The 120,739-nt window shown below is 40.5% G+C and overlaps 5 protein-coding genes across 5 annotated transcripts; 4 read left to right on the plus strand and 1 right to left on the minus strand.

Moving 5' to 3' along the window:
• Window positions 1-30,546: 30,546 nt before the first annotated feature.
• LOC137279197 (QRFP-like peptide receptor) lies at window positions 30,547-40,313 on the plus strand. The gene is made up of 3 exons (XM_067811693.1): window positions 30,547-30,678; window positions 38,879-39,299; window positions 39,634-40,313. Exons 2-3 carry the CDS (start codon window positions 38,906-38,908, stop codon window positions 40,311-40,313), a joined length of 1,074 nt encoding a protein of 357 aa, XP_067667794.1. The 5' UTR covers window positions 30,547-30,678; window positions 38,879-38,905.
• A 27,556-nt stretch (window positions 40,314-67,869) lies between these two features.
• Window positions 67,870-78,818, plus strand: LOC137277438 (uncharacterized). The gene is made up of 6 exons (XM_067809166.1): window positions 67,870-67,935; window positions 73,567-73,672; window positions 74,472-74,551; window positions 75,728-76,009; window positions 76,300-76,389; window positions 76,510-78,818. Exons 3-6 carry the CDS (start codon window positions 74,530-74,532, stop codon window positions 78,663-78,665), a joined length of 2,550 nt encoding a protein of 849 aa, XP_067665267.1. The 5' UTR covers window positions 67,870-67,935; window positions 73,567-73,672; window positions 74,472-74,529; the 3' UTR covers window positions 78,666-78,818.
• Window positions 78,819-82,231: 3,413 nt separating this feature from the next.
• On the minus strand, window positions 82,232-85,058 carry LOC137277439 (major royal jelly protein 1-like). Its single transcript, XM_067809167.1, has one exon. It carries the CDS (start codon window positions 84,982-84,984, stop codon window positions 83,551-83,553), a length of 1,434 nt encoding a protein of 477 aa, XP_067665268.1. The 5' UTR covers window positions 84,985-85,058; the 3' UTR covers window positions 82,232-83,550.
• A 10,886-nt stretch (window positions 85,059-95,944) lies between these two features.
• On the plus strand, window positions 95,945-103,084 carry LOC137277336 (mucin-2-like). Its single transcript, XM_067809023.1, has one exon. It carries the CDS (start codon window positions 95,945-95,947, stop codon window positions 103,082-103,084), a length of 7,140 nt encoding a protein of 2,379 aa, XP_067665124.1.
• A 3,587-nt stretch (window positions 103,085-106,671) lies between these two features.
• On the plus strand, window positions 106,672-119,990 carry LOC137277440 (uncharacterized). Its single transcript, XM_067809168.1, has 5 exons — window positions 106,672-106,790; window positions 109,506-109,649; window positions 109,894-110,135; window positions 110,272-110,344; window positions 118,950-119,990. Exons 1-5 carry the CDS (start codon window positions 106,718-106,720, stop codon window positions 119,789-119,791), a joined length of 1,374 nt encoding a protein of 457 aa, XP_067665269.1. The 5' UTR covers window positions 106,672-106,717; the 3' UTR covers window positions 119,792-119,990.
• Window positions 119,991-120,739: the final 749 nt, after the last annotated feature.

Here is a 120,739-nt window from a genome sequence, read left to right on the forward strand (position 1 = left end):
GACAGTCTGGCGTCGTTGCTAGACATTGATACTGATTAAATTGTTTTCATATTTACACAACGATATGTATTAATGGCGTTAAACTTTGTTGTTTGATGTTTGTGGTGATGCGGAGCCAATAAAGCCTCAGTCCACCTGTAGAACGCAAGCAATGTCAGAGGTCATCCAGCAGGAGGTCCTTTATGGCCTCTAGACATGAGTTGCTTATCAACAGGGGTACCAGATGACACATATCTTAAATGGATTTTACTATTCTGTATGTGTGTCTGTCTCTCTGTCTGTGTCTCTGTATGTCTGTTTGTACTCCAACTGATTGACAACAGCTATGGATGCCATCCCAATTGCTTTTCTGCTGTTCGGCTAGGTAAGTCTTCATTGAGCAAATGCCAGCTCTATGGTGGTGGAGACATGTAAATAAACAGGATTGATTAAGCTAAAAATGAAACATGATGTGAGGTTAACATCGATAAAGTATCGAACTAGGACGTGGATGTATACGTCTTTGTGTGCATGAGGAATGTAAACACTTTTAACTGACGTTTTAGTTAAGAAATCATATAAAAACATGCAACTGTGCTAGAAGTTGTCAAGCTTCGTGAGCTGGCACTTCTCCAGAGATTGTTTGGTCAATGTCTTGTCTATATGCTAACCTAACGTGATCATGGAAGCAATAGTGAAGTGTTCTGTTGGACACACTTCAGTTCTGGCGAAATCCGTTTCCAAAATGAAAAGTATACACATTCTGCTAAATCTGTGATGCACAAATAACCAAGCCTGTTCTACAGTCGGTTAATGTTTGCATCTACATGCAAGCGAATTTGTGCAAGATTATATTACTTGGTTTGATATTTGGAACACGTAGGAAGATTTGTTGTATACGTTTTGTCCAGTTGCATTATATTTGAGTAAAACAACTGATCTTACTGATCCAAAATGTCCTGCTGTCCGATTATGTAGTTTATTCAATCAAGACGCTATTACATTTATTATGAAGCCCTTGTACGGGCTTTGTGGAAGTCGCGGTGGCTGAGTGGACTAGGATTTTGTGTGCTGGCGACTAGATGCCTGACTCTGAGGATGTGGGTCGAATCACGGATGGGACTCAACCAAAACAATACTAGAATTTGTACTTCACTAAGAAAGTGTCGTCTCATATATGACATATGTTACACTTGGAAGGCCTACATTCATGTCAGTTCCTCAATACATGACATTAGTAGAATCAGGAAGTTGTTTTACTCTTACATTCCCAACGGTTGTTGAAGAGGGTCGAGGGACAGACCAAAGTCCAACGTCGATATCGAGGTTTACTCCCTCCAACAAGTACGGTTATCCTATGCCGTTGATATGGATGGTGACATGAAGAAATGTCCGTCTGATTTCGTGACAAATATAATAATAAAAACGTGTCCATTTATATGGCTCCAGACTTCACGCTAGGTTATGCTCACAGCACTAACAACCAATGGCATAGCACATCGTTATGCCGGAAAACCCAAGCTGCCTCTTAGGCGCTAGAATGTTAGCGTCATATAACTTATCCCACCGGGTACCCATTTTCTGTTGGGCGAATAGAAGCAATTTTGAACAAACTCGCGTGCCTAGGAATAAGCCACTTGCATCAAATGTGGTTCGATGTGAGACAAGACCTGAGTCCAAGGAACTCTCTCAGGAGTTGCCAGATATGGTCTCCCAAGCAAGGACACTCCGCGCCCATCGTAGCTAACTTCACCTCATTTGTGACCTGAACTCTGTGCACCGGATCAAACATCACTACACAAATATCTCAGTGAAATCTTCAGACTGCGTATTTGTTTAATGCTTGCTTTCGATTTAGCACAGTGTACATCCTCAACGACTTAATGACGTTCGTATGTGGCTCAATTTGATGAGATAGTGGATGAAGCGCTCATAACTGACACAAGCTTCAACAGATTTTCTCACGATGCCTAACTTTCGCAACGGCGGTTTGCTTACTTTGCGCATATTTTAACCAAGTAACGTATTTGTTTGAGTGGCGTTAAGAAACTGGTGTGGTGAACCAGGACGAATTTGTATGCACAGACAACTTCAAGTAAACCAATTGGAAACAATTCTTACGTTTGCTGTGATATGCACACATATGCATATACCCTAATACGCAGACATTTGGATACCCGATATGCACACAGCCATGGAAACATGAAGTGAGTGAGTATAGTCTTACGCCGCTATCAGCAAGATTCCGGCAATATCACGGCGGGGGACACCAGGAATATGGAATAGGATACCAGTGAAAGAAATGTAAATTATGTTGAATGAATGATGTGGGCGATGAGTTTCATTATATTTTCAAATATATACTTCAGAAAAAGAAAGATCAATGTATACACCAGTTTCCTTTATTAAAGAACTAAATATGTTAACATTTAAATCACTCTTTACATATAAAACGATGAAAAATCTCAGTTAATTTTGTAAATGTACACTCTGTTAGTTCTGTAAATGTACATTCAGTTAATTCAATCTGTAAATGTACATTGCAAACTGTAAAATCCTCAGACTAACTGCTATTTCGCAGTAACATTATCATTGATTGTCATTTGTAATGAAGTCCCGATCTGTTTTATTTTATGGGCCATATTCCTGTCTTATCAAAAGGTAACAGGCAGGGAAACCTAATGGTTTGTTGTTTTGACTTATCTGACAACTGAGATACCGTTCTAAGTACCTGTAAAATAGATAGGTGTGAATATCCCGAAAACCGCAACATGGATATATGTGAATATCCGTAATAGGCTTACATGTGAATACCTATTAAATATACAGTTCTGAGTACCTGTGAAATAGATATGTGTATGTCCGTAATATATCCGTAATATACACAGTTCTGGAAAACCTTAACATGAACAGGTATTACCCGTAAAAAGCGGTGTGAATCTGTAGTTTGTGGCTAGATAGTGCAAAAACTGAAAATGCGTACGCATCTACGATCCAGGAGTGTGGTTTCGTGCAAGTAACCCGAGGTTTATAGTCAAGCGGACAGTGCATCTAATGGGAATTGTTCTACGGTGTGCAAGAGTAACGGGAGACGTGGCGACGCAACATTACAGTAATGTAAACCGATATGTTCTTTTCTCGGAGTGGAGACTGATTCTTTGTTTAGTTAACAGGGACAGCACGGCGTTCTTTGACGACACTAAATGTCAACCTGCTAGCAAGTTAATATTGATAGTTCCGGTGATGCAGCAGGTTGCATATATTCTCATTAATTCGTGACACTTAGAGGTATGTGATTAAGTGCCACGATGTTTTCTGAGGAGCCGTAACTGGGTAAAGTTGAGGGTCTTTGTCTCTCCAGAAACGCAGAAACGTTTTTTCAGTGATTCGAATCCTACATTTCATTACCAGGTTTTGTGGCTTGAAGAAAAGAGGAAATTGTTTTAGATCTACATGTGCATCACTTGGGGATTTCGTGAGGCTGAAAAGCCGTGGTACAGCTGAAATAGTGTTGTAATTGGCATACAACCACCCAGTCACGCGCCGAATGCAAACGAGATGTGTCTTCAATGGTGTCTTCACGTTCACAAGGGCGGAAGGGTAGACTAGTTGTTAAAGCGAAGACCGGGTTCGATTCTCTACATGGATAAAACGTGTGAAGTCAATTTCTGGTGTCTCCCGCTTAATAGCCAGAGCCGATGGCAACGATGGCAAAAATACTGTTTTGCTTGGATGTGTCTGGGAATGTTACCTATTTAAAACATATGTTTCATATTGTTTGTTTACAAACGAGCAGAAGCAGGTACCTTCATGAACCGTATGTTCCCACCAACAGAGAATCCTTCGCTTGTTTGTGTGGTTCTAATCCGGTTGTCAATACGACTACCCCTTTACACTGAAAACCCTTTCCAAATCAGGAAGAAATTGAACAATGCTGATTATGTCACGAATACAGTATGCAATGGTTATAGTGCCACCGTTTGTCCAGGAGGAGGATCTTGGTGTAAACAGGTAGGAGGGTGAGTAGCGCTATGCAATCAACAGGGTGATTGAGCGGATGTCTCCTGTTATAAACCCTGAATGACACGGTGGTCCCAGCATCTCGGGCCTGCAGGTGACTTCTTGTTGTAGATGGTAGGAAGTGTATTGTCACTCGTATTTGTTCTGTCTGGGATTACAAAACTACTTAACGCATCTGAGTTTGGTCAATTAATTCCAGGCATGCCAGTTAAACAGTCAAGTTAGTGTGCTATTTGCAGCTGGTGTAAATGGCAATACAACCAGGGGGAAAATGACTTTTTGTTCCTGAAAACATCAGCAAATGACATCCATTTTGGCATCATAAACAGGGTATTGACAGGAAATCCGTTCTGGCAAAAAGAACATGGTGTGATATCCAGAGTGGCATTATAACCAGGGGCATTCTACCCAGGGTTGCATTCTACCCAGGGTTGCATTATACTCAGGGTGGCATTCTACCCAGGGTGGCATTCTACCCAGGATGGCATTATACTCAGGTTGGTATTCTACCCAGGGTGAACTGTCTGTGCATTATCCGGTATTACAGTTAACATTTCGGTCTCAAAACAACTGACGGTTTGGTATCTGAATTTCATGTGACCTCATCACATGGCCCTGACCTGAAAATGTCTGATCGTGACCTAAATAAATTGTTAGAGCATGGAAGAATGCATTCAAATCGTTTTCATTTACGCACGGACGGATGCCGAGGTTATTGATCTGCTGAGACGACTTCTGAAACGCTGATCATATCAGCTAATGAAACTAGTTCGAAAACGCGTGCAGGATACACATACGACCATTTGCCAAACCTGGCATGAAATATATTATCCAACATTGAACGGCTCTTACCAGCTAAACTAAGATACACAAACCTTTGGCTCGACAGAGCGCCTTTGAGAAGAGATAAACCTTAAATACGCTCCACCTAATTTCTGACCGTCGTTGTGAGCCCGCCAAGGGAAATATGGTCACCCCGGAACTCGGGGGGATTCAGGAAATGAACTCCAGAATTGAAACAGCTCACCGCTCTTTCAACTCCCGCGATGACAGGACGTTCTGGATGATGCTGAATCGTTTGATGGCGGTTGACACTCTTGTTGCCCACCGCGGGGTCTCCGCAGGGCAAATGTAGCTCTCCCTCGATGATCATCTTATATAATAATTACAACCGTTTTGCGTGAACCGTGGTTTAATGGTTTACTGCAGACTAAAAACTACAAACCCAGTCAGTAAAGGGCGTACTGGTGGCAGTCGATAAGGCGGTGCGCCTTGAAGGACATAGCGGTGTAGACACCATTGAATATGGGTTTGAATCTCAGATTATAGATCACGAACCCTGCGGAGATTCAGATACGAGAACCTCCCCAGGTTGCTTTTCGTATGATTGCGTGGCCAGGGTTTACTGTTGCTTCCTTTGTGAACTGACATATTGGTGAGCTTTCGCTGACTGCAGCACACAGCAACCTTCCCTAACACGCTCGGACTCATATGAATCATTTAATATAGCAATGTATCTCCAGGAGAGTCCTAGCTCTGTAATAGGTGTGTGGGACGGAGGACCATGTATATTCAGTATAGCTACTGGACCCCTAGCCCGTGTCTAGTAAAAATCCAATCTTCACAGTCACTGGCCCGATTGACTAGTGATTTTTCATGGGGTCATATTGTAAATATATCACTTACAATACACTTTTAAATCATGCAAAGTTATGGAATGTTAAAAATGTTTATCACATTAGCAGCATAATGAATACACCCGTGCCCACATTCCAATTTCGGTCCAGTGAGTTATTTTTGGGGCTAATAAATATCAGGCATATTTAGCCCGAATGGATAGTAAATTTTAGAAACTATTTCGCACACTGCTGACAATGGCTATTGGCTGCTCTGAAATGGGATTGCGTCCACACTGATGCAGATTACAAACCCACATTACAACCGCGTTGCACAAAAAGCATTTCTATTTGCGTCTCTACAATAATTACAATTGTTTTCCGACAAGGTTTCCATGCCTTGATACATCCGTCCTGTGATTGCACGACGACAAATTGATTATTTGGAATCTCGGTCAGTGGAGCATTTTACCTCAGTGGACCTCACAGCGCGGCCACATTGAGTTCCTTAAATATCACTCTGTCGGGGAAAGATCTTTGATATATGACTCCATTTGCTGGATCAAAATACACTTGATTTTACGGGAAGACAGTTGACAGGAAAAAGAACACACCTTCCAATTTGCTGTCAGACACATGATGGATTTTACTGGAAATATATTTAAAAGGAAACCTGCTATCAGCAAGAATGAAAAAGACAAACACGTCATATGTGAAAAGGCAACTACTAGTCATACTATCCTCTTTCAAGGGACGTGTTATAAACAGTTGAAACGAAATCAAAGAGGGAGACAAATGTAGACCTGCGCATCTCAATAATTATAAACTGACTGGCTACATAAACTTTACCTCTTTGAAATTTAAATTTATTTAAACATGAAAATACATCGCCCATGCGCAACAATGAGTCATCCACTTGGAAATGAGGCATGCAAAACTGTGCTTTTCGACATTCGTCCAAATAATCATGGTGTGCATGTTTTTCAAACAAAAGAGAAAAAAATAAATGCCAAATGGCCGCAAAATCAAAGCAAACGGATAGTCAAACATTCTTTCTATTCAACAACACACCAAACGAATGGCGCAGTTAACTTTGCGACAACAAGAATGGGTGATCGTAATGGTCGAAATGTCCTACACAGACATTGTAAGAACGCTTTGCTGTCATCCCGTCACCGCCACCAGATATGCACCATCAGACAAGACTGACCTCAGACAGGCCATGATCAAGCAGACCTCGAGTCACAAAGTGCCAGTCGGAACATTATCTTCGCATCTCAGAAACGGCTTCCTGGTGGTGACATCATCAGGGGCGTACGGTGAGGGTCACCGATACGTAGAAACCAGAGGTCCGATGGAATCCGGACTTCTTTCGCCTCATTTTGTTTTATAGATCTATCGCTTGCGGTTATTTCAGAATAATATTTTGTATGTATGGTAGCGTTTCTTTAGACCGTTAGTTTAAGACGAAGTTAACACTGAATACTGATACTTCAGTGATATACATATGGCGATAAAGTTGAAAACTCGGTTTCTTTATTATAGAACAAATATGTAAAAGCAATTGGAGAAAGTATTAGGAGGTTGGCGAAAATATGTTTGCAGTGTGTTTCTGTTCAAATACACAAAACACTCACTTCATTCTGTGCTGCAGTTATGTATTTCTGCCTACTACGTCAGACGATAAACCAACCTGAAAGAAACTGCACTTACATAAAGATACTGGTTGTTATGTTTCTGAAAAATAGTAGGTTTGCTGATTTATTCTTCAACACAAAACAGGGATAGAAAGAGAGACAAAACCTTCCTGTCTTCAAAATGAAACACGGGCGCATATTGATCAGTGGGACACATGGGGATTTGCACCGTGCAGTGATGAAATAGTCTGTTAACATTAAATTGGTTTAAAGCTTAATGAAGTCCCACAATGGTGTGAACTTGATCTAACAGCCTCTGAGCAAGAGTTGCAAGACACATTGTGACTGCTGGTCAGAGAATGTCATTCAAACCTGTTGTATGGTACGTCATGATATGGTACGTCATGATGCTGTATTCTACAAACATTCCACATATATTAGTCATAGATCAGGCTCCACTGAAAGACGATACATACATTTCCAGCAAATGAACGACCCAAATGCTCATACTGACAGTCTGTTTGTGAGTTGACCTTTGCTTATTAATTGTCTATCATGGTCCACTTCGGGAGAACTGTACCGTCCGTAATTTGGCATTCGACTTCCTGGATTTTACCTTCTTGACACTGTAAACGGTACAACCACTTTGTTTGCAGATTAGAAACTAGATTTCTTTGATATTTCTATAAATATGCGTCAAAAACAAGTCATCCGCAAACTATTACTGTCTGGCTACATATAAGGCAACCTGTGGTGTTCCTTTCTCTGTGTGACCTTTCTGGAGTAATCTAGTTTTGAAGCCATAATCACACGGTGAGTGCCATCAGACATTAGTAGTGCATTCATTAGCGGTATATCAACACGGGGTACTTTCTATGCAAGAGTCTACAACTATTGACAGATAGATAGAGTATCTGCCCAGAGAGCGATAGTGAGTGAGTTTTACGCCGCTTTTAGCAATATTCCAGCAACATCCCGTGGGGGACACCAGGAATGGGTTGTACATATTGTACACATGTGGGGACTCGCACCCGGGTCTTCGGCGTGACGGACGAACGCTTTAACCACTAGGCTAACACAGTGCTTCCAGAGAGCGATAGATCAGTGTTTTGATCGGTGACAAGCACGCCAACATGTATCACTCACTGTTACCCTGAATCGCCTGAAAGTGGACAAACCATGAACGGTTCAAAGTAGCCACGTCATGTCTGTTGTAGGTATCAGTGCTAATCTACAGTATCACTGGGCTAGCAAATGTTCATGGTACATCGATAAAATAGGCAATAATCCCGAATGCCACGTTAAACCATTTCACGTCTCGTACTAAAATTACCAATAAACGGTAAACATCTTCGACCTTGCGATGTATATGCACTGCATACTTGTCACTCAGGTCATTAGGTCAATATACCTCGCCAGATTTAGTAGACTTTGCTCCTTTCTGAAGGATGTGAAATGATAGCTGCATATCAATTACGCATTTAACCTTCTCAAGGGGACGTATCTCTGACCCTTTGTGACACTTTTGTGTCCATGTGTCCATTCTATACACCACCCACAGACCAAATCCGTGGCCCAAGTGGACGATCAAAGTTTCAATTATTCAGTTTGGCACTTTTAAATCAGATCATAACCCGCATTGACAGCGTATTTCGACCTAAGCCGGATTTTGCTTCAGGGTCACAAGATTGCTCCCTAACCACGAAGATGCGTCATTAGTGTCAAAATAAATCGTTAAACGTTGTTACTACCGAGCGAAGCTCTGCTGGGTACTAGCGCAATGTAGTCATTTGCAACAAATTACGTAAGAGGTAATAAATATCATAATTTGGTTGTACCTAGTTAATGAAAACAGGCTTCATTGTCGATCCCTTTATTTGCAACATTTGTTAACGATGGACGCCAAGTGAATGGAACAGTTCTTGTCGAGATCATTGTTCAGATCAAAACGTGCTTGCAACGGTCATGCAATAATACCAACAGCGTTTGGATTATATTGAGCGAATTGCTTGCATCTGGATAGGTATATTTTCCAGTTAAGAATGAGACCGGGGTATATTGTTTTTAAATTCCATTATCTGAATATTTATCGTTAACCGGTCTTTCGACTATTGTTAACCAAATTTTACCTTCTCATTTATTGATTGAACACATACACATCGGGATGGGGTTTACAGTCAAATGGACATGTCATCGTATTGGGAGCACATACACATCGGGATGGGGTTTACAGTCAAATGGACATGTCATCGTATCGGGAACACATACACATAGGGGTGGAGTTTACAGTCAAATGGACATGTCATCGTATCGGGAACACATACACATCGGGATGGGGTTTACAGTCAAATGGACATGTCATCGTATCGGGAACACATACACATCGGGATGGAGTTTACAGTCAAATGGACATGTCATCGTATCGGGAACACATACACATCGGGATGGGGTTTACAGTCAAATGAACATGTCATCGTATCGGGAACACATACACATCGGGATGGGAGTTTACAGTCAAATGGACATGTCATCGTATCGGGAACACATACACATCGGGATGGGGTTTACAGGCAAATGAACATGTCATCGTATCGGGAACACATACACATCGGGATGGGGTTTACAGTCAAATGAACATGTCATCGTATCGGGAACACATACACATCGGGATGGGGTTTACAGTCAAATGAACATGTCATCGTATCGGGAACACATACACATCGGGATGGGGTTTACAGTCAAATGGACATGTCATCGTATCGGGAACACATACACATCGGGATGGGAGTTTACAGTCAAATGGACATGTCATCGTATCGGGAACACATACACATCGGGATGGGGTTTACAGTCAAATGGACATGTCATCGTATCGGGAACACATACACATCGGGATGGGGTGTACAGTCAAATGGACATGTCATCGTATCGGGAACACATACACATCGGGATGGGGTTTACAGTCAAATGGACATGTCATCGTATCGGGAACACATACACATCGGGATGGGGTTTACAGTCAAATGGACATGTCATCGTATCGGGAACACATTTAGCGGAAAAAGGAGAGTATATTTCGTACACAAATCTCTTGTCTAAGGAGTAGGTGTGACTCTTGAGAGGCAAACAACTATTGCGATAGCGTTAATATATCACGACCAACTAAGGCAATACTATTGTAATATTTTTTCTCTCATTGAAATGTCCTATTATAAGTCAATTCCCATATGAATATACAGTTTATATGAAAGATTCACAATTGAAGTAGTTTCAGTCTCTATATGATTAAATGACAATAAACTTGAATTCCAATCAAGGAAACATTTAAAACATACACTCAATGAAGCTGCAAGTCTGCGCTCACACTATATAAAAAATACAAAGCATCTTAAACATTTAATAGAAATACACTCAATTACCAAACGGTAGTCAAACATACAATCTATGCATCAATAAACTCGACAATTGAAGTCCATCGATAGTTCGATGTATCGTCACAGACATACTAAGGAGACATCATGTAACAGGCATGCCTCAGTGTTGCCTCTCCCGAAAACATTGCAGGAGTCCAGCTTCCATCCAGTTGTCTCCACGAGTTGTCGCCTCTGTAATATGTTGCATACCATGAAGAAAGTTTGCCGGGAAAGTTGCATGTATATTTTCATTACAAGATACAGCTACGATCCCTATGTTGCATATGTGTTAAATTATGCGCAATATTGAAGTCTCAGATAATGTGATTTGTATTAGTTTCTCAATGCCTGATGTGGCGAGTGCTGACGTAGGTGCCACCTGATGTTATGACTGATGTGAAATTAACGATTCATAGTACCTTAAAACGTGACTGCTTTCGTTGTTAATGGAGGCTGGGTATTTCTGCGTTGTCTGTGTGTGTTTTCAGTTCACAATGCTCAGTACCTATTACTGTCAATGGTAACGACATCATGCATGTTACATAGTTATGCCCTTACTGATGTAGGCTGTATACGGCATCTCAAACCTAGCCATCACCGTGATGTCTGCTTCAGAACCAATTAATAACATGCCGCAGTTCAAAAAGAAATCTCGATAAACCGCAGAGCGTACATGTTTGATTACTGTTTCCCGGGCAACAGCCTGGGCGTAAAACCTTAATCAAAAGCCTGAATATCATTCCGTACCAAGACAAACAGTTTTGCTTTGTTGCCAAAAGCCCCTGGTTTCACACGCGGAAATCAATTCTCCAACCCTCTTCACAAATTGTCAACAGAATTTGCCAAATACCCTTTCCATCAAGAAACAAAATGCCAAAAAAGGTTTGTTCCTTAATTGAATGAGGGGTTACTCAGGGAATGTGTTTGTTTAACTGATCTAACTGATGGTTGCGTCTGTTCAACACAATTATCATAACATTAACTTGAGGTTTGCAGTACTCCATGGAACGGTGTTAATCCATCTGCAAGCTTAATCCGGTATTTAGAGCAAGCATGTGACCCACTTCCTCAGCTGTCAAAGCTGGCTAATACTCTCTAATACCTACATTACCCCTGGCGATTAATTCTAGAGATGCATATTAGGGATGGTTTCAAAATAGATGCCACTACCTAACGACGAAGGCAGTTACTGGAAGACAGTTCCACACTGCATGTGAAATATCCTTATGAGTGTGTGAGAGAGTGAATTTAACTTTACTTTTAACAGGATTCCAGTCATAGGACGAGGTGCCATCTTAATATGAGAGATACCTTCAAAGCGATTTAGGTCGAGGAGTTTTACCACTCTCGTGATACACCCAGAAATCAGAGATAACCAAGATTCGAACTCATATCATATTTTTTGCCTGCACAAGGAGGCAAATCTGCTAAATCGATGTCTTCTCCAGTGCCCTGATTTAATAAAGATAGTCAATTAAGGTTTTTCACAGTTACATAGTTTAAGATAATAGTTTTGTGAAGTAAAAGGGAAAACTGGAAGGTATGCATTGTACCTATTCAGTCCTCCGTGGCTGAGTGTATAGTCTGTATACAGGTAGGGGGATTGAACGTTTGTTTCGTCTTAATCCTCTAAAGCCCACTATATCACTGCTGTGGAACAAATTAGAAACACCGGCACTTTATGAGAACTCCTGACACGATTTATGGATGCATAAAAGACAAGATTAAATAAGAAGAGAAATGACATGCAGTGTTGTTATTCACTCAAGTATGATTACCTTTCTCATGGATTATTTCTTATACTGAAAATGAATAAACATATTCACGCAACCGAAACTTACGCAGCTATGATTGCACACAATTTTCAGATTAAGGGAATTATTTCGTTTCTTTTTTGCAATGTATTTTGTTCAATGTATGCAGACTGGCATCAACATAACTATATGTGTCCGATAGAACTACCAGAGCTATCAGATCTATAACACGGTCACGAGTGTGAATTTTTGATTTCCAAAACCACCCACCCTAGCAACACGAAGCTTCTAGCTTATGATATGACAAGAAGCTTTGACCACAATCAACTTCTGATACACCTATACTAATGGCTATTCACAAGGTACAATTATCATCTAAAAAGGCAGAATGTTCATTTGACTCTTAATGCCTCAAGACTCATTACTCCCCTTGATCTTCCCGTGTGGTTAACTCCAGAACATCACTGCCATAGCAACCAGTCAAGCTGGACAGTAACGGTCAATGTCGGTCACTACTCATTTGATGCATATAGAGGAACAGCTGCTCTTTGACTGAAGGTAAGAGTGCTTGACACACATCATCATGCGTATACTGATTCTCACAACTGAACCTGAAACAATGTTTCCACAGAAGTTTTAGTACGTTTCAGAATACAAAAAAGCATCGCTTCACTCCCCGGCTAACATTTTTAATTAACATCATTTGTAACTGAAACAACTCATGTTTCCACGGATGTTTAAGTACCATTTTAGAATGAAAAAAAACCAAACATCGCTTTATTCTTCAGAATCAGGAATTAATGTAATTTTTTATATGCAGAAAAATATTGAAGTGTGACCGAATTCCTTGTGTGCATTAATCACAATGTTTCCTTGAATACACTTCCTGTACTGGTGAACCAACCAATCCCCTTTGGTAGGTGCTTAACCTCTGTCAGAGTTTCGATGTATCCGAATGAAAGGTATGTACTATAATTGGATAGAATACTGGATGTTGTGTCTCTCAGTATATCGAATGCACAGGCTTCAGATAATGGAGACTGAATACTTAGATCGCTACATTTGGGATATGGGGCTATTTACTGCTATAGTGCTCAAATCTATTGTACGGGTTATCGATTTTTGCTCACAGCTGAAGACACCGCTGCAGATAAGACAGAAGAAGTCAGCTTTGTTTGTAATACTATATCCCTGTAATACAAACGCTACACGAGAAGGGTGAAGGGTATCCTGTTTCTAACGCCTCCCGAACTCATATTGATTTTAGACGTTATGCTCAATTATCGTGATGATTTCCTCTGTGTTTTGCCAATTATTAACTACAGACCAAATGTTGTAGGGTTTACAAGTCATGTACATAGACAGAATCTTGAAGTAAAACGAAACATTAAGTGCTCATACGCAAATAATCTCTTGAATTGAAACTTTTAGAATACCACCAATAAAAAGTATTTGGTTTGTTAATGAGGCTGTAGTACAACATGGCGACACTGAACGTTTAAACATGTCCTTCTTTGTTGAAAAACTTAGAAGCAGTAGAACATCTGCACTGCACAGCCAGCGTAATTCAAGTTTACTCATCGATTTCAGTTGCAATGAAATCAGGAAACGTGTTAATGCATGGTTCAATTTTGCTCTATCACTTGATTGTGTAGTTGTCGGGCCACAGTGCAAAATATGTGAATTGTGGGTAAACGACAAGTTAAAACTCATGTCGTAAGATTCATTGATCCAATAATAAGAATAATTTTCAGCGTTAGTGGATTTTGTGGTCTGGATTGGTCACAAACATCGTCGTACAGTGTTAATACTGCTGAAAGACACACACATACTCACGATGTAGTCACAACATACCCGCAATGTGGAAGGCGTGTCGTGGCTTTATACATAAAAATAAACACGTCAGAACGTATGTGTCAACATAAAAGGCCCGAGGTCATCATTACTAGCTGGGATGACCAAGAGCCTGCCCCTAACCTAGAAGACATTTTCCTCCACAGCACAGTTCCTTCTGGGAATTGATGGAAATATGGTTTTGCCAAATAAGGTGAATACAAACGATGCTCAACGAGAACTAAACAACAGAAATGCATTACAGCGTTAGTGACAAGTGACATGTGACAGTGTGCGTTGTTCCCGAAGAACAAAGACCCGATGGAGAGTTTCTGCGACATTTAACCATAATATCAACACGCACTTGCCTGAGCAAATGAGCTTATTGATGACATTTCCAGAATGTATCTTATGCAGTGCCAGAAAACTGATGCCACTTGATGTAAGAGACCTTGCTCATAGGAGTCATATATTTCCACTATTTTGTTATATAATGTTATACAAGTGTTTTTCTCTTCTATAGATATTGGGCTATTTCAAAAAGATGTAAACTTTCAAGAGAGATAATAAACCTTGAACGTTTACTGATATGGAGTTTTGTTTCAAAACCTAGAATATCCCTGATTATGAAACATTTTTTGTCATACTTGGTACATAGGATCCGTGAAGATCCGAGCGTACTGTTTGTCTTCAGTAACCCATGCGTGTCGTGAAAGGCGACTAACGGGATCGGGTTTTAAGGCCGACTGACTCGGGTGGCAGATGGCATTACGTAGATTGATGCTCATGATGTTGATCATTGGGTTGTATGGTCCAGACTCGAATACTTACAGAACATAGCTAGAGATGTTGAGTGCTGCGTTGAACAACAACCATTTATCTTAATCATATCATTTATCATGGTTCTGAGCATTGCATGGTTCTTAGCATTTTTTACAATGACAAGAAAAGCTTCACCCGAAACTTGGTGACAACAAGGTATCCAGTTTTGTTCAACAAAAACTCATAAATCCATGCCTCTAAACTGATATTCGAGAACACCCTTTATGATTGCGTAACAACCTAGTTGTCTTTAATTGCATGGAAGGGTTTAAACAATATTACAAACCAAAGTAAGGTATAGTGAAGGCGTATAGATCACTATTCTAAATTAGTCCAGGGCAGGGTGAAAATGTCTGAAAAGGTCATGTGTCCGAGACGATCTAGGGACTACAATACTGAGATATAATATCTGCTGGGAAAATATCACAGCTCTGGGAGCTGAAATTTAGAATGACCTTTGCAAGTAGGTTTTGACGCCGTCATGTGACTTCCTCCGTGACATAAAGTAAGACACCAAGACCAAACAAGGCCCGTTTCCATGGCATAGATTTTGAATCATTGCCAATAACCAAGACGATATTGACTGCAAAAGACCAGCTCTTCACATCTGATGACAGTATTCGACTTACAGACTGCTGATAATGGACACACTGGCTCGCACAAGTCTGTCTAACGAGACCGTGGTAATCTCGCTGATACCTCCATCGAGGTAAATACTGACATATATCAATGGATTTATTTCATGTCCGGCAAGCTGATGAAAGCAATACTTTAAAAGTATTGTGAAGGGTTGACAGCTAACGTTGCGGTGAAGAAAGGTTGATGTTTATATATTGAATTTATGCATCGATCCAGTCAAGCTCGTAGCCAAGACAGTTTTATCCCTGCTTGTTATCATAGTAACGTAATTGAACTATAATGTTGTACTACTGAACACTGCTAGTTGCAAATCGCGTTTCCCTAATTATCCACTTCGGTCCTCATATCATTGACCATTTATCTCAACATGAAGAGTGAGTGAGTGGGTGAGTTTAGTTTCACGCCGCAATATTCCAGCTATATGGCGATGGTCTGGCAATGATATACCGAAGCGTGCTTTTGCGCCTCTGGAATCGGGATCAGCAACATCAGGGAGGTGGACAACAAAAATGTAGATTCATACATTGAACCAGGATCACTATCGGCGTGACCAGCGACGACTTTACGACTAACTCAGTGACTTAATTTTACGCTGAACTCAGCAATATTCTAGTTATGTGGCGGTGGTGTGTAAGTAATCAAGTCTGGACCAGACAATACAGTGATTGACAGCATCGATCTGCACAAGTGGGATACGATGACATGTGTCAACCAAGTTAACGAACCTGACCACCCGATCACGTTAGTCGCTTCGTACACAAGCATGGGTTACTGAAGATCAAGTGTTACCCGTCCTTCACGAATGCTTAACGGCTAAACTGTCAATCTGTGCAAGACATTGATGAAAGATGATGTCTATAAATAGATGACCAATTAATTACAAACACTTCACTGTGCCATGGGGTTATCTTAGACTTGTTCATCTCGGAATTGTTAATGTTTGTGTACCATTTAAGTATTTTCAATGTGTTGATGTGTATAGGAATCGAAAGGATATATTATCATGGCACACCTGATCATAGGGAGCACGATGATGTGATTGAAACCGACGGCTGTCAACACGTTCTCTCTACAGTACTTATGTTCCTTTCATCTTCAGAAGTTGGGAACCAGATCCAGTTTTATGTCAGCATATTTATAACACATGAAAGGATTAAGGAAAGACCGATAATCTTTCGATGGCATTTTCCTACAGTTCTTGATTATATATATCTATGTCTCTGAATTACTGTTACATATACACTCTGGTTATGTTGCCAGTTCAGTTCAAGGAAAAGCCTGCCCTTCTCTATTCGTCTCCCTCGTTCTTGTTCTGAAAAATAGGTCGGATTTTCTTTAACTGAAACGAAATATATGCTTATGTTCATATCACGTATATACATGTAATGTATGTTCGGGCTATATTTGGCTTCCTTGGGGACACATATCCTTAGATATAACCATTCTACTCAGTGGTATTTTCCATCTATTCAGTGGTATTTTCCATCTATTCAGTGGTATTTTCCATCATACTGTCTCGTTGGCGCGTCTAAGGTGGTGTCTCAGTCAATAAGACGACATTAGGGCGATATTTACATAAGAATTATCTCAAAAGAAGCGTAATGCTAAATTAATGAACCCGCCTTTTTCTCACATAGATGCAATGTTCATATTTAACACACATGAAAGAAACACATCTACTGCTTTGGTAATCTTTTCAGGGATTCATGATGTCTGGCTATTTCCGCTCTGTTTACACAAGTGATATTTCTGGATGAACACTATAAATGGTTATAAATTAAAAAATCCTCGACATTTGACGTCATTCCTGGTCACGCTATTGACATTTAGTGTAGTTGTGAATATACACGTGCTTATGACTTCAGTTTCAGGTATTGGCTTGCCATCTCAAAGGATTCTTTGAATGATACGCAGTTCAGTTTCGCTGTATATAAACTTACAGATTTCCCTATGCTGGCACACATAATCATTAGGGGACTGAATCAGGGTACAAATTATTGTGTGTGTGTGTGTTATTTTTGTTTTATAATTTGTTTTGTCTGTTTGATGGTGTGGTGGAGGTGATTCTTTTACTTTTGCATGAGTGGAGATTGGGAGTGTTGGGGTTGTTTTATGTCAGTAATGGAACGGAAGACCTGAAGCAGAGCAATATGTGCACGTTTCAGTGGGTTTACACTGTTCTGGGTTGTTAGGGAGATCATTTCAGCTCCATCCGTCTCAGAAACCGTTACATACAGGGAAACCTGTAGTATGCATTTTTAGGAAACTGATGCCTTGATGGAGTTTGAAAACGGAAACCGTGTTACAATTTGTTACAGAGTTATGGAGCTTGTCATCTGTTTCTTGACGTAGTGCACGGTAGCCCCAATAGAGACATATTTTCTTAGAAACTGTTATTGATGGAAACAACCAATTTGGCACGTATTTTCAGGGCATAAACGTCTTGATGTAATTCGAAAACGGAAACCTTGTTACGATGCTTTACAGAGTTACGGTTCTTGACTACGTCCACTTCAGCCACAACGGGCGCAGATTTTTCTCACTGACTGTTACAGATACGGAAACCCAATGTGGTATGTGTATATGAATGTCATGAGTGCAGGTTAAAATACAGGATCTGTGTGGTGTGGTATATTGATCATGATGACCTTGCTATCTTGTTAACAATGTTTGACATTATTCTGTGACAGCGTTTTACACTGTGGTGTGTTATTGACAATGTGTTTTTTCACTGTTGTGGGTTATTGGCAATGTTTTACATTGTGATGAATTATTGGTAGTGTTTTACACTGTGATGAATTATTGGCAATGTTTTACACTGTTGTTCCTAATGAAAATGTTTCCCACTGTGATGGACTATTGACAATGTTTTACACCGCTCTGGGTTATTAACAATGTTTTACACTGTCATGGGCTATTGGCAAAGTTTTACACTGACAAATGTTACGGTTAATAAATTGCCGTGATAAAAGGTATGAACAATTCACTTTGAACAAGAAAATATAGCACGCATAAATCTAAAATATTCAATGATATATAGAACAAACAATGAGCAAGATACAATGAATCTAAATGCAGAACATGGTAGAGACAGGGAGATGATTTGAGAGACGATGTCCGTACCCAGATGTACACAACTCCAGCATTATTGAGTGTATGTCCGTGTGTGACCCCCAACACAACAATCAGCCTTTATATATACTGACATAGTGCCGGTAACGTTCGAGCGTGGCTCCGTCGCCATTCACAAAGAACTTTCTCGATAGCCGGACGTCAACAAGGTAAACAACCAGTCGAGGGAGGCAACTCTGGAGCGCTATAAAAAAGGCGTACTGCTAAAATACTTTTGCCACTGAACATATATGATGCGAAATGTGACCCATAATAACTATCACCTAATCAGTGATTATGTAAATTTTTTTTAAAAAACACTCTCAGAATACAATGCTCCCCGCTGTGATGGGCCATAGGCAGTGTTTTACCCTGTGATGGTTTATTGACGATGTTTTCCACTGTTGTGAGATTTTGGTAATGTCTTACACTGCGAAGGTTTATTGACGGTGTTATACATTGTGATGTGCTATCGACCATATTTTCCACTGTGAAGAGTGTTTGAAAATGTTTTAGACTGTGAAGGTCTATTGACCATATATGTTCCACCGTGAAGAGTTATTAACAATGTTTTACTCTCGTTCCGGGTTAATGACAATGTTTTACACTGTGATAAGTCATTGACAATCTTTGCACTGTGAATGGCTACTGACAAAGTTTTACACTGTGAATAGATATTGACATTGTTTTAGAGTATGGATTGCTGTTGACAATGTTTTACACTGTGAATGGCTGTTGACAATGTTTTACGCTGTGAATGGCTATTGACAATGTTTTACACTGTGAATGGCTATTGACAATGTTTTACACTGAATGGCGACTGACAAGGTTGTGCACTGTGATTGGTTATTTACAATGTTTTGCTCTGTGATGGGATTTTGAGAATGTATTTCGCTGGTCTCGGTTATAAACAATGTTTTAAATTGCAAAGGGTAATTAACATCGTAGTACGGTATGGTGGCTTGTTTGCATCGTAGCACTCTATGATGTATTCACAATCAATACGTATAACGTGTATATTACACATAAGTAGCATATTCTAATGGCCTTTGTGAATAAATCATGCCATGTCATTAGCTGTCTGTATAATTCAATATATATAACATGCAGTAACAACCACAGGACTAGGAGCAGAATGTGTTTGTGTCAGACTTCATGAATCCGAGGCGTTATTGTATAATTATGTGACCTGTAGTCCTGACACTGGACACAGATAGCACACTACGTCAGACATGGTCGTAACTCGGGCTCATATCAAAACGGCCTTTATAAGCGAATTCAGCATACATATGTATAGGCTACCATCGCCATGCATGTGTCGAGCTCAAGTGATCGTCCAAAGCGATATTTCAGTCTCGAATAATCATGGACGCCAAACGTGTAAATATGTAATCCAATATTATTGGTAAAATAGGCTTCTTTCACAGAATGCTTTCACCCATTATCATACTAATAATAGCCTTGTGGTAATCAAGCAATCGTGGTGTTTGCGGAAACAATGACATATGGAAAAGGGTAATAAAAATCCAGTACCGCTATTTTTACTGCTATATTTATAAAGACCTCAATCTAGAAATAAGAAATACAATCTGTTTGTGGATTGATCACCGACACACAGACAGAACGAAAGTAAAGACACAAGCCGACAATTCTTCAGAGATGTTTGATAAGGGTGATCTTGTCCAGACGCCATTGCACCGAGGTATAAACATCTCCATACAATTTGCTTCCCCGATGCAATCAGTGAGCACGATTAGAAAATCAGAAGCCATTTGTCTCCCATTCACTGGCTGTATCACTCACAAACAATGAGACTCGATAGCACATGTGAAGATGCCTGCCCTCTCCTCCTTCTATTTGGGTGTTTACATTGACGTAAGACGTAAGACCAATTTATGAGTGGTGTTATCACGACCGAGAGTTCGATCATCCTCTGCCATTACCTAGGCCTATCCCAATTTACTGTAGCACAACCAAAGGCTTAATGTTGATAAGAAGGACTCGTGCAACTAGCGACAAACATGTTATAACCTTGTCAGACTAATTCAAGACTTGTTTACGCTCATGTGGGCTTGTGGGATCTCCATGACGTACAATTTGCCCACAAGTGAACTTGATAAAATCAGGCAACCTTAACTTAATGGGAAATTGTCAGAATATGGCAGGGACATCATATAAATGTATCTCCTATTTTAGCTTTGTGGAATGAGTAGATACAATGACATTCGTCATAGTTTGAAGCATGTCTGTAGGTGGGAAGGCCATCGTAACAGGCTAAAAGCAGCCGAAGTAATTTGTCAAGTTCACATTGAAGGTCGTACAATACGTTCAAACATAGACATTAATCTGAAGCATGCGATTTTGTACTTATGTGGTTCCAAAAACAGTAAGTCATGTATATCTTTTGATGACTGCACCAGGTCACAAGGGTGTACTTTCAGTGAGAGGGACGTACCGTTACCGTAGTTATAGTAATGGCAGCACGGTAGGGATACAAGGTGGATCCGGATAGACAACTGAGTATTGGTTCTTTCTCGAAATCACAATGTTTTTTGTCAATATTAATGTTGCCAAATTGTGGTTATATAATAAGGGTGCACAGACTATCGAGATATGAGGAAACAACGCATTGTTTATTCACAAATGAACACATCACAGACTCACACATGGATACATCACTAACTCACATGGATACATCACTGATTCAAATCGATGCACCACTAACCCACATGGATGCATCCGTGAGTCAAACATGGATAGTCACTCACAAGCACCCTCCAGCAGTCACTTACCCACATTGATACATCACTGACTCACATGTTGTATCCCTGATATGTATGTTCATTACACATCGATACATCACTGACTCGTATTGATGCATCACACACCCAGATGGACACATCACTGACTCACATGTTGTATCCCTGACTCACATATATCATTCATTCACATCGATACATCACTGACTCGTATTGATGCATCACACACCCAGATGGACACATCACTGACTCACATGTTGTATCCCTGACTCACATATATCATTCATTCACATCGATACATCACTGACTCGTATTGATGCATCACACGCCCAGATGGACATATCACTGACTCACATGTTGTATCCCTGACTCACATATATCATTCATTCACATCGATACATCACTGACTCGTATTGATGCATCACACGCCCAGATGGACACATCACTGACTCACAACGATGTATCATTAACGAGGCACATGTATGCTCACATGTATGCTCACTGACTCACTGACTCATATATCCCAATGACTGTCAATACATCAATGTGTCGACAAGTGCAAGAGGTACCTGGCAGGGTGACAACAAGCAGCAGCATTTAATTTATTCGGTTAATACATACATGTCCATTTGCCAAAGTATAACAGGATAGAATGGGTTTCCAGTATTGATGTATATGTACATCACCTCCCAAGTGCTAAGTAGTCATATTATACCGTATTCCGCACAGCATCCCCTTGTGGATAGTCTCCGTACTGTTTCATATGGATATTCCCGAGACGGGCGGCAGATGAACTTTGTCCAGGTGTAACATAGGGGTCTAATACTTATTGAAGGAGAGAAATAGATACATTATCAGTGTACCCATGCCAGTGTTCTTAAGGGCATTCCGACCACACCCGGCTGGTCAAATAAGACCACCGTCATGATCAACAGTTAATAGTGCTAAATATAGCATCATGGTAGGGATCACATAATACTGATACCATTTACACTTTTGAAAGCAATGTCACACATCAACATCTTCAGAAGACACACCCCCGATTAGGTAAGGGTGGAGGCTCCATGCTTTTCAACACGAATTAACCTCACTCGTTTCCTGGTTGTGTCACAAGTTGCTTCCACAAATTGCTTCTGAACCTCTTGGAAACATGCCAGTAGACCCGCTAACTCGCCTGTGTTAGTTGTAATACAGTTTAAAATTTATTTTCCATTGTGGGGTATATTTATTTCTAGAGTTTATGATGTTTTAACTGAAAAAACAATACAGGAAAAGTAATGTCAATGATTTCAAGGGAGAAATGTTAGTTGACCATGACAAACCTCGTGATAGAAACGGTTTATCCAGTCAGTGTTCTATATCCATAATTTTCACAAATGTAGTTTGTCTTTGTGCCTGATTGAATCTTTTATGTATTTTGTCTTTGTTCCTGATTGAATATTTTATGTATTTTGTCTTTGTGCCTAATTGAATCTTTTATGTATTTTGTCTTTGTACCTGATTGAATCTTTTATGTAGATAACCGAGATTGAGTATTCTCTGTTGTTGTTTCTGTTTTAATAACAGCCCCGATCACAGACTAATCAACTTGCAGTCTCAGGTAAAGGTCGATACACTTGTATGTGTTCTAGGAGCACAATGTCACCTCCATTTCCTTGATATGACGTAAATTCACTCGAAGCTCCATCCCTTGTCCATAGATGCTCGTTGATATGAAGCACCTCGTGACTTTAGTGATTGAGATCAAGATCCAGTGTATATGTAGCAACCTTTCATTTAAATCCTGCACTCAGGATCTTTTGTGTCAAATGTACTTTCAATATTTTATAACAGTATTCTAATCACCTTAGCAGAAATTGAGTAACTTGACGCAGGAGCAAAGCCGACAGTGTGAAACAAGGTACATAACTACTTACCTCCATAAAGTGTCTTCTTTGTAGTTCCGTTATCTAGAAGAAGACGGAGCCACCTTTGAATGAAACTCCTATTTATCATGTTATGAGAGGCAAAGTACATTCTATGATTATTCGAAATCTGTGTCTGGCGCTAAAGCCGTCCTACGATTTGGAGCATGTCTTAAGTTTTCTGTGAGACTATTCACAAATAGAACAGGATTTAGAAAAATACAAAATGAAGAAAAAGAACCAAATTATGTAGCTATGCTCAGAACATTTCCTTGATTAAACCCGAATGCTAGACAACTACAAAACTCTAGTACATGCAGCTGCTCTCAAGGTAGCCCCGGGGCACCTGGGCAGGTAGATAGCCCTCACCAGACAGAGGTTTCTTATGATTACACGGATAAGATCATTTGTCTCCTCAAGTAACCACGAGAAAACGCCAAACATTCTATGAAACTTAGTAATTATTCATATAGCGGAAGCAGCATCGAGAAAGGTTTTTAGTAACCGACGTATAGGGTCAAAGCCACAGTTAAAATCAGTCATATTCTAAATGCAATCGTATGTTTATGTTATGTAGATATTGTTTACATTCGTATGTAGGACATCTGATGGCCTTCTTTGTACAACAATGCATACACACTTTCAACTAATAGTATGAGCTACGTTTCCTCTTATGAGTTGGATTCACACAACCTGTAATGTTTCCATGCAGGAAGCTGTATGACAATGTTTAATATTCCGATCGAAAATCGGTTTTTCCCAAGATGGTGCACTCTCAATGAACAAGTATTGTGACTCATGGTGGACAGGTGGTAAGATGAAGATATTCATTAACAGGCACGTAATTAAGGTCGATATCATATGAGGTTTACGTGTATTTTGTAAACCTTTTTGACGAAAGGACTGTGTAATATCAACTACATGGCACAAAACGTATCCACACATTTTTCATATTGGCTGACAACATGGTCGGTCGATGACAAACCTTTGAGCACAATCAGTTGTTGGCGATCTATAGCCCGCTTTTATACCGTATAGTCCTCTAACTGTTTTAGATTTAATTACTGGTTTCAAAATAGTTATCTGTGATAAGATGTTTTACTGCCCTTCGTTGACAGGTGTGTATATTTTTATTTTTATCATTGTAAATCTCTACCTTGTTTTAGTCACGATATGGCTGAAATATTGCCGATGTAACTTCATATCTTAGCTCACTCACTCACTCACTCACTTTAAACACGGGTTGCAAAGCTTAGTTTTCGAAAGATACTGATGTCGTATTTTGTTGTCTGTTTTCAGCCTGATACAATTTTTATGACGTTTTCACAAATGTCTACTTTCTTTTGCACGTAAGTAATATGTACAAGCACTGTGACATTTAAGAAGTCTTATTAACTGGATACTAAATATTGTCACATGTATTGCATAGATCTGGGCTGAGTTTGCATAATGACGATAATCGAGTTTATCGGTGACGACAATGGAGTCACTGTTAATCATCTGTTTGATATCTATTCCTGACGTAATAACAGTGCCCTGTAGCATGATATGACACATGTAAGAACATCCTTTTGCCACATCACTAATGAGACCTGATAATCGATCGGGATTCTATAGTGGTAAATGATGCAAAGATTCTGACATCTGAACCCTCCGCGACTCCGCTTAGACAGTAACTGCAATGACTACACACTTGGCTCAACCTGTATCAGGCTATCACTTCAATCTCAGGTTTGACAAGAAAAGGTGTAGCTAATAATATTCCTAGCGATTTGAAAGTGACTGTATAAGAGGACGAAATGGTGACAGTATTGCTACGATCGATGTCTGGAAGTGTTTCCTCTGTCGTGCTAAAGCCGAGAATGGAAACTCGTGGATGTATGAAACTCTGATCTTCTGGACGTTTCCGACAAGAGACAGAGTAACGATGCTTTTGCAGTCACTTCGATCGTGGTTAACGAGCACCATAAATATCCTGAAATGCAATGATTGTCCTACAGAATTTATTACTGCAGCTTCTGAAATTAACCTTACCTACAGTCCATACTGCAGGTATATTGCAAATTACATGTCTATACTTATCCCTACTTGGCAGGTCGTTCTACAAGTGTTAATGACTTTAAACGCCTTTAGAACCTCAGCCCACATTAAACCGACCAACAGTTTGTGAAACAGGTATCATTGTACACTGGGATATATCGAGTATCGATCGGGATTACTGGCAATGTATATCCATATTTGGACAAAACTGTCACGTCTCAGCATGGTTTGGAAGGTGGCAATTTACGACGTGGTCAAAAGTCAGTCCGATAGACACAGTAAGTGACAGTGATCATAATGTATCAGAGCACTAATAGTGTTATGTATCACAACTACTGACAAAATACATCATAACACTAATCGTGTATACTATTGCAGTAATAGTGTTTGGTGTATATATTGTTCTGAATGATACCACTGTCAGTGCATCATAACACTATCAAACGGTTGCATCGTAGTTCGAGCATGTTACAAAGTACTTCCATGTGATGTAACCTGTTGACGTGATCTCGTTGTCCAATATTTGCAAATACTTGAAGTCTTACAAAACTCGATTGCCATAGCGTCTCACACGTCACTGCTGCAACACGATCACCGTGCTATGTTTTCATGACCGACATGTTTCCAGTGACGCCAGAAGTTCACCAGCGATCCCACGATAATCAATAATGGGATAATATGTCCTTTACAGTCATTATATCCGCAAGCGTCCCAAAGCTTGCAACTTATTTCTATCTTCATTACCTCCCCCGTCTCACACATTTGCTACTTAACTAATTCGATTGTGTCATTCATGTGTAGAAGCCGGCAGTAGACGCTGAGTCGGCTGAAGGCGTCTTTCCAAGATATCCGTGAAACCTGTCGTGAAATGTGCGTCAGGAGAGTGTTGCTGCCGTAAACAAGCGCCTCACATAGGCATGTGTTGTACATAACTTGATCAGTTCTATCTCAGGCCATGTACCAGACATCGCAAACACAACGGAAAACCTTTTAAGCCTTAGTCAGCTGTTTTTGTTGTTTTGTACTCCGGCATGGCCAATGACAAAACAAATGTCCTTTCACACTGGCACACACTGGATATAGATTCACAAAAAAAACACAACACAACACAACACAACACAACACAACATGGTAGACTGCGTTGCAATATGCTGCAGCCACGGTAGTCATATAAGTATAAAGTTTGTATGCACTTTTTGAAGTTGTTGAAAGTATAGACAGAGTGTTGTAATAGTACGTACAGTAGATGGGCACGAACGGTATAATTAAATACAGGTATGCGACCAAAACCTGAATAAGGGTAATCTGGACGATGACGTAAATACTGTTAGTCGCGATTAAATCAAGACGTTCATGTAAGTGCTTGATCATGATGTTCGTAATACAGTAGTGTGTCATGACGACGTATTTGTAAGTTTGTACGTAAATAAAAGTCTAATCAATTGTCTATTACTTTTTCCTGTTTCTTTTTGGGATGTAGTAATCGAACAACAAACTCTCCACTAACCCGTAGACGTCACGACTACAGTGTAATCAACACGTGTTTCTGAATAGCACGGCATAAAGGTATAAATATAGGCAATTCAACTCACAATGAACTCTGTGCAAATATAGGCAGGAACACTGAAACATATCAGTATCATTATATTCACCGTCAACGCCATTTAACGATGGCATTTTCAGCATGACTAATGCCGTATATCTTTTAACTCTCTCCAGTCTACGTCAATGCAGTCATGTGAAACTTAGGAATACAGGTGGAACTGAACTTACTTTCAGTGTAAGGTGATAACATCTTTATTTGAATGTCATGACTTTCAAATGTCAAACTATTGATAGCAGGTGTATTTCAAATATACTCTACAATTATTCAAGTTCTGTATGAGCTTTGTTTTATGCTTCTAGTTGTTCAAGTGTTTTTTAACTAAACCCCTGATTCACAATATATGTTGTTAAGTTTGGTACGATAATGCAAGGGTTACCGTGAAATGTTTATCGCGTTGAATCAACTAATTTAGGTTCAACCGGTAAATATGCACACTGTAGGGAAGGTAATAGAGTGCCCTGTTCCTGCAGTGTGGAAATACATGTTTATTACATTCAGTTTGTGAAGGATATTTTCGCATTGACATGACTGTTGTTACTGTGAACATTACCAACCCTGTCCTCTTTGTGTTTTTATATTATACTGCTTTGTATTTGTATTGCCACTGTATTTTGTACTGTCACCGTACCTTTGTAGGGATTTGTATTAATTTGTAAATTTACTAACTGGTATACCACATTGCTGTGTTTTTATCGTTTGCACACCGAGTGCTTTTAAAGGCAAGCATTAAGCCACTGGCCCGCTACCCCGTGACGAATCAAAATCCAGTCGGGCCAGTGATTCACGTTGGTCACTGGCTCGACTGGCTAGTAAATTGTAATGGGGTCATTTAGAGGGATCACACTTTAGAGTTTGTACATATATCACACTCTCCGACGTGTTAAGTTATAAGACACCTTTAAATCATGCAAAAGTATGGCCCGATAATAATATAATAATGATGAAACCCGTGTCATGCCGACAATATCTTATTCCCATCTATTTTAATTTGTAATCTTTTGCTTAGTGTCTACATTTTAATTTTAGGGTAGTGAATTATTTTTTCGGCTAGTGGTTTTCAGGCACAGCAAACCCGACTGGCTAGCAAAATCTGACAAATATTTCGCACACTGGTGGCAAGTACAACCAATCATGGTTGAAGGGTCCTAGCGTGGTTGAAGGGTCATATCCTCTCATTTTCTAGTCTTGTCACTTTCAGAAACAACACCGTGTGTGATAGATACATCGTTTGATCGTGGTAATGTACACTCGAACATTTGAACTTCTAACTCCACCTGATATGTCAGTGCCAATGCGTGAGTATCATGTTTTGTAAGACACTTTCTCTGAGAAGTCCAGAATCTTATACTCTGATCATGAGTCTTCTGGGTATGTTGTTTCAGCACTGGATCTCGGTCATATTACAACAGTTCAATGTGACACCAACTTTTCAGATGATAAACTGTTTGAGAAGGGGTTGTTGTCTCAACATCCACTGGATCTAGTTCATACTACTGTAGACAGTTAAATATAAAGCAACCATAAGGTTGATAAACCCTTTAAGTACTAGCCATACTGTAGGACACTCCCTACGGACATGCTCGAATATAGAGCCGTAAGTGAAAGCAGTAGTCCTATAAACGCTGTCCTAGTTCACAAACGGGACAGCCAGTGAGAATGTATAGACATAAGAAAACTAAATTCGAGGACTATCAGATATTAATATTTTCTACTCAACGGGAAAAGTGTTTCAGAAAGTCAAATTAGAAAATCAAAGAGCCCTCCCGGCTTATACATTTAAGATGGCGAAATACTATTCTCTGATCCTTTGCCTACTATAAACGAGTTTGACCTATTTCGACGGATTCATGTAGGTGGATCCGATACGATCCTAATTCCAAGAATGTCTTTGTAAGATCTGTATGTCTTAAGGGTAAGCGTTGCCAGTGAGTCCGGCAACGAGAAAATTAGAATTTACCAGTTCAGAGAGGTTGTATGATTCCCTCAGGATGAACCACGATAAAATGGCAATAGCAACACATTTCAATCAGTATGTATATAATAGTACCACTGGCCTGCACCAACCTATTTTGGAAGGCTATTATACCCAATGACATCCACGCAGTGTGGTCATGATCGGCCTCGTAAATATTCTGTCATGTTTGTAATATATGTATAATAATTGTAAATGTTTAATGATTGGACTATACATGAAAACTATGACGAATTTTATCTCTTTGGCATTATTATGCTAGTTTTCCCTTTAGACGTGTCTGAGTATGACATATTTCCTTTCTTGGTCGTGAATGTGCAATGTCTAATTCAGTTTTAACTAGGTATTTACAACGTCGTGAAATTCTATTTTACAGGTTCGGTTTTATATGTTTGACAAATTCTCAGTTTCAAATCCATAAACGAAATGCACACTGATTCGGTTTAATTGAAGCTTTACTTCTACGACAGTAACGGTATGCATAATATTTAACTATGGCAACACGTTTACTGTGAGAAACACTATAAATGTGTGAATGCTATTTTCGTGACAAATTGCAAAAAGCTGCGTGCAACCATACTTACTCTCTCTCCTCCTTCTCCTCTCTCTCTCTCCTCCTCTTCTCCCTCTCTCTCTCTCTCTCTTTCCTCTCTCTCTCTCTGTGACTAACAATAAGGCCTACCTGGTGAGACACTTTGATTGAAAAGCGTAGTTATTAGTGACGCTGGACACTACAGAGAAATTGCATGATTAATGGTCTAACTTGGTGCTTACCATGTAGATGCTGAAGTCTTAACACCTGCATCCAGTGCCCACTCCAACATTGATGGTGGTGTGATTATGTGACACAATGACCGATGTGTGTGAAAATGTCTGTGATTGTTTATGTCATTCAGTCGGTTCAATAAATGAATGAATATTGGTTTACGCCGCACCAGCAGTCTTCGTCCTGACCAGGACGTATTCTGAAGTGACGTACCGGTGATGTGCAAGCGCGATGCAATCTAAAGAACTGAGCTGAATATGTGTGCATCAGTATAACTGTGTTTTCATTTCATTGCCCGTTCTCGTAGGTTGACCATTTGGTATATCAAGAAAGCTGAACACGATAAACAGGTCTATGATCTGAATAGACGCAATGCCGTCTAGCCAATATTCTATCGCCAAAAGTTGAACAACGGACTTCTCCAGACGCGCATTGCTCAGGGGTGACTGCTAGTAGCATCCAAAGATCTGGTGATGATTCAGTTCTTTCGTCAATACATAGCAACCTTATCGAGTCTTTCACACAAGCAACATCAGTAAGCCTATGTCCATCACGCCGAGCTAAATCTTTGAGAAGGCGTGGTCTTCTACCACTAATTGATAACGTCTTGCATTTTTCTATCTCTGCTCATGCGCGTTCGTCAACAAAACCCACAGATGGTTAGACATCGACCAGTTCGCGGTCAATTTGTCTACGGTGTTGAAAGGCGGTTCCACACAAGAGACATGTGCAGGTGTGATATTACCTGAGAGACAAGTGCTTCATGTGGAGTGCAACCTGAAGCATTGTGGTTGATTACTTATTCAGGTAATTTCAGTCAATTTCAATGTTTATTTCTTGCAATCGATGATAAAGTTTCAGACAAGATATATATGAACGTGTTGACCGTAGATGATTGTTTCGCTATTTCTATGGCCACGCCACTACTTATATCAAGGGAAACACCGCTAATCCGAATGAGTCAACATGGTGTATACATATTTGGTTCTATTCCAAATGTCTCACAGTAAACAAGAAGGGGTAGATATAAGTATTATATAATAGAGGATTTTATCATATAAGATGTTGTGAATGTTCTCATATATACAATGCTGTACACCTGTGAAATCCACGAAACTTAAACTCAAGAACACTCTAAGTCTGTTTTCCATTCTGTCTTGACTCGCTATTTGTATCGTAATATTCATACATCAATTTTGCTATAATATTACAGATATGCTTTGCATAATGCTAAAGATGAATGGCATGTTCATTTCTAACACTTAAATGTGATGCATGCTCTTAGGTCATTTTTGTAGTTGTCCCTTATGACCTTTCTACCTTCGTGCCCTCTCGAAATATAAAGTTCAGAGAATAACCAATACTGTATCATTTATACAAAGATAAAATGTCACTGGGAGAAAAAGGCAAAGATTGCTTTGAAGGTAGTACGTATGTATATGAGGAACAATGATGCGAACAGACGATCGCGACAGGAAAGTATAGTTGTCGCACACTTTCTTTTCTGTGATCTCTTTAGAGTTGTTTTGGTCCAAATTACGATGACTCCAACGTTGCCACGTGTCTCAGTCATAGGAGTTTGTCATTACTCACAGCGAGGGGAAGCTGCACAGATGAAAATTAACTGTCGGGCAACATTCCATCATCGTGATGATGTCACTTGTGATTAACGGTCGTCATTTGGACTGTTTTACTGATTGGACATTCTCACGTTGACGATCACCTCAGATTACTTCCTGTTTGCGACGGCGCTGCATACATGGGTATGTGCGTCAGCAGAGTACCGGCCCAACACGTATTGATTATAGAGAAAGGCTAGCGGAAGGCATATAAATAAACGTGTGGTTTGATCAGAATGCGAGGAGATCAAGACAATAACAACACGTAATACGAGAAGAGCAAGGAGGAAGCTTCCGACTCACGACCGTTTTACATTTGATATTGTTAATTTAAGAAGTAAATCACGACATTTAAACCAGCTCAATAACTTGGTATTAAAAATTAACACTGTCATTAACTAGAGCCCCGGGGTACGCATGCGTACAGCTGATCGATAAATATACATCCTCTGCATTTATGTGTCACTTCTTAACTAAAATGTCTCTTGGAGGGTCTATTAACATGTCACGATGACCGATCTACAGCTGTGAAGTAGTCCGTAATATGATGTCTCGCTTTTTTAGAGCCGAACCAACGATTCGAGTCATGGCAGTGGTCATAGGCTATTACTGACCTTCCACAAACAAAAGAGTGCATATGTTTGAAATGTGCTCAGATAAGCCTAAGCCTAAAGCATGATCACGACTGTGTAAAAACGATGTGATCATGGAAATCAATAGTTATGATACCTGGCGTTCTTGGAAATATGATCATACTCTGCTCCTCCAGTGGCACTGGTAACAAAATAAGCGCAAGTCAAATATTAACTTGAACAACTGCAGGAAATCTGGCACATTTAGTAAATTGTACCGAATACAATATTGGTCATTGATGTCTCTATGTCACATGACACGAACTGAATTCCAAAATGTTGCTCTCCCATAACTGAATTGACCTACACTGAATTAAATTAACCCTAAATGTATCTTTTAAAGACTGCAAAGGGGTTACTTGTAAATCACAACATTTGACGTTAAACGTGTTTTTAAGTCTCGGGTAAGCTGAATACCCGGGCCGTTTCACAAGGTATCCGCTGTTGTGTGCTGTCGAAAGACAATGTTATACAATGACTTAATAAATGTAGCGTTACGATCGCTTTGTGAGTCGGAAAGCTCCTGGTCGACATATATATGATGACGTTAGCCTGATACTACTACCGAGTCAGAGAAGACGTACACATGTATATATAGCTATGCGTTACATTTGTTGGGGTGGTAATGCATAATTTGTGTTTACCTGTACATATGCGTACGAAAACTAAATTGATGAATATACTGCATGATGCATATGCGTTATATCATTTGATGTCCGAATACCAAATTGATGAACATAAACTGGAAAATATTATGCGTTACATTCTTTACAATAACAATGCCTAATGTATTGTTGGAAGAGAGCATATACATTTTGTGTACTATACACCTCAATACACAATCTGATACGCAGATAATATGTTATCCCACACCACCATAGGGCAGGTATTTGATAACATCGAAACCAAAGATACCAATCACCGAGTTCATCTGGTTTATCCATGAAAGTCAGCTTGTGATATTTGACCTTTAGATATGAGTTCGGCTAATATGGAAAGGTCACGTGTAGATTATGTTCCCAGAGATCCAGGTGTAAGTAAGGGATGGATGATATGACGTTTTAACACCTCTTAAGAAAAATAGTTAATCCTACAGGTTATGTTACACATGTCATGATTCAGTAACCTGTCACTAGCATCTGATACATATGTCGTCTTATGCCACCTGTACACTGCTACTAAAGCCTTGTTAATATCCATATACTTATTGACGAAGGGGTTTCTTCACGCTCTGATTTGAAATCACGCTGGCTGTGTATTGACCAGCTAAACAGCATTGTCTAGAACACGCTAAAAAGTATTTATAGACGCCACAGCCTCGACAAATAAACGAGCAGATCGGCTGTTTCAAGAATCTGGCATTTAGAATTATCAATGATCGATTCCGTTACCTTTTTACGTCAAAGAAATCCATAAATGATGTTTGTACCACTCAGCATCGACGCACGAACACGTAAATCCATCAGCACGGGAACACATAATTACACATATAATCTAAATTCAGGACTTAAATATTTAAACATCCCTCACGATTGTCACAGCATTGTAAAGGTTTCTGCTGCAAACTCCTACTCACTCCGCTACGGAACGTTTTCTGTGGGCGGATAGACATCTTCTTTGAAGGGAAGCACTGGATCCATACAATGGGAATTATTTTGGTAGCCCCATTTCTGTAATATTTGGACACATGTTTAAACGAATGTGCAAAATGAACCATTGATATGGGGGGTCAGAAAGGTCATCGTCGTTGAAGATGATCACGTTGCCAATGTCCAGGTCCTTTATGTTATATGGATGACCTGTACGCAACGGTCTCCACATGTCACCAAATCCATTGATCCATTCATTGCCAGTATATATATATGCCGGTATTGTAATCATCTGTCGCAAGGCTGTCAAGTGGTGTTCGATGTCACCTAACGACGCAACCGCATTTTATTGTATTTTGAGTGGTTTACTTATGAACAATCGCAGTGGGATGCTGAACCAATTGGGAAAGCCATTTATAACAGGGCGTTGATAACACAAATGTGTTTGATTAATGTGGTTTCAGACAGGTTAAGATATATAATTAAACATTCCTACAACGCATTGGGATTGATGGGAGTTTTCGATTATATAAATCCTTAAAATTAGAGACATGATTCTATGTATCAATAACTTAATGCACACTAGCAGCAGCCTAACGGCACAGATATACACCAATACCCGGAGGAGTGGCAGAATACAAAACTAGGATCAATCGATTGCTTGTAAATCCCTATATTCTACATCATATATACCTACGGAAAACGTGCGATACGTTTTTACACAAATGAACCTATCATCAACCTGTTGCCTTGGAGAATTAAACGTATGATGTGACTGGTTTTACACCGCTGTTGTCGCCATTTCAGCAATATCTCAGCGGGGCACACTAGCAATGAGTCTCGCACATTGAACCCATGTTGGAAATAGAAGCCGGTTTTCGGAGTGACTAGTGAATGCTTTATCCACTTGGCTACCCCACCGCCACCAAGAAATGAAAGACTTTGCTTCGATTATTACTACTCTGACCAAAGTCCATTCACACTGATAAATACCTGCCGAATTGTCTCTACACGTATATCCATAACATTCTGGCCAATATCTGTTTGAATCCATAAACATACGATTAAGAAAAATCATATATGTACCCTTAATCCGGCGCATTCCGCATAATGTTTGTGAAAACCTGCAACTCTATTTTTATCCGGATAAATATTGAGATTCTGTTGACATGTCACGTTTTCACAACTTCGTGATGGGGAAATTTGATCGTTGAGACAGCTGAGACATGACGGTTCGTGGTCTTTACTTACTGTTATATGTGACATTTTACAATCTCAGGAGCATTTAAAGATCACAGTATGAGAATGTGTTAAATGTAATACACCACCGAGTATTGTACGTCTCAAAAACTACAACTGAAGTATATGTGTTAAAGTACTATTCTAGCCCGCCCTTTTCTTAACACGGAGAAGGCACATTAATCATCATGATAAACCTTTCCGTGACAAGAACTTTACCTGTGTGTTAAGAAGTGGAACTCAATAGTAGCCTGATTTGTCTTAGCCCCGGAATCTTTACTTTACCGCAAGCCGTTCTCGTTTATCAGTTATATATGCAGTCTTTCACGTGCCCAAACTATCTTAGTCTCAGCCATTGGTGTTAAGCTCATTTGTGTTTGAATATTTTCGTGTACAGTTTTAGAATAGAATTTGTGATGAAGCGTCCTATCTGTGTCTTGTAAATTATCCACGGAAGAGAATTCATGTTGAATCTACGAGGCTAGTTATTATTTAAAGCAAATTTCCATTTTCTATCTAAGAAGCAATTGTTGTTTGGAGTAATATCCCTATTACCACCACCTGCTACCCTCCTCCCCCCTCTTCCCTCATGTCTGATTGTCTTGCAGCGACCCTTTGTCTATTGATAGTCTGTAATTTTCTTTTGTTGGGCCAACAGTATTTTACCTCAGCATCAATGTACACAGCTTTGGTTACCTTGGATACCAGATCCTCATGTCGTTTTGTCAGTGATAATTATATTTTAACGGTTTGCATTCTTAAAATTAACCATAGGTACAGTCGAATGTAGAAAAATAATGCTTACTTTAGAAAAAGATTATGTATTTAATAGTTATGTATATGTTAACAGGCAACGTCAACCACGTCGGGTACGTTTCAGTAACAGAACGCCACAATACGGTCAATTGTCATCTTGTCTGTATAATTTAATTGTCTGTATGATTTAATTGCACGGGAGTACGTGTCCCTTCTAGTGCACGTTTTGGGTAATAATTGGATATATTATTCCCGGTTCATTATAAATGGACATCAAAGTAACTTCCGGGACATAGATAACATGGTAATGATATTGAAAGTAAGAGATCTTAAAGTATATGCTTAAATTAACAAGTGTTTTGAAGGTATGTGTACCATATTGGTATCCCGTTGACACCAAGTAAGAGTTGCCTCCCTTTGTCGTGACAGGACGGCCTACATTATACCACATAGTCCAGTTTTTGCATGCGTGTTTACTTGTAAAGGAACATAAATAGGCTTGTCATACATTTATAACGAGAGAAGAGAAAGACAAGGAAATAGACTTGACCTTTTCAGCTCTGTGATGTCTTCGTTTCATCTAGACACATGCCCGTGGCCAGATAATGTGTTATTCCAGTAGAGAATCATCACGACATCGGTGTTCTTGCTTCGGGCGGATCGATGACCTGGTGACGGATGGTCAAAAGGATTGTTTTGACAACTGATTCCAAATACGCTTCCAGGAGTCCATTCCTGGTCATTGTTGCTCATATATGTTTATACATTAAGGTTCATGCGTTACTCGTATAATGAAATAAAACGTAACCTAAATCATGTAACTACACGTTAAATGAGGGAGCTTAAGCTTCCCCTTGCAACCCATGTACTTCTCCTTGGGTACTCTACACACCTTCCTGGGTACGGCACCCTCCCCCTCGGGTACTACGCTTCCCCTTGCAACCCATGTACTTCTCCTTGGGTACTCTACACACCTTCCTGGGTACGGCACCCTCCCCCTCGGGTACTACGCTTCCCCTTGTAACCCATGTACTTCTCCTTGGGTACTCTACACACCTTCCTGGGTACCGCACCCTCCCCCTCGGGTACCACCCTCCCGTTTGGGTGCTCTATATCGGGTACTGCACTCACCATCTCGGGTACTGCTCTCTTCCCGTCGGGTAGTCTACACTGCCCCTCGGGTACTTCACACTGCCCCTCGGGTACTACACTCTCCTCCTTGGGTACTGCACTCTGGCATACTTCCGGTGCCATGAGTTCAATAAGGACGAAGGGATATGATGAAAGCAATTTTCCGGGCGGTTACCGGAACAGCCGTTACTGAGTTTTGGTCACAGTCATTAGAACTGAACCTTGTCGTTCTCTTATACCTGTGCTCTTAACTTTCAATTGCCATACGCTTTCTATACGTTCCGTTTTTGGTACAATTAATATACTGGATTGTGTGAATGTATACATGAACAATCGTCTGGTATTGGTTGTTTGTACCGTCTGCGTTCCAGACGTTTCATAATGGTGTCAATACAACCATCTGCTGTGCTCCTCTACTGTTTAGCAAATAGCCTCTGACATTTGCTAAACCGTATTGCGCAAGATTTACGAATCTGATAATGTGACCCTGCCATTTACAATGTAAATACTGACTTCGTGACAGATACGATTACGAATCATAAAGTAGTAATTAGAATATGTTGCGTGACATAACTACATGGGTCTTTAATCATTTTGGACGCATAATATGCGAATCACGGAAATCACGGTGTTCTTACATATGACCATCCCCGACCTGCACATTATGGGAACGTATATATCTTATGCAATTATTTTGCTCAGAGGGGAAAAGGTGTGTGTGTGTGTGTGTGAGAGAGAGAGAGAGAGAGAGAGAGAGAGAGAGAGAGTGAGAGAGGGGGGGTGGAGGGGGGTGGGGGCGAGGGAACCAATGCGATGCAATTCGCTAAGCAGAATGGCGTCCCTTAGCCGCACAGGATCTCCTGTTGGATGTTTCGAAACATGGATTATCTCTGACAATGACCCCGTGAAACCCCGGGTTAGGATATTATGATTTTCAGTAAACCCATGTCTAACGGGATCGGGTAGTCAGTCTACCTGACTTGGTTGACACGCGTCATCGGTTCCTAGTTGATCGATGCTCATGCTGCTGAGCACTGGATTGTCTCGACCAGACTAAATTATTTACAGACCGCCGCCATCTAGGTGGAATATTGCTGAACGCGGCGTAAAAGTAAACTACATCACTACATAACTAGAGCACCCATGTCACACTGGTAGCAGTGTTACAACTCAGTGTTCATTAAGTCCCCTTTAATCTCTCAGTTTATGCACACTCTGAGATAACTGATGTCTAACTGCGTCAGATTGTTTAGTGTAGAACTCTCAGGAACTCCAATAATCCATTAGAAACATTTCCCCTCAGTTTAGCTTGGCGAACGGTGCAGTAACTGTTGCTGATCGCGTAACTGGCCAACGAGACCCTTTCCATGAACCAAAATGTACAGGTGCTTCCATTTGTATTTGTACTGGAACGTGATGACATCAATGTCAAATTATCCATTACGATTCGCTGACCATCATATGCCTGACCTGTTTCATTAACACTAACACACTCTTGTGATCAGGTGCTACTATAGTATGTGTGTATATCAAAGCTCCTCTCTACTAGGTCTACCAGTCTCACAAAATATGTTGTCACAAATCAATGTCATTGAGGTCACATGCCGGTCATTTACTGGTCATGTTCATCAAAGTACTACATGTATCTCCATCTGACCATTGGATTGTGCCAGCGAAATGAATCTTCCATTGTTATTAGCTCTGTCTGAGGAAGATCAATATACCTGTAGTCTCCGACCAATGTTACACGATGCGTTCATGCCCAATCGTATTAGTACACCGTTCAGATAGACAGTGTGTACAGTACATGAGGACACCACCACCACTGATGTTACTGACCAACCATAAATAGGTGTCATCTCATAGGTATGATTAGTACCAACTTTGAAAATTGCGAATGAAGAGTTGTTTTAGACCAATTGTTTGCTGTAACTTTCTTGAACTTGCGTTTCTTAATTCAACCGCAGGATGTGAGAATACTGTTTTTATAAAGCCTATCTAAGTGCATCTGTGTGGTTTTAATGGAACTTGTTTATTGCAGATCCTCCCCGATTCGGTGGCATCCGGGATGGATCAACAACAAGAGTACAACTCCTACAAGCACCTGTTGGAGTCCAAGAACTTCACAGCTTGTCTTGAATGCCCTTACAATTTCACAGGGGCAGAAGACATACTTCAGGACTTCGAGCACAGCTACTACACTCGTATGACGTATAGAACAGTGATTCTACTGTCACTGTATGCTCCCATCTTCCTCGTTGGACTCGTGGGCAATATACTGATCATCTGTACTGTAGCCAGTGACAAGAATGTGAGGAAGGCCAAGAATTATTACTTGCTGAATCTGGCGGCCGCCGACCTTATGGTGACACTATTCTGTATGCCGATGGCCATAACGACTATCATATATAGACTGTGGATATACGGAGAGTTTCTCTGTAAAGCTATAGTGTTTCTGCAAGGTAAGATCATACACAGAGTGCCATTTATACATTCATCAATTTTGGTTGAAACACACACGCACGCACGCACGCACGCACGCACGCGCACACACATCCACACACACACATACACACACATACACACATACATACATACATACATACATACATACATACATACATACATACATACATACATACATACATACATACATACATACATACATACATACACACATACATACATACATGTCATGAGTCATGAGATATGTTTCAAAGGCGTTTTTGTAATAAGCCCAGTTAATCTACAACATTTTCAACATGCACTATAACAATGTTTCAAATTTCATTTCAGGTATTGCAGTAGCCAATAGCATTTTCACGTTGACTGCCATGAGCATCGATCGTTACATCTCCATTCAGCATCCTGTAACAGCACATCGGGTCACATCCCCTGGGCAAGCGCTCATCATTATTTTGGTTATTTGGATCGTATCTGCCATTTTCATGGGACCCTTACTATATATAAGAAAAATTGACACGTTGGAAATGCCGGAGTTAACCGTGATGCAGTTTTGCATCGAGGACTGGCCTCAGGATTACGATCGGCAGGCGTTTGGTGTATTTCTCCTCTTTATGATCTACATAATCCCAGGGGGCACTCTGGCCATCTGTTATGCGCATGTCGGAAGGACCCTTTGCAGCGATGATATGTGCAGGGAAAGTTCTGACAGCAGTACAAAGAGACTGTTCTCCAGAAAGCGTGCTGCTCGTATGCTTATTATACTTGTGGTGATATTCATGATCTGCTGGCTTCCATACAACATTACATCACTCAGTGTTGACATCGCGGAAGAAAGTGAACCGGTTCGATTACTCCCCTTTGCTCTTTGGCTCGGGCATGCGCACAGTGCAGTCAACCCGGTGATGTATTGGCTGTTGAACAGACGGTTCAGGAACAAGGTCCGTAGTATGATGAAGTATATCAGAAGAAGCAACATGTTCCTCAGTTCTCCGACACCAGATTACGTGTAAAGGAAGTCGTCCCTCATACGATGGCCTACATCAGTATGAATATCGGTGTGTTGGAACTTACAACTATCTGTTTCGCCAGTCTCCAAGGTTCAAGTCAGATCTGTTTTGTAAATACGCTGTGAGGTATCAGAAGAAGCGTTCATAACAAAATTCGTTTATCTCATTTCTTTGACTCATCAGTCTACGTGCGGCTTTCTAGTGTCATTCAAATAGCGCTTCCCTGACAAACTACGTGTCATAAATGAACATTCGGGATGGCGTATCACTCCCAAAATATTTCAATAATGTAATCGCACATCACAGTTTTCTTCATCATGTTTTTAACATTCAACTCGGCAACTGTGCTTCGTTAATACTGTTGTATTTCACGAAATGCTCGGTTTACGTTTTATTTCTTGCATGAAGTGCCAGCTTATATCAAGTGTCTTGATAATCACCGTGAGTGGTGCCAGCTTGCATTATTTGGTTTGATCATCACAGTAAGTCTGCATTGTTTTCGTTTAGCATTGTTTTTAGTTAGTAGTGCAAATCTGTATTATGTCGTTTAATCATCACTATATGTAGTGCACATTTACATAAATTTGGCTTGATCATCACGGTACGTAGTGCAAACTTGCATTGTATTGCTTGATCATCCCTGTTAGTAGTGCATTCCTTGGTTTCATCATCACTAAAAGCAGAGCAAGCCTCCATTAAGTGGCTTGATCATCACTGTATGTAGTGCCAACTTGCATTATTTGCTTTGATTATTAATAACTACTACTAGCGTGCATTTAGCGGCTTGATCTTCACTGTGAATATCGCATGCGTGCAGAAAGAGGTCTCCAGGCCGTTGTAACTCGCCCATCTTGCATCATAAGTGCTGCAATCGTACATGAACCACTTTTGCCATCTCTGAAAGTGGTATGCATGAGGAGGTTATTTCACAACTGCACACTGAACTGCATTGCTGGATAATGCGGTAAGTAGTTAAAGGTTGCACACGTTACTTTAAACGGCTTGTTGTTTTCGGTTCTCTTAAGCAGTTTGATCACCACTTTGAATAGTCGCATGTTGTATAATGCAGTTGTGCCATTAATGAAAGTTGGGCTACATTGCAAGGTTTGAGCGTTGCTGCTTGTGGTGCACAGCCGCTGGACACCTTTCAAAGGCCACTGTATTTTTTTTGAGTGTTGTACGTCCTCTGTTTTGTAGACAATAGTACCCGTGATTTCGTTCGTACTGTGAACTGTCGTAGAATGCACGTATCATTTTGTACTTGATTTTATTGTAACTTGGAATCCTAACCATCCTATCAAACTCTGTTTAGTTCATGAACACGCGTGATTTTCCATGTCAGTTTCCTTCCATTGTGTTGATATAATAGTGTTGTGTTAGTGCTACGTACCGTAATCAAACAGCGTGCCCTCGATAAGCATTTATCGGAATCTGTGAACTGGATGCCTTTTTCCCAAACGGACTGGACTCCACGAGGTTAAGAAGCACCAGTCATGTTCCAATCTGAAATGTATAGCCCCAAATGTATGTCAACATTAAATACGAAAGGTAAATCATTTTCAGTCCAATCCAAGCTCAAATAATTGATCTTTGAAAATATCTGTTCACAGACACGATAACTTCATATCTGATACCTGTTGTAAGACCCTTTTTACAGGCAGCTTCTGTGTATTTTTGCTCACGTTTCGTGTTGTTCTATTTGTACATATAGTATATCGTAATGTATTGGAAGCATTCATAGAACTCACTGCACCAACCTACAACCATATCCTAAAACACATTGGAATGGCCAAAGCTCAGTTCAGATATAAATGCATTTATCTTTAATAATTATTGAAATTTAATGAAAATACTTTGCTAGTAAATGAAAATGTGATATCTTCCCTCCGATCATTAAATTTCTCCACTGGTTTACGTTTTGTATAAACTCCACCAACTCTGAGACTGCACACATGCAAATCATGCGAAGCTTTGTATATCTTGTTTGTAATCAACTCTATTCAGTTGCACAACAGATGTTCTCTTTGTACATAACTTTGTCCATTACTGATCAAGAATGGTGTACGAAGTGATACAAACCTGTTTGTTAGTGGACACTGAGCCGTCTGAAGCTCTGATAGACCCTAGGATGTGTCATAGCATCAGTCCTAGCGACACCATGTGAACACACCGACACTGTTTAACCATTTCGCACTAATTTCCTGTCGTACGAAATAAGATCTGCACAACACATTAAGCCTGAAGCAGACATTAAGGGTATATAAATGGAGCCGAGTGTGGGGACAAATGCACGCAAGTGATAGTTAAGGCAATATGGTCTCAATCAAATAGATAACACTGTAGAGAAAAGGATCTTTATATTGAAATGTATTCAAATTTGTCCGTCCTGTTCTTCATCTTCACAGTTCCAATAACGTATTAGCCCGACTTTATGATATTACTGCCTTGTGAAAATATGATATATTAGTTTTAAATGTAAAGTTAAATAATTGTTCAAACCCTTTGTTTAATTACGCAATCTATTCTCGTTGAAAGTTTACTGACTAACTATGTTAGTTATATAAAGTGCACTGGCTAACTCAGTCATTTAAAAGGTGATCAGGTTATGTGTCCATATCGTGAAGTATCTTTCCTATCCGAGAAACTCAGGAACATATCAAGTCAGGCCCGGTAGGATAGAAATTATGATACTATTTGACACGAAACGAACCCGAAATGGAAAGTCGTGTCCCCTTCCTCCATTTCCGTCCCCAGCCCCACTCTCCTCCCAGTTATCACATGCAACTATTGCAGGATGACTTTGTCGTTACGGCTGAAACGCAGTCATTCGTGATGTACATGTATTTCCGTGTCAATGTATTGCTCGCTTGTGCCACCAGTCACTGAACACATCCATTTATCGGTTCAACTGCCGACCTCGCCGTATAGTTCCAAACGAGAAGTGCCTTTCATAGAGTCAAAAACGAGTACAGTTCTATAAGATAGAACCACAGCCAACGCCACAAACCTCAAATATCGCTGTTGTAGCAGATTATGTGTTCGTGTGCAATGCCTATCTGTTGTGATTTTGAATGACTTGTGGACTAGATCTTAATCAATCCTTTGAAATCATTTATTTGACTGATATACAGAAAACAGAGTATATACAGAACAGAAAATAACTACATGTAGTAGATTAGATGCATAAAGCTTAATCGATCTTTCCATACTAGCCACAGTGTGATTCCATGTGCAACATAATCCCGGTTTTATTAACTATATATTATGTTAATACAAATATTACAGGTCTTTCCACAGACAAAGGTTATACGTCGGTGACCGACTATTCAATACTGCGGTGTATGGCGGAGAGGGTAGGTGAGGGTGGTGGGAGCTGTGATTAGATAAGATGAGAAGATACATTCAAAACAAACCACGTTCTTTCTTGAATTAGTGCTCAGAACACAATTTTGCACGAAATCCATCCAGAATGTTATTTTTCTGAAACTTGAGGGCATTTCTTTCAACCCGGGATCCACCCTCTCCCACCCCCATATATCGTGAACACATAGAACAAGTATTTTTATTCTACGCCAGACCGCATTTACAACGTGTATAATTGTATTGTTAATTTTGCTACACATTAACCGTTGTGACAGCTCCATTTTGTACCATTGTTACAATAAAATGTCAAGGAAACCACACCTGTCATGTTGTTACTTTGTGACCGTTACTTTTACAGGTCTGTTTTAGACGTTTATATGTTTGTATTAAGTCTGCAGAAAACGCCTTTAAATGCGCAGCATTATACGTATCTCTTTCTCTTAGTGACATATTTTTTCAGATAAGTGTGAGGGACTATTCTCTGTTGTTGAGCAGCTATACTGAGCTGATTTCTCAATTACTGGCATGACTACACAAGGTCTTAAATTCAAGACAGTGAGTGTATCCATGTCCATCATTTGTGATCTGTTTCGAGACTGTCATCACGTGTATTGTATTTTGTATAACCGAACCAGATGCTCAATGATGGTGCTGTATAGATACTGTATACTGAACATTTTCACCATGTTTATTAATGTTGTTTTCCTCGACGGAATCAGGACTAAGCCCCATGGCACCTCCGCACTGGCGTGGTCATCTGATGCCTAGATGGGCGATCCAATAAGTCTTGTTCTTACTATAATCAGATTACAAAGCGCTTAAGGTAAAAATCAGTTAATGATGTCAACGCATAAATAAGATATCGGATGTATGATTGTGAAGACGCTGACTTTTGTGCACCGCTTACATCCCAAAAGATCTCTAACAGAGACACCAAATGTTTGAGTTGTGGAACTATTACTCGTCATGAGTTGAGTATTGCAACGTTGACGTCATCATTCTGATCCTGTAGTCTTGTGGATAGTCACTCCGACATGCTGAACCTGTATGACTACCCAACAGTTGGAGCGTATTCTACTGGTCTCACGTATTTGTAAATCATGTGGGTTGGAAAATTAGCGTGGGATATTGGCGACTTAGCGTTAAACATTATCAGATCATCATCGTACCTTAACCTCATCATATTAGTTGACGTTCTTGATCAAATTGCCTGGAATTGACTTTTCCAGTCTGTAATCATAAGGAATCAGATCCGGAAGAACGGAAGCACATTTGGTGTTCTTGGGAATGTTGACCTCTTGCCTAAATGTCAATCTCCAAATTTCGCTTTGATGCGATCCAAGATGAATTCACAATTCTATTTTTCTCAGTAAAGATAGTTCACATTTACTCCCATTTCTGACAAATTGCTTTGAACCTTTGAACGCAAAGGCAGAGATTTCAGTGACATTATTCGACATCGTTAAAATTGTCCGTTTCTGAGACGGCACTTATTTAAGCAAATCCTGTTGGTCTTGGAGATTCCACGTCAAATCCACATGTCTAAAATGCTTTCTTAGTCACAGCAGTGTACTGAAGCACTGTGTCGCACCCCCAGAAACAATCTAGCAGTCCGGGGCATGTGCCTACAAGAACATCATAATTGTAGATCGATGATTGATTAAGTGTGAGAACACATACAGACTCCATTCGATGCGCTCCTCACGACAAATTTCATTTTGTCTTAAAGCATACATGCACCAAGCTTTGGGCCCGTTCGACACATCCACTGCTCCGCACTCCAACCATGTACTAAGCGGAGTTACTCGAACGAACTCCCTCGCAATCTTAATGGCTGGACGTGTTTGTAGTGAGATGCGCCAACATAATGACATCCCTAATTGCGTTTGTGCAGTACAGAAAGTTGAATGCAGGAACATCGATCATGAACTATATGCCGCATCCTACATAGCAGCCCAAGAATAGCACATGGATTCATACATTTTTAATTTGAGGAGACGTCGATCCAGGCATCAGTCAAGGAGCTGTGATTAAGGAAGGTGGGTCCCACGATCTGTCCTGGTGAGTAGGACGTGATATTTAGACATGTACCCAGGAACCTTCAATAATCACAAAACCTCTATACTATAGAGATCGTTTTCAAAAATCAGCTAATGTTGATAACAGTTGTTCATGAGAAACTGTGATCTCTTCAGATGTGACCTGTCAAACACACGAAGGAAAGTCAGTCAAAAATTCCACCACTGACACTGACGATTAAAGTTTGGATTTGTCATGGATCTGTAAAGTTACATAAAGATTGAATTATCTCTAGATGTTAACTTCCCATATCAATAAACTTGATGAAATGTACCGTCAAACCTTACAATCTCTTGGACTTGATTAACAGACGTTTTCTTCCACGGTCCATCTACCAATTCAGTGCCAGTAACCTATTGCTTTGCCTTGATAACATCCGTTGTTTCACATGTACATATATACCCGTATTTTTCCTTATTCGTTCATTAAGCTGAGGAAGGAGTAGTAAAGATATACTCTATCACAATAAAGAGGTTGACATCTATAAAATCCTTGCCTTTAAATCTAACACGTTCACCTAGTGTTCTAAAGAAAGGTGACATCACACAAACACACATGGAATTCAATCAGCTACACGTGATAAGATAAGACAGACCTTTCCATGTCAGCAATTCATTTTATGGCTCGGCGTGATTCACGTCATGGATTAGTTTTTCCTGTTGTCAATCAACGCACCTGTCATTCAAGAACCTGTCATTCAAGGCTTGGTCGTGAAAACCGAACAAAATTAAGACACAAATTACAATTGTCACTACTCAACAGGGATCATTTGGGTAGCCTTGGTTTACCATTCAAGTCCTTAGCTCGATCCCCACATGGATAGAGTTTGTGACACCCATTTCCACAGACTACCGCTGGAGTATTGTTAAGAGCGATGTGGGAAGCGGTTTCGTGAGGCGTCAGCCAACACTGATACTTTGTACTTCCTTGCTCCTGCAGCTGATAGAGGAATACGCCGGCACCCTAATACATTTGTTGTCATACATGGTTTTCAGTCATTCTGGCTCACTTCCATAATCTAAAATCTGAAGATATTGGTTCACATGTGCAGATATGGATAACATCAGTGTATGTTGTTACGCTTTAGAAATAGCTGTTACGAAAGGTTTGTGAGTTTCCTTTAAAACAGCACGATGAAACACAGATAAGTCTAAAATATTCAATAATACAGTGAATACACAATGCGCAATGTTACAGTGAATGACAGTACAGATTTCGAATACAATACTGTTGGCTCTCAAATCTGAAACGTAAACTACATGTCAATACTTAACACAGTTTTGCCGATGTACTGCCTGAAGAATGTTGACGACTTGTGAACAAATGTAGACGAGGTGTCGCAGCTTGAACGGACAGATAAGCGTAAGTCCGCAGCAGTCGCTAAAGTCATGTTTAACATCTCAGCAACTAATCCCTACATACCTATTACACAGTTTTCGAATTTTCTAGCAGTAACCACTACGACCGTTTAGGTAAAACTGCGACCTTGGAGAAATCAGTGGTTCCAATACCTGTTTTTTTCCCGGAGGCAACAATAATGACAAAGAGGAAATAACTCCTCAGCTTACTCTCTTAAAATGTGAAATTGCATAGCCAGTTTTAAGATGTGAGTTCAAATCCATACTCAGCACTTGGAACTTTTGAGACAAACAATAACTAAAACCAAGTTTACGTGACAGTAGAATTACCAAAACCACGTCCGCACAACAATACACTCTTTTATCAGAAGGCACAATCAGGAATCAGGCACCAAACAAATTAGGATTTTGTCCCTGTATTGAGGCGTTATACAATGGAGCAAACAATGCTCTGACTGGGAATCTGAGAAACTGAGTCTTCTTCAGTGATAATTATCTCATCTCCATAACGTCGAGATGGAATAAAGCGTATTGTGGACGTCAGACTGAAGCTTTCGCAGATCCTCCGTGCTGAACCCAACGGACCGAAGTGTAAACTCGATAAAGTAAGCGTACACGTTTTGGATAGCAGCTCCTTGTTTATTTTTAGAACTGTCGTTAATCTAGTTAAATATTTAAAACTCAAACATGATTAAAACACAGTTATGTCTTATTCATGATATATAAAATGCATTCGGTTTGCTGATTAAGAAAAACAAATAAACAAAATTATAAGCGTAAATCGAAAGTGCAGTATTTTGTACTCGAGTTTACCGCCCTCGAAACGATACCGAACCCAGTCAGAGCCGGTGGGTGTGCACTCAAGTGTAACGGAGCCTTTTCATTGGCCACTGGTTCATTAACTCGCTCTTTATTTACGGCTTATAAGCCCAATAGGTGTTGATTTCAAACTGCATATGGCCAGTGATTGAAGATATGCACTGCATATTGTCATAAGCAGACAGGCATTTAGACATGTAGGTGTCAATAAACCAGATAATGAGTTTTCTCTGTGACTCTCGTTCTCTCTGCTTATCACAGTTAACGAGTAGATTATTAACTTGTTTGTGTACACAACCACGATTAGACTACTGCTCACGACCTCATAGTACGGACAGACATGTTGTTTCAAATTCCGCGAACCTATGTGTGAACCACTTTTTCACCCAGCGCTTGGGGATAATTAGTGGTTTCGAGGGTTTTTTCTTTGCATTTTCTTAACTTTATAACTTGCATTTTTTGATGATTTTTTGTTGGTAAGGGCATACCGAAAGGTATCAGGATCTGCAAGGCTGTATGTTACGTTGCTTGTGAGCTTTAATTTCATAGCCATTCATTGTCTCCCTTGATAACGGTTATAACTCTACATCGAAACGGTATTCAGGAACCAATGCTTAGAATGTGAATTAAACATGGTATGCGACAGGTTTAGGTCAACGTTAACGCATGACACAGACATTCGGCGAACTGGACAACGTAAGATAATTCCACCGGCCATAGTCCACAGACTTCTTCGGTCTGTGTCAGGGAAGGTCAGAGCCGTAACAAATGTACACGGTTCAGTTGCTGCTGACCCCAAAAGCCTAACAAGTGGACTGGCATGTTTTGTAACAGAACATTCAGTGTACACAATTGTTCAGTGATGATCCACATGTTTCATCCCTGTAATCATACTAAATGAAATGTGCGCACTTCACTGTGTAAGTGAACACAGTAAACAGTTTCCAGTGCACGTGGCCAGGATGTTCACTCTGTGAATGTTTACAGAACGACACTGGAAACGTCCAACAGCACGCTATGTTGACAAGGAGTTTAAATTTCAGATCTGAAGTAGATGTGTTACTTCTGTCCCATCCCTGAAGGTAGAATGTTCGTTGAAGTTCTTCAAGCAAGAAATAATCGCTGACATGGCGTAGCTTTAAAAATTTAAATCTGTGTTTGACAAATAGTCGATGTTGCCGTGTTTTCACGATTTTATCTTGTTGACAGGTTTGATATAAGCTAGTGATTGAATGTCCGTACTCTTTGTACAATATGGATTCCGTAATTGCATCCAACAATGGCTGACGCGCTGCCACGGGGGCTACCTTCTAGTGAACAAATTGTTTGTAAGATAAATGTGTATTCGACTGATAAGAACCTAAAATTCCTTTGCACAAACGTTTATTGCTTACACAGTTCTCTAATGCGTTGCTAGTCAGATCTAAAAGCACTTCCCGGCATCAATCACTTAGGTGGCAAGAACGAAAATGTCTCACAAAGACATCCATCACTTTGTTGACCTCACAGAAAACCTTCGGAAATGTTTAGCATTTTGTTTGTTTTCAATTTTCCACAATAGCTAATCACCTCCAGCTTTGAGATGACAGCTTGAACATACGCGAGTGGTACATTTATCAAATTATTTCGTGGAATCATAAACGTCCTACAGTGACTGTTTCGATAACACGCAGGCAACAAATCTACCAGATATAACATGATCTGATGGTAATGTAGCTTCCGGAAGAAGTTGTATATGGATTTCTAGAAGTTGTTGCATATTTACAGAACAATTTTGAACAAGTCCTGTGTCAGATGTATTTAGGTTCAAAAGCCTAATGTGGAAGGGAAATAATAGAAAACTGTGTTGACAGGCCAAAGTTGGTGTGCGAAACTACTATTGGAACATCAGATCCTGCTGCAGCTGAGGGAGTGTAGCTACAAACTACAACACCAATAACAACTGGTCATTTCCTAACTGCTAAACGCCACATGCGGTTTTTCGCAATTTGCAATAATAGTAAATTAATATGTTTGCATTTTCTTCTTGTGGTTGCCATATTTCACTGTCAATCACCCAATCTTTATTCAGAACTCAAGGCAACAGGCCCAAAGTACAAGTATAAACACAGTTCGACAGCAGAGTGTTGTTCTCTTCAAAGTAGCATGGCAGATAAACAAAACCATGTTTTCAATAAAAAATCTGATTTGAAGTTGACCGTAGTTGGATACATTTATGTTTTGACGGTTGTTTCGTAAAATAGCTGGGTATATATTTGCTTCTAATGTTTCAATGATAGCCACAAATTAGGAGATGTGGTGTTTTTCTCAGAATCAGTAATTGGTCAACAGGGGCAAACTGATGCTCTAGAAACCAACTGCAATACATAGGCCTTAAATTAAATGTCAGCCTTGATAAAACTCACATATAAAATTATGATTTATAGAAGAGTATCTAAACTGTCAAAGTCATGGACATTTCACCGTGGCCAGTGAATGCATGCTCGAAAGGGCAAAGTGTCGCAATAAGTTATATCTTTTTTCCAGGAAGCATTTGAACAAAAAGCCTTGTATCGTGTAAACTACATTACATGGATATGCTGGTATATGTGTGTGATCGTGGGAAATTCTACATCCTGCTGCTTTTTTTCCACAAAGTATCTTCTGGTCCTGATTTCGCGAAACAAACTGAAGTCTGAGTTTTGACTGAATATGCAGTTGTTACTCAAATTTGGTTAAACGCATTTCTCAGAATGAACTGAAATCGATATCAAACTCAAACGTAGTGGGCAATTTGAGTTTGGTGAACAGAATAATAAAGTTGTTTGGGCTTTTATATTTCAGAAATGCAGCTGAGTGAAAAAAATCAGCAGTATCCAATTGTCAAACTCAGTTTGAAATTTGAGGAAAAACTTAAGTTTGTGCCAAGAAATCGAGGCCTGGGCTTTCGAGAACAGTGAGAGCTGGAGTAAATGCTTGGGTGCGTCGTTATTGCTGCTAGTTACAAAGACGAATACCGATTCTTACGTGTTTGACAGCAAGGTGGTAAGACAACAAAATACCTTCGAATGAAGGTCTCAAACGGGTACGTCACTGAGTTTCATTAATTTCTTTGTCTTTAAGAATGCCATTTTATGGAAGTGAGGGATTTATGATTGCAATTACTCTTTCAAATGACGCGAAGCTAACTTCTTTTGACATTTAAAAAGTCACAAATATCTCTTCTCGGCGTCGGTAATACCATCAATAATGAGTTATTAATTAATTACTATGTGCTCCAAAACTGTCCCACTGACTGTCCCAATTTCCTTTTCTGTACTCGAAATACTCCATGAAGCCACCAAAGAACATCTGCTACATATATGTTCTAATCACTTGGAAATCCTCTGACAAATCAAATGTGATTCCTGAACACACTGATTAGGGAATCACCCGAAGATATTCCACTGACCTAATTGGTTGTGAAATATAGGTGCTTCACTTATTAGCGAAGTGTCGCACCGGCGATTATCGAGACAGCATTTTCATTATCCCGTATGGAAATGTGAAGGAAGTTTTATCGATCGTAGACGAGACACGTTTCACCTAAAACTCTCTAAGTAACTTCAATATAGACACAAACGTATCGTGTAAAGGCGAGTGGAGTTTCCCTCCTCCAAAGGTGAGTAGTTCGCATTTCTTCATGACCCTGCAGAGATGGCAGGTGGCCTCCTGAACATGAAAGCGCATCGATTTTGGTTAATGTTCAGTACACCGAGAATGCCCTCCTAAATTGTTAACCCATTCACAAACCAAAAGGACTTTGCGCGAAACTACCTACAAAACCATCTTCACTCACTGACGAACTTGTCCAGTCAGGCTTGCATTGGTGACCTGACGTGTGGATGTAATTGTATCCCAAACTGTGTCCCACGTTTTCTGTCACTGGATTGTCTTGTCCACTCTCGATTATTTGTCATATAGCTGGAAACTGCTGGGTGAAACGTAAAACAACAAACTAATGTTGACAGATGAGCTTTAATATAACGTTGCCAAGTAGCAAATAAAACAAACTTGTTCCCTCACTCACTTGAGATTAAAGAAAATTTATTGATGATTGTTTGTTTTGTTTTGTTTTTCTGAAGTCTTCTAGCTTGTTATAATGTGATCTAACTGAAGAGAAAGTATTACCATTTTAGAAACACAGAGCTCATTTCAGACTTTCAATAACGTATGAACTTATTACAGAACTTATCGTACGACCTTATACAGAAATATCTGATACATTTTCAGAGCCATTAAACTTAAATGTCACATATGTTCGGCATCCGCTCACGTGTCGAGTAAACATGTCACAACATGTGACATTACGCTACCTGTGTCTATACGTAACTCTGATCCGGATGGTTTCTAGGGATTCACTTTTTGTGCAGATAGTAAATTCCTAAGATCGTTGATGAGGTAAGTTGATGTAATTATGATATGAATTACGTGTCGATGGTTTATGTGACATTTAAACTGCACACATTAATTATGTGTTTAGCTACTGAGATTACTGCTGAAAGAGTTGATTCTCAACACATTTGGGGCATAGTTGGCGTTCTCCAAAGGAGCAAATTATTGCTCATGATATTGATCACCGGATTGGTTTGTCTATATTCGACTTTTATACGTCGCATTTCAGGAACAGTTACTGGTCGCGCGTTTAGTCATTAAAGGATCATGTATGGCACTTGCGTGAATGTGGCTTTTATAGTGCGAGTGGAGCACCCCTGTCGATCTGCAACGATTCATTATTGAATTTCAGTGAATGGTAAGTCAGATACGCTTGCACATCTGCCTGTATAGATCGTTTGACAACTTCAGTCTGGTGGGGCAAATCCGCATTTTAAGCTAGACTTGGGTCAGAATAGAACATTAGTCCTTGCATCTTCATTCATTACCTGTAATCACATTTGATTTTTATGATATACTGGTAAACACATATAAGATGATCCACGACCTGACAAATGACCCCAATTTGCATACTTGTGAACGCCCCACAGAACGATCCACTTGAAACAAGAGGGAGACAGGTTGTCTGATAAATATCGAGAAGTTCATTTTCCCCGTGCGTGTCACGCATGAATTGTTATAGCACACTCGATTTGGGAACAGGTACAATCCCAACGAATTGAACACAATATACTGAGCAAATATGTTTAGGACCACCGATCCATTTCACGAAGCAAATGACATTTTCCTGGTGTTTTTTTAACAAAATTGTTGAATATCTAAAATGCATGTCAATGCCCCAATCATCTATTTGTCTTCTTCGTCTTAACTAAAGGTTAGCGTGGAATATCAGTATCTTATGCCTGAAATTGCAGTCTTATCATTCGAAGGAATATGCGGTGTTGTTTTAATGGGTAAAGTTGATTTTTCGTCTGTTAAATATTAAATAGATATTAACTACATATAGTTAATTGTGTTTCATTTAACTATTTAATATGTTAAAAGTTATCTGTTACTGAATGGTGGTGGCTAAATCAGAGTAGCTAGGGGGAAATATTTTTATCCCATAATTTTGTTCCTATTTCTCTGTACGGGCTGATTTTCGTCAGGGTTAGCGGTGTTGATTTCATGTCACAGCATGTATTGCACGTGCATAATCGTCAAGCTACCTGTAGCAGCCAAGTGTACTCGCCCCATTCGTTGTACCGCCTCTCTTGTCACAAATGCGTTTAGTGCGCAGGATCATCTAACATGTGTCTAGCAGTAAATCCGTTCTATGGTATTTTGTGACAGAACGTGCCCAATGCTTAGGGTAAGAGTTGCACGTAAACGACAAACATGTCATGTGCGAGTCGTCGGCTGTGGTCTAGTGGGTAGAGTGCCAGGTCTGGGATGGGAAGCTACGTGATTCGATTCCATGGTACGTCATATTATGAGACGTTAAAAGTGGAATATGTTGTTACTCTGTCAGGCGAATAAGAGCATAACACATGACGGGAGGACTGGGAGTCGGTATACTGGGAGTCAGTATACTGGGAGTCGGTATACTGGGTCTGGTATACTGGGTCTGAGCAATTATGACATCTAAGTGGAGTAACTAGACATGTAAACACACGCGTGCATTCACGTCTCTGTACAAGTACAATAGACCAGGGCCTAGATTTTCGAAGACCTCTTAAAGCTTAGCGCTATTTTTGCGCTACGAGCGCGTCTAAATGTAGCCTCTGGACGTTAGTGCATAATCGGTTTTGTGATCATTGAGTGATTGCTATGTGATGTATTGCTGTACTGTGTGGTGGGGTCCTGTGCACAGAGCTCAGGTCACAAATCAGTTGAAACTAAGGAACGTTAGGTGCGGAGGGTACTTGGATGGGTGACCGTGTTTGGCAGTTTCACTTCAGAGAGGTTCTAGGGCTTCAGTCCTGCCCAACAAAGGTGTACACGTTATACATGTGGTCTCATCATAGGCAAGTGAGTTTTGTTTAAACTTGCCCCTGTTCACCTAGCAGAAAATGGGTACCCGGTGAGATCAGGTATATTACCTAGTGACCCACTAGCATGATGGGTTATCCGGGGTAATAATAAACAGACTGCTAGCGCTATAACCATCTACATAGTGAATGGAGTTTAGCGCATTATAAATGCACCTATTCTTATGTATCGCATGTCCTGGTGTCTTGATGGAGGACACGCTGCTGACCACTGACATGTCCGGCCTGGGTTAATTACAAACCCTCATGACACAGCCAACACTTAAATACTGACACCTGTCGAATACTAGAGTATCAGAAAAATGAATGAGATAATGCATTATCTCTCAGATACTGGGAATAGTGAATGAACCGCGTCTAACCAAAACAACATGCTGCTTAATAGATAATGTTGTTTCTGTAGCATAGGAATCAAGTATAGGACATCTGCTATTTTCGTATGGATAATGGATATGTGTGGCTTTCCCAAGGTGGGTAACGAGTGTCATTCGATGACCGATTTTTTTTCAAAGAGAACCTTCCGCCAGAACTGGATGAATACCCGTAGTTTACGTTCCGGATTTGTTGCGTAGAGATTCGGTAGATGTATATCGATCCTGAGAGATATTTATCAAACGTTACAAGCAACAACCTTAGAAAAAGAGTTACATGTATTAGATTTAGACTTGGTTTGACAGGCATAATTATCAATACTGGTCGTAAGTAGTCAATGGTCAAACATTTGAGAGTTTGCCGTCTTTGTATTCACTTCTTTATCAGTAAGGTCTCAATATTTCAGTATTTGTTTTCAGTTAGTACTAAGATTATTAAAGGTTTAGAAAGTTGCATCTCCTACAACATAAGAATGTCGCGACTTTGTCACACAAATCAGTTGTTGTATGGTTGGTCGGTGTGTGAATGTCGTATTAATAGATTGTCCAAATGAGACTTGACGAACATAATCTCGAAATACGACACGCTGACAAACCCAGGCCTACTCAAATATCAGTCAGGCTATACGGCTTTGTCATTGGTTTCTAGATGAAAGCTTGACGTACGAGAACAGCTACACACGAATACAAAATTAAACGTGATTGTAAGAGCATTATAGATGTCAAGCTGGCTTCATAATAACATAGATGTTATTAGTGTTAAACCAGCGTGTACTGTTGTGGAGGAGCGTAGTGAGTTACAGATAGTTCTAAATGGTTTAGACAGGCGCGGAGAGGCAAAGTGTCCAGATATAGGACGGCGGTCTTTAAATAATCGTGTCTGGACAGGCAATCCAGTGATCAACATCATGAGCATCATTGTAAGCAATTGCAATACGATGACATGTGCCAATCAAGTCAGCAAGCCTGAACACCCGATCCAACCACAGACGACAAACACCAATGCTCAAATTCAAGAGGTAAATTAGAGTCGAAAAGAAACACTACCAAATATTTTTCTTTTCTAAAAGAAAACTTAAGCAAAATATAGTAACATTAAATGTTTTACTGTAAAGAACAATCATTCAGCAACAGTGTTTAATGGACATTCCAAAGACCAATATTCACGAATATACGTCTTTGGATATTCTAAGACGCTTCGGTGAAAGATCAAACGCGCCGACAGTACTAATATGCTCTTTTTGCATTGCATCACAACGCCTTGGCGTCACAGGGCCATTTTAGTCTGCCTCCTCGAAATCGAATACTTTTGCATTACGTCACAACGAAATCGACGTCACGGTGCATGTCAGTTGCCATCGCATCGTACAACATGCCAGAGTAAACTACTTCGTTGCATCCTGCTTCTTGGTTTGCAGTTGCGTCACTCATCTACCATCACTGGTGGAAACGTTACATTTATGTTTTCAGACGGATAAAACGTCTCATATCTCAACTCACAATTTTCCAGCGGCACGGTAACGTTCGCAACGTTTACATTCCCACAATGCAATCGTGGAATGTGGCTTGACTAGACAGCACACCTGTATGTACTGAGTATGTCTACGTTGGAAGTAGAAATGCGACGTTCATATTGTCCCATATGGTTTACACTAATCAGATATGTAATTAAAATAATTTAGAGAAGATATTTTACCCGAACCTAAATCGCCATCAAACTGTATATCATCAATTTTGTCTGGTAAAGTTCGCCTTGCCGTATGGAGGCAGACATGTCAAAGGAACTACATGTCAGTTAGCCGCGTGCGCGGATTCTTGATTTAGGGCACCGACACTGTCGTTTGTTTTCTGCCTTAGATTAATCGAAGGTATCCTTAGGAAGTATTAAATTTGGCATCTTAGAAAAAAATGTAAGTTCGCTCCACCCCAAAGTGTTTCGTAAGGAAGTATAGGTGTGCCCTGGACTATACACCTCATCAAAATTAACGCACCACCCACATTTTAAGAAAGTTGTGGTACATAAAGATGACTGTACGAAAGAAATGGTATTCAAAGACCGCTGAATAGGATATTTGTGATCTTTAGGTATCTCATTGGCAAATCACCTGTAAAAAATTGTAATACATGAGTTTGAGGCAACATCTTTTAATGACAACAATACCAGCCAAAACAAGCCCCTGAAAAGTATTTCCACCCACAGTTATTAAATGAACACAAGACATCGAATGTGCATAGAAACTGAGCCTTTTTGGGACAGTTTCACACAGAGAAATGTCTTCAATATCTTGTGTATCCACCTCTGGCAGCAATGGTCCCTCTGACACGACGTCTCATGCTCTCAATGAGCCACCGGATCCTCCTCAATGGTATTCTGTTCCACTACTCCACCAAATCCTAGGACAATTCCTGCAGGGAATTGACTGGAGGTTCCCTCTGCTTGACCTGGCGGCCCAGAATGTCCCACAGATGCTCCAGGGGGTTGAGGTCAGGGCTTCGAGCTGGCCATGGTATCGTGTCTATGGCATTGTTCCTGAGAAACTGGCGAACAGCATGGGCTCGATGAGGTCTAGCATTGTCGTTCATGAAGACAGGTCGGTTTGCAAGACCTTGCTCTGCCATCTTTGTCCTATGGACATCTTGGGTGCTATTTTAACCGAAAAGTCACTCAGGAGATGACTAATTTGTCTAAGGGTAAACATGGATGTTCGTGTTGAGATGGTGCCCTGTTACCCGCGCGTTTCACGTGCACGTGCATTTCCCCAAGGTGCATGCTTTAGGCAGAAAGTATTCACAGAACAACATTTTTTTCATACAGGCCCATCGTAAAAATCATCAGTGGAAAAATTGTTAAGTTAGGGTAATTAATATTGGGTGGTGCGTTACTTTTGATGAGGTGTATATTATAATTAAAGCACGAAGGCGGTAGTCCGACCTTTGTTTCCTAACCAATAAGAAACCCGACGTAGTTCTTGATCTATTATCACATGAATGACACTGGGATGCATTATCCAGTATTGGGTCACCAATCCAAAATAGACTGGGAGCTTTTACAACTTTCTCAGCAACACATATTGTTGAATACCGGGTGTGGCCACGTTTTCGGATACGACATCCCAGTTTTTCCCAAAGGTGCTCAAGTGGGGACAGACCTTGGCACGTCGGTGTTGACCCCTCAACTCCTGCCCGTGAAAGGTCGATTGGCACGGAAACCATGAGTGCAGAGTCGTCAGGCCATAGTCTGTCTGCTCATTGGAAGTCCAAGGTTGTTGACGGCGTCACAGTCACGTATCGTTTCCTCAAGTGAGACAAGTAAATATCGGTCTCTTTGATGGGTAGTGACAGTATTGACAGTCTGTCGTAGACGTGTGACAAGTCTTCCGATGGTGGACTTGCAGCATCCCACGGTCCTAGCCACATGCTCTTGTGTCTGTTCCAGCTGTAACATACCGTATGCTCCCTCCCTCTGCTCTGGTGTTAAACGAGGCATGTTCTTGGTTGTCAATCGATTAAAATGGCTAGAATAAACCTAGTAAACTTTTACACCCGAATTACACGGGTAACGTTGTGTACAGTTTACGTTTCTTTTTTCGTATAAATTCGAAGCAACATTCACGCTATAGAAAGCAAGCACTGCCGTGTTTCGATTGTGTGTACTTGTATGTAAGTTTCAGTCCGGGCATTTACAGTTTATCATTGTAACCTTTCAAGACAAACAACTTCTCTGTTGACCACGGCGGTACTGGGAATGGGCTAACAAACCCAGAAACGTCGTGGTAAACACATAAACAAGTTGGTACTCATAAAATGTGTCTTGTATTACTACACCAAATTCTTAATGTCTTAACAGAATTTCTTTCACGAGATTTTACCCACACCAAATTGAATATTACACATTGAATCGTTCTCGCTTACGCGTATATTTTAGAGGCGCTTCCCTGCAGAAATGTGTACACAAGAATTACTTGCACCTATCAAGCACAAAAGTTCTACTTACTTGTTCTCAGTAACGTGGAACAATTACTAATGCTCATAATAGCAAGCCATGTGGTTACGGGGTAAAGGCGTTTGCTCGTCGCACCTGAGGTCTCATTTCGATTCCATATCCAGTTATGACATTTGTTGAGTATGTGTAAACTCTGCTGAACTGAACTGAAGGATGGGTGGGTTCCTGAGCCAAAGAGTTGTCTTGTTTCTTCCAGAAACTACCTGTAGTAAGACATTATGAACTATATCTACGACAACCCAAAAGAACACACATATATATAAATTATATATTTTCCCCGTTTGCAGTCTTTTTTCTGTGTACATGTCATATTGATCAGAAACCAGCTGGTGTATCAAATATAGTTCACCAGTGTCACAGCCGGACGATGTTATTTGTAAACAAGCAAGTCTGGACTAGACAAAACAGTAATTATCACCATGTGATACGATGACAGAGCATTCGTTTATGAATCACTGTTAGCGTTGATACATAGTATTGACGAAAAGGTGAGAGTAACATGCCCCACCGGCTACACCCACCATAATGCCTTTCGTCATGCAGCCTTGTTGAGAGTTTCTGTTGATCTGAATCTATATGCAAATTCCTAAATAGGACGCACATGACTTCAGTCTCTCTTACTTAAGTTCAGGGCCTAGATTTTCGAAGCTCTCTTAGCGCTAAGATAGCCGTAACTTAATGTGTGGCACTTACGACTATCTTAGCACTAAGATAGTCGTAACATAATGTATGGCACTACGACTATCTTAGCGCTAAGACTGTTGTAACTTAATGTATGGCACTTACGACTATCTTAGCGCTAAGAAAGTCGTAACTTAATGTATGGCACTTACGACTATCTTAGCGCTAAGACAGCGTCGAAAATCTTGGCCCACGTTATTGAACGATATTAGATTTTTTACTCATGCCTAGCACAAAGGTTAAACTTCTTGGCTAAATTACATGTACCTTATTTTGAATTTGCCAATAAGCAACGAGCAGAAATTCGGATTTATTTGCTTAACAACTGCAAACAGATACGCAAGCAGGGGAGCACAATCGTTACCCATGGGAATGCCTACGTTCTGTCGAAATGTTTGACTCAGACTTTACAAAAATGTTCGCAATGGGGACGTCCAGCATTTCAGATATTGTTTTCCCAGTCAACTTCAAATGACATTTGTCTTCATTTATGACGAATTGTCCTCAACCTCTGAAGATAGACAAGTAGGTGTGTCATTGTTCACGTTTTTTACGAGTGCCCGTTGACCAAAGAGTGAAGATTTTCTTAAAGATCACATATACTCTAGTAGGGTACAAATACAAAATCACTTGCTGACATCGCTATAAATGAAACATTAAAAGTACTAATTTCGACCTTGAATTAACTTTAATCAACATTTTGGTCAGCACTGCACAATTCACAGCCGCAAACGAAATTTCAACCAATCAGAGCGGCATGCAATTGTAGGTATAGAAATGAGGGTCTGTGCAGTATTCACCTACATTTCAGGGGTTAAACTATTTCGTTTACAGGTTTGTACAAACCTGAAATCGCGAAAACTGTTGAGAAAAATGAAAGCTATATGTTCTCACAATCTACTATCATTTAGTTTTGTCTCAAGCTTTGCCTAGTTTTCGAGTTACAACCCTTGTTTTCATGGACGATTCTGTCACAATCACTTGGTGTCGCTAGGTGGTATAAACCTACACGTTATCTGTCATCATTCACTTGATGCTCAATTAATGAATTTATAACAGGTATAATTAGTGGTAACGCCACTTAGATTACCAGACAAAGGCCCCCATTTGGCATTTCTTGGGTCTGTATCGATCAAAGGATTAACCGATAACACGCTGATTGATTAATTACTTTTATGCGGATTTAAATGGGGGATTTGTCAAAAGCTAGTGTTTATGTATGTACATTTACTAATCTATACTGAATACACTCTGTCGTGTCTGTGACTAAGTAAAAGCAACACCCATCTTTCAAAGCATTAACTGCCAATACATTGATTGAGTGCTCATTATTGGCTAACTAAATAACTCTTTAAAAAGAAAGACGCATATTATGCAATTAGTTGCCAGGTGTGCCATCTTGGGTAAACAATGAAACTATACATCAATGTGAAAACCTGAAACGATACATCACGTTTTCGTATATTAGACTGTTAAAAGACACATCACTTGGGAAATCTGCAGATGAATTATACATCACTTGTTTTTGTGGATATTGATGGATACATTCCTCGAACAAGGTAATAGCCTGACATTGCTCCTATAACTTTAATTTTAATATTTGCATTTTTGTTTTTATTAAGTTGTCGTAGCTTTCAACAGAATCATTGTTTTCGTCGTGAAGTGTAATGATGCAGACGACATACACTTGGACGTGCGTGCGAATTATGATTCATGTAGGCAAACTATGAAATGTCTACATATTAGATTCCTGTTATACATTCGCAGATCGCTTCTTTTCATTAAGTTTCAAAATGCATACAAGTATGATTATAAAGTAATTAGGATTATGAGACCAAGTATGAAGACGTATATTGACAAGTGTCTACATACTGGTGAGTGAACGTTACAAACCAAGTAAATTTAGCAAGTGAAGAAATTTATCGCGCAGTATTTTCACTTCGACCCCGACCTCGCTTAGGTTATGTTACAGGTTGTGTCATGCATACTCCTTTTGCTAATGGTTCAAATACATGTTTATGTAGTTTTGATTTTCTGACTTGATGAAAACAAACCATAATCTCATTAATTCAAATGGATTTGACATCACGATTTTCATAAATGGCAGCCCCCTGTCTTGGGATGAATGCTATTTAAGTTTCTTTCCACCGACTTACAAAAACAAAATTACTTTCTACTGGTAGTAAAATATGGCTTATAACATAACAATCTCACTCTTCGAAGTGAGGTGGAGGTCAATACAATATTGCTTGCAATATAAATGTGACTTCGATTGCGTCCCCCACCTTGCTTCCTTGGAAGAAGTCATTATGTTAAAAGTTGTGTCATGCAAAATCCTTTTGGCCATGATTCAACTGCGTATTTAACTACCAGTAAAAATTAGTTTTGATTTTCTAGCATGATGAGAACAAATCATAATCTCAATAACTCTAACGGACTTTAAACCGTGACTTCATGATTTTCAAAACTGGCGGCGCCCTGTCTGAGGATGAATGCTATTTAAGTTTGTTTTCACCGACTTACAAAATCAAAATTGCTTTTCACTGGTAGTACAATATGTATTTTATTGATGGACATTAGGATTTTACATGACACTGCTTATAACATAACAATTTCACTCTTGGAAACGGTCAATATAAGGGGTCAATTTTATATTACTTACGATAATATTGTCAATTCGACCACAACCTCGTTTCCGAGGAAGAAAGCGTTATATGCATGCAAAATCCTTTTGGTCAGCAATGTGTAGTAAGCAGTCTTGATTTTATACACTCGATGAACTCCATGTTCTATCCTGGAAGCGTGGTAGGGGGCGAACCATCCGATTTAGTATTTACCACAGGCTTCCACGTTACGCTCACTTCGCACACACTAACAACCAATTTAAGCGCGAACTACGGGGTCCGGTGGAAATGTGTGCATAGTGACACCATCACCCGACCCCAAGGGACAATTGACAACACAACAATTTGGCATTTCTTTGGTGACGTCGAGAAATCAGCAAAATGAAGAGCTTCCTACACATTTTCTATACATTTAACTGGAACTCGTTCCTTCTATGACGTCACTGTAGGGTTCTGGCGACAGAGTTACGTAACCAGTCTCAGGTTTCGTTTGCGAGCGAGAGAGAAACAGGCGGCTTTTTAAGCAACTTTTGAGCGCTTGGTATTAATTAACCACACGTTTTGTTTTTTTTTTTAAAAAAATGGTGTTTCGTTTATGAATAACCAGAAGTCTTTCATATGTGATAAAAAGAGTACCAAAAAATTGAGTTTAGTTGTTCTTTAAGTTTGTCACGTGGTATTGTGGTATATAAAGTTCGAAAATCAAATGGTTTGATTCGTTTCTGAGAATGATAAAAATGTAAGCAAATACGTTGAGCTTTTTGAGAATGCACATGATATTGATTCAAATACTTTTTGTGAATATCGAGAAAGTTCTTCCTTGATAGTATTAAGAATTATGGTTAATCTTTGAGACAGGAAAGGTGTATTTGCTAGACCCAACTATATATACACACTACTTATCACGCATGTTGATTATCTAAACAGTTGAAGACTTTTTGTCTGTATATATTGTCCAGTAACTGTAATCTCATGGCGTAGGTGGGTTCATAGGTAACGCGTTCGGTCTCAGATGTGCATTTACCTTGAATGTTGCATCTACTAAATGGCCTGATTTGTCAGGGTGACAGTATGTCATCTTAGAACATCACCAGTGAATCCATACCTCAGATGTATATATTTCACCTCATTACTACACGATATTACCTTCAATTCGGGTTCTTATAAATTAGAAGCTACATCATAAACCATTACTGAGAGCCTGTTGATAATTACGATATGCTTTGCATAAAATGACACAAGACTAGAAGGGATAATATTCAATTTACTTTTACCTTTCACTCAAACAGCACGTTTGAACATTCGTCACACTGTAATCGAGTTGTCTCCCTTGACCCTGACCGCAAACATCTGTAAATCGCATGGCTTGTCCTCTGTGTACGTTCTACAGGTATTGTACCTCTGTTACTGTGGTATCTGCTTACACTACACAATAGTTTAGTATAAACTATATAACTGATATAAACAAAAGGCAAGAAATTAAAGCGACTGCACATTGCATAATGCGGACGATCAATTGCCAGTATCACAAGTATCTGTTTAGGATAAGTCTACTACCGATACACGCACTGACACACTTGTTATTCCACCACTACAATGCACCTGTACGAGAGGCTGTCGTTCATATATTCCAAAGCGTGAGGTTAGGTGTACACCACATTACGCAATATTTGAGCTATATGGCGGTCGGGGATCTATCAAAGTCAGTATATGTGTAGACCACTTCAAAAGTACGGAGAGCGGTGATTTGTTTGTCGGTGTATTGTTGGTGTACCAGCTATGTATCGCCTGATATGACTAAAAGACATTTCTGAATACTTTTGTATAAGGGTGTAGTGTTTAGAATCCTGCCACATCGTTGGCACCCGTCACAAGTCGGAAAACGACATGAAAACGCATGTGAAAATTGTAACATGGTACACGTCTAAAAAACATACTTTTTGTTGATAATGCTTCACATTCAGACATGATCTGTATATTAAACTCTCTTGAAGCTTTTGAGGCCTTGAGAGGAGTGTTTATTTGTTTATTCGTGGCATGAAGTCACCGCGCGAATACTTTCCAATATTTCCTGATCTAAACGTCCTTTGTGATATCCGTGGAGACTGTGTATTATCACTTGACACTGTTCCTGATAAATTTCTCGCAATGTCAACAAGCACATATTCACAACAATGGAATTAGAAGATTATAATAAGAAAACTTAAGTGTTTTCGAAATCTCAAGTAAAATTAGTGTTTTATATATCTGCATTTCATTTTTGACAGCTCGTCACAAGGATTCATTTAGTTGTCAGAAATGTGAGAGACAGCCCACCTGAAGAAGTCTATTTCCGTTCATTGAGTGCAGTAGGATGAACCTTTCAAGTGCAGCTCCTCGACCAGGCCGTTCTGACCTATGTGCATTGACGTTAGGTAAACCTACCCACACTGATTACACCCAAGGACAAAATCGCTGACATCAGCTACTAATGAGAACGTATTGAAGTTTGACCCTCCACTCAGGGTCAACAGTAGACATTTACATGTACATGATTATGTGATAAAGTTTTCAGTGTAATGTGGGGCTGGGCAGATTTATAACACGACATTTTGCATCAAACTTCAACTGAATGGTCTACATAAGATAAGGACCACGTATTGTGAGCTGGTATAAAAGCTGTTGTTTGCTGAACAGTTTAATCACAGCTGTGGACTTCATGGAGCTCTCCCTGGCGTGAACATATCCATGTGTGGGAATTTGTAAAACGCCGCTTTGTACAATACTCTATTCACGCAAGAACGTGTCATTGTGATGTGAGTTATGTAGCTTTATAGCACGGACAAGTACAAATTCACATGGCAGAAGATGTATATCAGTTTTCACATTATTATACAAACTGTATCCGACTCCAACAGACTGCTTTAATCCTGTGTCCGTGTGACTCTTCAAACTACTGGAGTCAGTGCGTGAGTTTAGTTTTACACCTCCTGCAGCAATATTCCAGCTATATCGCTTCGATCTGTAAGTAATCGTGTCTGAACCAGACAATCCGGCATCGATCTACATAAGTTGCATACGATGATATGTGTCAAAAAGGTCAACGAGCCTGTTCACTCAATTCCATTAATTGCCTCTTACTACAAGTATTGGCTACTGAAGTTCAGTTCTAACCCGGATCTTCACGAATCCTTCCTGCTGGAAACTTCAGTTACCCGTATGTGCGCGCTACTATACGTTTGCATCGTCAACATGTCTATCACCTTTCTAGACAGTTTATCTGAGCAACTCGGGTCGTATTGCATGTCTGCGTGTCATGACTTTACATAGATGTTATTTCAGCACTGTGATTATTCGTATTAATCTCTCTGAACGAGCCGACGAAATGGGTAGTTAAATCTTAGAGTAGAACATACATTGATTAACTAGCAGGTAATGCCACGTCGTGTTTCCCTGTTAGGACAAGGGTCGGTGGGTTGGGCTAATGGTTGCAATGTTCGCTCGTCCCCGAGTTCGATTCCACACGCGAGTAGTATGTCTGAACCCCACGTTCTTGTTGGACGTTTGCCTAAAGCGACGTACAACATACCCACCTGATAAAGTAGTAAAGTATTTTACAGAAGTTGACAGAAATACTTTCCTTTGTTATGACTATCACTTCTAAATGCCATTCAAAAATGGCTTGTCTCCCCAGTTAAGTACGACTAAACTGTTAGTGAATAAATTTTACGGGCAACAAATTGCCATATGAAGGCCAAATGCCGAGCTGTGCCGACTGCATCACTACGGACAGCCACTGGACCGTGAAGATCCTTGTTTTACGACCTGGTGTCCGCGTCAAACACTACTTCAGATGTACGACTATGGCAACTGAGCAGTCTGGGAGGGACATCCACGTAATCTACATTGTCGTGTTAAACATTGTCAAGCTTCCATCCAAGCAAATAGTCCAGTCTGGACCAGACAATCCAGTGATCAACAGCATCAGCATCGATCTACACAACTGGAATCCTGATGACAGGTGTCAGCCAACCGACTCACCGAGCCTAACCATCCGATCCCGCTAGTCCGCTATGAGCATATCTTCACATGTGTATACACAGTTGAAAAGGATGGACCGGAAGTTAAGGTGTTGGGTTTGCCCTCAAACGATATTTTGCATCCACAATGATAGCAAGAGAACATTGTTGTTTTAAATCAAAATTTTCCCAAATTGTTGTTAACGTGGTCGGTGTGTTTGTGGCAGTACATAAAGTTTGAGTGGCAGAGAAGACAGCATTTGTTTGTGATTACTAGAGTAAACGTGTACTGCCTTTATGTAGGCCTGGGCGACAAAACACCCATATATTAACACATACATATTAACACAGGCCAACCAATAAGATACCTTTGCAGAACGAGGCCCTATAACACTACGACTGTAGTTCTGTGAATGTTGAACACAGATGACAAAACCATTTCTTTACGAAATATCTTTCGTGCGCCGTAAAGATGTATTCTGCGTGAAGGAGTTCAAAACTGCAATGAAAACACCGCACATTTCGTCATAAACTTCCGAATGTATAAAATATCCAACGATTGATGTGATGCAGACCTTAGGTCTTCATTTCTTTCATCACCGTGAGACAGCCTTTAGAATAGTCTATTTGTAGGTACAGTTTTCGGAGACGACGCCAAGGCGTTTCAGATCCCTGTTGTAGCAGCCAGACACGTGTGTCGTGTGCACGATACAGACAGGGCGGCAAGAGCATGCGCATGTGTGATGAATATAGATATGTTCCTTCCCTGTCGACACTGACATGCACCACAGGGGCTTTAAGTCTCTAACAATACCAACAAAATTGCCCTGGTCAAGTTAAGTAAAAACATAACCCATAACATATACTGCAATATGTTTCTGCGTCCTTTCCAACAGCAAAGAATCTGAACTGAAAGCATGGTTTCCCAGCTACATAATAATCAGTCGTAATTTTTCAACAAACATGTTCCTCCATTCACGTACCTGAATTGGGGCGGTGGGGTAGCCTAGTGGTTAAAGCGTTCGCTCGTCACGCCGAAGACCCCGGGTTCGATTCCCCAGATGGGTACAATGTGTGAGGCCCATTTTCTGGTGTCCCCCCGCCGTGATATCGCTGGAATATTGCTAAAAGCGGCGTAAAACCAAACTCACTCACTCACGTACCTGAATTAAACTTAGGAGCAAAGACTAATTACTTACTAATTACAATATATGTATGTTTGATATACGTTTAGATTGAAACCATTGAAATTTGAAAATATTAGGACAAAATAAAGATAGAAATGTCATTAAATATTAATGTGCATTATGTACTTTTTCCAAGGGACTGTAAGATCAAGTTTCCTTCATGTTTCCTCATAACACTCTTGGAAGCGTCTTGTAATTTGGTATGTCATTAAGTACCTCCACAGACGTTTGCACACGGTCTACTTCCCCATCTAATGTACGCATCCGAGTAAGTGTTTCTATGAAAGTGTGTTAAGATACGGGTTCCCGACTATCTGTTATGGGAACTGACAAATAGAAATTGACAAATACAACTACATGCACCGAATTCCATGAGTTGTGTATGAATAATATCACCCCTGCAATCACAGGATAATATCGCTCATGTTAAATTATTTATTTCGTCATTAAATTCAACAGACTATTCAGGACTATTCACCTGGCTACATACAGCGTACATACATGTATACTCTGACAATCAAAATACAATACCAGCAGGTCGAGTGTTTCAGCGGGAAGACCCCCTCAACTTGCTGACGTCATAACCAATAGCGACGGGGAATGAAATCGAGGCTTCTTAGAAGATGAATTCTACACGTCTCCACTACATCTCTTATCGCTGACATTTGCGAACAAACACAGAGATTCGTTTGCGTTCAGGTAAGTGGGCACATAACGGGATACAACGTGTGTTATACAATACCTGAGTGGAGCGTTATCACTGTTATGTAAGCCATTGCTTTGTAAAGAATCGATTAATGTATATTTAGTTCATGAAGCAACTAAGTGCAAGATCGTTCTAACTGACAGTTTTTAGCAAGTTATGATGATGTATTTCAAGCATTTGTTTACCTGTCTGTTAATAGAAGAAGTTCAATGCATTGTACAACGGAGTACTTACACATTGCGCGAGTGAATTTATCGTGACATCGGCAATATGTCGTGGTGAGAAAAAGTTAAGGTATGCATAGTAATTCATGGTCAATTAAAACAAAAACCTGTCAAAGGACAGTAAACTAACTAGGTTACCACAGAGACGAATTAAAACTAGCAATTTGATCTAAAACAGTTGAACTACAGATGCCAATACAATGTTGAAACAGGCTATAGTTTGCCAACAACTGATGGTAGGTCACCGCTCTAGGGACCATGGGGACATACAGTACATTCCTGCTTCCTGCTAGAACTCTGCTCATTGGTATCATTACAGATCAAATCTCAGTTTTATAACTACATGTACGTCCCCCATGTAAAGAAATATACTACCAGTAATATGTATCACACTTACCCAAACTGGCACATACATTATTCATATGAACACAAACGTACTGAGATTTAGGGTTAGAATCTGGTATATGTTCATCGTACACATAAGTTTTGACGTATATGTGTCACATATCGAGTAAGAAAGTAACTTGTTCCTACTGCCGTGTACACATGTACACACCATCACCAGGTTATAGAGGCGATGGAGAGCATAACATCTCGCATGCCGTATGTTCACTTGAAAAGAATTTCCCGTGTCCACGTGTTAGTTATAACCGTAACAGAATGGGAATACATTATAACTAGAAATGTATCTCATCGGTAAGCAAAAGCTGTTATCCTCTGATATTTATAGGAATTCCGAACGTTTACTGCCGTTACGATGACAAAGTTAAACAGAGAGGTGCGTCCGAGCCCTGCGGCGATAGTCGACAATTTGATATAACAGCCCTCCAGTGACTATGGCAGCCATCAAACTGACGTTATCATCAATCATAAAATTTGTCACGATTGTAAACTGCATAGAAATGCTTAGTCTTGGTTTCTACACAGTGACAAGCTGTCCTAATTCTGATTACCGAGGCACGATTAACGGCCCTGAAGCTTTCGCGAATCCAAGATGTACACCTATACCTTGAGGGACCGCAGTAAGCACTAGGTCAGCACAGCTCTGTCGCGATTTCGCACTGCACGTTTTGTCAATATTTTGTCTCGAATGAGTCGGATGAACTTTCACGCAATTTGGATTCTGGGCAGGATGCGATTGTTTGGACAGATTCGGCAGAGTGTCCCTGTATCTGTCAGCCATGATGAGCTTCTGCATACATTTGTTTTGTATGCGCATCAATCACCTCGACCTGCAACATACATCTAACTGTATGAATCATTCAGATAGTTAACAAGATGTAATGGTGTCCGGCATGTACACGTTCACTTCATCACACCTGTATTTGTTGGTCAGCCTTACAGATCTTCAACATATCACGTCTGTATGTGCAGTGTCAATCATACAGACCTTCAATATATCACACTCGCATGGATAGACCAGTCATACAGATCTTCACTCTGTCACAGCTGTGTATATAGCTTCAACCATGCAGATCATCGTCACATCGCGCCTGTATGTATAGCGCCAATCATACAGATCTTCAACGTATCACGTCTGTATGTATAGCGTCAGTCATACATGCCGTCCGTTTATCACACCTGTATGTATAGCGTCAATCATTGAGATCTTCAATCCATCACACCTGTATGTATTGCGTCAATCATTAAGATCTTCAATCCATCACACCTGTATGTATAGCGTCAATCATACATACCGTCACTATATGACATCAGTATGTATAAGTCAATAATGATATCAGTATATGTATGTATAGCGTAAATACAACAGGCCTTCAGTTTATCCGAACTGTTTGAATAAAGTTGTTCATGTAAATCTTCAGTTTCTCATACCTGCATGTATAGCGTCAATCATAGAGATCTTCAATGTATCACACCTGTATGTATAGCGTCAATCATAAACATCTTAAGTTTATCACGCGTGCATGTATGGATCAAACATGCATATTTTCCGTTGATCATATCTGTTTGTACAGCGTCAACCATGCAGATCTTCAGTTTATTTCATTTGTATAAACAGTAACGTTAGACAATGTGGCAACAGTCGATTGCTGCGAGCAAACTCATCGCGGTGCGTAATGCTGTGTTATCTCACAAACTTTATCAGTCAGTATCCGGTACTGCTGGCATCTGACCTTGGCCTCTGCAGTATTTGCCCTTGGAAGATAAAGAATACTGCCATAAATGTACGTGTTTTGCCTGCTCCGTTTGTCATCAGTGGAAATTCAGTGCAGTCACCTGACACACCTCAGAGGTCTAACCTGAGACAATACCTACAAATGTAGACTATTGGGTAAATTATCATAAGCCGACCATCATGGTTTCACATGGAAATTCGCAAAACCGAATAAACGGATTCGATTTCCAAAACAGTGATAAAATATACTATCAGCAAATGTACGATTTCATAAACACGACTGAATTTAAATAATCATTTACAAAACAACGTATAGAAAAAAACTTTTGATTTGTTGACAACGATGAGACATACATTGCATATAGATTAGCTATACATACTCAGCGGATCCTGATACTAGTTCTCCTGGATAATTATACTGGTTACCATCTGGTTATCGAGTCGGATATTGTCTTCTTTGTGGACGATTATATTTGTAGACAGCTTGTCTTGTCACTTGTTTATAATTAATATATATAATTATGCAATAGATAAAAGATAATAAAGCTTGTTTCTGTATATTTTCCAAGGCAAATCAGATCTTTGGAATCCTGGTGTTTATCAAACCATCTGACTATACATGGGATAACATCTTGATGGCAGCATGTAACCTAACTACATGTACATATACTGCATTCTGCCCAAACAGCGTCAGTTGTTTATACCGCCATCACAGGATTGTCTGAACTACGTTCAAACAGACAGACGTCAAATAGTTGCTGACATTCAGGTATCAAGCATGCATATTGAAACAGTGGTTACCCATACAAAGGGAGCGCAGCTGTAGGTTCCACTACACTATATCAACATCACATCCTCCCCGAGCGAGGACCGTATGCAAAAGCAACTCAAACGGAGAGGCCTGTGACAGCTGTGATTGGATGAAATAGTGTAAGATGTTTGTGTGTTTTTAAAGCACACCCACCCTGTTATTAAACCTGACCAGTATTTTAAGCATGTAGTGCTGTTATTTTTATCACCTTGGGTCATGCTTATGTGTGTACTCATATTTTGAAGTAGGTGACATTTGGTGCGGAGCTGGGGGTTGATGTGTTCCGCTTCCTGTGCTTGGAAAATTCGCCGGACAAGTTGGCCACAACTTGTGTTTTATTGTAGCTTAGAGGCCAGACTGTGCCCATGTGTACATGGAATGGCTGTTGATAGCCTGTGTAATTTTCAAAACAATATAAGCTTAAGGTTACTATAGCAGTCTATGGGAAACATTTGGTGTTGTGTAGAGTGTGTCAGTGAGTGTGTGACACCATATTGCATTATTTTGTGGCAAGAAAAATCAAACTGACCGAGATATAACTATTAACCATACTGTTTAAGTTTACTGGCGCTTTTAGGATGTTTCGTAACAGCCCTGTTCAGTCTTGGATTGGAACCCACTAGCAGTGAAATCTATACGGGAGTGATGCTGCTCTGTAGAGCCAATACCGCACGTGACTACCTGCTTATTTACGTTCAGACACTGTATGTGGTGATTTAGCACATCTCTTTTGTTCAGTGGTTGATTTAGCTTATCATACCTAGCGATGACAAAACCCAATGGAAGATCAACTTCTGACAACGTCCCAATGGCGACGTTTCGGTACAGGTTTTTATACTGTATTCAAGTAGATGTCGTATCTACGTGATCATGTCATACGCCTGATAATCTTTCGGTTACAGTTAATTGATTTTTCAAGACAGGTCCAGTATATATCTCCATGCCCCACTGTTCTCTTGTTTATTTGGTGGTGACCTTGAACGATTATTCACTTCTGACCCAATCCTGCCAATATGGCGTCGGCCTTAATTACGAAGCTCGGCCTGACATGGCGATGTCCTCGGTATAAGTGGAGTTCCGTGTTTTTGTATGTGTAGCAGGTCCTGCAGTCTAATTGGTATCCATCGAAAGCCGCTCTAACAAAAAAGTAGAAGAAATAGGATTATACTCTCTGTGAAACGGCCGAGATATCATCAGCGCAATAAAACGGGTCAAGTTTGATAGGATCAGTGAGTGCAGTTGGTTTACGTTTTACGACACCACGCCGCTCGAAGATGTATGGGTAATCGCGTTAAACACAACCTGACAATAAATGTGCAGTAAGCTGCATTTACAATGATTACGCTTGTAACGAACAGATGACTATAACGAACTGCTGTTTCGTTCCGACAACTCGGTCTATATTCGAAATGCTTGAAACGAACTAGGGTTTTAACGAGCTAAACCTTAACAGTATCTTTGAGTTCATTATATCCTTCGTTTAAAGTGTATTGTAACTGTTTGAACGATTTTAAGCTGGTGTATAAAACATTATGTACATTATGTTGGATAATTTATATAAGTATGGTTTTGAAGTAGGATATCAGATCAGATATCAGACATAACTCTGAATACTTCCCATGTAAAGTGAACTGAAAGACTAATGGTGAGGCTACACCCTAACGGTAAACTACCTCCAACGGTTTGGCTACCACGGGGGATTATGTGCGTTGAGGTGATATGCGGTGGTATATAAATACTTCAAAATTTACAACGTCAGAAACATTTTGTCCAGTTATTGGACGATCAGCTCGCGCGATAACCCGGAAGGGAGTTCAATACTCCTGAGATGTGTTACGTGCATAGTGGAATGTGACAGATCCAGCAGGTAATGACTTCTATTATTATATCTCATTCCTTTATCTGTCAAGAGATTATATGATCGGTAATCGTACCTATGTTTTCAAACTAGCGACATTTCGTCCTGCGCGTGTATTTCGTATCTGTGAATGCCCTGTGATGTCCCAGAATAATTAAGTTAGGTAATGCATCGCGTGTTATATCAAAATACTGTTTTCAAAATGTAGACTAAACAAGTCCAATGCTTAAGGTTCACACATGTTTGTGTGTATTGTATGGTGGATGTCTGTGTGGCTAGTCACGACTCTACTGATTCCCCACGTACCTATATATAAGATGCACATGACAGTTTGAAACGCCAATACCAGCGGACAACCAGCCTTGAATAACTGCTGGAACAACTGCCATAGCTTTATAGGCAAAATAGATCAAGATATCAACAATGGCACCGGGTGTTCCTCTATTTTCGGAATTTTTTTAGTTCAAAACTATATACCAGAGAATAAAAAAGGTGTAACAGTTTAGGTTTCAAGTAGATTCCTTGAACGACTGACCTCATTTAATAAAATAGAGTTCTGCAGATATATACTGAAATATAAACATCCAATTTCAGCACACTAACGCCAATCCAGATGTCCGATGTGAAGGTGAAGTTTCAAGTACACGCTGGTTTTAACTTCCTGTGATAAGTCTTCCTCTCAAACGACCGCATTTATCAGGTACAGAGTAATCCGGTTGTTTTACGTTCCTGTCAGCACGCCACTTTTAGAATGAGCAAAACGACAGTGATGAAAAATGTTCAAACGCTTGACCTACATCCGTCAACAATGAGAGCATCTGACAATGCATGCCCCGTTTTCTTAGAGACACAGGCATCAGGATGTACGTAACAACATCACGAGTGTTTGCATTACTTTCAGTTTCTTGAGATTTTTTGGGTTTTGTATTATATTTTGGCTGAAGATAAGATTGGGGTTTAAATTTAACCTGTAATGCTGTTTGTTCTGTTATATACTGCAATCACAAATAGAGGTCACACACATCTGTATACATGTAAAATATACAGGTGCATAACTATAAATATACAGGGGTATACATGTAAATATATACATGGCAAAATGTGTTTTATGTTTCCGTCATATGACTGTGACTGTACATTAACGTTTGGTCGCAGTCTTGCTGACAATAGTATACTTGTATAATTATAATATAGTGACTGAATGTTGTTTTACACTATTTCCAACAATACACGGCGAAACATGTTTAGAATTCAGACATTTGAATGGCCGATGTAATATTGAGTAACTTAGGATACGGAACTCCGAACAGAGAGGGTTTACATTCTTTAAGTCAGGTAAATGTATGTTATGTGGTTTTGACTGTGCGTACATTTATGTTGGTATCTCAGGATTCTAGGAATGGCGTCCCCATTTCCGACGGCAGATTACTAATGTCCTTGTTTGTTCATTTATAGTATCAGATATTTGTGTTTGGCTAAAAGGTCTACTTCGTTTCCAGGTACCAGGGGAATACCAATGTGCAGTTGATCTGGTTCGGCGCCTTCACATCGGCCACAATGACAGCTGTGATCACCCCGGGTATGGAACATCAGTGGCATGTCCCTCTCAGCAGCAGCAGTATCACACTCATATCCAACAGCTCCTCTCATAGATGAATTCAAATTCAATACATTTTTCCAAAAGGCAACACGTCCCCTATTCGCATTCGCATTCGCTGTTTATGGGGTCGAAACCTCATTATACTTGATTTGTAATACTAGTGTGTTGGTGTGATTGTGCTCAACCCGTCGTAAGAACCTGCAGTAGACAAGATCATAACTAGAAAAGACGCTTTCCACCGCTTTCCTGATATCACATTTTTTCCAAACTGGCTCCTGTATTACCTCACACACTGGTACTATACTTTAAATCCGAGGTGTCGTTGTACAGGGCGATCTTATTAACAGTGTGATTGTATATCCCATGGCTTAACACAAAGATCCACAACAGTCTTAGTCAGGGTGGAATACTCAGCACCAGGTATTCAAACTCATGACCATAGAGGGTCTACTAGAATGCCCACTCAACAAGTCGTGTCCATACGTTTCCCTCACGTCAGGGAGAGACAACTCGGCCTAGAGAATTCAAAGATATGAGTAAGTGAGTGTTTGATTTAACGTGGGCTGTTATAGGGTGTCAAATGATGTGTGGGAAAACCTGGTAGAGATGCAGGTAAGGGGAATCAGCGGTTTCCGGGTTTCAAAGGGGAAGCATTTCTTAGCAGTAAACTGTTCCGTCTGATGTTCCCTTTTATGAATACATTTTATGAAACATGTGTGAGATAATATTAGAGAAAAGATGAAAGATTACTTATCACTGACAAAACGACCACTGGGATTTCAAAATAAAATTTTAAGTGTACATTATTCTATTTACTTCTACGCGCGCACAAAATGGCGACATAGTCGTATTATCAAACATATATAGTTACGATTATCATCCAGAGCTTACACACATTGGGAGTAAATGAGTTTTGTTTTAGCAGCTTTTAGCACTGTTCCAGCAATATCAAGACGGACGACACCAGAAATGGGCCTCACTCACTGAACCCATGTAGGGAATCGAACCGGCGTTTTGGGAGTGACGTTAACCACTAGGCTACCTCATTGCCTCCTAACACCTTAGGAATATGTGGTATCTAATACTAAAATGAAAGACATATTACATTAAACTCCCCGTATTGCATGTAGTAGCTACGGTCATGTTTTGACACAGGTTTGCCGGAAGCAGTGATTGAGAAAATCAGCCATGGACTGGCGGAAGACTGGCACAAGTTCGGCATCCATATTGGATTCTCCAGCATTCAGCTACAGAACCTTCAAGCCTCTTTCCAAACAATGGGTCTGTGCTGTGCAGTTGCTCGGATGCTGGACAAGTGGGGGAAAGTTGTTGTGCAGTCCTGGAAAATGGACAAGAGCATGCAGTTCCTTGGCAGTATCTTAGATCAGATCGAAAGACGCGATATCGTGGAAGATCTCAACCTGGAACACATGAACGGTAACCCATAGACATAGCACTGTCACTGCAACTTAAGTGATGTCTTCCACGTGTATGCAGTACAGTGATACAGCACCACTATCACTGTAACTAAGGTGATGTCTTCCACATGTATACAGTACAGTGATACAGTACCACTATCACTGTAACTAAGGTGATGTCTTCAACATGTATACAGTACAGTAATACAGCACCACTATCACTGTAACTAAGGTGATGCTGGTAGCGGACGTTTCAAGCATCCCAATATAGCGGCTCCACATGTATACAATTATGCTTTCATTTTCCAGGAACTGCATTCGATTTTACCCTTGATTTGGAAATAGTAAACAAGCTCAATAGCATCTGCCTTTGTCTGAAATGGTCTCCAAATATTGATGGTGAGTGTTTATATTTTCTTAATATGGATGCAAAACAATCATGTCTAAAATTAGTGTCTCGGGTTTATCATGACACATTATCATGTACATTTCAGTTTACTGGTATTATTTCGTATTCAGTTCGCCTGCTGAGTCGCGTCCAAAAATGGAAAGAAGACTGTGATCTCTTCTACAAAACAAGAGCTTACAAGCAGATTCGGCGAATCGTTGATGAAAAGGGGATTGTGATCATCACTGGAAAGCAAGGGGACGGGAAAACATTCCTTGCTGAACACCTTGCACTACATTACCTTTCACTCGGATATGAAGTGGCAACGGTCAACTCTCCTAAAGAGTGGAGACAGAGATGGAACCCAAACATCAAACAGATCATATTCATTGATGACGTCTTCGGAAAGACTCAAGCCTTTCCAAGTCTGGCTTTGGAACAATGGGCTCTCCTTGGTCAAGAGATGACAGAATGTATTGGTCAGGGCCACACAAAGGTTATTTCAACCGTTAGAGATTACATTCACAAAGACTGTCAAGGAATAGTCCGCGGAGTGGAGATTTTTCGGAACATTGTGAATATTTCAAGTGATGAATGGAAACTGACATTTGAAGAGAAATATCAAATGTTGGAGCTTCACCTCAAGCATTTTGATGTGAGCATTGCCAAAAACAAGATGGAAGAAATTGCACTGAATGACTACATCCAAGGATTCCCCCTTCGATGCAGAATCTTTTTTTCAGATCAGCAGCTCAAGAAGCAGGGCGTTAGCTTTTTCCTGGGACCCTTGGCTGATGTTTTGGTTGATGAACTCAATTACTTGAAGCAGACAGGTAAAGTCAAATATTGTGCACTTGTAATGTTGTTGTTTTGGGATGGTGTAATTCCGGAAGAAACATTTAAATCTGGCAAGGAGCAGGGTGTGGGGACACGAATTGTAAAATTCCTTGGACTAAAGTCACCTGAACCTGCAGAAAGGCTATTTACAGTTCTGCGATCTGAGCTTGGACTTCACGATGAGATCATGGAAATGTGTAAACTTCATGAAGTCTTTATTTCCTTGACAGGTACATACGTTATTAAGGTGGGGCCTACATTTCGTTTCGTGCATGAATCCGTTGCCGAAGCCATTGCCTTCACTTTTGGTAATTCTTCAAAATACCAAGATTTCTACATTACTCACTGTTCTTTCCTGGAGCTTCAGCAGCGAGTTCTGTTATCGAATGTTGACTGTACATTCAGACGTAACCCATGTTCAGTAACTGTAAACGCCCAGTCTTACTCAACACTGGCTGAGCGTCTTACACTGGAGGTAGAAAGAGGACATGCATCAGATTTGCTGAACGACTCAAGGTTCTTCAGAAAGGGGTTCCCTGAATACTGGAAGAACTACCTTTCTGGACTTGAACCGAAGAAACTGAAGAGTATCCTAGATTTGAAGGATAAGCGAGGGAACAGCTTTGCAAGTCTTGTTGCAAGACAGGGTTGTGTGCCCTTGCTGGAATTTGTGATATCCACAACATCCGTTCCAACAGCCAGTCAACTCATGTTACAGGCTGCATCAACAGGCAAAACAGAGGCTGTGGAAATGTTGCTGAACAAAGGGGCAAATATCAACCAAAAGACTAGTCTTGGTCAGACCGCATTGCTTTTGTCGTCCGTTGAAGGACATATTTCATTAGCCAACTTTCTTCTAGAGAAAGGAGCAGATATCAACATCACCGATACACAAGGCTGCTCCCCTCTACACAGTGCAAGTGCCCATGGCCAGTATTCTATTGTTCAGCAGCTTCTCGAGAGAGGTGCAAACATCAACTGCTGTGACTCGATCGGCTCCACTGCGATATTTTATGCATCCCTGAAAGGACATTTAAAAATAGTGCGCACGCTGATTGACCACGGCGCTGAGATTACAATGAGCAATACATTTGGAGGGCAGCCTTTACTCGCAGCGTGCGTCAATGGACACATGGCTGTGATACAGAGTGTACTTGACAAGAAACCAGATTTGAACCATAAGGATTTCAATGGCAAAACATGTCTCCACTGGGCATCGCAGCGCGGGTTTTCTGAAATAGTGGAAACCCTCATTAGTAAAGGAGCACAGGTCAACCTCAAAGACGAGAAATTGCAGACACCACTTCACTTAGCAGCACTGAAGGGACACACTCACATCTGGCGTATTCTTGTGGCTTCGGGAGCCGATATGTACAGCACTGACAGAGACGGGAATACTCCAGTGGCACTGGCGAACAAGGAGTCGAAAATACCATTCTTGTTTGACTAATGTCATGGCGTGTCTGTGATTCTGTAAATAGTGTCTAGTAGATGTAAATATCTACGCTGCTGGATTGCAGCCAAATCTGTATAGAGCAATTTGTCGTTCATTCATCATTTCCCCAAGCTGCAACATTTTGTTTGAATGAATACATGATGCTTTAAATTGTCACTCAGTAACACAATCTAGCCCGTTTTGAGGGGCGAACCAACACTATCAGTGAAGGGCCGTAATAGCCTGTCATAGAGACCCTGAAACAAATATACCCAATGCAGCGAGTGCAAGTCTAGATTACTACACTTTCAGTTTGTGAAAATGACGAAACTCTTTGGGCTCCTGTTTGTTGTATTTTCTTCTAGTTTTGGAAACTTTTTCTGTAAACTTTAATTGACTATGTCCATTGCAGAAAGAAATTACTATAGGCATTTCATGTATTCTGCTGATCCGTCAAAGAATCAACACTGGCTGTCTGGTCATAGAAAGAAAACACCTACTTTTGATGGAGAAAGATCTGTTTGAACTTCGAATTCTATCTGTGCCAACATGGGTAACACTGCATCTTCAGTGTATGACCATTCGTCTATTGATTACAAGAGTTCGTGTAATTTAGTGACATAACTGTTGAGTGAATGTGGCTTTAAGCCCTTTCAGTAATATTCCAGTAATATGACGGTGAGAAAACACGTTAAATGGACTTCACGCATTGTACCCATGCGGAGAATCGAACTTGGATCTTCAACGATGTGAATACATTAAACACTAAGCTACTTCACCGCCTTGCGAATGAAATAGGTGGAACTAGCAGCCGACAGACATAAGGGGACGCAGATTGAATGAAACTGAGAAGATGGGTGATTTTAAGGCCGCGTACCTGATACAAAAGACATGGCAGTGGTTTCTGCACTTACGGAAGGGAGGTAACTTATAGACAAGAGGTTTGACGGACACTAAAAACAAACACTCCTGTGAGAGTCAGTGAGCGAAAGAGTTTAGTTTTACGCCGCTCTAATCAATATTCTAGCTATAGGGCGACAGTCTGTAAATAATCGTCTCTTTCTCTGTTACCCAAAGTCTTGTGCTGCTTCAATGATGGATGAATGGTTTGGATATTCTATTGGAAAAGAAATGAGATTATGATCCATCATAACATACACATTGACAGAACACGTAGTTATCGAATGAATCGTATGAGGTTGCATCATATGATCGTCTCATATCTGCCCACAAGTACTATACTGACCGCTTGACATTTCTGTGCAGGAAGTATAATTACATGATAATTGCAACCAAATTATTCGGTAAATGTCCATGAAAGCTGCAGAAATACACTATGCTGCAGCTAAGCGACAACGTAGCCGGGCACTTTAATGCCTCATGTACAGTTGCTAGTGTGTTAGGACTAAGGTCTTGTTATTCTGTTTGATTTAAATACAAGAAAGTGTGAATTAACTTTTAAGTATAAAAAGGCATCACGGTTTCAGAAGATCTTGTATTTCCGTTGGTTAATCACCCGCATGCGGTAGTTATTTAATTAGCTACCTTAGTGAGGGTGATTAAGGCATATTAATTTAATACGCGTGTAATGTGTTAGGCTTGCTGAACATAATCGAAATAAGTACAGTAGTATTGTTTTAAATAGAAACAATCGCCTTTATGTCAGTTAATCAGTTATGTTAATAAAACACTTCCAAGAACAATGAACATAAATTTCCCTAGTGGTTTAATTATGACATACTGGCATGGTTTCACGGCAACCAGAATATCCCGAGGTGTTGCGGAGGGTATGGGACATCCTTGTGGCTACAGGAGGCAACGCGTACATGTACGCAGACATTATCAAGCGGCAGTGGACAAAACGCCCATTCTCTTTGTGTAATATGTGAGTGAACGTGAGAAGAAGCTGTTGACCTTTCCAAGAAATGAACGACGACACAGTTTATTATTCAATTTGAATAAATGACACTCTTAATGGATAACAACATCTGTCGCCTCTTAAGAAAAGCATGGTTTGGCGCAGACAAATTTGTATCCGGACCTTGAGGGGTTAATTATGAGGATAGGTAAATAGAAAAGGACTATTTAATGGACGCATCCTCTACCTAGCATCATAAAGAGTACATGGTGGATAAGACTTTCATAACAGCCATGTTAGACGACACATGTACACAATCATTTCTATGATTTGTCAATACACCTGCTCCCGTGCAAAACTGATCATTTCAGTCTTGTTGAAACTTTTCTCATTGAAATACGTGGTTCCTTCTAAAAGGGAGGTAACTCCTGGGCAAGCAATAAGACGGACGCTCATCATCGGAACGCTCCTGCTGATCTGTGCCTTGATTGAAGCTCACTGAAACTGCCCTTATACCACAAACACAAAATAAACATCTCTCGTTCTGTCACAAGACAGGTTAGCATTACCCATTTTATAGACCAATAACAACACTGCATGGGAGGTTTACTACATTGTTACTCCAGTATGCATACAGATCATTAACCCTCTTACATAATGTTGTGTGTACACTTGCGCTACCTCCGGTATACATAACCAGCATACGGCGATTCGACGAGAAGTCCATGTCATATGGTAAGACCACAAATAAACCGTTTCACAATCCTCAAAGATAACTTTTAAAGTGCGAATGTACGAGTCCGATTATGGCAACTGCATGTAGTTTATATGAATCGATTGAAATATGCCATGATACAAGTTAGTCGAAGAAACAGCTGCGCTGGCAATAAAAGTGAATGGCTCCATCAGTGGCACTCGCCATGCAACTGTTCACATGAAAAACACACGTCACAAGTAAACATGAGCTGAATCTGTAGAGATTTGATTAATGTGGAGACTTAAACATTGTGATAGATTTTTGTGACCTTTTTGCACATATTGATACATCAGATGATCATCTGGTGACGCGTGTCAAGAATTAGCGTGCCAAGGTTCTTGGATAGACTCTGAAATTTGAAGTAGACTTTGTTGATGGCAATGTACTGCTGGATGGGAGTAAACCAGGTGAAATAATTCACCAAGTCTGTCAAGAATCGGTCGTCTGTGGAGAAGCTTTCTGAGACGCCTTTTGTGTATATATAGTATGTGGAACAGAATTATAGCAGTCCAACCGTCTCCTTCGTTTGGATGAAGTCTCGAATGTAAAATGGAGAACTTCCTTTTTGGTGCCACCGACGTGTCACTTCCCCTTTGCAATCACCAAAATGTGATTTAAACAAAATATCAAAATGAAATGTCGACTTTGCAATGAATTTACAGATACTGCCCAACACCTATTTCAGTAAATGCCCTTCCTTGGCACAAACATTATATCTACAACGACATGGATCGTTCCTTCTACTACCGTCTCAGCCATGCCTGCGACGTTGACTCCGAGTATCAAAAGATACTGTTTGAAGCCACCGAGAACAGAACCACCATTTTGTCTGCTTTGTCAATGAATAACCGTTTGTGTCATAGATTCGTCAATCGTTGGAATATGCACTACAGGTCTGCAATACCCTTTTGTAAACTTACTGATAAAGTCACCTCATAAATGAAAACTTTAACACAAATATGTCCTTTACACTTTATTGTAAACAAAGTCATCATAATTGACTGAGTATTGTTGACCTTATAACCAGTTTGAAATGTCAGTCAGATAACCAATACTACTGACGTAAGTCAGACCAGCTGTATACAGGTTCTTGGAAGACGCTTCAGTCAATGTTTCCGTGTCATCAAATTCAGACTCATGCACTAGAATATGGCGACGGCAGTGTATACACCCTGGCAGTGTCTACGGACAAATTTGAATGTCCAAGTGAGTGAATGCGTTTTTTTGGCGTAGTCAGCATTATTCTACCTAAAGTGGCCGGTAGCAGACTTTATTAATCTGGGCAAGGTTTGGCTTGAAAGACTGACAGTGGTCCTAGCGGCGGAGACAAAGTGAGAAAATGTAATTCTTACAGTACACATTTTGACCAGTCTACCTCCAGAAGATGACTATTTGACTAAGTACGGGTACTTGGGAAGCACCGCTGCAGGAGGCTTTAATACCTGGAATCAGTGACATATCGAGTAAAAACCATAACAATATCGTCATGTTGATGATTCCTCCACAGTTCCGATTACATACACGTACTCGTCCATAGCGGGAACAAAACTCGCATATATTGCTAATGAATAGACTAGGTGGCACACACTATAACCTAAAAAAAGAACATACAAATGTACATGAACAAAAGTCAACAAACTAATAACCGTAATATGATATTATGAACATTACATATATATAAATATTGAGAAAGTCTAGCATATGTTGGTAATGTAATGCCTTCAGTCGAAATGAATACATCTGAATATGCAGAGCGGCGTATTATAACATTGGCCGTTTGAGTGAGTGAATACATTTGTTGAATAAACTAGCACTGGTAAAATATCATGAATGTCAATCTGGGGAAATGGTTGCACCCCAACCCGTGTCTGTGTGCGTCCCCTGTGCGTGAGTGCGTGTTTAGTAGTTTGTTTCCACTGTAAACCGTGCATATCGAAAACTATACATTTTTCAGAATAACAAGAAATAGAAACTTCAGCTAACAAAACAATATCCAAGAAACAGTAAAGTACTGGCATCATTCGTGTTGCCTGTGTTTGTCCCGAAGTCAATTGCATGTGCGTTTATCAAATCTTCTGCCAAACCGGAATTAATTTTGATTCTGCGTATATGTCTTCAGTCTCGTAATAAAAAAAACCGTAAGGCCTCGTGCTCTGAGCCACCACCTGGTTCACACTCGAGTAGTTACTGCAGGATAACATAACTGAAAATCAACATAAAGGCAGGGACAAATATCTGCAAGACAATCAAACTTCTTTCTTGCATGACTGACGGAGGAAGGCATGTCAAGTAGCAATTACCGCAAGAAAAACACTGACCACATGAAGCGCCATCCACACAACTCTTGATGCAGCATTGTTATCATTCACCGGTACAGCTGTTGTTGTTGTTGTTGTCGTCGTCGTAGTTGTGGTTGTTGTAGTTGTTGTTCGCAGTGTCGATGTCTTTTTCTTTAAATAACTGTCATCCTTAACGTCGACTTTCCAAATGTAGTAGTTATAGATGTTGTGGTAATCCATCACGTCAAGAAAATACCGCACAAGATTTGATGACGTAATCCACAAAACTCCTTCAGTATCCAAGGTAACGGTGTCGATCCACTTGATTCTTTCGTCAGCTACTGCCCGTGTCTGAGGGATGTTTCCTATTGTGTTTTCAGTGACATCGGGGTAGCTAAGTAGATCGGAGATCTCCCAACTATATACGGCACCCAGGCCTTGAGCGCCATAATACAAGTTGTTGTGGCCTAACACCATGCCGCGAGATTGTGACGGCTTGAATCCAACTCTCATGACGTACTTATCCAGTTGAGATACATACGAGGGATCTTTTAGGAGTTTTCTGAAGAACTCAGTTCTTAATCTATACAGTCCCTTCCCTCCGAGGTGAGAAAAAACAATATAATCCCTTCTCGGGGACAAAGCGATTCCGTCGATATTTGCAGATACATTTGCAAGTATGATAGTGCGATCATCAATGGTGATTGTATTATTGCCAAGTTCGAACGCGAATAACGGGTGTCCCACCGCGATGGAGTAGTTGTCGTTCATGCTGTAGAAGATCAATTTCTGTCTGAGTATGTCTGAAATATATGCATATCCAGCCTCAGGATCAATGACAATGTCCGATAGAAAGGAATCAGTAATGGATGCCACTTCTGTTGGGAATACGTAACGAGCGACGACTTCCTGTTCGTCAATGTCATAAACAATCAATTTAGGCTGACACAAGTTTCTTACGCCACCCCAAAAGGTATTCACTCTGCCAGTGTCAATTATCCACATCCATCCTTTCACGGGGTCGATTTCTATGTTGTTCACCGTCTGTAATGCCTCGCAGTCCGCAAGTGTCTGCCATTCCCAGTTCGGAAACGCTTCGAGAAACGGGGCGCCGTCTTTTTCAACAACCCGGTTTAAAGTTGCAGAGACTCCTCGACTTATACGAGGAACTGTCACATAAATGTCACCTTTGTACACTTTGAGCCCGCCGAGTATCGTGTTTCTGTAGTCGTAGGGGTAGGTCATTCGGAACCGATGCTCTGACATGTTACTGGGCCTTATATAATCCATCGTCACCCATTTGTAAACAAGTGTCGGTTCAAATCTTGGTATGGTGTTTTCACCTGCTAAAGGCCGCTGGCATAACACACAGCTGATGCTGAGAAGAGTCCACACGACGATGCTCACAGTACACATTTTGTGAAGCAACTGACTCCCCATCCTTGCACACTGTCGCTGACCCAAATTATTCAGGCTAATTTTAGCATCTTGCTTCGCTCCGGTGCTTCTGATTTTGTTACCCATAAGATTGTGTCCTTCCGCTCACAATCCAATGTTGTGTAAACTTAATTTGGGAAGACAGGAAAAGGCTGAATATTCATTATGACATATATATAATAAATATTGTCATAAATATTGTCATAAATATTGCTGTGGGTTGAATAACTGCAAATTATGAAGCGTCGATAAGGATAATAACACCAGTTTAATAACAGTTACAGAGCCTGAATCACTTCTGTGCCAAACAAGTCTGTGCAGGAAATGTATTTATATCATCATCGTAAGCTGGTCCGATGAGAAAATAAATGACTCTGCAGATAGTTACTAGCATGGTCGGGAACTGTCAAATATATTCTCCCTTTGTGATCGACGGCTTTAAGCTTTAGGACCTTTTAACCTACTTTAAATTCCTGAGTGAGTGAGTGAATGAGCACTTGTTTTACGCCGCTTTAGCAACATTCCAGAAACATCACGGAGGGGGACACCAGAAATGGGCTTCATTTACATTTATGAAAATAGCAAATAACATCTAGGTAAAACCTGTTTTGTCAGGGTCACTTGTGTTAGTGAACTGAATCCCAAAATAGACGGTTTCAGTAATGAATATCGCGATGCTTTAAGGTGATGAAGCACACAGATGCTTCTACTTGGTCAGCAACCGAAGACTGGTGTGGACAAAACAAGGTTTTAAATCATCCCCGATATTCGAAGCCCAGATCACGGGTTTCTTATTTTCACTCGGGAAGGAACTCAAAACACACATAAAGTAACTGACACTGAAAAATTATGTTCACGTCCATTGTCGCAATTCTAATAACACCAGTTAGCTAATACTGTCGTCCCTGTAGGAAATCGATTCACACCTTGGGACCCAGTATATCAGCTGTTTACTATTTGAACAGGTGAATCAAATGGCATTTAGACATGATTTTATGGGGGATTATACTTTTGAAATCCTTCATATTTCTGTGGAGCTACTTGTAAGACTGCCTCCACTACATTTCTGTGTGTCCACATTCCGCCGCTGTTAGAAGTAATATGTGTTATTATAAGCATAGATATGATTTTAAAACAACTTTATACTGTTTACAGGTCTGTAGAGTTAAACCTATAATGCAATCTATACATAAATTAAACTTAAAATCTGATAGATTTACTTAACCGATGTAGTTTTCTACAACACTTTAATTATTTAACTGTAATGTAATTGTATAATTACATTAGCTTGTAGTATTCAATTAGTAATTAAGAAAAGGAATCCATCTCCCCATCACAAGTGTTTATAATATGGAATTCATCTATCCATCACGAGTAATTAAGAAACGGAATCCATCTGTCTTTCACGAGTATATAAGAAACGGAATCCAGCTCTCCATCACGAGTAATTAAGAAATGGAATCTAACTCTCCATCATGAGAAACTAAGAAACGGACTCCAGCCCTTTTTTCACCAGTAGTTAAGAAACGGAATCCAGCTCTCCATCAGGAGTAATATAACTGGAATTCTCCCTATCACATGTAATTAAGAGAAGGAATCCATCTACCTACCACAGCAGAAACAAAACTGCCTCCTTCTGTCCGGCATATGGAAATCCAAGGGGATATAAAAAGGACTCGCGGGGTTCGTCAGGTTTTGATTCCTGACTCCGTGACTACCTGTCACGGAAGACACTGGCGCCTTCCATCCGTTTTTGTCGTAGGCATTCATTGTTATCATCCCTTTCGCATTCATTCATTCATTCATTCATTCATTCATTCAGTTATTTTAGGCATCTGATCATTTAAAAAGACGGTTGCATTTTGAATCCGGATGTTTCATCACGTGTGCCTGTAGTACTTCGTGTTGTCATTTATAATTTGTTTTGAACATCCAGGGTAGCAAGTTCAACTCGGTTGAAATGAATCATGGTTTTTACACATGTCAGGAACGTTCTGTCGTTGATTTCAGATATCATCAGTAACATTTCACACAGATTCGGCGTGATTGTTAAGGGTCACTTAGGTATGAATGGTGTCCAACACAAACAGATACAAGTCAGACAATAGCATGGAAGGTGTCCAACACAAACATATACAAGTCAGACAATAGCATGGAAGGTGTCCAACACAAACAGATACAACCAGACAATAGCATGGAAGGTGTCCAACACAAACATATACAAGCCAGACAATAGCATGGAAGGTGTCCAACACAAACATATACAAGCCAGACAATAGCATGGAAGGTGTCCAACACAAACATATACAAGTCAAACAATAGCATGGAAGGTGTCCAACACAAACATATACAAGCCAGACAATAGCATGGAAGGTGTCCAACACAAACATATACAACCAGACAATAGCATGGAAGGTGTCCAACACAAACAGATACAACCAGACAATAGCATGGAAGGTGTCCAACACAAACAGATACAAGTCAAACAATAGCATGGAAAGTGTCCAACACAAACATATACAACCAGACAATAGCATGGAAGGTGTCCAACACAAACATATACAAGTCAGACAATAGCATGGAAGGTGTCCAACACAAACATATACAAGCCAGACAATAGCATGGAAGGTGTCCAACACAAACATATACAAGCCAGACAATAGCATGGAAGGTGTCCAACACAAACATATACAACCAGACAATAGCATGGAAGGTGTCCAACACAAACATATACAAGTCAGACAATAGCATGGAAGGTGTCCAACACAAACATATACAAGTCAGACAATAGCATGGAAGGTGTCCAACACAAACATATACAACCAGACAATAGCATGGAAGGTGTCCAACACAAACATATACAAGTCAGACAATAGCATGGAAGGTGTCCAACACAAACATACACAAGCCAGACAATAGCTTCACTAAGTTGAAACGTGAACTATCGCACTTGAACTATATATATGACGCTGAAGCAGTTGAATTACATGTTGTTTAAGTAGTTGAAGTAGATGATGTTGCAGTACACGCTCTTGAAGTGTTTGAGTGGGTGGTTGTTTGTGAAACTGAATACATGGAAAACGACTATTAAAACAATGTAAAGTGCAAGATGAAAGGTGGTGGAAAGTTCAAAGTAAATACATCCGTGATTTAGCACACGTAAATACTTACGTATTTGACTAATTAAACAGCAATAGTTAGTGCTGGTTTAAAGCATTTACTTCCAAATTCAACTGACCAGCACTTCCGAATACAGAAACCGGACCGCGACAGTTTCTCTATAGTTTTATACCTTGATGTCCACATGGCTCCTCCAAACGGGACAGTGAGGAAATTAACTGCTCAGAGCAACGCAAGTTGTCTCCCTTACACAGGGTTGTAGTTAGTGATCAAAGTAAGATGGATACGAGGAATATGGCTGTGCTCCTTTCAAGCACGTGGTGGTATGATTAGCGCTGATAACATTTATCAGTAGTGAGAAACTGAATTAGGAGAATGGACCATTATCTTCGATGATAACCTTTTGTTTATGCTGGCCTTTGTGTGGCATGTTACCAGGTGTAATATCTCCCCAGGACGTGAAAGTAAACCCATTCATTGATATGGATGGATTCTGGACATGTAGCCGCATGCTTCTATGTTCTTCAACTTTAACCTGTTAAACTACGAATCCTTCAAATTACTTAACCTTGAGTCTGGAGCTTTTTACCTGGCAATATTACGGCCCGAAATAACTTACCCAGGCCAAATAAACTGGTATCAACTAACTATTTGTTTGCATAATTGCAAGCCACCAACAAAGAATATGGTATTAAGTCATTCTCCAGCGCGTTAAAAGTCGCGGCATGCAATTGTGAAAAGCAATAAAACAACAGAAACGTTTCGTCTCTCAAGGAATCTGTTACATCTGCTTAATTTATATGCGGCATGCATTTCAGACATATTAGTATTTGAAATAGTATACTAATATTTGCTCGTTGTTCCGTCACCGGTCATGGATTGCCTGGTCCAGATTCGAACATATGTAAAACACGATCTGCTGTGTCACCGGTTCCACAACACGGGACAGTCATGTCGTGACATTATTAGTCAGATCGAGAGAACAGTCACCACCTCAGCTAGACCATCTTGTGACCTGATAGTGCTGACACACGTGGTCAGGGAGCGGTGGGGTAGCCAAATGATGACAGTGTCCGCTCGGTACGCTAAAGTCCCGGGTTCGATCATGGGTCAAATATTTGAAGCGTATTTATGTTAAACCCTGGGTGATATTGCTGGACTAGTGCTAAAACTACGTAAAACCACAATCACACCCACACGTCTTAGGCGCCCCGATTCGCTTGCCACTTAATACACACGTCAGTAATTAACATGCAAGCTAAGCAAGATTACGGGTAATCAAGTCCAGGACCATGATCGAGATATCCAGCACTACGGTACATACGACGTATTACGTCGCCAGCAGGGTTACTTTACCATGCTAACAGGTAACTTTACCATCGGTTACAGAAAATCTTGTCTTGCCTCCGAATTTGCATCCTCACATAAAGTAGCTTAAGAAAATACACTGAATTCAAGAACCTGAAACACCCTGTCATCTTTTGCACACGCCAAATGCATAAACCGAAAGCGACTCGCCCTTCTCACAATCATGTGAAACACTGCGAACAACTGACATCAATGTACAATCCAGGTGTGTAATAGGTATCTGTAAATAAAACACTTTTCAATATTTATTTAATAACACATTTATTGTTATTTGAAACAGTAAAAAAGAGTTAATATTAAACTGAGTCCCCATTCACTAACCAATACACTATTCTAATTTTATACAAATACCTTTACCAGGATCACTTACATGTTTCATCCTTGAAAGCTGAAAACTGGTTATCGCAAATCTAACGATAACTAGAGGTCATCGAATTTATCTTGATATGCAGCGTATGCTGATGTTGACACTCATCTGTAATAGCATGTGTACTTTAATTCCTTTTATTGTAAAGGTTTATTATGAAGTCCGAAAATGTATGTCCTTGCTGTGGAGGAACGGTGCTAACCCGTTTCAGACAGCCAAACAGACAGACAGACAGACAGACAGACATTTATTCAGTAATAGGCCAATGGCCCAAAATACAAACATAGGTTTAATTAGAACTTACATGCGTTTACCTAAAGACATCCGAATCTCTTATTTTGCCAACGTTATATAAAAATAGGCATATATTATTTATAACATCTATGTTTTTGTCATAATGTTTATAAAACAGTGTTGTGGGATAGGGTGTTTCAAATATTTATCCAGAAACTTTTTTGTTATGTCTAGGTAGGCTTTACAATACAGTAAAACATGTATTTCATCCTCAGCTACATACAGTAGCAAAAAGGACAGAATCTTGAATCATATGGGACATTGTTATATCTACCAGTCTCAGAGTAAAGTTTATATTTGCCGCATCTAAATTTTGTTAAACAGTTTTGTTAACCCGTTTCGTACCACATGAAATCCCGAAGAGTGAATATTTCAGGTTTGTATATGGTGTTGTCAAACAGGTATTCGTTCAGAAAGCAGTAGACACTATCTGTCTCCTCTTGTTTGAGAGGATTAGCTACTACATGTGGCCATACAGTTACACGCGTGACACATAACAAACTGACCACATGTCTACAAGTGAAAGCAAGAAGAGGTTATTCTAAAAGCGCCTGTCGGACAGCAACCGTCAGAGTTTGTTTTACTGTTTGTAGATGTACATATATGTGCAGAGGTTCAACAGAGGTATTCTTGGAAGTCACCAACGATAAAGAGGTCACGTTTCACGGGAAGGCTGTCAATGATAACTCAATTGTTCACTGGTGAGGTGTATCAGGCGCCTATAATGCTCTTCCTTATAAAGACATGTAACAAATTGTGTAACCATCTTCCCATTGTGACACCCATTTTGACGCTGACACCACTGTACTAATAATGACGAATGGCGATGCACCTCGAGACGCCCACTTCCTCCAGTGACACCAAATGCAGTTATATCAGCCTTCTTCCAGATGAAGTGTATGGTTGGTTGGATATGGTTTGTACATGAGTGAATGCAGCCAAAGCATGACACGTAACCAATACACTGACCTTGTCCGACAACACACACCCACCCCTCCCCCACGAAATTGCCGAAATCGTTGACAGCTGATATGGCTTATTATAGCTAGTTTTATCAGCACCCGTACTTCTGTATTTCGACAAACCGATATACTTCTGAGACAGAAAATACCTCAGTTTGCGTTAAAGAAAACTCACTCACTGACTCTACTTTCCTACCCAGCTTTTCTGATGTATCTTAACGTAACGCCTCTTAGTCGTGTCCCAGATCACTGTCCTGTGATTGTCTAGCGATAGTAGATATTCATCTGGAAACTAACCGTTTATCATATCAGTGTCATTTCATCTTCCTCTACCTGTCAGTTTTTACATTTGTTAATATGATAAATGTTTCCACTTCTACTTAATGAAAGTTGATATACTTAAGCTCCAATTTTCAATCATCTGTGAGAGTGTGTTCGGATGTATGGTCAGACACGTGATATCTGTGGTTGAGGTACTTATGGACATAGTTTGTGCCCAAATACGTTTAAAGTACAGTACAAGGGTGTGCCTGAATTACACTTAGTTGTATCAGGATCGGTCGGTCTGCAGGTGTTTAGGATATAATTCTGGGGCACCTGCCCCACACAGTTGATCCTACACACCAATCTGTATAGTTATCGAGTGGTTATCATGTCAGTGAGTGAGTACGGTTTTACGCCGTTTGTTAGCAATATACCTGTTATGAATACGGAATGCTTTCTAAAAACTTGTGTCTTGACCCATACAATTTACAATAGTCCCTAGCCTTGGTGGTTGAGTGGGACTTAGGACTTTTTGTGTTCACCTGGATTCGGTCCCGGAATCGACTGAACAGCAGAAACACAATCAACTCAATCTGCAGTCGACTGATCTGTTGCATTAATTTAAGTAAGTTATATATAGGTTATATAAGTCATTGCGTTAAAGCCTCAAGTGACACAACACTATTCATGTATATTTGGTTCAGAGGTGCGAAATTCGTGTTGTCTTATTCTGTTGAGAAGCATAGTTTATCTACTGTGACCAAGTATTAAAGGTTTCAGTGAATCGAGATATTGGTACTATTCTGTTAAGGACAAACAGATTGCACCACGCCGACCCACAGTGTCAAAGGTTGCATGTAGGATGGTATCTTAGATATATACACGCTTCATCCTAGTTCCGATCACCTAGGGAAGTATTTCACTTGTGTGACCGTGATAACGGAGTTACTGGGTGTATCTAAGAATGAAGTATTTACGTGCTGGTTTCAATGCTTTCCTTGGAATATATTTTACGACGCTCTGTTTGCAGGCAGAAACGGGTAGGTTCTCAGTGAGAAAATTCATAAGTTTATGTGATAAAAGGTGCCATTAAGACATGTTAAACAAGAAACGTGACGACAATAGCGATTCTCTGCGTCCGTTCGTGGACAAGAGAACTAAAACTCGTGATTGGTCTCAAGAGGATGGTCATGTGGAAGGTTTTGGTCATCTTCTCCGCCCAGACGCACCCAGCCGTTAGGTTGCTGACCTTGCTGACCAGGTGTAATAAATCATTAATGTCACTCATGTCCGTCAAAACCTGTAATATAATTGGTCAATGCAACATCATTACAAGTCTTGTGGCGAAGATTGTGAAGATGCATATTTCCTCCTGCCCCTCGCTTTATGATTACATGTACCACAATAGACGAAACCTAACAGCTGAATTGAATAATCATTACAGTCATGTATATCACAGTACACATGAAGATACTGGACTGGGTATACACACACAGCTGCTCGTGGTGAGGGACAAAGAACGATATGGAGTATCTAGACTAGGTGCCTTGGTTGAAACATATCAGCTAGACGAATTGATGCTCATGTTGTTCATCACTGGATTGTCGTGTCGACTATCGACGGACAAGTGTCGTATAACTGCAATATCACCCACTGCGGTACCAACAAAAACAACAGATTTACACGGTTAACATAACACACACACGCTCGCGCGCGCACACACTACTGGTGTTATGCGTATTTTGTGGCCGTGAGGAACTTGTATTTTGTGGCCGTGAGGAACTTGTATTTTGTGGCCGTGAGGAATTTGTATTTTGTTGTTCTTCAGCTTATTCACCGTCTGTCAACGACCCTGCAGCCTCGACATCGTGTCTTGCATCACTGTCATGCGGCTTTGATGACGACATGTGTGGATATACCTCAGACACAGTGTCGGGAACGGGTTTTCTGACGTGGAGAAAGGATCCTTCGTTCGAGGAAATAAAAAGTTCGGAACACGGTAGGACGATTACGGATGCATCAGACACCACTACGTGAATCATTTGACATTAAGGCTGCTTGAGTAGTATTTGGGGTGAACCCGAATGTTTGCAAATTTCTTTAACCCAACCAGGCCGAGAGTGGTGTAATCCTGGGTGTCACCATTAGTCTGAATTCCGTATGGAAAATCTCGACCAGGGACATTTCCAAAGTAGGTACTCACATCTGTCACATGTTATTATTCTGTATGCAAAATCTTAAAATACGATGGTAAAATAGCTCTGTGGTAAAATAGCTCTTTATACTTCTGACATCCAATACTCGTCACTATGAGAGACTAGGTCGACCTTCCTAGCTACACGTCCGAAACTGTTCAGTAATCGCCCTCTGGCCAACATTTGATATCGTTACTCGTAATAGTGACGGAGTTGGTGAGTTTTCGACTCCAACTGGATTACTTCTGGACATATATACATGTATCTGTATGGTATTCAATCTTCACACAGAATGTATATCAATATCTCATCTGGATCACCAGATCTCGATGGTCACGCTGTGAAATAGCTGGAATATTGCTAAAGGTGGCATGGACACTTTTTTCACCTACTACCTCTCATGTCATACAACCACGAATACTGAAACCAAATTTTATATCTCACATCTCATCATGCCCTCACATCACGAGATATACTTATGTGGTATTACTCCGTTAAACTACTAGTATAGCGTGTCTACTTGTAAAGTAATACACTCTCAATATGCACTTATAGGTCAATGTGACATTTCGCTTGACAGGTAATTTCGCCCATCTTTCTACAACCAACATACTGACCAAAATTGGAGATACAACAGACCTGGTCAGTCCTCTACTCTGTGGTCCTGGAACTGTCAGTCTTTCGTTTGACTACTGGTTGAACGGAAATAACAACGCAACCGTACTCGACATATTGGTCCAGTCAGATGGTACAAAATCTAAAGTCATTTCGCTTTCTTCAACAAAATCATGGACGTCTAAAAGGACAACTTTAGATATCAAAGCCAATTCGAAGGTAAGTTACCGACAGAAAGACGCAGAGTTCCAATGTGTCGTGTATTAACCAGTATCAACGCTTCCAATGCACCCGTTTAAGTGTGTCTGTGTGTGTCTGTGTGTGTATACTTATAATTAAATGGAGCCTGCATATGCCATGTTTTTCAGATTATCTTCAGAGGAACCAGTGATCATCATGGAAGTATCGTAGCCATAGATAACGTGAAATTGACCGTCAGTAAGTATTTCAGGAATATTGTATCGTTAATAATTAATGAATATATCTTAAACTGCAAAAGTACTGTTCTGGGGTTAGCGTGGAGGTCAAGTCACTTTGAACTCTGCACATATACGGCTTTTAGTAAAGGTCACACCTGTGACCGACATCGCTATGTCAATTTGGCCTTGGATGAGGAGGTTCATGTTCTGTAAACGTAGTTATTGTTATGAGAACCTTGTATGTCTCTACAGGTTGATATTCTCAACATATTGTATGGTATCTTTGTTTGTGAATTGTACAGTTCCGTAGCTATTCTTAATAACTGTAAATGCAAGCGATCAAGTCTATGAACGAATTGAATAACATAAGCTTCACAAACGATCCCTTGATGCAAAACGTGACTGTTCTACGGTAGAACATCAGGAAAACATCGACGTACATGCTAGACTCTACGAGATAGTCACTATAACAAATATCCCGGCGTTTAATTATTTTCTTCGCCTCTTTGCATGAAAATAGAATTTCACATTAAACTGAATCATATAACATGTACCCATTTTTGTCGTCAAAACCTAGAGAAGTAGTTTCACCACGTATTTGATTGCGCGTTTAAATGAGCTTGCAAATTCTTGTATAACGAATATACATGTAGTGGTTGTGTGCAGGTAAACCCTAAAACCATGTATTCCTATTCAATGAATGATTAACACTCAGATCAAATGCAACGTACTGGGATGGAGGGTCGGTCAAAAGCAGTACAAATATTCTCGATGTCCAATGTGTCAAGCTTCCATTTCATTTTTAAAGTTGTTAATGAGGACTTAGCAATCACAATACACTTGGTATAGTATGTCTAAAAGAATTCAGAAAACTAAAACCGATCTGTCTTTCGGTACCTTTTGAATAATAGTATGCCATCACAAAATGAGATGAAAATTATGTTCAGTATAGTATTGTATGACTTCACGTCATAATCAATAAATATTTCGATATCTTGATACATATTAAGACGTGGGTGTTTTAATCCATCAAAAACACTGTGTCCAGATGTTCAAGCTGACTTACAATATGTTGAGAATTGACACTTGTTTGACCATTCAGTATTTTCTGAACTCTTGGCATCATATACATATAAATAAGGAAAGCCATTACAATAGGTTATGTCCTTATGATTACTCCAGCTCCAAACCAACAGGCCAGCTTAATATCAGGCAAAATGAGATCATATCAATCGTGACAAAAAAACAAATTGGCGTGGCATAAATGAAATGATACTTTTTGCAGAAACAAGAACAAGACGAACCACGATTAAACGGACGTCAGTAAATCTCATGACACACAAGCCATCTACAACTAAAATGACAACTATATTTAACAAACCAAATAACAAACCAACTACATCTATTCTCTCTTCTCACAAACCATCTACTCATAAGCCATCTACTCAGAAACCAACCAGACCTGAACCAACTACACTAAAAAAAGCTACTCAGAAACCAACTACACCTAAACAAGCTACTCAGAAACCAACTACACCTAAACCGTCTACTTATCAACCAACCACACCTAAACCGACTACAAATAAACCAACTACACCTACACCGACTATTCAGAAACCAAATACAACAAAACCAACTACTAAGAAACCAACTACAGATCAATCAACTACTCAGAAACCAACTACAGCTAGACCAACTACTCAGAAACGAACTACACCTAAACCTACAACTCATAAACCAAATACACCTAAACCAACTACTCAACAACCAACTACACATAAATCAACTACACATAAGCCGACTACTCAGAAGTCAAATAGACCTCAACCAACTACACCTGAACCGATGACTCAGAAGCCAACTTCATCTAAACCAACCACACCTAAACCAACTACACCTAACCCAACGACACCTAAACCAACTACTCAGAAACCAACTACACCTACACTAAATACAACAAAACCGACTACTCAGAACCCAACTACACCTAAACCAACTACACCTAAACCGACAACTCACAAGCAAAGTACAAGTAAACCAACTACACCTGAACCGACGACTCAGACGCCAACTACGCCTAACCCAACTACACTTAAACCGACTACTCAGAAGTTAACCAAACCTAAACCACCTACACCTAAACCAACGACTCACAAGTCAACCACAACTAAACCAACTACACCTAAACCAACCACACCTAAACCGACTAGAAATAAACAAACTACACTTAAACCGACTACTCGGAAAACAACTCAACCTAAACCAACTACACCGAAACCGACTACTCAGAAACAAACTACACCTAAACCAACTACACGTAAACCAACAAAACCTAAACCAACTACACCTAAAACAACTACTCAGAAACCAACTACAACTAAACCGACTACAAATAAACCAACTACATCTAAACCGAGTACTCAGACGCCAACTACACAGAAACCAACTACATATAAACCGACTAATCAGAAGCCAACTACACCTAAACCGACTACTCAGAAGCCAACTACACCTAAACCTACTACTCAGAAACCAACTACACCTAAACAGACTACTCAAAAGCCAACTACACCTAAAACAACTACAACTAAACCAACTACACCTAAACCAACTACACCTAAACCGACTACTCACAAGCCAACTACACCTAAACCAACTACACATACACCGACTACTCAGAAGCAAACTACTACTAAACCAACTACACCTGAACCGACCACTCAGAAGCCAACTACACCTAAACCAACTACACCTAAACCGACTACTCAGAAGTCAACTACACCTAAATCAACTACACCTAAACAAACTACACCTAAACCAACTACACCTAAACCAACAACTCAGAAACTAACTACACCTAAACCGACTACTCAGAAGCCAACTACACCTAAACCAACTACACCTAAACCAACTACTCAAAAGCCAACTACACCTAAACCAACTAGAACTAAACCAACAACACCTACACAAACTACACCTAAACCGACTACTCACAAGCCAACTACACCTAAACCAACTACACATACACCAACAACTCAGAAGCAAACTACACCTAAACCAACTACACCTAAACCGACTACTCAGAAGCCAACTACACCTAAATCAACTACACCTAAACAAACTACACCTAAACCAACTACACCTAAACCAACTACACATAAACCGACTACTCAGAAGCCAACTACACCTAAACCAACTACACCTAAACCGACTACAACTAAACAAACTTCACCTAAACAAACTACACCTAAACAAACTACATCTAAACTTACTACACCTGAACCGACTACTCGAAAACCAACTACAACTCCACCTACACAGACTACTCAGAAGCCACCTACACCAAAACCAACAACACATACACCGCCTTCTCAGAAGGCAAATACACCCAAGTCAACTACACCTAAACCAACTACACCTAAACCAACGACTGAGACGCAAACTACACCTAAACAAACTACACCTAAACCGACTACTCAGAAACAAACTACATCTAAACCAACTACACATACACCGACTACTAGGAAGCCAAATACACTAAAACCAACTCCACCTAAACCAACTACTCAGACGTCAAGTACACCTAAACCAACTACACTTAAACCGGCTACTCAGAAACCAACTACACCTAAACCAACTACACCTGAACGGACTACTCAGAAGCCAACTACACATAAAACAACTACGCCAAAACCGACTACACAGAAGCCAACTATACCTAAACCAACCACACATAAACCGACTACTCAGAAGCAAACTACTAGTAAACCAACTACACCTGAACCAACGACTCAGACGCCAACTACACCTAACCCAACTACACTTAAACTGACTACTCAGAAGTTAACAAAACCTAAACCAACGTCACCTAAACCAACTACATCTAAACCAACCACACCTAAACCGACTACAAGTAAACCAACAACACCTAAACCGACTATTCAGAAGCCAACTACACCTAAACCAACTACACCTAAACCGACTACTCAAAAGCCAACTACACCTAAACCAACTACACCTAAACCGACTACTCAAAAGCCAACTACACCTAATCCAACTACAGCTAAACCAACTACACCTAAACCAACTACACCAAAACCGACTACACGTAAACCGACTACTCAGAAGTTAACTAAACCTAAACCAACTACACCTAAACCAACGACTCATAAGTCAACTACACCTAAACCAAATACACCTACACCAACTACACTTAACCCAACTACACCTAAACCGACTAAACCTAAACCGACTACTCAGGAGCTAACTACACCTAAACCAACTACACCTAAACTGACTACTCAAAAGCCAACTACACTTAAACGAACTACAACTAAACCAACCACACCTAAACCAAATACACCAAAACCGACTACACATAAACCAACTACACCTAACCCAACTACTCACAAGTTAACTAAACCTAAACCAACTACACCTAAACCAACTACACCTAAACCAACAAGACCAAACCCGACTACACAGAAGTCAACTACTCCTAAACCGACTACTCAGAAGCCAACTACACCTAAACCAACTACTCAGAAACCAACTACACCTAAACCAACTACCCAAAAGGAAACTACACCTAAACCAACTACACCTCAATCGACTACTCAAAAAACAACTACACCTAAACCAACTACAACTAAACCAACTACACCTAAACCAACTACACTAAAACTGACTACTCAGAAACCAACTACGCCTAAACCAACTAAACATAGACCGGCTACTCAGAAACTAACCACAACTAAACCAACTACACCTAAACAAACTTCAGTTAAACAAACTACACCTAAACAAACTACACATAAACTCACTACACCTGAACCGACTACTCAGAAACCAACTACACCTAAACCAACTACACCTGAACCTACTACACCTAAACCAATGACTGAGACGCCAAGTACACCTAAACCAACTACACTTAAACCAACTACTCAGAAACCAACTACACCTAAACCAACTACACCTGAACCGACTACTCAGAAGCCAACTACGCCTAAACCAACTACACTTAAACCGACTACTCAGAAACCAACTACACCTAAACCAACTACACCTAAACCCACTACTCAGAAGCCAACTAAACCTAAACCAACTACACATAAACCGACTACTCAGACGCCAACTACACCTAAACCAACTACATCTAAACCAACTACACCTAAACCAACGACTCAGACGCCAATTACGCCTAATCCAACTACACCTAAACCGACTACACCTAAACCCACTACTCAGAAGCCAACTAAACCTAAACCAACTACACATAAACCGACTACTCAGAAACCAACTACACCTAAACCAACTACACCTAAACCCACTACTCAGAAGCCAACTAAACCTAAACCAACTACACATAAACCGACTACTCAGACGCCAACTACACCTAAACCAACTACATCTAAACCAACTACACCTAAACCAACGACTCAGACGCCAATTACGCCTAAACCAACTACACCTAAACCGACTACTCAGAAACCAACTACACCTAAACCAACTACACTTAAACCAACTACTCAGACGTCAACTACACCTAAACCAATCACACCTAAACCAACTACTCAGAAACCAACTACATCTAAACCAACTTCACCTAAAGCAACTACTCAGACGCCAAGTACACCTAAACCAACTACACTTAAACCGACTACTCAGAAGTCAACTACACCTAAACCAACTACACCTGGACGGACTACTCAGAAGCCAACTACACACAAGCCAACTACACAGAAACCGACTACTCAGACGCCATCTACGCCTAAACCAATTACACTTAAACCCACTGCTCCGAAACCAACTACACCTAAACCAACTACACCTAAGCAGACTACACCTAAACCAACAACTCAGACGCCAACTACACCTAAACCAACTACACTTAAACCGACTACTCAGAAGATAACTACACCTAAACCGACTACACCTAAACCGACTACTCAGCAGCCAACTACACCTAAAACAACTACTCAGAAACCAACCACACCTAAACTGACTACAAATAAACCAACTACACTTAAACCGACTACTCGGAAAACAACTGCACCTAAACCGACTACTCAGAAACAAACTACACCTAAACCAACTACACGTAAACCAACAACACCTAAACCAACTACACCTGAAACAACTACTCAGAAACCAACTACACCTAAACCGACAACTCAGAAGTCAACTACACCTAAACCAACTACACCTAAACCAACTACACCTAAACCAACTACTCACAAGCCAACTACACCTAAACCAACCACACATACACCGACTACTCAGAAGCAAACTACTACTAAACCAACTACACCTGAACCGACGACTCAGAAGCCAACTACACCTACACCAACTACACCTAAACCGACTACTCAGACGCCAACTACAACTAAACCAACTACACCTAAACCGACTACTCAGACGCCAACTACACCTAAACCAACTACACCTAAACCAACTACGCCTAAACCAACTACACCTAAACCGACTACTCAGAAACCAACTACAGCTAAACCAACTACACTTAAACCGACAACTCAGACGCCAACTACACCTGAACCAACTACACCTAAACCGACTACACCTAAACTGACTACTCAGAAGCCAACTACACCTAAACCGACTACACCTGGACTGACTACTCAGAAACCAACTACACCTAAACCAACTACCCCTGAACCAACTACACCTAAACCAACTACTCATAAGTCAACTACACCTAAACTGACTACTCAGAAAGCAACTACACCTAAACCAACTACCCCTAAACCAACTACACCTAAACCAACTACTCACACGCCAACTACACCTAAACCAACTACACCTAATCCCACTACAAATAAACCAACTACACAGAAACCGACTACTCAGAAGCCAACTACACATAAAGCAACTACATATAAACCGACTACTCAGAAGCCAACTACACCTAAAATAACTACACCTAAACAAACTACACCTAAACCAACTACTCAGAAACCAACTACACCTAAACCGACTACTCAGAAGTCAACTACACCCAAACCAACTACACCTAAACCAACTACAACTAAACCAACTACACCTAAACCAACTACACCTAAACCGACTACTCACAAGCCAACTACACCTAAACCAACTACACATACACCGACTACTCAGAAGCAAACTACTACTAAACCAACTACACCTGAACCGACCACTCAGAAGCCAACTACACCGACACCAACTACACCTAAACCGACTACTCAGACGCCAACTACACCTAAACCAACTACACCTAAACCAACTACAGCTAAACCAACTACACTTAAACCGACTACTCAGACGCCAACTACACTTAAACCAACTACACCTAAACCGACTACACCTAAACTGACTACTCAGAAGCCAACTACACCTAAACCGCGTACACCTGGACCGACTACTCAGAAACCAACTACACCTAAACCAACTATCCCTAAACCAACTACACCTAAACCAACTACTCAGACGTCAACTACACCCAAACCGACTACTCAGAAGCCAACTACACCTAAACCGACTACACCTGGACCGACTACTCAGAAACCAACTACACCTAAACCAACTACCCCTAAACCAACTACACCTAAACCAACTACTCAGACGTCAACTACACCCAAACCGACTACTCAGAAGCCAACTACACCTAAACAAACTACACCTAAACCAACTACACCTGAACCAACTACTCAGAAACCAACTACACCTAAACCAACTACACCTGAACCGACTACACCTAAACCGACTACTCAGAAGCCAACTACACCTAAACCATCTACTCAAAAACCGACTACCCCTAAGTCTACTCCTCAGATACGAACTACATCTAAGCCGACTACTCAGAAACCAACTCCACCTAAATCGACTACTCAGAAACCAACTACACCTAAACCAACTACACCTGAACCGACTACACCTATACCGACTACTCAGAAGCCAACTACACCCAAACCATCTACTCAGAAACCAACTACCTCTATGTCAACTCCTCAAATACGAACTACACCTAAACCGACTACTCAGAAACCAACTACACCTAAAATATCTACACAGAAGCCCAAGTCTGCGCCTGCAGCAACTACTCAACACATATTCACACAAGAACAATCTATGCAGACACACAAAACACGCAAACCAACCCCATCTGTAGCACGTTCAACCACCAACAGCCCATATACACATTCAACAACTGACAACGAGGTTGAGAATGCGGATCTCTTGACTGGGCAGCGGAGAAATATCATCATCGGTGTCACCGTTTCTCTTGTCACCCTTTTGGCCTTACTTGCCGCCATCTTTTTATGCAAGAAACGTACTCCAAAGAAGTCGACCTACATCACGGACGACACAGTCCCTGGACCCTGGGTAGGAATCGGCTCACAAGACAACCTGGAGAAGTACATCGAACACCCAAACGAAATGTACCACGTGTCCATCTCATCAATGCACGAACAAGCCGAGGAAGAGGAAGACATTTTCATAGAGGTCAAGCTTTAAGTAATAAAGGCACGGACGATCAAAATATATGGATAAAGTTACATACATAGTGAGAGTTTGGATATAGTTCAAATACCTTTACATGTGCATGTACTCACACATGACTGTTATGCTTTTCATATTCCAGTGGACTGTGGGATAGCCTTGTGGTTAAAGCATTCCCTTGCCACAAACTGGTTTCGATTCCAGTTTCGCAAATGTGTGTAACTCATGTAGTGGTGGCATCACTGCTAAAACGACATAGAATCGTGCTCACTAACCCTCTCATATTCCAGACATACCACACTGTTGATATTGTGCTCTCAAAATGTGTTCATTTTGTTACAGCTTCCTATTCTATCACCAGCAAGTTGTTTACTTGCGATACAGGTCACTGTATCTGAATCCAGGTTGATTTAGTTTGCGTTCGAAGTGTACAGTCAGACACATCTTTGGTGCAACACATACACTAACCATCATCTGTATCACTGTCCACAACCTGCGTTTAGGACATGTACCTTGATAACATGTCATTTGGATGCCGTATTTAGAAGGAAATGTTTTAACAAGTCGTGTAAGGTGTGTAACTATCTAGCATATAGCTGAAGAATCGTAACATTTGATGATCTGAGCAAATATGACAACGGATGCTTCTTTATAGCCAATATAGTGCTGGCATCGGATTGGGCAAATGTGTAATTAATCATCTCTACTACGTCTCTGTGTTTCTGGTCCTAGCTTCAACTCACACTTCCTTTCTTTGTCGGTGCATGAGCATGTGCCGGGCATGTGTTTATTCTTAAGATGGTGATGTCGTCACTTCTTGCTGTCTCTCTGCTGGCAGAGAATGTTCTTGGGAATACCATTCTTTAACAATGTTTTAATTAGCATTATATTTATATTTATATTTCATCATTTTGTGCATGGTAGTTTAGATGGAAGAAAGCATGTATATTGGTGATACTGAATAAAGCCGTAGCCACTTTAAGATGAATTGTTGATGTGTCGTGAAAGCTAAGGAATGCTGAGTCTGAAAGGTGTCATCCGCAGTCAAGAAGAGAAACTCTAATAATACTAATGAAATATCTGCCACAAGTCTGTGTGTTAATGTTCCTGCAGTTAAACACATTCGTCTTTTGTGTAGATAGGTCTCTTACGTACATTATGGAGCATCGCGTAGTGTATCATTCCTCTGGAATATGAAACTTGGAACTACATTGGTCATGGCTACTTATTCAGTAAATTGTGTAAGTGACTAATTCAGAGCCAGTAGACTGAGTATGGCTGTGGGTGTCTAAAGACACAAACCATGGGAAATAGAAAACCTTGTTACAAAACTGGTCATAATTTACATTGTTCAGGTTGCATTTTGCAACAAACTAGTCCGTCGAAGCAACATCTCAATTCTCCCGCTTGCAACAGTACATCGAGTACACTTTCTCTACTCTCTACGTGGGTAAAATAACCTTCCCTCACCACCGCTAATAACTGCATCATTATGGCCGAAGTACGGCTCCAGTTTGCTAGATACATTATTGCATCGGGTTGCTGAGATAGCGGATGTGTATTACTCAGAAGTGGACACTGTCAGTCACAATGATTAGATACTTTCATATTCATGCACAGACACGTTTTACCGTCGAGGTGATATTATAAGGTATCACATCGTGTCTTGGGAAATACGCGGTTTTGTCAGTCCCGAGCAGGGTTGTATACAACCTTACGAAGAACTGATAAAACCGTATATTTCCTGGGAAAGGTTGTATACAACCTTACGAGGAACTTATAAAACCGTGCATTTTCCGGGAAAAGTTGTATACAACCTTACGAGGAACTGATAAAACCGTGTATTTCCCGGGAAAGGTTGTATACAACCTTACGAAGAACTGATAAAACCGTGTATTTCCCGGGAAAGGTTGTATACAACCTTACGAAGAACTGATAAAACCGTATATTTCCTGGGAAAGGTTGTATACAACCTTACGAGGAACTTATAAAACCGTGCATTTCCCGGGAAAAGTTGTACAACCTTACGAGGAACTGATAAAACCGTGTATTTCCCGGGAAAGGTTGTATACAACCTTACGAAGAACTGATAAAACCGTGTATTTCCCGGGAAAGGTTGTATACAACCTTACGAGGAACTGATAAAACCGTGTATTTCCCGGGAAAGGTTGTATACAACCTTACGAGGAACTGATAAAACTGTGTATTTCCCAGGAAAGGTTGTATACAACCTTACGAGGAACTGATAAAACCGTGTATTTCCCGGGAAAGGTTGTATACAACCTTACGAAGAACTGATAAAACCGTGTATTTCCCGGGAAAGGTTGTATACAACCTTACGAGGAACTGATAAAACCGTGTATTTCCCGGGAAAGGTTGTATACAACCTTACGAGGAACTGATAAAACTGTGTATTTCCCGGGAAAGGTTGTATACAACCTTACGAGGAACTGATAAAACCGTGTATTTCCCGGGAAAGGTTGTATACAACCTTACGAAGAACTGATAAAACCGTGTATTTCCCGGGAAAGGTTGTATACAAGACCTGACACAACCCCGTATATCCCGAGACACGATGTGATAACGCATTTATCCAGTCGAGTATTTTCACTAACTCGAAAGAAAACAATACGCATGGAATCGACTTGTTTGTATTTATGAGAGTTGCTACAGTTCACGTTTCCTTGCCGCCATGTTGACACCAGCTGATCGATTGACCTCAATGCAGCACATGTTACTAAAGATTTGGCGATGCAAGCTTTTCTCACTTCGCGTGGTCACCGAACCGTGGCGTGATAATATGACTTTTGTACTCCTTGCTAGCGGATCGTGATGGGTGCACATGGCATTTTATCAAAGTCACGTGAACCAATCAAAACTCGACATTCTTACATGATGCTTCAAATTTGAAAATACCGTGAAACCAATCAACCAATGTTGAAAGCAGCCCGAAATTTCACTTGTGGGGTGTGATCTCATGACGTGAAGCGATGCCGTTGTGTATTTTCACTGGACATTTGACATTTTAATGGCCACCTTCCGACGGCCCGAACACAGTATGGAGATAACTAGATGTCCCAGCGTGATAACGAATCCATACACCTTGCAGGTTACACAAAACAGCGGTTCTCGGGCGAAAATGTAGAAAGGTTTTCGAGTGGCCCAGCTTCAGCCCAGATCGTAGCCCTATTGGGGTGTCATGAGGGACAGAATAAACCAAAATGGCTTATTTTGAGGACGTGAAGAAAGAAGTCAAACTTTGATCAATAGTGTACCCAGGCACATTCAGTTGTATATTGCAGGGCAATGAGGTTTTAAGAGAATTGTATCTCATTTGTATTGTATTCAAACCTTATAGTTCATATACATGGTTTGGATATTTGCCGAATCAACTTTCTCAATAATTTCTGGGTATAATATACATGTTTCATTTACCTCAACACGGTTGTTATGCGACATGTCACGAGTACGACACGTCTAAATCTATCACATGCTTCACGGTAACAAAGATCAAGGATAACTTAACTTCCTGGTTGGTCGACATCGCTCATCCCTTTCCAGGAAAAAAAATTATGCATTATCAGCGGAAAATATACAGATACAGAGCGAGCAGACAACGCACAAAGTAACGTGGACACTTCGTCCATCATGATCTTTCCCCGACCGGCTACCATGATGTATAGCGGTGTATTATTGGTCATCTTGGTCCAGTCTGCCACAGGTAATTAATGTCCACTGGCTTGACATGAAAAAGACAATGTTGCCTATCTCGACCATGACGTGGTCACTTTCACTTCTGAGTAACGCCTCATTAGATCGCCATGTATGAGAAACTAAACGGTAAACTGTACAGGTGTGGAGGTTTGATGTTCAGACAGTGTTCTTCTTTAAGTGACATTTAGAAGCTGCTATGATGACGAAAATGCAGTTTTTATGACTAGACGATTTCTTTGTTGCAAGGGACGAGGCGTGTGGATGTATATTATAACATTCGTATACAGCATGTGATCACTTGATCAAAAGACGTCGGGTCTAATGCATTAATGAACATGTCTAGTGATAAATATAGTATTCCCAGAAATTATTGAGAATCATGTTGCGTCATGTAACTCATTACGTTTATTAACTTCTGGCGTTTTACTTACATAAACATGTTAAAACATCATCCTTTTACAGTCTCAGTCATGTTTTAGTACTTTGTTAGACCTCCTCGCTCAGCAATGCATGCCTGAATACGCCTAGGCACACTACCCATCAAAGTTTGTAGGTAATCGTGTGACAGGGTATCCCAATATTGGACCACCTCGACCTTCATACCTTCAATATTTCTCAGTCCCTTTTGTTTTATTCTGTCCTTCATGACTCCCCACACATTCTCAATTGGGTTTAGGTCTGGGCTGTAACTGGGCCAGTCTAAAACTTGAACATTTTCGCCCGACAACCACTGTTTTGTGTAGCGCGCAGTGTGTTTTGGGTCATTATCATGCTGGAAAATCCAATCATCTTCATACAATGTTTGTGCTGTCGGAAGAAGGTGACCATTTAGAATGAATGTCAACGTATCTTTCTTTTGTCAAGTTTCCCGTGAAAACACACAATGGCGTCACTCCGCGAGCCGATATGCCACCCAACATGTGAAACTTCGGGCTATGTTTTGGTCGCTGGTAGATAGGTTTGACAGTATCTTTGGTCCAAATTTCCACACAATTAGGGAAAAGCCAAACAGAACTTTCATCCGAAAATAAAACATTATCCCAATCTTGATTTTTATGAGCCCGACACCAGTTTAAACGTTTTTCCTTCCACGTTTTTTCACCCAATTAAGTCTCTGTAATTCCAGCCTAAGTGTTTCATTGCATACCTGAGGACTTCCTCTGCTAATCATTTCTATCCCGGTTCCTGTTTGAATATTCTTCAAAGTTCTGTATACTGTAGACAGAGGAATACCATGTCTACAAGCTAACACTTTAGCATCAGTCTCACCCCTTTCAAAATCATCTAGAATGAGCTTTCTTTTCTCTCTTGCTGTAAATTCTGCCATGTCAACACAGGAAGCCGTCTGCTCAGACAAGGGAGATAACTCTTGACGTAATGAGCTGCCTTCTAAGCCTTCAAGAGTTGTCTCCCTTATTTAGTATGCTTAGTGCATAGTGAAAGCCCTTTTTCCAATCTAAGCATGATTGGAAAAAAACCAAAGATTTTCTCAATAATTTCTGGGAACACTGTATGTTCAGAGAGTGAAGGAAGGACGACTGAACAGGACTGTTTTCTACGTGTTTCCTAGAATGGGCGTGTCCATGAGGAAGCCAACAATGTGGGCACAATAGGAAACACTTATGACATGAAACATACACCTAATAAGAACGTCGTCACCATCCTTGCAATATGCTATATAAAATCTATAGCAAGTATTTTTGCAATCGTAGTTAACAAATAAATACAAATGAGATTGTAAACATTTAACTTAGTAATGTTTAACATCTATCCTGACGGGGCCTTCTCAGTCAGACATTAGTGGATAAAACATAAGAGAAAGGTGGGCTATGCTTGTGGTTAAAGTGTTCATTCTTCACGCTGAAACCCGAGATCGATTCTCAACATAGGTACAGATGTGTGATGCCTATTTCTGGTGTCCCCCGCCGTGAAAATCCTGGAATATTGCTAGTCTCATTTACGTAATTCAGTTTAACAATACCCCATCGTTATCAGTAAAGTATACTTGAACGCACTTGTTGAATTGATCCCTGCGGTTGAAGACGTGTGTGCTCTATTGTACAAATGTATGTGTATGGCCCTGCTATCACCCAGTTAACAATGTTAACTATGGAAATGGGACAAGCAGCATCAGTGGACAAAATATAACATGACGTTCCGCGACCTCTACAGCGTGACCTATACACTGATAAGACAGTAGAGACTGAAATGAGTAACAACTGTCACCTGTCCATTGATAGTAAGCCAACGTCACCTTGTGGGCAGAAGAACCTGCTGGAACAGTGAAAGCGGAAGTCTTTGCCAATGGTCAGCTGGTGGGTGTCGAAGTTCTTCCTGAGATGAATTAATGTCTGCTCACGACTACGGAGCTGCATGGATGGTAGAAAGCAGAATGGCTGCCGATATTGTGCGGCAGTACCGTTCCCCTTTGGATGACATCGGGCCTTGGTACAAAATGCTCCCAACCCGAAACGTTCCCTACTTATCGGTCAACTTCCTGGACATAATACTATGCGTGACGTACGCCACGTCTCCATCAGTGCCGGACACTACCGTCGGCAAAGCGTATATGTGAAGTGTACCTCGTCACGCTTGGTCCAGACCTGTATATTGCGTCGGAGCACGACGTAAAACTAAGCTCCCTCATCTACCACCCACCCTTCACTCTTCAGTGCGCATACACACGTCTTCCATTTTACTCTGATATTTACTCTAATCGTAGCTGCACCCACCAGTTCTCCATGCATCAGCGAGGTCCACTGCGACATGGACAACAACACCGATCCATTATGTGGATTTACAGCTACACACTGGAAGCGTGGTACATCTTTGCTAAACGGACCTCAGACGGATGCATCAAATAAAGGTGAGAGTATTCCGTGAACCAGATACAGCAAATGTTGTGCAAATGTTTAGGCATGTTTAGTTGAGATGGTGCATTGATTTAGTGCTTGTGTCGTAATTCTACAACACAATGAACACGCATATCTACACAGTATAGGAATGTACCTTTGTGCATGATCTTTTACAGACAAGCAAAAAGCAAGATGCATACGCAAATATACAGTGTAAGTAAATGGCACTTACAATTTTCAATGGCTATTCTATAGGTCATTTTGTATACGTGGCTCAATCTGCAAATGGACACGGTAATGATGGCGCTACACTGGCATCACTTCAGTTCTGCAAGGAACAGACCGTTTGCGTGTCTGCAATGTACTGGCACCATGGGAACACGCACCATCCTCTGACAATAAACGTAACCGGTAACCATCCATACAAAGTACCAACAATGCCACAAAGAAACTGGACAGAAATTAATAAGGCATTCCAAGTTACGCACCATGGCACGGTATGAAATCTTTGAATGTCCTTGACTTAAGCATCAAAAGGTTCAATTGATACGCCTGGAACATTTCTGCCCAACGCATTACGTTTTTTTATATTTGGAGTGTGTTACTTACACGTGATATTTTCCTTCTTTGCAGGTAATATTTCGGAGCAAATTCGCACAATACGTCATTCATGCGTTAGATGATATCAACATCACTGAGGGAAATTGTGAGTACATTTGAATACCTTCACTCTAGTGAGACCTTATGCATACAGAAATAACGGCTATATAGAAATAATATCTGTTATTCAGGTTTTTACAAAAATCGAAGTAGTAGTAACAGCAGCAGCAGTAGTAGTAGTTGTAGTAGTAGCAGTTTACAGACATTCTGCAGTGAAAACGTACCGATGAAGTTACACAAAAATGTAAATCGAATAAAGTAAAATTACGTCTGCAGATCCAACTGAACATTTAAATCTGATAATATTTTCAACTCAGGAAAAAAGTTCTTTAAATACGATCATAGGTTCAAATCGCTAACATTGGTTTGTATTACAAGGGGTATACACATTAAATGAAACAAATAGGGTTAGTCTAAATTAACGTTCATCACGTGCAGTTGTTTTACTGTTCCAACTACTGCGCTTACCTGTCTTGTTTCTTTTGTCACAGTATGTAAGTGTAGGCTTCATTCAGCGAGCTTTAATCATCATCGCTAAAATGCATGTTGTCTGGGTCCACCAATGGTCCAGCACAGTGTATGCACTCAATTTTGTGACACGCCAGAGCTTGTGGGATCCCTAGGAATAGCTTTCGAGGAAGCTTTGTCAATACCTAAGTCATGAACGACTGATTTTGAAAGTACGCCAACTAGGTATTGTATTGAAGGTATTGTTGGAAGAAACACCCGTCTCGGTGAGTTGTGTTTTTCGTTCCTACTATTACGTTTTTATACCTATCCATCTTTGACAACCCGTTTTGAATGCGTTTAGGTATGAGGTGTTGTCGGGGCAATAGCTTTTGTTTTTAGGAAAAGATTGCCACTGCAGAACAGTGTCACAAGTCATGCCCCTGGAGATTGTTTACACCTGAACATCGAAGTCGTGCCGATGATTACGAACATCATGAACGTGCGCCATGAAGAAGTTTATGAGCCATAATTTTTCTTTCTGTGAAGTGCAATTGACAAATTTAAACACATTTTACAAAAATGTGACACTCTTCTGCAGTGACAATCTTTTCCTAAAAACATAAGCTATTGCCCCGACAACACCTCATACCTAATCGCATTCAACGCGGGTGGTCAAAGATGGATAAGTATGAAAATGTAATAGTAGGAACTAAAAACAAATCTCACCGAGACGGGTGCTTCTTCCAACGACGCCATGTTTTGCTGCGTGAGTTTCCGCTCGCGACCGAAAAATCTCCGAAGATGGCCGATCGTGTTTCCAGTATTACCGACATTGCTTCCGATAGGGCCGATGTGTTTCTGTTATTACCGCTAAACTACAGATATCGCTGCAATTGTTTCGCGAGTGGGCTGCGTTTGTTTACATTTGAGATGCAATTCCTTCAAATTTGCTGTAATTCCTTCAATTACTTAGGGGGGCCTGTTTCTGTGAATGGAGATTCTGGATCTACTTAAAATAAACGGGCACATCATCCGTCAAGCTGAGTACATAGGCGTGAATGGTTTTTGGCAGTGAATATACTGGCCACCAGCATAGCATTATTCATTTAGATTTGCATTCTTACTTATAAGAAGCATTTTGATCAAACAATTAAGTTACTGATTGTTATGTTACGAGGGGATGTCAATAAGTTTTGAGCCTTGAGCATTTTTCATACCCGGGTGTCACAGCCGATGGTACTACATTGAACCTTGGGGTGTAGCTGATGTGATATATAAGTTTTGATATCCTACTCTCAGAAGTTATTGAACAGCTCACATTGACAGAAAGAGACCCCCCGCACGGCAGTGAAAATGAATAAAATTGAGTATAGAGCAGTAATTAGTTTTTAGTTCTTGAAGGAAACTCGGCGAAGAACATTGAAGAAAGGCTTTCAGCAGTTTGTGGGAAGTCTTCCCCCTTCATCCGCTACCTTCCAACAATGGGTCAATGAATTTAAGCATGGTAGAGAGAGTCTTGAAGATGACCCCCGTCCAGGTCGCCCAACAACAAGCACTAGTCAGGAAAACATTGACAGAGTGCATAGACTTGTGCTGGAAAATCGTCGAATCACACTCCACGAGTTAGAGGAGACCACAGGCATTTCACACGGATCCATCGAGACAATTCTTCATGAACATCTCGTCATGTCTAAGGTGTGCGCAAGATGGGTGCCGAGAATGCTTACAGATGAAATGAAGCAAACAAGCGTCACCATAAGCAACTCCATGCTAACCAGATACAACAAGAATCCAGAAGATTTTCACTTTAGGCTAGTAACCTGTGATGAAACCTGGATGCACCACTATGATCCAGAGAGCAAACAAGAATCCAGCAAAGGTGTCATCCACATAGATTACTTACCAAAAGGAAGAACAATGAATGGGGAATATTACGCTAACTTGTTGAGGCAAGTGCGACGGTCAATCAAGGAGAAGCGCCGGGGCAAGATCAGACGTGGTATTCTTCTACATCAAAACAATGCTCCAGTACACACCTCTCGCGTTGCAGCCGCTGCTGTCCAGGAATCTCGCCAACTCTCCAGACCTGGCACCAAGTGATTACCATCTGTTCCCAAATCTCAAGAAACACTTGCATGGTCGTAGATTTCAGGATGATAATGAGCTTATTGCTGCTACTGAGGCTTGGTTTGAGGACCAAAATGGCGCCTTCTACAGAGATGGCATCAGTGCCTGGCAGAAAAGATGGAACAGGTGTCTTGACTCACAATGGGACTACGTTGAAAAATAAATGTGGTTCATATCAATATTTTATGTTTTTCTATGCAAGGCTCAAAACTTATTGACATCCCCTCGTATTTGTGGCCTTGTCACAAATGTTAGCTGAAAATGTCTTTTTATGAATCCCACAAACATTTACAACGCAAATGATAAATTACTCTACATATTTTAAACTATATAAACCTAGATAATGCGTATCGAAGCCCGACACATCAACCATTTTATTTAGGTTGTCGAAAACATGGAATATTTAATCTAAAAGAAGTAAAATTTTAAACCCACACAAAAATACACAATAATGTATTGCTTGGGCTGTCTGAGTCTGGTTTGACGACGTTGTTAGCAATATTCCAGCCATATAACGGCGGGGAACACCGGAAATTGTGGGCATCGAACCCGGGCCTCAGGCGTGACGAGTGAACGCTGTAACCACTAGGCTACCACAACGACTCTCTGTTATTCAGAACACTCATAATCCATGTAATCTCTCAGACTCGGTCAAAGAGTTTCAGCATTATTTGAGAGGTATTATTCACAAATCTGCAAAATCCCATTTATTTTCAGGTTCTGTGTTGTCAACGCAAACCAGTACAATATATGCACGGACAAATAGAGACACGAATCATGAACCAAACGTTCACAATCAAAACAACCTACAACGAGCTACGCCTTCACCTACACCAGCAACTCATAAACCAACCCCACACACATCAACTACACAGACATCACCCGCTCACAAAAGAACGGAACATGAACCAAGCAAACACACATCAACTACACTTACATCAACCACACACACATCGACTACACCTACATCAACTGCACAGACATCAACCACATACACATCAACTACACAGACATCACCCGCTCACAAAAGAACGGAACATGAACCAAGCAAACAAACATCAACTACACCTAAACCAATCACACACACATCAACTACACAGACATCAACCACACACACATCAACTACACAGACTTCACCCGCTCACAAAAGAACGGAACATGAACCAAGCAAACACACATCAACTACACCTACATCAACTACACACACATCAACTACACCTAAAGCAACTACACCTACATCAACCACACACACATCAACTGCACCTAAATCAACCACACACACATCAACTACACAGACATCAACCACATACACATCAACTACACCTAAATCAACCACACACACATCAACTACACAGACTTCACCCGCTCACAAAAGAACGGAACATGAACCAAGCAAACACACATCAACTACACCCACATCAACCACACACACATCAACTACATCTAAATCAACCACACACACATCAACTACATCTAAATCAACCACACACACATCAACCACACACACATCAACTACACCTAAATCAACCACACACACATCAACTACACCTACATCAACTGCACACACATCAACTACACCCACATCAACCACACACACATCAACTACACAGGCATCACCCGCTCACAAAAGAACGGAACATGAACCAAGCAAACACACATCAACTACACACACATCAACTACACCTACATCAACTACACCTACATCAACCACACACACATCCACTACACCTAAATCAACCACACACACATCAACTACACAGACATCAACCACACACACATCAACTACACAGACTTCACCTGCTCACAAAAGAACGGAACATGAACCAAGCAAACACACATCAACTACACCTAAATCAACCACACACACATCAACTACACCTAAATCAACCACACACACATCAACCACACACACATCAACTACACCTAAACCAACCACACACACATCAACTAGACCTACATCAACCACACACACATCAACTACACAGACATCAACCCCCCACACATCAACTACACAGACATCACCCGCTCACAAAAGAACGGAACATGAACTAACCACACACACATCAACTACACAGACATCACCCGCTCACAAAAGAACGGAACATGAACAAAACACACAAACATCAACTACACCTACATCAACCACACACACATCAACTACACAGACATCAACCACACACACATCAACTACACAGACATCACCCGCTCACAAAAGAACGGAACATGAACCAAGCAAACACACATCAACTACACCTAAACCAACCCCACACACATCAACTACACAGACATCACCCGCTCACAAAAGAACGGAACATGAACAAAACACACAAACATCAACTACACCTACATCAAACACACACACATCAACTACACAGACATCAACCCCCCACACATCAACTACACAGACATCACCCGCTCACAAAAGAACGGAACATGAACCAAGCAAACACACATCAACTACACAGACATCAACCACACACACATCAACTACACCTACATCAACCACACCAAAAAGAACGGAACATGAACAAAACACACACACATCAACTACACCTACACAAACCACGCACAAAGTAATTGCACCTGGACTAAGCACACACATATCAACTACACCCACACCAACCACTCACAAAGAAATTGCACCTCAACAAAGCACACGCTCATCACCTACACCTACACCTACACCAACATCAACATCAACCACACACACATCACCTACACCCACACCAACCGCGCACACATCTACTACACCTTATCCCACCACTCCCAGACACCTACCTACATTAAAATTAACTTCTCAAAAGCTGATTTCATCTGGGCTAACCAGTCAGAAACCAACATCAAGAAAAAGTAGTCACACCCAAAATACAGTCACCAGTTCTCTTCCTTCCGGGGTCAGTCAGACCGGTATAGCTACACCTGCCACAGAGGCCACAGCTACAAGCCCTGAAACAACTGGCCAAGGTAACAAAGATTTCTTTTCTGGGAAAAGGAAAGTGATTATTCTTGCTACTACAATCCCCGTGGTTGGTGTTGTTGTCCTGGTTAGTCTTTTCATCTTCTGGAAGAGGAGGAAGTCAGCGATGACCAGATCTCCCTACCTTGAGGATAACTGCCTTGAAGATGAGTGTCCAAGGGTTCCTTCTGCTGCTTTCACAGACATTTCTTTAAACAGCAGAGACGAACCTGCAAGCGAACGGAATGTTACAGATGGTGAATTTGTTGACATTAGACTGTGAAGCCATTGCAAATCGACAATGTGAACAGTGTGGACAATGGATGTGTTGCTATTTTCCATTGCTTTTCCTTGTTGCCATAGCAGCAAAGCTTCCATGAGCATTACACACTTGATAACTGCTAAATGAATAAATATTTTGTTCCTAACACTGAAACATGCCAACATGGAGTTCTGGTACGTTAATATGTCATTTTCACAAAGTCACTATGTAAGCATACAAATCGTGCATTCAGTGGTGTTTATATCGTATTGTCGTTGACACAACAACCTCAACCATGATAACAGCTACTTCCCATTGCACATACAGTATTCTGAACCACATTTCAAAACATTTCCTGAATCAAGAGTTCACAGAAGATATCTACATACTTACTTTCATCTGTTTCATCTTTTGCCTGTAAAACGTGTATTCTTCAAAACGCACATTCAACGCAAGTCTTAATATTAATGTCAATTCCATTTTCGGTGGATACACAAACCAATGTGTGTAACATTTTTATTTGTGTGTAATTATTTTCGTAGGTTATATCTGTCGTGATTCTAACAAGGAAGGGTTACATTATGTTATTGTCCGAAGAGGGCTGACCGTTCGAAATGATAACTATAACTTTATTATGTGTCGCACATGAAGTCTATGCTGGATGCACCTGGAACGGGAAAAGGTTAACCCACAAACACCAGTTCATGTGCCTGAAAAGCACATACACCAGAGGCCACATGGGGAGTTAATGGCGATTCTACTTTCATGCTTTCATATTTCTTTGGCCTTTATCCCAGTCTCTGCTCACTACATGTTATGCCCTGTCGTCTGTAGTGGAAGGAATTGATAATATACTGAACATCATTGAAAACGCACCACCCCTAAAATTGTGGATTTCTAAGAGCTGAAGTGAGCAATCTATGTAAATTTTACATATTTGTGTAGACCAATGTTTGATAAAGAAAAGAAGCAAAAAACAATCAAGCAAAACAGTGAAGATTTAATGCAGCTGACAATGAAATAAAGATGGGGTCAAAATGGAAAGTCAGTAGCGTGTATGACCCCCGTTAGCAGCAACACAAGCTGTGCAACGTCTCCTCATTGAACGGATAAGTCTCTGAATAAAGTCCTGAGGCACTGCATTCCACTCTTGCTGCAAGGCATTGTCGAGTTCCCCAAGGTTGTTGATCTGCGGACGACGTGAGAGGCGTTGGCCGATGTAATCCCACAAGTGTTCGATGGGTGACAAATCTGGTGACAATGCAGGCCAATGAAGTAGAGGAATGTTGTTGTTAGCCAGATACTGTATCGAAACACGTGCAGTGTGGGCTCGTGCATTGTCATGTTGAAATGTGTGCAGATCTTGATGCTGGTGAAAGAAGGGAACGACGTTGTTCTGAAGAATGTTGTCACGGTAGTAAACGGCATTCACTCTGCCACGACAAACAATCAGAGCCTATCTGTGGTGATAAATTATCCCTCCCCACACCATAATGCTGCCTCCACCCCACCGATCGGTTTGGACAACACAATCCTGATGATAACGTTCACCCCGTCGACGCCATACCCGTAGACGCCCGTCAGCATTTCGCAAGTGAAAACGCGACTCGTCGGAGAACACCACACCATGCCAACGTCGTAACAACCACACACGATGCTGTTCAGCCCATTGTCGGCGTTCACGGCGATGCCTGTCAGTCAGGATGGGTCCAACGTAAGGGCGTCGACAACGTAACCCTGCCGCACGGAGACGGCGTCGGACGGTGGAAGCGCTGATCAAACCACGTCGACCCTGGACAGCGTTGGCGGTTCTGGCAGCGGGCAAGGTTCGATCCCGAATATGGCGCCATACAATGTCTCGATCTTGACGAGGGGTGGTAACACGTGCCTGACCTGGGCGTTGCCGGTCCCTGCTGGTTCCTGTTTGTTGGTATCTGTTAGCAAGCCTCAGAATGGTCGAATGATGACACCCAAATCGTCGTGCAATGTTTCTGCTTGAAGCGCCGACCTGCAACATACCCAAGGCCTGTTCTCGTTCCTCTGGTGACAATCTTGGCATGGCGAAAAAACTTTACTTACGAAAGTACTGCGAAAATGAGAACGGTTTTGTGCCGAAGGTCACTTATACCCCTGAACAGCATGCTTTCTGCATGCAATTTGTGCCCTTCGTGTGTGATGTGCATGAATTTAGTTGTTTTCATGTGATGTGTTCGATGATGTGTTCGAACGATCCTATTTTTACTGTAGAGCGTTATTTACGATCTAGTGTGTTATTATCAAAATTCCCACCATTAATTTTCCATTTCCAAAAGATTCTATTGCCTTATTTCAAAATTTACAGGTGGAGCGTTTTCAATGATGTTCAGTATACTTCCTCTACTCCAATTTCATAATCAATTTGATAATTATGAATGTAAAATTGAGTTGTACTATATATTACAACACAGATGTACAGAAAAGTGTTTATGTCAGAAGTTACACTGTATGCACATGCAACAGTTTATGTGATCATCAATGTGCGTTTCGTTTCTACGTTGTCACTGTACATTGTTGCGCTTGTTAAATAAACAGCATTATGCATCACAACATCCTTGGTTCCCATGACTGAAATATGTAAAAACTATGCTATGACATAAGCATTAGTGTTAAGACTAAACACTGATTTATTGTTTCCAGAGTCCAGTTTATCTTCCCTACTGAAGACCAATGCAGTTATATCAGTGATCTACATATGATATTCAGTTACTTGATGAACACAAGAAAGAAATATTGGTACTGATGTATTGACCTACAATCAGCATTTGGTGAACACCAGTTGATACGTACAGCCTACAGCACAATGTCTTCCCTTTCCAGGTGGTGATTCCACAAGCATCCGTGAGATGTCATCAGTCAGAGGTCTGTCTAGTCAAACATTTGTTTTCACCAGAACACCTGATACACCACCACGTGGTACTACATCGTACACAACAACACTCCAGCCGCATACAACGACCTCTCCATCATATGACCAATCACCCACTTCGGCAACAGTAAACATGTTTGCTCAACAAATCTTAGACAGAACGGTCACACTTTCAAATCACAACGAAGCATGCATGCACTTGAACAAGGATGAGGGCGATTCTCTTCTGTTGGAAAACGATATTGTTCTCAGTATTACACGAAGAGTGCAAATCTATCATTCAGATCTTCAGAACAAACAAATGAACTTACAGACACTCCAGACTCTAACAAACACCAACCAGGCCGTGCTGCTGAACGAACAAAGTATGATGGTAGCCAGCGCAAAGAAGTTGGTCACGAACATCATGAATACGAGACTCATCCTACTATCTCGCCATCTGGACTTCGTTGAAGATCAGTTGAATGTCCTGCAGGTCCTCCAGGGTCAACTTGCGAAGAATAACTATGTGAGTTCACTTCAACTTCAAGAGAGGGCCCTCCTCCACAGAGATCCTGATTTGTTCAGGATGGATGGCTCCTCCTTGTCCCCGGAGGAGCAACTCCAGCAACAAGCAACTCTACTCCAGCTACAGGCCTCACTGCTGCACAATGATGCTTTACTTACACAGAACGACCACAACATGACTGCATGCCTGGACCAGGTGATGATAAGTGTCCTGTCTCTTAGGGAGGACGTGTTGCACTACAAGCGTACTCATGGATTGCTTTTCTTGAAACACGAACAAACATAACAAGGAACCACGTGTAGTTTATCGCTAAAAAGTATTTAACTGTTTGATCTACATTACATTGATAATAGCATCAAGTGTCGTAGATAACGAAAAAGAATAGCAAGTGTGTAATATTGTACAAAGAGTAACATTTTAGAATTCTAACGAATGTTCATAAAGTCTGTCAATAGTCGAATGAATGAACCTTGTTCAAAATGAAGCCAAATGTGTTGATGTTTACTTCAACCTATCTAATACACCCATGAAATATACAGCACTGGAAATGTTGATGCGAATTTAGCCTGAGGGTTAGCGAAAATCCTCAGTGCAGAAACGTTACCCCCTCCGAGTCAGAAGTGCAGAAATTTAAGAAAACAAGCACAATTCAGGTTATTGCGTGTATTGAAGTTAATTCCGTATGGCGTGGTTGAATTCAAAACGTCATGTGACAGCTGACCATCAACAAAATGACAACAGGTTACTGACGCATCTCTGTGTCACTGCCATGGTAAACACTAGACCGCTATGTCACCAGAGACCACACAATAGATATGATCTCAGATGTCACTTTATCATACACAGGTAATCTGTAGTGTCATTAATCTAACTCTATCAATTATGGATAATTGAATAGCAAGTTACAAGAATAGTTCAACAGTATATTAACACACAGCCCGTCAAAAGGCAAACCATAATTGCGTTATGTGCATAACACTCCTGTGTAATTACTAGCAATTCTTGCAAGCATCATATTAAAGACGACAAACATTGAAAAATATACCAAACCTACAGTGAACAGGCACTATGTCCAGACATCCTATCATTATAGCTTAACAGTAAAAACAAACAATACAACACACTAGTGTTCCAAGAACTGAAAAATAAAGCATTCACGTTTGGACACAGTAAATCATAACTGACACAGTAAATCATAACAGACAAAACCACAAGTTTGTGCTTGAAACTAAA

Source organism: Haliotis asinina, chromosome 3 (genome assembly GCF_037392515.1).
Source record: "Haliotis asinina isolate JCU_RB_2024 chromosome 3, JCU_Hal_asi_v2, whole genome shotgun sequence".
In the NCBI taxonomy this organism is placed as follows: domain Eukaryota; kingdom Metazoa; phylum Mollusca; class Gastropoda; order Lepetellida; family Haliotidae; genus Haliotis; species Haliotis asinina.

Coding starts and splice junctions, on each gene's coding strand:
- LOC137277336 (XM_067809023.1), top strand. CDS start 95,945: ATGACAACTATATTTAACAAACCAAATAACAAACCAACTACATCTATT.
- LOC137277439 (XM_067809167.1), bottom strand. CDS start 84,984: ATGGGGAGTCAGTTGCTTCACAAAATGTGTACTGTGAGCATCGTCGTG.
- LOC137277440 (XM_067809168.1), top strand. CDS start 106,718: ATGATCTTTCCCCGACCGGCTACCATGATGTATAGCGGTGTATTATTG. Junction 106,791..109,505: donor CTTGGTCCAGTCTGCCACAG/GTAATTAATGTC, acceptor CTCTAATCGTAG/CTGCACCCACCAGTTCTCCA. Junction 110,345..118,949: donor CAACATCACTGAGGGAAATT/GTGAGTACATTT, acceptor TTCCCTTTCCAG/GTGGTGATTCCACAAGCATC.
- LOC137279197 (XM_067811693.1), top strand. CDS start 38,906: ATGGATCAACAACAAGAGTACAACTCCTACAAGCACCTGTTGGAGTCC. Junction 39,300..39,633: donor AGCTATAGTGTTTCTGCAAG/GTAAGATCATAC, acceptor ATTTCATTTCAG/GTATTGCAGTAGCCAATAGC.
- LOC137277438 (XM_067809166.1), top strand. CDS start 74,530: ATGACAGCTGTGATCACCCCGG. Junction 74,552..75,727: donor GACAGCTGTGATCACCCCGG/GTATGGAACATC, acceptor GTTTTGACACAG/GTTTGCCGGAAGCAGTGATT. Junction 76,010..76,299: donor CAACCTGGAACACATGAACG/GTAACCCATAGA, acceptor TTCATTTTCCAG/GAACTGCATTCGATTTTACC.